The sequence below is a fragment of the Varroa destructor genome, unplaced genomic scaffold (genome assembly GCF_002443255.2).
Source record: "Varroa destructor unplaced genomic scaffold, Vdes_3.0 BEIS01000006.1, whole genome shotgun sequence".
In the NCBI taxonomy this organism is placed as follows: Eukaryota; Metazoa; Arthropoda; class Arachnida; order Mesostigmata; family Varroidae; genus Varroa; species Varroa destructor.
Genome location: NW_019211459.1, coordinates 25,079,159 through 25,223,337, shown reverse-complemented (window position 1 = coordinate 25,223,337; position 144,179 = coordinate 25,079,159). Strand labels below are relative to the sequence as shown.

General features: G+C 41.6%; 3 protein-coding genes and 1 long non-coding RNA gene across 14 annotated transcripts; 2 read left to right on the top strand and 2 right to left on the bottom strand.

Moving 5' to 3' along the window:
- The first annotated feature begins 61,857 nt into the window (after positions 1-61,857).
- On the top strand, positions 61,858-106,356 carry LOC111252992 (acetylcholinesterase-1-like). 6 transcript variants are annotated; one of them, XR_002674438.2, is made up of 7 exons: positions 61,858-62,859; positions 67,569-68,400; positions 71,189-71,318; positions 99,965-100,116; positions 100,325-100,428; positions 100,726-101,146; positions 104,177-104,318. XR_002674438.2 is itself a non-coding variant. In XM_022811742.2 (4 exons), the coding sequence occupies exons 1-4, from the start codon at positions 62,248-62,250 to the stop codon at positions 104,340-104,342; spliced, it is 1,740 nt and encodes a 579-aa protein (XP_022667477.1). In that variant the 5' UTR covers positions 61,858-62,247; the 3' UTR covers positions 104,343-106,356. The 6 variants fall into 6 exon arrangements, 1 of the variants encoding a protein (XP_022667477.1); XR_015329554.1 differs by having other exon boundaries at positions 99,965-100,428; XR_015329555.1 differs by having other exon boundaries at positions 99,965-100,428; positions 100,726-100,888; positions 104,177-104,310.
- Positions 105,898-113,120, bottom strand: Aldh (Aldehyde dehydrogenase). 6 transcript variants are annotated; one of them, XR_002674442.2, is made up of 11 exons: positions 112,670-113,120; positions 110,386-110,534; positions 109,786-109,953; positions 109,212-109,564; positions 108,606-108,805; positions 108,286-108,384; positions 107,975-108,094; positions 107,638-107,841; positions 107,280-107,393; positions 106,998-107,096; positions 105,898-106,036 (listed from the first exon to the last, which is right to left on the bottom strand). XR_002674442.2 is itself a non-coding variant. In XM_022811745.2 (10 exons), the coding sequence occupies exons 1-10, from the start codon at positions 112,766-112,768 to the stop codon at positions 107,064-107,066; spliced, it is 1,539 nt and encodes a 512-aa protein (XP_022667480.1). In that variant the 5' UTR covers positions 112,769-113,120; the 3' UTR covers positions 106,755-107,063. The 6 variants fall into 6 exon arrangements, 2 of the variants coding, with proteins under 2 accessions (XP_022667480.1, XP_086848058.1); XR_002674443.2 differs by having other exon boundaries at positions 107,002-107,096; XR_002674440.2 differs by lacking the exon at positions 105,898-106,036 and adding an exon at positions 106,257-106,523.
- Positions 113,121-116,295: 3,175 nt separating this feature from the next.
- LOC111252994 (sodium-dependent neutral amino acid transporter B(0)AT3-like) lies at positions 116,296-135,228 on the bottom strand. Its single transcript, XM_022811746.2, has 17 exons — positions 133,423-135,228; positions 130,618-130,984; positions 129,388-129,450; positions 128,830-128,970; positions 128,336-128,474; positions 128,029-128,169; positions 127,666-127,832; positions 127,124-127,285; positions 126,624-126,734; positions 126,253-126,380; positions 125,939-126,012; positions 125,382-125,570; positions 124,833-124,973; positions 124,528-124,687; positions 124,122-124,284; positions 123,159-123,350; positions 116,296-122,907 (listed from the first exon to the last, which is right to left on the bottom strand). Exons 2-17 carry the CDS (start codon positions 130,672-130,674, stop codon positions 122,839-122,841), a joined length of 2,097 nt encoding a protein of 698 aa, XP_022667481.1. The 5' UTR covers positions 130,675-130,984; positions 133,423-135,228; the 3' UTR covers positions 116,296-122,838.
- On the top strand, positions 124,184-126,414 carry LOC111252995 (uncharacterized). The gene is made up of 4 exons (XR_002674444.2): positions 124,184-124,292; positions 125,346-125,583; positions 125,719-125,831; positions 126,283-126,414. It is a non-coding gene; the product is annotated as an uncharacterized LOC111252995 (long non-coding RNA).
- Positions 135,229-144,179: the final 8,951 nt, after the last annotated feature.

The window sequence follows — 144,179 nt, the reverse complement described above, 5'->3', positions numbered from 1 at the left end:
GGCCGCAAGATGGTTCTGTTGCAGGGCCCACGACTCGTACTCGTACTCGTCCTCCTTGTCGTACTGTTCGACGCCACCGATTTATGCTGAGTAACGGGTAGTTTACATGTTTTTAGTTAGCGTGTGTACACGAGTTACAGGTAAAAACACATTCCCTCACGCACAGATAATACACATACATACAAGCAGGCTGTAGACACTACGATGTGTGACTGCCCCTGGTAGTTGTTTGGCGTTCCGATTCCGCAGTGGCAACTACCCATTCCGTATGTTTGTCCGCAAGCTGCTCGGCTACGAAATACCCCTTCGCCCATTGCGTTTGTCGCGTTGGTCGTGCCAGGGTTTGAGCATCTGCTAAGTGCTTCCGTCAGCAGCATTCGACCACTAATAAAACAAGCATCTATAAGACCCCACAACTGGTTCGGTTTATGTAGTCGTATTGACAAGGCAGGATTAGCAGCCACAGCGTGTCTGAAGTTTACAACAAAAGAATTAGCGTAACCCTAACCACGTGTCGCTGTGACTAAGCGCATTGCTACTACTACGTGATTGGCAGTGCAGAAGGCGTCTGACAAGCTGCAGGCCTCTGAATACAGGGGCAGAGTTTCTTGTGCAGCTGTTCCAGGCTCAGCGTTGGAATACGAATTAAATTTCAGCCATAGCCATTACGCTACATAGGAAAAGAATAGCACTATACTTATATGCAAGAGCATCAGTCGAATAACGGGTGCTTTGTTGGTTTCAATGTCGCTTGGGTTTTTCTTTTTTGTTTTTTTACAGGGCATTTAATTCAGTCGGCGGTTGGCACGGCTGGCTACGGTTTAGCAGGTTTGGCTTGCCTCTTTATTCAAAGAGTCCTGCAACTCTTAGGTTAAGCTGGTTCTATCGAAGAACTACCGCTAGAGGCTTTCATCTAACCTGTTCTTAATAACCTCTTTCTCGTTCAAATCTACTGCCTGTCTGCCTGCCTCTTCATTCAGCCAAATCCGATGAAACGAAGCTCTCGCTCAGGAGCGTTTGGTTGCTATGAAGGAGTTAAACTTTAAGGGCCTGAACGTATATACGCGTGTGTATGCGTTTTTGTATGGGCGAGTATCTGTCATTATACGTAGATCACCGATACAAAATAGGGAACATTAGCTTTAGCTCATTGAGGAAAGCCTGTGGCTCGCAAAAGTATGATAACCTCCGAATAGGCGAGCGCGCGACTCTGGTGAAGCAATGTATAGGGTGAACCGAAATGTTTCGCGCTGTCACAGATGTACTTCTAAATTTTTTTATTTCGAAGAATACGCTCAACTGTACTAACCATCCGATCAGCTCTTTGGAGCATTGACTACATATGTTACATTTATCTATTTTATTATTTACATTTAAACAGTAATAAGTGTAACTTAAACAAAAAAAAGCTTCTCTACTGATCACGATGGTGTCTGTATTATTATCATATATAACATACAAGCACGCAGGTATGCGTGCACTACCACTATGCTGTGTTCTACTCACAGTAGTTCTGTACGATGTGACCATATATTTTCTTCTTTGGGCGCCTGTAAGCTTGCCGCATCCTAGCGAGAAAACGCTGGAATTTTTCCCTGCTGCCCCGTGATGGTGGCAACTACGATGTCTACTTCTGCTGATGACATATCTCGGAAATAGCGTCGTGTATAGCGTGACCTCGGTGACCTTCGTGGCATTTGGATTGCTGCCCGCCACCAGCCGTTTTGTTTGACCCTATAGAACACGCCATGCTAACTTCTTGTTGTTCTAACAACGCACAGCTCTGGGGTCCCACCCTTTGTGTTTTGCTTTGCCTTGTTGTTTAAATCTGGCTAGCAGTAGGTAGCCGGCATATCCTTATGGGGAGAAAAGTAATCACTCATTGCCTGTTGCCTTTTGTGTCCTATTTGCCCCTCGGTTACTTGTTGGGCTCGCATATTTCCGATGCTTCGCCCGCGTCAGCTCGTCTCCGGCTTCTCAACACACAGCTCACCCCCATCAAGGCATCGTTCTCTTGACCTTATCCGCCTTGAAGCATAGCCCGAGTCTTGTTCGTCCTCATTCCCCTTCGCCGCCCGACGACCTGTTGCAACTCACAGCGCTCTCTCCCTGTTTTCTATTGATCTCTTTCTACAGCCACGATCGCGTGAACCCGCACTCCCCCTTCGCGGTAGACCAAACAAGCCTAAACGTTTAGGAATCGAAGGTCTTTGCTCACAAAATAGACGCGTAGCCACTTCTGCCTTAACCACGCGACCCGTCTTGGAGCGCGCCAGTCCAACGAGTTGCATTGTTCGCCATTACAGCGTTATTTTTCCCTTCCATATCCATACGATAATTGCTAATAATGAGCTCCCAGTTGTTCATCGTAACCCTGAAGCTCACACGCTTGCAGGTCAGGTCGCTAAATGGGTGTCACAGCAACAAGGTCGTGCTGAAGCGCGTCGAACCTAACTCAAAGCTTGTAAACTGACTATTTCGCCAGGTTTTTTCTGACGTCAAGATCATTGTGGAGAAGGTAATATAGTTGACAAAGGTTGCTGATGCATAGGACGGCACGATTAGTCACCTTTGTGTGGACCTTGTTTCTTTTCGTCATACTAGCTCGAATAGGGTCATACACTAAGGACTACCTCTATATTTATTTATTTCAGATCAACTTTAATCACTTTCTTATATTCGAAGCTGATTATCCTATATTCTACACCGGCAGGTGGCACAGATAATTTGTGGCAACTTATTATTGCATATGTAGACAATGCTAGAATAAGCTGAATTTTTCGTGTATGTTCTTATGTACCAATGTGGGACCTGATATAATATTAGATACACTGGAATGCAAGTCTCAGTCGAAAACAAATAAAAATATTTATGCTTTAACTAGATACTATACCCCATTTAAAGCATTAAGCCTGTTTGATAAGTGCACGAAGTTCCTCACATTGGATTAGTGACTCGTAAGCCGATTGGGCACGAGAGCAATCCATTATATGACATAGACTTATGTAGCATGTAAAGCCTATGCTAGAATGTAAAGGGAAAAAATCTGTGCATTGCGTTTCAAGTATATGCACACCCTCAAACAGGCATAGATCATGAGCCGTTGTCTATTCCTATATATACCTGCTACATCTGCAAGCAAAATTGGCTATGAAATGTATTATAAAGATAGGTTTCAATAGAAGGATACCGACAATTCGTGTAAGTTGATTTGCAGGAGAAATTCAATAACGTCCATATAAACTACTGCCCGAATCGAATGATTTATGTCACAGATGTCGACAACGCAGCGTATAGAACAATACTGAGAAGAAAATATCTATCGATACTGTTGCAGATTAAAGCGTGGAAGAATAGATTTTTTTCCATTGAAACATATGAAGCTAGAATTCAAGTTTTAGTTCGACCCCGCCGCGTTAAGCTCGATTCACGTTTCTATTGACTACTATGCCCGTGTGGATCTGCGCTGATTGACGCAAGTAGCCTTTGTCCGGCCAGCAACGGTGAGTTCAAACAGTTCACCTAGTCTAGGTCCTAGGTTGGACAGGCTACAAGTCACCACGCAACCACCAGTCACCGCTAGTCGCCATCAAATCATTCTCGTTCCGTCGCCACCGCTCCCTTCTGACCCACTATGTTCAATATGGAGTGAATACAGAGCCTATAGCTGCACCAACAGGCGCAACATTGGCTGCCGTATTAGCAGTGACAGCGATAACAGCCAAAGCAATGGCTCGGCGCATACCGACTGCGCCGAGAATTTCGGTCTCCGTTGGGGCATCTCGCCTTCTAGCCCTGACGTCTTCACGGGTGAGATAGCTGCTTTGAGCCTGGAGCATTAGGGATTCAGCGGTGCAAAGGTGTATAGCAAACGGGTACTGGCAGGACTAGCGGGATATGGGAAAGACAGACCAGAAGCCACGCTAACCAACGCCAGCATCTGTTGCGATTGATCTCTCCATAGAGATGAAACGGCTCTAACTCGCTTCTTAAAATGCTGAGGAGAGCGCACCAAATGTATTCACCATTTCGTTAGCACTCCTTCCTCCTGCTTACGCTCCTTGTCTGTCGACTCGATTTCGGGGATCTGCGTATCCGATCTTGCTGTTGGCCGCACTAACGGCAGATGACGAATCCCCTCGGGTGACGGAGTCACACCACGACTTGGAGCTGGCAGGACGCCGTGCATTTCTTTTACTGTCCTGACCCCAGACCCGTAGATTAGCGTGCCTCGGAGCTGGTGAAAATGGTGGTCGAAATTGAGAAAATCTAACCGTGTGCGTGGTTAGGAAATATGCTTTGAAGCAATAAGTCGAAATGTTAGCCTGTGTATAATGATTTGCTAACAATAAAATAGCTTTATAAGAATCTCCGTATACGTAAAAGGTAGTAAGCAGTAGACTATTACCAGCATGTATTTATTCAGCTTGATAAGGAATTCAGTGATACCAATATGTTAAGCGAAATGTGTTAATGTACATGATACCATTTCGTACCACTTTATACCCGTTCTACATATCCATGTCGCTGATCAGAGACTATCTTATGGCTACCACAACGGGCATTGGCTGATGATAGTAGGATAGCTGTTTCTAGTTAAATTCGTTTAGATAAACTTGAAGTTGTTTAAAACCCTTCTTTAGGTTGTGAGTATCTTTGAAAACGATTATTGCTATATTTGGGCCATCCCGATATTCGTATTTGAAGACTGTAGGGCATCTGTAAATCTTTACGGTATTTGTCTTTCTTCAAATCACAAATACCAATATCTAGAACTTGAACCATTTTAGGTAGAAAAAATCGTCCGTTATGTTTCGGTTTCTGAGTGTAAAATTTAATCTGATCAGTATTGACTGACCTTTAAATCTTTAAGATTCACATATAGGATCCGCGGAGTTGACCTAGTGGGTCCAGCAGACATGGTCTCTATTCTTGGAACGATCGTTGAATATTTTCTAGCATATTTCTTCAGGTAGCCCTGCACCACTTTACACCATAAAGGCATATATTAATACCGAAAAGAGTAGTTATCCGAGTAGAACTTTTATTCCACCATCATCATCCATAGTTGCCTCTGTATAAAGGCCTGATAAAGGTTTGGTTATGTGGCCAAAAGGAGTACTGAAATAAAATTAACACAATATATATATATATATATATATATATATATATTTCAGGTCTCCATTTATGTTCGCGATGCTTTTCACGAATCTTTCACGATGCACCATTTTTACCCAGGATTACTAATCGAATAGTATTTATCATTTCTTGTCCAGGGTTCGAGCAAGTCCATGTTACCGTTTCGTAAGAAAATCGCAGTCGTGCTTTCGACATATTGATCTATGTACGTTTTTATACTCTTAATAGATTCGAATACTTCTTTGTATATGAGGTTTAGCTGAGAAAAAGCAAAAGTCTAGTGTCGCCGTTATCGTTCGACACCTGAGGCTGGAGTAGGTTCGAAATCTGGCGTAAACACATACAGTTTCGTCCTAAAACTTAACCGTCCAAAAGAACGCTTAATGGCGTTACCAAGTTAGCCATCTTTACCGAGTCTGACCATCCAGCGCTTGCAACATTTTTAAGGTACTTTTCATTCAAGTACCGTCACCCTTAGCCTTTACCCCCTGTCCTCACCTACCCAAACTGTACATTTTGCTGGAGGCTTAAAGTTCGAGAACCCCGCCGCAATTTTTCAAAAGCCATTCGTTTGTTACTTGTCCTCTACCGGTTCCAGATCCCGAACCCGCGACCCCCCTTACCGCTGTATATATTTCTGCTCTTAGGTTTGCTTACCGCTACCACCAGCTGTCACTGGTACCAGCTGCCCCTCTAGGGTTATCTTTCCGCCTGACCGCTCGTTTGCCTCGCAAGTCCTATTTTCTACAATTCCTTCTACCAGAAACCGCTGTCGATGCCTACACTGCCATTCAAGCACACCAAGTTCATATTTGGACGGACCAGTTCGTTCGCCTTCGTTGGGCGGCAACTGCCGGGAGGGTTATATACTACTGAAAAATGCTAGCAGTAGAATAGAGGGAGAAGCCAAGGTAAAAAGAACGGCATATCAAACAGACAGACAACGCAGCGAAGGCAATGAAAACAGCAGAAAACTAGAGGTACGGAGCAATCCGAAGTATATGAAGCTCCCGTGATAGTTTTTGGCAAGCAGATCTGTCACAGCAAACATTAGCGTGCCATCGATATACAAAGGTTTGCTTGACAAAAAATCTGGTGCTCTGGATTGGGAAGGGCAAGGCGCCGCCGCTGTTGATCCTCTTCATAAGCTTCAGAAGGTAGATTGGGACCATCCCTCTGTACCATGTTAACTTGCTGTTGAAATTTTGCATAATGTAATACGCGATCAACAAAAGCAAAGTTATTGCTTAGTATCTTTGCGTGTGTCATAAAATTCTTGAAAGAAAAAAGTGGGGAAAAGCTCAAGTTTACAGATGAGGCAAGAAGATAACTAATTCTCTTTTTAAGTTTTCCTCAAATAGGTTTTTGTTGTTGTTATTATTATTTACTCCACTAATTAATTTAGTTAATTTTTCCATTATACAATTAGTGCAAAATTATTCTAGAAATTTACTACAGCAATGGTACCTCGCTGACCTGTGAGCATGACTACAAAACCACGGTACGCTCTTTTTCTCCTATCGAATATCCATAAAATTTCAACGATTCACGTTTAGCTTACGCAGACTCGATACAAATAATCGTTGTTCGTAGGTGCGATTTGCTCCCGTTTGTAGTTGTCATCCTAATTGTGCCTAATATCATCCTCTCCGACCGCCCCTTGCTGGCTCACTTTTGATTTGCTTGGCTTCAGCTTTTAGTCTTCTTCACCTTCAACGTGGGCAATTCAGCGAAGGAATGCAATAGTCAGTTCACGAAGAGGTTGGCCGATCCTGAACGACGTGTCTACTTCTAACTCCCCCCGCAATAGCTTCATCGTTTTTTCTTCCTTCTTCGGACAACTGCTGTACTGCCTCCAGCAACAGATAACGGTGTAATTACAGAATTGGCAACAGCAGACGTTGTGTCACCTTCAATTAAGTTAAGCTATAGCGGTGACAAGGCTCCGGTTCCGGCAGCCGTTGTTGCCGCACCAGACAGGCACAACAACAAGATGGCTACTGAAACCTCGCGATGTGTTGCCTTCGCTCATCCCACCTTCTAGTCGGATCTCAGTTAGTTGCTTTTACCGTTTCGCTTCTTGAGCGCGCAGAGTCGGTCGCTGGACATGACAACATTCGCGTCATATACTTTATCTCAATTTGACCCTTGTTCGACGCTGCTCCGACTGCTACTGATTATCCTGTTCTCATCTCTTAGTCCTCTAGGTGTGAGCGCTCTCCGCGACCGGTAGCGCTCTCGACAGAGATCGACTTTCCGGTGGTCTTTAGAGGACTGCTGATTCTTGGGCCATCTTCGCTGCAGACGAGTCCCAGATGCTGCCTGACCGATCCCACCTCCGATGCGGCTAAATTGAGTACACTGATGGCCGCCATTAGATGTCCCATGTTCCGGTGTGTCACCAATGTACGATGGCTAACCCGATGGTTCTCGATGCCCGCCCCACACCCAGCATAAGTAGTGTCAGTGGCTTCGTTTCGTAGTGATTCGACGCTTGCTGTTAGTATCCAGTAACAACAAAGCAGGGTCTACCCCGATCTCGGACTGGTTCATATTGCAACCCTATTAGGCCTGCAGCATTGTTAGGTTGTCATCTCCCGGCCGAACTCCTCTGGTGCTCAGTTCTGCATTTCTCAGAAAACGGATACGAAATAAAACCTAAATAAAATTTAGTACACGACGAAAATTTCACCGATGTAGCGGACGTCACTTTGGTTCAGTAAAGAACTGGACGTAGCCAACATTTCAGTTGACTGAATGTTAGTTTCTTTCTTAAACCCTACTTACAACAGTACTGCTAGAGAGCTAGGTATACAGAAGACTCTTGGAAAGGGCTGTTTCATAGAAATAATAGCAAAAGCAGGTATACCTATTTTTGCTATAACGAAGATTAACGCTACTGGCATGAATATACTTTGTTTTTCATTAGTTCTTATGTAGGAATTCTTACCTCCTATCAGTAGGGTAGGCCGGAGATATTCTAGATTTTAGCGGATTTTTTAGCGGATAGAATTTTAGCGGATAACACATAGTGGTGGCCAAGCTTCCTGGTTCCACCTATAAGTTTTCAAAACATTGTCGATGCAAGAAATGAATTTTACTAACTTGAAATGCTTTTCTTATTATTGACATTAAAGTTCAAGTTAATGACCCCTTGAATAATTTTCTTATTAAATAAACTATACATCATCTAGTTACATACGTATGCATGCTTCGTTGATCGTTACCTGATGTCAGAAGTGAAGCTGCCTCTCGGAGCGTGAAGATAAGCTTTTTTGAGGTCGTGAAACCCCAAAGCAATACAATATAAGGTAAAATCTTTCCGTTCTAGTTTGAACATATAGCATAGTCTAATTGGGCACAAGTAAGGAGAGATTATGCATACTGACTTAATAATCGTGGTGTTATCTTTTTTCTGGTCATAGAATTTTAAATTTTTATGCGACTATCTACATAGTTGTTTATTATGTACGAGTCGCACTTGAAGTTTGTTCCGAAAAATAAAAACGTCATTATTTGATCGTACGAATAACCGTATACTACGACAACTTAGGATGGAATCTGGGCGTAAAAATGTGGGGAAAGGCCAACTAGCTATTTGAAATTTTGCTTAATGGCTTAAACATCGAGCGTAAGACACGGAAAAACATACGTTTTTGTTAGCTTGTTAGAGAGCTATGTGCCAGTCGCTACAAATAGTCATCTAAAAGGGTATGCCTACATGCACTACCGTAGAACGCCGCCTAGCAGTATACGTCACATCAATCATTAGTAGACCAAACAATCGCTATACAATTCTTGTGTTGTCAATATCTGACACGTTAATACGGGTTAAAATAAAAACACACCCTATGGAAATTGACGATAAAACAAAGAAGCCAATATCCTTCGGTCATTGGCCTATGAAAGAGATCGCAATAAGGATCGAAGCATCCCCTTGGATACAGACAGATTGTATGCTAGTTAGTAACCTATTCAAGCAAAACATTAAGTGATAACCGGCAACTTCAGGCCAGCTTGCGGTGATGCCTATCGCTTCGATATTATTCTTGATAACAGGGCAAATCCAGCATATGAAAAACCCAGCCCCTTATTAAAAGCACCAGTAAAGGCACTCCCTAAAAGATGTATGTGTTCCATAAAGTGAACTAAGACGATGCGGAAACGCTCAGCTATTCAGGAAATATATGGGTCAGCCTTCAGACAGACGCGCATGTGAGAACTTGAAGAAAGTCCTGCTTAGCAATAAACAAACTCTCGAAACGCGTTTCTTAATAGTCAAAGCGTCAGAAGTTCCTCTACCCTGAAGACGACGACAACAAAAAATTAACGGTAGACCTCGTCATATGCTAACAACGATGAGAACGCACTATTGTAGATCGACCGCGATCAACAAGAGAAAACCCATGTCAAGTACAAGCAGATGGCGTTGCTGCAGTCAGTCAAAGCAGGGATTGACCTCGTATAAAAATCGAAAGACAAGAGAAGCGTGCCGAAATTGCAAGTATATCCAGCCGTGAGTCAAACGTGCGGTTGAGCTTTAGAAATCGAACCACCTTGCACGTACGTGTATGTCAGACCAGAGGTGTAGCATCAAGTTAGCACGATACGAGGACACAGACTGTGATTGATTCCAGTTCGACGAAATTTTGCAGACTGAAATGATAGATAGGAAGCAACAGCTAAAGCTCTATGTCATGCTGCTTACCAAAAATAAGCAAAATACAGTGACACAGGCACTCCTTGACACACGAGCCAGGCACAGCGTCAAAGGCCTATTTAAATCTTTCAAACTCTGCACAGCTCCACAAATTTCGAATTGCTTATTTATAAAAATGTAGAGAAACTGCAAGCTATCGTCGATTGGGTCAAAAAAAAATGAAAAGACTAGGAAGTGTATCGAAAAAATGGGTTACTCCACGGAAGAGCTATGGCCGTACTTCGATCCGGACTAAGTTAACAATTGTTTTACACACACTAACTAAGGCTAACCAGAGATCGCAAAAGCTCATATTTATAATAAATGACACACTTTACCGTCTCAAGAAGATAAAAGCATTTGCTAGGGTAGAGTTTTATCGAATGCTACTGGGTCTGGAAAGCCTGATTGTGTAACACTTTGGACTTATAGGTAGATGCCAGTACAGCAGGGTATTGAAAGGGATAGCCCGGAAGAGTATTAAAGAAGACAGCTGTTAATTTACGAATGGAGCCCTGTAGCGGACGATAAAATAGTGCAAAGAAACAGCGCAAGACTGGTTCAGGCCGTTGAGGACCCTCGTCGGAACCAACAAGGCTTAACTTTGATTAAAAAGGTTTTAGGTCAAATTCATGGATTACCTTACCTTCAAAGATAAAATCAGAGTAGACCAAAAAAGATTAAGACCATCAAGTTGACCTCAACAGGGGCATCTTGGGTTTCCTTGACTGTGTCAACTGCTTGCTAATGTTTACGTCATACTTGTCACAACTAATAAAGCTCTCACGCGGATTCACGCACAGTCAATGCGGATACTGCTGGCAAAGCCACTCTCCAAGCCATCAAAACAATGTCCACCGTAACGTATTTGGATAACAAAAAAACCTATAATGTTTCAAACAAATTTAAGCGAGTATAGTTTAGCAGGTGTCCTAATACAAAATGTAAGTACCAGTAATCGATATATCTAAAGGCACCTAAACGCAATCTGTATCTAAACTGTCTGGCAGTACTCAATACTTGCAAGAAGTTTGAGGATGGAATGATTTACATAACGGTACAAGCCACTGAAAAGTCTATTTCTAAAGACTTAAGACTTTTTGCCAAAACCACTTAAATATGCGTACCTTGAATTTGTAAGATATAATATAATGGCGCAATAGATACCTGAAGAAGTCAATCTAATTGCTCCCTGACATTTCCTGGGGAAATACGTTAAATATAAATTTATCTGTAACACCAAGCAGGTTGAATACGATAGAACTTTAGATCCGCTGATAAAACAGGTGAAGAAAAAGACTGTACAATAATACCAAGATTTTTAGTACTATTCAGCGCAATAGGTCAACAAAGAAAACTATATTCCTTTACTGGAGTATACGTGACTAATTACTGCCCAGGGTGTGTTCTACCGGGATTCAGCAGTTCGGCGAAGCTTAAAGCGGAACTTTTGTGTCCTGCACACAAAGTGTATCTGGCCATCTGTTAAAGATACTATATTTTTGCCATATGAGATCATAAAGATGATATGAAAGTCCAGGTACATGCCAAATACACAGAAACAAGCTGAACTCCCTCAGAATTAAGCATACAGCAGTCATGCACCAAGACGTTTTCATGTGAGAAGGTCTCTAAACGGCTACAGTGATTGTTCCGAGTTAGTTAACACAATAACGACAAGGCAGATAGTGAAGGAGACAAATGCTCATTTCGAACAACATGGCTGGTCGTCGGAAATCCACACAGTTTCTGACCCAAGATGTATGAGGTAACAATTTCATATCCCTATTTCAGTAGTCTCATCAGGCATATCATCAGCGTACCCCACCAATAGTCGAAAGCTCTGAAAACACTGCTAAATGGCCAAATAAATAGTCGAAACGAGCGAAGGAAGAACAAGGAAGATTTGAATATGGCCTTATCAGGATCGCGAGTCACAGAGCAGATAGATTGCTTTTTACCAGCACAGAAACCCTATGGATGCACGTCGTTCTCTTTAATACCAATTGAAAAGGACGAATCGAAAGAAGATGTCAGTAAAGCGGGCCAAAAGCGCATGGTCATAGCTCGAGGGAGCTGAACCGAATAGCAGAGGGACAATGTGGACCACAGTACAACATGTCGCTTTTCCACATGGTGGACAATGGCCCGTCGCACAAAACAGATCAAGCCGAAAACACACAGAAATCGCACAGATAATAGCGATGGGGTAATCAGAAATGGACGACATTTCATTGCGATTCCTACTCCGTTTGAAGAAAAAGTGACAAAATAACTAACTGGTCATCTTTGTAATACTTCAACAGCTGCGTGTCATCGCAAAAACCAGTGAAGTCGGTCGAATCAACGATGCATTAAGAGAACGAAGTACAGATCAGTGCAATAATACGTTCACTGAAGACTGCATTGGTTCAACAAATGGCAACATGCGCTCGAACACGGTTGAGAGGTCACAAAACAGATTGAGCGACTTTTTCTAAAGCACACAAAACACCGTCTTTCTCGTAACCAGGGTACTCTACCAGAACAACTATTGTATAAGAACGATCGTGCGTCCTAAACTCAACAATCATTTGTTTCCACGATAGCGCATTGAGTGTTTACATGCTAAACTTAGAGGCGAGTGGTACTCTGAATTCGGACGCAATGGTACGTTGTTCAGTACTGAAGACTAATAGTCTAAAGTGTTGTCTAAAGGTTTAGGTATCGAAAAATCAAGCAAAAAAGAACTCACGAGCCACCTCTGCACAACAATTAATCAATCTATCGCAAAGCTGAGTCTGAACTACGGTGTACATGTTCAAAAGATCTGTAGCGGACGCACGACCTGCCCAAATCGAAGATAGCAGGCCCCCGATCCTGGCCGCCGCCGAAGGAGTATGCATTCGTCCGCGTATACACTGCAAATACAACTAGCTACACCAGAACCGAAGACATCAGCAGAAAGCGGTAAAGAAAGTGGCCCAAATACGGTGAGATATACCGATCGGGAGCAAATACGACGAAAGATCGAAAATCAAGCATTTTAATATTAACACTATACTTAAAATGTCGAATATTTGTAATACATATAAAAAAAAAAAAACAAAATTGCAATGTACGCTGGTGATAATATAGCAAATACGCGTTGCGCACAGAAATTACAGCATAAAATTTTTTTCAGGTACATTAATGGCCTTAAAGGTATGCTATTATTTAGTTAGGAGTAATGATTTATACTACAGCAGTCCTGTTACATTATTTATATTATTAAAGTATACTAAAAACGAAAGGACGAGAATTGGTTATTTAAAGGTGCCCGCCTCAGCGCATCGTCCAGGAAGCGACGCCCAGCGGGACACCTCGCACAGTTTCTTCTCATGTACTATAAATCATTGTGTCACTGCTATTAACAGCTAGAATATATGCTGTGTGTTTATTTTAACAACAAAATTAGAAAAAAAAATATTTACAGTAGCTAAGGTGGACTTAGGCAGACAAAACCATTCAAAGGAAAAATACAAAACGTATTGTTACGTGTGTTTTCCTTCAGGTGGGTGACGGTCTTGCCATCCTGGCGATGTCGTCGTCCTCTATATTTGACATTGCGAAAGCGAAGGCTTAGGTTGCAGGTGCAATGGGTTTGATGAGATCTGCGAATGAAGCCTGCTTTGGAATCCTAGAGAGCTCATTGTCAACATAACTGAGATTGTAATACAACATCGAAATACTACGGAGCAGACAATTATATGGAAATATTTATTTTAAATGGACTTCAACAGGACGGGTGAACTAGTCTTCAAAGCCAAAACCTCTTTACGCTTTCGAATAATGCATTGTACTTAGACTATGCTCAGCCTCGTAGACAAAATATCTGACGAGTACACCGACATTTGCCGTACAGATTACCTAATCCATCTCGCATCTGTCCTACCGGCTTCGAAGGGGACCATCTTTGTTGTTAACATCTGGCGGCTACAACATTAATTAAAATCATTTTTTATTCAAACATGTCACGAAGAAACTGTATAAAATAATAAGTAGATCTGCATCTTTCCTAATAAGTTTTGGAGAGCCTATTTAAAAATAGTATTCCTTCTCAAACATGACCAGCTACGACCAGTGTTGACTAGCTAATATAAAAATATGGCAATGAAAATACTCGATCCAAGAAGCCAGACGTATCTTTGAGAAAAATGTTCCGGTATAAATGTCGTTTTTTTTTCCGATTTTTTACAGAATACCAATGGAGACACGGAACGTGGGCCGTGGATCTTAATGAAGTTATTAGTATGCTTGCTAAAAAAGTTAGGTCCATCTAGGTTGGTACGCTGGCTGAACTTTAACTAGTGGCAGATTAAACATTCGTTACATCAATTCTAATTAAATGTTTTCGGTTCGCGAAGACCTACGGAGACTAGTAGGATTCTCGTTAGATCTGAACATTACATGGTGCCTGTGTGATCGCCATTGCTTGATGCCATTGTCTTAGTGTCTTGTACAGCACTCATTTTCAGGTGGCAAATTTAACTCGAGTATCTCGGTGTGTCAACGAGCGTCATACTCAGTTGAAAAAAATATACACTTCAACAGAACTTTTGAGGCAGTAGGTTTGCATCAAGAACATGGTCGTCATACTAGAATGCTCAGACCTAAATTTATCCTCCCTGTCAGTCTTGCTTAGTATTGATCGATCTGCATACGTCTATGTTGACAGATTACTAGATTTCATATATATATATATATATATATATATATATATATATACATACATATTTAAAAAATTAAAATTAAAAAATAGTTAAATGCCAAACAAATTCGAACGTTCGTATTTGCGGTTATAGAAACGCTTCGAGCTTTACGTCCGATATTGTTTTAGCTTAGCACTGCTTCAAACGATTCAGCACGAAACGAGAAACGTCTCTTCATAGTATTGAATTCGTATGGAACATCGGGAATCTCTAATTCTACTAGGCAAGACACTACCTTGTTTGTCATGCGGACGTACGCTTAATACCGTATGACTCTAACCACACTATGTTCTCTAAGCGGTATGGACTTCATCGCTCGAACTGACATTTGTGTAGCATCGTGTTTTAACAAATGATGGCACAAGCAAACCATAGCAACAAGAGTCAGAAACCCCAGAGTCATCTAGCTGACGCGTTTAAGCAATCCGTAGTTCCCAAGTAAATACTTAATTTTTTCGACGATCCGAAGTCAAATCCGAACTTTTCTCAGTTAATAGTCCTCGAATAACGATTGGCATGTTTATATTGCAATATTGAGCAAATACAGGTAACCGGACAGCGTTACTGGGTAGCCTGCGCAACTGGCGTCTTGGGCCATAGTTTTAGCTAAATATACGTTTTGAATTATAGATAGGTGATTTTGGTTTTGTATGATGCATAACTGGTTTACAACATAACTAGACATTCTTTAGTTTCTAGGTGTCACTCTTGTAGTGCAGGTGTTACTAACCCGTATTTCTATTGATATTTGACGTCGCTGTAGCCAAAAAAATAATTCCCCGTTCCTTTTGTCCTAATCGTTTGAGCCGGGCCGGTTTTCGCTCACACGGCATGAACGAAAAAAGGCGCTCTGTGATTTTCGCTGGCTGTCATATTTCTAACGTATCTGGTATCAGCTGATTTAAGCGTCATCAGACCTAATATTAAGAAATGGGCCGTTGATACATAGTGTGACTAATACGCAAACATTTTCATCGATCAACCTGAGGTAGATACGTGCGGCATAGAACGCTTTATATAAAAAAATGAGTACTCTGCTATATATTTTTATCAATTATACACATATCTATATAATTGATAAAGATAATAGTTTATTACAGATAAACTATAGTTGGCGGAATAAATAGTCGAGATTGACATATGTTTAAAAGCGCATGATGGCTAACTGCTTACTTACATCAATCTTTAAAAAGCCTATTTGGTACATCGTCAAGACGTGTTTTCGTCCAGCAGCCATAAAAATGCTACCCAGCTGCATGCTGCCAATGTGAGAAACAAGGCCACGATTACGACAACTAGACCGAAACGGCATCGCGAGGTTTGGCGTGCAAGGGTCGGTGATGGTCCCGACGGGCACAACAATGAAAACGGTGAACATTTATCGCAATAGCCGTACCTACACGGCTCTGGCAAAAACTGCTGCGGCATAAAGATGATTTCGGTAGCAACCACGGAGGCTCTTGATAAGTAAACGCTGCTACTGCAGGCAGCGTACTCAGCTGTAGAGTACATAGGTACATCACTGATTGGCAAAGGCCCGTTGCCACCGACGGAAGTGCATGGATATGTTTGATGTTGCCAATGTAAATCTCTCAGCTCCTGTGACCCAGAGGACAGCGAAGAAGAGTCCACCTCTGCAGACAAAAAATCATAAGCCCGGTAGGGCGTATAGGACGGTTTATCCGCCGATCCTGCGAATACCTGATCAGACATGGACGCCAACTTAAGGAAGCGCCAGTATGTAGAAGCAGCCAAGACTAACAGGCGATCTGCAAGCAGCAAAGCGATAGGCTAGAGGAAAGAATAACGTTTTTTTTTCTGTAATTTAATAACGCACGTGGAGGACATAATCGAAATAATAGAACTCATATGTACTCACTCACCTCAAATGTAAGGATCAGTTTGAACCGTCGAATTTGCTCGCTTTTCAAAGCCACTAAGCAAAGTCGGCGTCCGCTGGATAGATGCCCATCTCTGTAGTACTTAAAAAAAAAAATGAAAAGAAAAAACGTTAAAATGAAATCGAGAAAAGTCTACAACGTGGACGGCCAAAAATGGCTGGTACTCTAGCAGATGATACGAATGTGGAGCGCAATGTTTACGCCAGATGAAAAAGACGTGTAGTCTTGTTTAAGACAACTACGGTTGACTAGGTTAAATATATATAAAGGCTCAAACTGGTTGAATAAATATGCGGCGTAATCTTGACCTCATTACGTTTGTATATGAAGTTATAAGATTAAATTATATGCCAAGTTATCCCTATATGAACTTCGAATCGATAAAGCCACACAGAGAGGCGCGAAAGGTTAAAGATGTCGAGTGAGTTTACCCGCTAGAAATGTACCACAGCGGATAAAGTAATCCGCCTATTGGTCTCGTTGTAGTGTGTTACTTTCCCAAACCGAGTGAACTTTGACTTCGTTAATAATTCACCAGTAGTAATCCGAAACATCGAATTAAGAAGTACTTAAATAAATAGCAATAACTTCAATCTTTTTCTATTACCACTATCATTAAAAGTGCAAACATTATGATGATAAATGTCAAGTTAGTGAAGGATCATGAGAGAATGTGCAAAACAGGCTAGCCATACGACAACCACGGTGGTGGCCTTACCATTCGGCAAATACGACCACTCGATAAGTTGAAAGTTAGTGGATAAAGTGAAGTTCTTTCCACAAAAATCGTTTGAGAACCGAAATTAAGTCGATGCATACCCGGAAGGCCATAAGTGAATGTTTTGGAAAAAATAACAAAAACGATAAGCGGCAACGCTTTTTTTTTATTTCCCCACAGCAAATTCGCCTGGAAAAATTTCAACATGGACCGACTATCTCGAAAATCGTCAGCGTTAGCCAGAAACTATGCATGTATACAACCTCTGCCCTTCAAATTTAGTTATCTAAATGGCTTTCTCGTAGTTGAGGTTTTCGATCGGCGAATTAGCGGTGCAAAGTGCATCATTCGGTAGCATTGGATGTCGCCACTGTTTCTCTGTCGTCACTTAGATCGTCATTTAATTAGATCACCGACGTCTTATGGGCGCCATAGAAATGTGTTTTGTAAAGAGTTAATTAACAGTACGCAGTGAAGTTGAGAGTTGACCAGGTAATCGACCGTCGGCCGCTGAAAAAAAAACGCTGGCTACCGCGAATAGTGCAAACAGACGCTGTGAAGAGACTGTAGGAAATAGAAACACGAACTGTTTGTCTCGCATAACGAAAACAGCACGAGATTACCACTCAGTACGAAGGCCGATGCGTCACTCGTGCATTGACTACATTCACTAGTCGTAGTGTTCTTTAGAGGCAATACTTTTTTACTCTCCATCTAAACATAGATTATTGTGTGGACATAGAAGGTGCTCATCAATTGCTTGAAGATTACGGAATGATCCTTTCGATTTTAAGATATGAATGTATAATTTGAAAGCTATTTGTCTTTTTTCATCGGCATCGAGCTTCTTGGTTTCCTGGAACAGTGGCTGGCTGAGCGCCACCTCGCGTTCAAGAATCGACATAGGAACAAACTAATCTGTAAGGCCTTTTCGAAATAGATTTAAACCACCATCTGCTTAGAGTGCAGAAATGTCAGCTTTAATTTGTATGATGGCAGCTTTGGCAAGCACAATCGCTTTGCCATCTTCACCTTCAGTTTTTCAGCGAGACAAGTAAATGCCATCGCTGTTTTTTGTGCTTCTGGGTGCTTTATTGCAGATACACTCAGACACGCTGATCGACACGCTCCGGCATCAAGCTCAGCATTCATGGTAAATCTAACACAATTCTTTGCAACATTGGGGAATTTTCTGAGTAACAAATGTTGGACATCTTCTATCAGACTTGGGTGAAAAGTATAGTGATCAGACTATCTTTACCAGAGCTTGCACGCTTAGACGCTTAATAATGTGGAACGTTTGCTTATGGCTATCCTGGATACATTAGAAGCACTTTGGCGACCACTGCTTCTTTAGGCATAAAGCTTCCGTGCGCTCTCCTAAAACGCCTAGGCGCCGCTTTGAACATTTGAGGCTGTCCAGGTGCTCTGCAGATAGAATATCTGGTCGTGCTTGTTGGTTTGTGGCACGCTGTTCCGAGCAAACCGTAAGCATAACAGCCCCGCTATCCAATGCATGGGATGGTTACGGTTCAAGGCCTACTGTTCGAGGGCTAAATCTCGTCAGGTGGCCAAATGCCTTTAGGTAAGATAGATTGGTTGATTTCCATGTAGCTTCCATATCGGTGCGCACTTTCGAGTGACAGCACCCAGCGATCAACGGTATATGGAGGGCTCATGGCTGTCAATAAGCTCGATTACAGGTTCGTCCACATTGTGGTTTATTAGGGTTGTCGAGACGTGGTGGTAATTAATTTACCTTTGACTGCGAGATTTAGTGGGTAGACCAGACACTTCGCCTGAATTAGGTCCATACGTCGCGCCGGAGCCTCCATGACAGGAGCCCACACGATGGAAATCGGCAATAGTACTAGTCCATAATGACTTGAATCGCTTCCCATCGTTGGTCAGTAGTTCTTTCTTCTGGTGGTTAAACATTTTCTTATTCTCTTTGAAAATACTGGGATTTGCAGCCCGGAGTGTATTTTGTGAAGTCCATCTGTTGGCTATAAGACCAAAAAGTTTGCCCATGACAAGTTAACTCGTTTGACTCGTTAACCTATGACAAGTTCTATGACGACTTAATCTCAGGCGCTTCGGCTCACGTGGCGAACATTGTATGACATCATAGTCGTGCTCCTTTGCCCACTACATTCAGCAATATCTATGTTGGCGGGAATTATTCTAAAGGACACCTTGTAATTTTCAGGAAAAATAAGTTGTTAGCGCATTTTGTTTTGCTAACAGGTCACTGTTAGCATGATGAAATGCGCGTGCCGGGCATCAATTTCGGATTGATATACAATTCTTGAAAGTTCTAACAAGCATTTATCGTACCTTGAAATTTTTTGACCTGAACAAGTAAAAAGGAGCGAAAGAAGTAAACATCTGGGTTACATAATAATGATGGTACCACATGGTGCGAAAGACAATACTCATGTGGAGGGGCAGATTTTGCCAAGGTTTTCTCATTCGACGTCGCAGTGAGCCGTTATCCCTTAGGCTTATGCTCAAGGTAGAGCTTTGAGCCAATTTTTCAGCGAGATTAGAGAATGAACAAGAACAACCAAATAATTTTACTAATGAAGCAGCTGTTTCCACCTACTCTATACAGACATTTGTCATCTACAGAAATATGTAGGCAATAGTTGAACGTAACGGAAAAGGTATCTATGGTAAACAAGAGGAAGAAAAATTGTATCAAAGATGATAATACCCAACGGCCACTCTTGTGATATTTATGTGCCATAAATGTCACGTACGACTTAACAACACGAGTAACCGTTTGATAATTCAACAAGTTGCTTGAAAACCTGTACGGCATGCTTCCACATCCAGGAACGCGGAGGTCGTTGGTTTTGACTTAGTCAACAACGCCGAAAGCAGAAACGTTCGATGAATAACTCTCACCGGGTGCGGTTACCGATCTTTATGAACTACTTCATTACGACTCGCAGTAGTTACTGCTTCTCTCAACGGCCAAAATCGGATTACCTACCCAACTTCTATGTCGACAACGTAGCACTGACCTCTTTACAAAAAATGATCTATAATTTCATTGATGCCGATAGGAAATCGGTAACTTAATTGAAACAGCAACAACATCAAATGATACCTTCTGTACAACTTCACCGCGTCAGTAGTTAGTCGAAGGAAAAACCTCGAGTAGATCAGAAAATCCACCAAACAACTAGATCTAGAAGGCGCAGCTTATAGATATGTACATTTTTAACTTTGCCAATAGCTTTCGAACTAATTAAGAAAGTAGATGAAGTTTTACGTTTAAATTTTTGCGGACAATTTACTCCAGTAAAGTAGAACATTTGACAGTATCGACAAGTTTGCAGTTTGCCGTTTTGTCAGCAAATTGCCAGTTGCCATAAAGGAAGCAAAACTTATGCTAAGTTTAAACGTACTAGAATTAGAACCGAATATTCAGTCAGTCGAAGGCGCTTTACCAAAGGCCAGTGGTTCAAGTAGAGACAATGACCATGAACTAACATTAGGCTAGCTTACAAAGCCAGAGTTGATCGATTACGGTTTCAAAGAAACGCATTCAATTTTATTACGGGCACGGCTCAGACCTCAGATATTTCACATTATATACGTAAGTACAGAGAATCTAAAAGGATTTGAAAGAGAAACTGGCTATTCAAATTAATAGATTAATTGAGGTAACCCTGCGAAGGTAACTGCGAGAGGCGATGATAGCAGAAGTAATCAAATTCTAGATAGTACGGACCAGAAGCGGAGGAAGGTACCGGATCAAAGCAAAGCATAATGCCTTAACGTAACGAGTGGATTAGATAAAATCTAGTCCTCAATATCATTTTGAGCATTATGATTATCTAACAGCCCGAACTGGACGTCCTTGAGCTGTAATATTTTATACCATACTGAACGGTAAAAGCAGTAGCATTAGTAAAAACGCGTCAACAGTGGCATAATGAACTGAATGCAGGAATATCTTAGGTAATAGGGCATGTTACGATAACGATATATTTACATAGAATTACTTGAGCTAAGAATGCAACAGACCTATATCTTTAACCAAATCTAATAATTATAGTTCCTTTATTTGCAAAATATTCTCTGCGTGCATAGGATGATAACGTTGTGTGTGTGCGTGCATGCCTGTACGTTGTACCGTACTGTCTATTTTGCTATATTGAATGTATAACTGGTTCTTTCTGTTGACAGAACGGAATCACCGCATCCTGAAATATTACAATTACTGTAGCTGATTTACCTATGAATGTTGCCTAGGATTGACTTCTTTCTGACACAATCGCTACGAACGTAATCAAACCCGGAAAGACGATTCGAGGCAGACGACACTAGCACAAAATGCAGGCCAAGGGAAGTCGCCTTGCGAGGTAGCCTGTCAGGTCTGGTAGAAAAGTAGACGTTTATTGTAAATTTGCTCAGCAGACTTTGACGGAATGCTGAAAAAGGGTGGGTAGCAAGACAGACCATGATCCAAACTCGATGTAACGCAATCCTTGCAGGCGTGCCTCATTGCAACATTATTAATACTAGAGGTAGTGAGAAGTACAAGGAAGGAAGCACAACATGTTGGATCGCACCTAGTGACGCGTGCCAATGCCTCGGCCTTCGGGGTAGGCTTTAGCAACTCAGCGCCCACTTGTGATGCTGACTTGCAGAAGGGCCTGGTAAGACGAACAATGCTTTCGATAGGCTAAAAAAAAAAGTAGTCCGCCTGCACAAGTCCTTCACTCTGTTGTTGCTGGGAGTAGTTACTGTATCTCGGTTCTGCTACTGTTGCTGCTTCCGAATTCCAGTCTTCTCCTTACCCCCTATATTAGAAGTCTCTCTTCCTATGAACCGACGCTGATATCTGCCCAGGACGGCAATGTTCCGTAGTGCTCTGTCGCCAACCAACCCAGTTGTCCCGCTCACTCCGTTCGAGCAGCACCGTTACACTGAGCTGCGGTTCTACCCGATTTCCTTGCCGCCCATGGAACTCACCCGTCACTCCCGAAGGTACCCTGTTGGGGGTATAGTCCGGCTGGTGATAAAGAGGCGGCATGGGCGCACCTTCCTTCCAGAACCGAAATAAGGATGGGGCAAGATGAGCGGAGGTAGCGGAGTCTGACAGCTGCTACTGCTTTCAGGCGGGCTAAGAGCCGTGGTCCTACGGTACCTTCGTCCTATCTTACGGCTATCCTGCACTTGTACGGCGTACCAGTCCCGCTCACTATACCCTGCTGGTTCCCGCCTGCTTTAGGCCTCCTTCCCCTTCTCCCAGGTTAGCTTCTTCCTCAACCTGACATCTAGCTTTTTCTGAGTGTGAGCTTGTTGTGTGATACAGCCTCCTCGAGTCGCAGAGATAGCTCCAGTGTGGCCTACGCATCGTAGCCTCGCCTGGTACTGCAGAGTCCCCTCTTCCACCAGTACCGCTTGGTTGTGCCACCTTCGTCATGTAAAAGACCGGCTTTCGGAAGCACAACGTCACAAACTGCGCCCTACTGCTAACCTATAGCTAGCAATGCCTGGCTTTTCGAGTTCAGTGGCCTTTCCAACAGTGCGGAATTTGTGAGACAAAAAAAGCCGCTTGGTGCGCACTATGCTTTCTCTTTTGCAGCAAGGACAAGAGAAGCCGCTACCCTCAAGTGCAGCTCAAAGGGTACGAAGTTGTGGTAGAGCTCTTGTATCACACGGCTAGTCTGAGCGTCACGATTCCCCTGAACCGCTGCGAGCACTGCAATGAATATGTAGCTTTGCGCAACTATGTGGGTCGGCTGGCCGTGCGACTGGCGTGCGCCCACCGCCTCTTTATGTTGTGGGGACCCTTATATGTGTGTGCAAACTGAGCGTCAATAGAGAACAACAGGATCTGAAGAATTGTGTGCAAATGCAGCTAGCAAACGCGGGTATTGTAGCGGATAGCTGAGAAACCGGTTGGATGGAGGGGGACGTCAGTGGGTTGAGGAGGAGACTGGAAGTTGCCAACGCGAGAGATATTCTTCAGTAAGGGATTGCACTCGTATCGCTGGGATTCGACAAAAGTGTTTTCGAGTGTTCAGTGCGCGGGCGACGGACGACATAGGCAAGTGTCGGTACCGCTTTCCGTTAGAAGACGTTACCGAGGAACGTTGCTTCACTCGTCCCTGTCGTTTCACGCAGTGCCTCAACTCAAACGGAACGGGAGGAGAGAAGGCGCTCTTTCTATGGTAAGTTCCGATGTTAACAGAATGCCACCACGATACGACATCGTACGATGGGTACAAGAAGGAGATACCTAGCAGAAGAGAGGCCCACCTAACTGATATACATCGTTGTAAGAGAAAACACGTTCGTTCGCTTCTCAGCTTCGTCATTTCAGAATAATGCAGCGCTTTAGTAAAAAAGCAGACATTTTGCGTTAATTATTCACTATTAATTTTCGTATACTTACAGTATTTTGCTTGTTCAATAGAGCTGACAAAGATATAGCATATGCTACTTATGACAAAATTTCACGGCTTCAATGCGCATAAAATGAAAGTAATTAAAAAGAAAACAGGTTATTTTTTAGTTTATCTTATCTTACAGAAAAAGAACAACGATCTGCTGTCCCCGCAGGTTTAAGCATCCTCGCCGTACTATAGGGAAGCAATAGTTTTTGACTTAATTGTACAGGTGTTGCTATAAACTATAACTAGGACCATAGAAAACTCATCAAACAACACAATCATGAATGCAATACGAAGCACAGGTTCACAGGAAAATTAGAATAATGATAATAATGGGCAAAATAACAAGCTGTTTAACCCAATTAACTGAACAGGTAGGGTTACGTTCGCTTGTTTTTCACCAGCTAAACTAGATAAAACTTTTCGTCATATAGGATAATTACTTGGCCAACTTGTATGCGCTGTCTGCCTCCTCCTCTATCTCTGACAAGTTTAGACCAGTCTTTAGCTTGAACACACTCCCATAAGAGTCCACGCACCCATATGGACCGTACAGCCCCTTCCGAGGACCGAATATAATGTTACTTATAAACGAGTCGGATTATAGAAGCAGCCAACAGCGTTACTGTAAACAGAGGCGACGGCAACGGCATAGCACCAGTGACTGCAAGAGCTGGCATACCTTCCCATATGCGGCCGGCAAAGTGACCCAACGACCTCAAGGGTAGCATAGTTATGGAGCTTTGTTTCGGTTAACAGGCGCCGGCGGAACTTGTCCAGAAAGTTGCCGCTGCTGCCGTTGGCCTTGCTGTTGACGGAAAGTGCAGATTCGGCAGGATGGCATTGCTGCACGCGATTGGCGCGAATCTCGAATTCAGCCATAACTTTGACGCGGCCCAACGGCGACGGCGTTCAAGAGGCCCGTGCCAGTTGGTGCCGCAGTGTGGCGGTGGCGCTTACCTGTAACTGTGCAGGGAAATGTGGAAGTCACACAAACTTTAATTGGAAATGCGACGGCAATCTGACTGCGGCGCAACTGTCTTTCACTATGTTTGCTGCCGTGTTTTGTAGTAGAAACAACAACAATAACAGATGCCTACGATGTACATAGAATGACGCTACGAAGGCAGAAGTTAACCTTGCTGTAAGGCTCGAAGTGTCAACGTATATGTGCTGTTGTTTAGAGCAATGGCAACATGAGCTCATATGGTAGAATTATCGATCGTAAGATGTCGATGTCTTCATTAAACGAGCTACTGTGTATCTCCCTTTTGAAGAAGACTGTTTTCGGGATGTATCTTTAGTGCGAGTCAAAAGCTGGGAGAAATTACGGGGTTAGGGAGTTACAATATTAACCAGAGACCTAAACTGATAATGGTTGTGGGAAACGAAAGTAGCGACCCCCAGGTCTGTATCCGGGCCATTGCGTTAAGGCTTAACTAATACAGTTATCATTCCCTCGACGGTCAGTGTGGGATGGTGTTTTCTATCGGTGACTATACACATGTCCGTACGTTCACATTTATGCTATCCTTTTAAATACAAATTCTTTTTGACAGTAATCATCAATAGTTCTAGTACAGGTCGAGTAGACAACTATCTGTCAATCTGTAGGTATCTCTTATGTGGTGAGATAACGTTCGAGCTAGATTGCGTTACTGCTCCATGTAGATAATCGTTGCCCTAGCAGCGTTGTTTATGTGTATGATCTATATATATAAATGAGAGGAATCGTTGGGGCAAGCTTTTAATTGGAGTTCAATTTGTTTCATCTGTAAACTGTAACGGCCACTATCGTCAACGGCAAGCCAATCGTTATATAGAGCTGATATCCTCGCTTATATCAATTCTGTGTATGAGTGAAGGCCGTCTGGAGTGTTGCAATTGACAAATTCATCATTGATTAGCCTGAGGTAAACAAAAGCAAAGTAAGATTCGAAAAAAAACACGGCATCTAATAAAGAAGTTAATAGATACGAACCAGTTATAACACTATATATATATATACATATATATATATATACATTAGTGTATATATATACATGTATGTACATATATACACTAATGCAGCCGTTATATTTAACAGCTATAATAGTTATAACTTCGATACTTTATATACGATGTGTGGCTTCAACAAATGCCTCAATGTACCGAAACGACTTATCCTGATTTTAGTTTCGCGGGTCGGCTCGGTGTGGCAGGAAACTATATAGCACTATCTGTTCTTCCGTAGGCCGACATTGCTATTCTGCGAAAAGTCGTCGCCTCGATATTTTATTATGAGGCAGCCGAAATCGTTGTGCAGTGAAAAGCTGGCTGGAAATACGCGCTAACAATATGCAGTTATATAACGCCTATACTTCATAGCCACTGCAGCATACAGAGTACGGCGCTGGCTTCATCTCGATTAGGCTTCGACATCCAGAGCTTGTTGAGGGATTTGACATTAGCGCAACAAATTCACACAATTTAATAGATCTCCGTTTATTCTAGATGAGAATAAAATGTATGAGACAATAGTCGGTCTTTTGTCGCCTACTAACAAACTTGGTTCTGCGGTTAGCGTAACGTCAACAACAACAACGAACCACGGAACCCTTCACACTGTTTATTGTATAAATAAATATACAAATTGTTTACTAGGGCACTTTCCGCTGGAAACCGAAGAGCAAGGATTTCCACGTTGCACAGGCATCCATAAGGCGAAAAGAGTGGTCTCAAATCGTTGATGACTAAGGCTTCACAGTGTTAAAGACACCAGCATACACTATAGCTAGTCGTCATTTCATCACGTAGTATTGCGCCGACGGGCGTGGCTAGAAGTTGTTCCAAGCGAGCGAGAGCGTATTTCCCCTTGAAACTCTTAGTATCTTACTTACTCCTCGTGCAAAATGGCAGCTAGAGTAGAGGAAAACTAACTGTAGAAATGTTTCTGGCACGAAATTTTACCCTTTTGCTCAAGTAAACATAACAGAGGGTAGAGCCTAGGATTGTCGTCATTATCATCGTTTTGGCTGGTGATGTCTCGCATACAAGACCTGGCTAAGCTACCATCTTTTCTTTGTGGCTTTCAGCATTACGGAGGTGCACAGCCTGCCCATCTTCATAGAGCGCTTCGTTCGTGCCGCCGCCGCCGCCGCCGCAGCCGCCGCACAAACAGGTCGTTTTAGGTGCGGACCGTATGCAATGAAAATGGGTATCAACCTCATCGATGCTATCCTCCTACGTTGGAGATAAAAACGCGTTGTTGTTGCTGCTGCTGCTGCTGATGTTGGCGACGTCGCTGTCGTCGTTATTTTTGTAATCTAAAGAATCACCGTGTAAAGTCGGCAAACGCAACAAAAACATATATTAACAAAGCTGTTGTTATTATCCTTATCGAGACACTAATGTATGCAATCAACGATGGTCAATATCAAGTTGTCGTTGATGTCGCCCGTTTATGAGCTACACCTAAATGAACGCGGGCATTTAGATGACGTCTACTTGATTAACTCCCACTCGAGGTTTCAATTCAAAGAGCCCACAGCCTGTCTCTTTCTAAATGTACGGTGAACCTTTAAAAGTGACCACGAAAGACCAATATCTCTAAATAGTGACGATGATAGTGACGATAGTATCTATGATTTCACCATACATTGACCCATTACACTGCCTTTGTAACGGTTTCGTTTCTACGAAAGCGATGCGGCAACATTCTTCGGTTTACGCTTTTCATTAGATGACTTGATATAAAGAGTTGTGAGAAATTATAAGAAGCCCTGCCTTCGACTAACCTTTATATTAATAATACCTTTCTTTAGGCATACAAATTATCATATGCAGTTGGCGTAACTCTGCCCCTAGTTTTTTTTTGAAAGCCGCACAGGAACTGGCAATAGCGTTTGGTGCCAACTGAGATCTAATCGAAGCTTAAATCAACACTTCTGTCAGCTCCCATCATAAGCAATCTTATTAAAAATCAGCTGATGAAAACGTTGCATTTCTACGATGTTTAAACATTAATTTGATTCATCCTTTTTACCTAGTTCAAAAATGGCCCCCCAATCAATGTTTCTCCTTCAGACATTCACCAACATCAATCAATCCTAATTTGATAAACGAGTCCAAGACGGCATCTCAATACTCAGTGGAGGGGGTGACGTGTAGAAAGATAGTAAGTAACTAATTGATGTGTGATGTAAAGGTAATCGAGAACTACTATTATCGACGTACTGTTACGCTGTATTGCTCGTCACGTTCTGATTAACGAGAGCCTAGTGAAGGACAAAGCATGTGGCTATTTGCTGAGTTACAACGAGAGCAAGTACAAATGCACATGGCTTTTCTAGGAGAAACAAGCCCACCGGAGAACGTCGGGCGCAGTTTACTGGATGTCGCTGCAGAAGCTAGCAAACGCCACCGACAGCAAAAATAATGAGAAGCATTCGGGAGAGAGAGTCGTGGTAACATCAGCAACGAAGAATCGGCTGAAGGATGAGGCGCAGAAATTCGAAGAAGGCTGACAGTGGAGCGATCGGGGATAGGCCTTCGAAAAATAACGGAGAGGATTCGGTACGCTGAGTTTGGTGCTGAGCGGGTGACCAACGATCGGCGAAGCATTTTTCCCTTCTCTTCTTTTTACAAGGACTCACTTCTGAGCCTCAATTCGACGCTGTCTTCTTTCATCCGCCAGCTCCGCCATTATTGGTCCTTTTTCTAACATCAGCTAGACCCAGTCTTCTTGTCTTTTTTTTGCCCGGGTCGGTTTGCCCTTACCTTAGCGCTGTCTGCTTCTCATAGCCGAGAGCGTCACCTGAAAACGAAGAAAAGGCCCGAAAGCGACAAGGCAACCAGTCTTCGACTCAGCCACCGATTATCCACCTAGTTGACTCTATCCGGCCAGACTTTGCCTGTCCCCCAGTTCTATCCAGGACGGACGACAACGTACCGCCAGCAAACTTGGCCATGATTGCCTCTTCCGAACTGTTAGCGTTGGCAGAGGTGAGGCGCTAGCCGAGTCCGATGAGTATGGAGAGGAGGCGATCGAGCTGTTACGAGGGTCTACGAAAAAGGCTGGCTAGCAAAAGTAACTGTAGTCGCTACTACCGTAGTGGTGGTGATAGTGCTTCTATCGGTGGCGGCAGCTGAGCAGCAACGCACGACGCCAAATGATCACCCGTCCCTCGTCTGATTCTTTACCCCCATTCCGACTACTACCGCCACCATGCTACACATTTTTCCTCCGAACTTACCCCTAGCCCGTTCCATCATACCTAGCACACCTCCGGCCTCACGCGCCACTGCTGCCTTGCAAGTCTACTCCTTGGTTTTTTTCGATTTCTCCATGTTTCCCGTTTATGTAGAGTGCCCCAGAAGTCGACTCCTGGCCGATTCACTGTCGAGCCAACCACCAATTGACCGGCGCAGTTGGGGTCAGTGGCTGCAGCGTAGTGGATACATGTGAAAGCCTACACTGAAAAACGGAAAGGGTAAATGTCCCTGGGCCATCTGTGAAGAAGTGCCCCTGTAATCTGTGTGGATCGTGTAAGAAGCAAGAAAAGAAATCGACATGGCGCTGCAGGAGCCCCAGCCCCCAGCGCAGCTTGCTAGTACGGTCCACATCATTTGAGGCCGCCTGCTGGGTAGGTAGGTAGAGCGTCTTGTCGACTGACTACTTCGTTTCGGTCGGTTACCGACACTACTACTATCCTACTAGTACTACGCACTCTGAAGCTAGCGGTCGGGCAAAATCGGCGTCGATTCGTGTCCGATCGATGCCGGTGGCGTTCGTCTGGCCGCAGTAACCAAGACATATCCAGCTACTGGCTATCTTTAGACCATTCAGCGAGTGTATGTAGGTCTGTGTGCAAGTGTACACGCGGCCAAGGGAAATGTCGATACGAAGCACACTGCGAAAAGAAGAGTAGACCGGAGTGTGGAAGGAGGATACAGTGGCAAAGGCGGGGGAATTGCGAATAGCGCGGACACTTTTTTGCTCCCATTTCCGGCGGGAACATTGGCTCATCGTTGTACGTCGACCATTTGGTCTACTGATGAAGCCGTAGACGAATCAACCAGGGGTCTACTGCCACTAACCGCTGTTGAAAAAGAAAAAAGTAACGGAACGAAGGGGAATGCGAGCAGAGGATATGAGGTGAAATAGCCAAAAAAAGAGCTTCAGTGTGGCCGAGTTGTGGCCTGCTTCCCCATCTTCTGACATTTACAGTGAACGTCGGCATCAGCCTTCTCGTGGAATGGGCTCTGCCAGAAGATACCATGTTGTTGATTCGACGACGCGCCATCGAAGAGATAAGGTATGCCTACAATGTCTATTATTACCACAAAAGCATAATCTATCATGACTTTGGCAACCTGCCGAGTCAAACAGCGTTCGCAATTGAACGTTCATTTGGACCTTCACATATTAAAAATTGGATCAATAAACTAGAAAGTGCATCCCCTTAATTAATAGATGCGAGATTTTTTTATTATTCGTAACACCGGATAAACCAGCGAGAGTTCGAAAGTTATGCCGATCCCAGGTCCAGCAATATAGAAGCTGTGCGATGCGTTGTTGAGCTTTTCGAGGAAGTGCGTTTATGTTTTGACCCTACTCTTTTTTTAAACTTCGCGCTTTGTAGGCCCGTCGAGAAGTTAGTCTGGTCAACATCAGCGTTTCCGTTTGGTTAAAGCTCGTTGTTGTCCAGCCTTGACAACAGATGGGAGACAACTTTTCAGCGTCCAAAATTGCCCGCAAGACCGTGGAGTATATTTCAGGTCAATTCTTTGTCCTGCTCCCACTGGGAATCATTAGAAGCTAGCAAAATCGCGGTCAAAGTAATAGCATAAGTGGAAACAAATATAGACCTAGTGGAAGATTTCTTCTATTTTTATAATATTTTTGGCATATTCCCTTTAAGACTTGCTTTAGCGTTTTTATACGATTCATTCATAATTTGGGCCTTACCTCGACTCTGTTTGTTAAGGAGATAACAAGAGATCTATTGTTTTAATATATTTAAAAAAACACGCACATTTTATAATGACTGTTTCTAGTAGGGGATGTATGGTTGCTACAATTATATCTCGCTCCAGAAGTAACTAAGGAACTTCATAACAAAAATTATGTGTTTATCAAAGCCTATTTAACTTAAGCATAACAGCAGTTACATCTTCATATGCTAATAATGTGGGGCTGCGTGGTCCGGGTAGCTAATGCGCATATCGTTTGGACGCGTTGCAAAAGTTACCATCAACATGGCCCACTTCTCTCTCTCTCTCTCTCTCTCTCTCTCTATAATGAATGGTTCAAGCCAGGAAGCCGATCGAGACCGTGGTCCGATCGATTGCTTTTAGGAAACCTAACCTATCAGCCAATTCTATCATAGAATGCCTGGTATTAAGATACTTTACAACTCCAGTTCGTGACCTCTCAAATTAAACACACTCTTGTCCAAAATCTATGTGGACTAATTATTTCCTCATACAAATGGATGGTTCTGCATTTAGTCTTTTACGTCTGGACTGTTTTGTAAACTCGCGCTCACTACTAGCTCGTAAATTCTTTTTCTCAAAGTATATTTTTGTCGCCGTCATCATTTCATTCCCCTATCAGGTCTTCTGCTACACGAGCCGGCTTGATACGACCCAGAAAAGTAGTAACCAGTCCACCATTTCGAGGTACCGTTCCCCTTCGAAATAATTATATGAGAGCCAATCATGGTTTGCCCTGTTTATCTCCGCCGATCTTGGTCGCACGCAACGCAAAGTCGTAGCACGTTTGTCGGCGCCTCCTTCAAACTATGTTCTAGTAGTCTTCAAATGAAAAGCAAGATCTTCCTGCCTTTATGTGTAGTAACAGTAGTGACGACCCGGTTAACAGCAATATCCCATCCTTCAGTATGTAGAATCATGTGGAATAGAAAGCGTAAAGGAACGTCGTCGCGCGACGCTCAGTTTCCGGTCCTTTGAAGCGACGGCTAGATACAAACAAGTGCTTTCTGACAGGTCTGCCTAGTTCTTGCTCTGGCCGGCATGTCCCACGATGTACCTTGGTCAGACCATCTGATCAGCCAGTTTAGTAGCAGCAACACCGGCCTGAACGGGACTGATGACCGGAACAGTAGGTACCAAAACGAGCAGGGGGCAAATGTCAACAGCGACGGCGGCAAAATAGCAGGGCAGGTGCAGGATTTGCTAACATTAGTTGAAAAATCTTGCAGAGCAGAAGCAGGCGAAAGTACTAGAAAAACTGAAGGAGAACGTGTCAACACAGTAGCGGAAAGGAAAAAGACGACTGTTTTTTTTTGGGGGGGGGGGGGGGGTAGAGCATGGTGGAATGGCCACAGGATGGCTTGTACCGACGAAGATAGCCAAAAAAAATTTTTTTGGAATATGAGAACATGGAGTAGGAGTGTTGCATGTGTCTACTGCACTCAGAAAAGTTGGTTTAGTGACTAGCTGACGTGCTGGCTGACTCACCTTTAGCGGGCGAACCCAAAGAATGAGGGTTAGGCCAGTTTTGAAAGGCCTGCCTGGTTAGGATACATGGACGAAGCGACCAATGTCCGGATTTAAAATGCCTTCTTTTGTTAACAGCAGCCTGCGGCAGTACAGTACGTAGTGTGTAATGGAAAATGATTTTACACGCGTGACGTCACGTATATCCCGGTCTCCAAAATCTCTTGGCCATGTCAACGTTCTGTTTCTCGAGACGACTTCTGCTGCTGAATACTGTGCTTGTACCAGTCTGAGTTAGTAGTATCATGGCTTGACTTCGAGTTTACAGCGTAGCGATGATCCCGTTAGCCCCTAAAACGGTTTTTTTTTTGTACGAAACGACCTTTAAGCGTTCGCTTAAAACAAGCAAAGTGGCTAAGGAACATAATGCGAGACGGTTGCCTGCCAGCAGACCTTATACGGTGAACCAGGGGACAAGGGAATAGCCTCAAAATGTTACAGACCCAAATATTGTACGTTGCAGCGGTGCCAAGGTAACGTCGTACCGACTACAGATTGGGAACGCTCTTCTGGACATAAAATAGATATTAAAAAAGAAGTGCTTAAGGAAATTTCTTTGAAGGTGTGACCTCGACTTGTGCTTGATTTTTCCTTTATTTTTCACTTATTCACGTTGCCTTTTCTTCTATGCTTCTCACCTCTACCTTGGCGTAATCTCTATCTTGTTTAGGCTCCATTTCTCTCCGTGTCCTTGACACACTAAGAGACCTCTCGATCAGCTGCTGTTACATGCTTCCGGCATTATTTTTAGATTCAGGCAACGTGTTGGCTGCCGCTGATTTTGTTAACTGTGCGCAAAAACACAGAAACAAAGCGCAGAAAAACACAGAAAGCCCAACGAAAAGAGTTCTGATGCCGGCAGTTTTAGTAATACCAACGACGTCTAATTTTAGTTTCTAAAACTAACCGATGGTGCCATGGGTAAAATGTTTCTTTATTTTAAACCGCTGCTCCTTTTTTTTTTTTTTTTTTTTAATAAAAACTAAATGTTTCGAGTTTTATGCCCCGTATCATACACTAACAGATACAACTTCGGTATGTACAATGTCGCCAATAATTGCAACTTACACGATTAGAACATCGCTGCAGCTATTTCAGTTGTTGCTGAAGTTGTTGCCTTCAGTATCTATGAGTTGATCCTCTTTATACTTTTCTCCCTTTAAGCAAAGTTCACTAGATACATTATCGCCTGACGCTTTGCAAGTTACTACCAGCGCTAGCGTATTGACGAAGCGTCAATTCACTGCTGCGTCATTGATACGACGTTCGGGGAAGATTTTTTCTTATTAGTCATCATATCTTCATCGAGACAACCTTTATTTCATTGAAATCATCTAGTGCACCAACTGTGTTGATCCCAATAGCGTAATACTAGGAACCGACTTCGTAGTAAAGAACGACGACATCTACGCAACGCCATCGTCCGGCTACCTACGGCCAGATGTCGAACACGGTCAGTCGAAAGCCAATTGCCGAACTCGTTTGCCACTCCCTCTACTAAATGTGACGGCAGGAGCACGTGGTTGGCGTAACAGGTCACCATTAAGACCTTAGGATTGCGACTTTCGCGATTTTGACTCTCTAAAATTCAGCTCGCTGCTGCAGCACTGCCACAAATGCTAGAATAGAGTTCCCAGACCAGCAGAAGTCGTAAGAAGTCTTTCTATCTTCGGTCTAGTTTACTTCGCGGAAAGGGCGATCAGTTTTCCGCAGCAGGCGTCCCCCAAATTGCTTGATACCTTTTGATATTACTGACACTTTCACTGCTAGCGCTACTGCTCCTTTTCGGCTTCTGCCTATTCATTCCATTGAAGCCGGACGAGGCTGCGAGCTTTCTGATGGTCTTATTGATCGTGCCGGGTTGGGGTTTAACGAAGTCGGGTTCCGGCGTGAGTTGAATGCTCCTGCTTCTGACACTGCTGGGAAAAATCACACGGTGCGACGACCACGCCGCGTCATCATACAAACTCATACTAGTACACAGGCTGGCCCAGGCTGCACTGCTGTAGAGCCTTCACAATACTTACAGGCCGCAAGGCGTGGCCCCAGGCCGACACCTATTACCGTTACGCGCACGATCAGTGAGACACCTGAGATGGTTCACAATAAAAGTGATATTACGAAATGGGCCCACCAGCAAACGGGTAAGCGGGTCGCGAACGGGCAGACCAACAGGCAAAACGGAGAATCACCAACCAATAGGCCAACGAGCGAAAAGCATACACCACTGCACTGAATGGGCCAGAGAATCAGCTGGGTACCTGCGTGCATTTGCTGCTCCGTAGACCGGTCGGTAAGATTGGGTCGAACAGGATGAAAATGAGACCCAGGCTGTTAGTATACCGTGTCTTCCTTTGCAGGCGCTGGCAGTTGCGTAGCGACGGCGCATGGAACGCCCAAGACTAACCGACTACCGCGCGGTCCTATCCGCCTACATCGTCGCCACAAAAATTAGTGAACGATGAGGAAAAGAGAGAGAAAATGAGGATGAATAAAAAAGGAAGCAAAAAAAGGCTCAATGTCTCGAAAAATATTTTCAAAGAATCGCCACAGCTATCTGGTTATTACCCAATTATTACTGAATATGCTTATTTCATGGAAGTTTGAATGTGTGAGCTAATTGTTAGCGTTTAATGGCACAAGTGAAGACTGGTCGTTGATTTCCAAGCAGGGGAGTTAAGAGTCTTCTAATCTGATCGAATTAAAAGTACGGGCCACAGCTACATTTGCCAAACACAAGTCTATAATTAGATCGCAAGTTCGTACATCACTCTGCTGAAGAATATATTGCTTCTATAGTGAAAACTAATAGGTTTACCATTTATTCTAACCGAAAACAAACATCTGCCTAGATAAATTCGGCGCGTGTAACTGCTTTCAAGAACTTAAAATAGAAGTATTTAATACTTATACAAGCGCCACCGTTTAAAATGTATATATTTTTGAGCAGAGCTTACCAAAAAGTACAAAATTATATAAGTACATTAGCGTTAAGAGCCGGCGCCGTGAGGATACTTAGGGACACGTTGTGGTCTAGGTTAGAATCCCAGATATAGATGGGTAGACTTTATTTCGACTGCCTAAAGGCGGTCTCGGACGTAAAACCCGAAGCATAGAAGCATATATTCCTTATCGTAAATAATTTGATCAGCAGAAGTATACGTTTCTACTTTTGTACTTCTTTCGTAGGAGAGGAACTTTCTAATGGCGTAATTATAGTTGGTTGACATCACATATTTAACTATTTCAAGATTTCGTTCCGGTTAAAAATTAATTGTTTAACACACCTGCGGGCCTTGTCAACAATCCAGAGTTGGAAAAAGAAACAAGGTCTACCTAACTAAGGTCATGCAAGTTCTTACATCCTGGAAGTTGTATTTTTATAGTCCCAATTTCACACAGAAACTTATCAAAACATCGTTATCTGTGATCTGGAGATGATATACATAAGTAGAATATCCCGGTTCATTTTTAATTAAGGTGTATATAAGAACATTGTTGTGTAAAGTTCGAATTGATCGAGAAGTGAACGCTCGATATTGACTTATCATGTCTTCACCTAGAATGTCAGCACTTTCCTCATCCTTAACAGCAACCTAAGTTTTGTATTAATGTGAATGTACGTTTTAGGCTTATACAACCAAAAATATCGCTCATTACCTATGTACCTATGGAGCATTTGATCTATTCGACGCCAATAGTGGTACTCAGCTTGAGCTTAGCTTGAGGGGCTCGCTAAATATACCACCAGTATGTTGAATTCCAGCTTTTACGTGCGCAGTTAGTTGCTCAGACCAAACTGGGTAGGATCGTTCATGCAAGAAAAGTATCTCACTTTAGTTTAGACTGTGCAATATTGTCACGTCATTGTGCAGACGCGTGCAAGGGCCAAAGGGCAAAGGTCGAAAGGGCTCAGTTCAGTACGATGCTCAACCATCAGGCCTATAGACCATACAGGCCTGATAAGGTGTTTTACTGTTTGACATGCGCATATGTATATGACGGATCCACTCCTTTACACATTTAACCCTTCTTTTTGGCTGAAGTTGGACAAAAGAACGTTATTAAACTTTATTCATTAGAAAGCAAATCAAGCAATTGGTTATTGTCGAAGGCCTCTGCTTAGCGCTGTCGTAAGTTAAGCAAATTGCGACAATGATAAGATAACCTTTTACAAGGGGTGTGTTACGATTATGTAGAATCCGCTTGCTCCCGTCGGCCGCGGGAACGCCTCCTTCGCGTCGCTGGTAGGATGTAGACCCGGCCGATGTGGCGAGGTAGTAGGGTCATGTGTGCCTGAAGCAAAGAAGAATGCCAAGACGAAGACCGCACCGAATACCTATCGTAGCAGAATTAGATGAATGCTACAAAATGGTTGCGGCTATAGGAGATGCATGCGGTGAAGTCGGCGAGACGCAAATGCGCGGACGACAACAACAATAATAACGACAACGAGAATGCTACGATAAAAACTGTAAGCAGAGTTAGGTCAGACGAATCCGAACGCGCAAATAACTGAAAACGTTTTAGCTGGCTTTAGAGCCGAACGATTGTATCGTTCGTGTTGTATAGCATGAATTAAGGACGTTGGTCGACCGTAGAGAAACGATCAATCACTTGGGGCTGGCTGTGTATTGAGAAGAAAAGAATCCTGTTCGTCACCTATTCATCTCTTCTGTTTGCTACACAAAAAGTTACTGTTCCAGGTGGCACAACGCGGTACCGTTTTTACAGCAGTATAGCGGTAAGCTTGGCATACGGGACTGGTTCTTCGTATGTTGCGTCGCCTAATCGTCCCTTTCCTCGTCAGGGTTGAATAAGATAAAATAGAATAATTATTTTTAGTAATTTAATGCATCGTTAGTAATGAGGTGTTAAAAAAAATTGGACAAATATCTCTCTCTCTCTCTCTCTCTCTGAGCGACAGTTTAGCGCTAAAGGCTACCGAGTCCGAGATTAGAGCAGATCAAGGATTATTAAAGATACAGTCCATATATAGCATAGTTACAATTTCGACTAAAAAAAAATTGTCTCAGTACGAATAGATGGAGCATAATAGCATACAAGACATACTGGAGTCGATTCGAAAAATTATTTTTTTGCAGCAAACGCCTTTACAAGCTTTTCTGTACACCTGCCAAATATTTATGTGGGAACTAGCTTCTCTTAGAAGAAGCTGAGTGACAGTGGTGCCTTCAGTGTTGTGGGACTTCTATAGCCTAATGGGATCTCCCATTAAGAAGGTGCACAAGGGTATAGCCATCACATCGCGTGCTCTGATACAAACTCTAACAATTCTCGAACGCTGCGGACTCCGCCAGCCTCATTTCGGCTTTCTCGACGATCTCCTCCCAAAGGGGACCAGACATTGAATGCTACAAGCCGATCGAGATGTCCAAATTCGTGAGCTCGGACGCATCCATCACCATTACCTCTATTCCTAAAATAGCGTAACACGTCACTGTCCTGCTGCTGTCGACCGGCACGGAGCTAAGCCGCTCTTGAACCGTTCTTTTAAACCCTTCTCTGAAGACGAACGGCCACGGGTGCTTCAATTATGCGCATATCAGACACTCAGAGAGAATTTTCGAAATCTTTACGAAAACCACGGTCAAACGACGGTTTATATGGATTCTCTGAAAAAAGGACATTGAACAAAAATATTCATTTTAGTACTCGCCTGTCGCAGATGAAATTGTGGTTAGGAACGAACGTAGCTAGGCTGAATTTTTACAAACCCAGTATTTTTCCTTATTTCATTTATCTAAGATTTTTTTTTACGTGGCTACTCTTAGTTCCTTTTTGAATTTTGTTTTTATCGAATCAAGAAACCAATTAAAAGAGATTCGGTCTATCAACTGTTAGGGCACAGAATCTAAAATCTTGATTAACGTATCTGTTTCAGGTCGTCCATTGACACTCTGTTTACTATCGCATCACGTATATCGCTCCCTGTATTGAGCTTTTCAGATGTTTGCGTAACATTGACAAAGCATATACTACAGTGAAGCGAAATACTATTATTATTATTAATCGTCATGCGTTTGCCTAGATCCCATTGACCGCAGGTTCATGCGACTCGACATGAACCTCGTCTACCTTATCGTTGTACTGCTTCTCGTCGTCTCGTCTCGTCTCGTCTCGTCTCGTCTCACCTTCGTGCTCCGTCAGTCTAGAGTAAAACAACGTTGTGACGGTAGCGCCATGACGATATGGGCAGAGTGTAACAACAGCATTCTGGACGTTCTTCCAACTTCGACGTTCCCTGCGAAAAGGCGCTTTCGCTTCGTTTCGGTGTTTCGTTATCTAACAGCATTCTCCAACGTGTGACACATGCGTGATGCAAGTAAGCATTTACTTTTCCATAACGCTCGCAGGCGACCCGTGTCGAGCATATAATTTCGTTTGTAACGGCGAGTCTGTCGGACGTGAGTGTGCTAATCGTGTAGATATGGCTAGGACACGAACGCCTTCAGCGAATTCGGGCCGCACAGCGCGCTCAGCTTTCGACTGACTAGCTACCGGCCGAACGTCTATCCTAAACTACACTCTCCGACCAAGGCAGACGCAACAACGTCGCTTCGACAAGGATATCTCTAATGAAGCATGGTATTACCGCGCCCCTCTTCCCGTCGCTTGAGCAGAACCTGTACCCGGCAGAACATACGCAGGGCAGCAGTGGTAAGCGCAGGAGGCAACAGCAGCAGGAGTTCATTAGTGTTGATGGTTAGACTTGTCTGCGTATGTAAGCGTTGCTTGTCATTGACTGTGGTCGGCGTCATACCGCTATGGCTCGTGTCATCACGACGTTCATGCGGCGGACGATCGAGGCAACTACTTACCACGATGGTAGGATTTTATCATTTACTTTACATATTCTAACAGAGTGCGCTACATCTAAACATCTAGAGCTAGTTGGCTGGCTCGTGTTCCGCGACGCAACGTATCATAGGTGACGCTCTGAAATTGTATTACTTGGAGCGACGGTGGAGCTGCCGTCGACCCTGTCACCGGCATCGGCCGGATTCGGTGATCCTAACGCGACAACGCAGGACAGGATACAGATGTTGTTATCTAGTACACATCTAGCGCGCACACAGATTGTAAACGGCGAAAGGAAAAATGGGTTCAGCGGGGAGCTAAAACATTTCAAACTGCGCCGCAGAAAACGGTTTTCCATTTCCACCCAGTGTGGATACGAGCAAATGCGTAAAATGCTAACGGATTCTCTAGTGGCAGCCAGAAAATAAGTGACCCGATATTTCGTAAAATTTAAACAGTAAACGCGAGCTTTTCGACAGGAACGAACAGAAACCATTTCCTCCCAAACTCAAGTTCGGTTTATTCATTGGATTTTTTCAATGTTACCGACATTCTGAGAAGGTATCTTGCAAAAAACAAAAAAAAATATATACGTCACAACAGCGCCATGTTCTTTGTCTGAGTCTTTTTTGAAGCTGGTCTCCACTTAGCGTTACGATCATACGCTATCGTGGCTTTAGTACCCCCCTAACCGCCACTCATTCCGTAGCCGGTATTCTATTGCAATGTTTTGTTTCACTTCTCCTATTACCGAGTTTTTGTAGCATTTGACGGATAATCCTGCTGTTTTCTTGGGTAACTTTATGTCATTAGTCCGTTTTAAGTATTCTGTCAACGTGATCTTGGTACCTCAACGCGGACGCTCAAACGTTGCTGATTCAAATACATCATTACGCTAGTCTAGCGGTCCTGTTGATCTGTCACAGGTGCTTAGTTAGCGTGCATTAATAATCCTATGTCCCCACTAAAGGATTGATATCCTCCTGCTGAAAGCCCTTTATCCCTATGGTTATTTTACAATCTCAAGACGAAGCTGGCCTTAACGTTCAACATTTCATGTAACGATTGGACTTCTGGAAAACCCAGACAAATAGGCTGTGTGAAAGCGAGCAACATTGATATTTCTCAGGACCTCGACCATCTCCTAAAGACAACACTGTAATTGTCCTGAGAACTGTCGGTAAACTAGCTGTTTTAAAAAGACATTTCTCCAGGCCATTTTTTTGAGCCCTATGTGTACGTACGTGCAATCGCGCAGCATACAATTGAGTCTACGAAAACATGTCGTTTTGTTTAGGGTGATTTTTAGTCGGGCCCAGCCCAAACCCAGTCACAAAAATCGTACCTTAAACGCATATAGAAAATCATTAAAAATTTGCTATAAGACACATCAATATGAATTTGGAAAGTAATGAAGCTACCTACTAAATAAGGCGTCTAATGATATATACAAACGGCTTATACACAACATGGGAAGGGATTGCTGGAAATACGTGCTGTCATTATTATTATTATCATCAAATCGGCACTCGTTCCTTCTCCATTCTCAGATTGTCATTCGGATAAAGTTGTCCTTCCTAGTGTAACTTGGGTACACTCATCGGATAACTGAGAAATAATGGTGATGCTTAGGCAGTTTGAAGCTACTTTAACTTGATTCAGTGTTGCGGCTAAAGGGTACTTCCCGTTAAACGTCACTTGCGACTTGGAAATGTATTCTTATAGACGCATCTTGTTTGGCGAACGTTATACAAGCATATAAGTAAGTAACTAACTTACTAAAGCTGCTGTTCAACTTCGACCGTTATGAACGTTTTTGAAACAACGAGCGGATTAAAGAGGTAATATATGCTTGAGTTGATTCGACTCAAAGCCTTACCAACAACAACTACGACAGAGCACCAGCTGTCATAAGAGTTGTACTACATATGAACGTTTCGCTAGATGGCGCGGTGCCCTTTCAGTTTAGGTTGTGACGAACCTTAGGTCCACTTAAGGTGCGAGAAATAATAGAACGCTGAACAAAAAGAAGCTCGCATTATTCACTATACAGCTGTCCAAATAGTACGTTCGAAGGAGTCACTGGGTAGCTTTTTTTGTTTTTTTTTTTAATGTTATATATTATATAATATAATATATTAAGTGACGAACCATTTGCAGAAGTTCATCGACATGCCATGAAGGTTAAATTGACGGTAGATCTACAATTGTTTTAGCAAAGTTCATCGTGAACCGCTCATTCGAACGTACGATTCTAATACATAGAAAGTCCAGTGGCAGATATATATCCTACAGAGAATATTATGCGCTCACATTATACATAGAAGGTATCGCACCGGAATCATACATAGACTGTAACTAGTTCATTGAATGCTACGTATATGTTAAAGTTTTCATGTACAACTAGATACAGCGTACAGCTTAGCCAGTACCTCTGGGCGCTCGTATGTGAACACATCGGCAAGAAGCAAACGTACGGACAAACCCTCGTCTTGGAAGCTTAGCTCGACCTTTTACTGATTACGTCTTGGGCTATTGTCATCGCTCATACCCAGAAACCAATGTGGGATGCTCACCGTTTGTACCAGCCGCCGCGCGCTTCCCCATCGTATCGTGTACATCATATCGACATACACATATCGTATGTGTACGTCGATATGATGTACAATGAATAAACTTACTTTACTAGAGTGCGCGCTGGCCATTTACCCTGTTGGACGGCTTTCTCCTTATCATGAATGAATCGTCATGACATCGTGGTCGGATAGCTTAAGGACTTGCTTACTCTCGGGAAAATCTCAGCCAAAGCCACTAATACAACTGTACCTCTACTTGCGATAGGCTTTATAATGTGGCAACAGTACTGCGATACAGGACAGCCCATCCTATCGCACAAAGGGGCCTCATTGCTTCGACAAGGCTCGTCGGGTGATCAGCGTCCTGCATTGCAGTTTGCGTGCTGTTGGGCTAGTGGCGGCTCGCGACTGCTGATGTTGCTGCAGCTTCAGCCGTTCCTGGTATGTCTTTGATGTCGCGGGGGCAATGGGGTGCTGGCGACAGGCCGCATGCCAGTTCTGCCCGAGGGCTATACGTTGCCCGTTTAACGGGGCGGAGCTGCAACTGCAGCTGCGGCAGTCTCGATAAGGGCAGCTCCACTGACGGCCCGACAGCGAAGAGAATGCTCGCAGTGTGAATGTTGATGGTACTAGGACCAAGGCAAAGACTAAAAAGGAACACGAGATAAAGGCGGTATGTAGAAATGCACCCCTGTTACATTATAGAATTATAGGGTAATTTATGCTAGCGAGGAATGGGAGAGCTGCGAAAGATTTTGATAAGTTTGCCGGCCTGTGTAGCCTTGCTTCTTTCTCTTTTTTGATTCGAGCACTATCCTAATTCATCGAGGTCAATAGGTGATATATGAAGAAAATAAAAGGAAAAAAAGGAATAGCTGTTCGAAGTTTTCTTGGAGAAACTACTTTCTAAGTAAACGAGACGCAATGATCTACAGAAGCTGCAAGTTCATTAGAAGGGGGATCGTTAAAATATCGATGTGCGGTAACTACCAGCCTGCTTTTTGCGGGATGTGTTTTTAATAATAAATTGAGAATATTCCTTGTTTGAAAATGGCGAAACAATTACCAAGTGTATGTTTTTCTCACGCATATACTTTTTTTCAGAGTATACATATTGAACAGTAAGGAATCCACTCACTTCTATTGGGCAGTTTATGTTTGTAATATAAAAAAATCTTTGATTTGATTGTGTGTTAGGTTATTTCTATTTCATCGGCCGCAGTAATAGGCAATCTACAAAAGAGATTAATTTTATGAATACTGTTTTTTAGTAACGAAGCGCACTCTGTTATTAATTTGTATATAGAGTTGTGCTTATACTGAGTCGCTACTGTTAACGAGATGGTGTTGACCAGAACCTGTAGAGTATTTGATTTAATCAATGATTTGAACTCGACGATCAAGCTCATTGGCCTTTTTACACTATTGGTCACGAAGGGCCTGCATAATGAAAGTTGTTTACGCCGCAGCTGAAAAAGCTGTTAGAGAATTTGCCCACCTCAATTTCTTGCCGATCGAAAATTTACTGCTTAGCTCCAACTGTATTAGATTGACTTGACAAATATGTTATTTCAACCAGACGGGGGACATTCGAAATATGCAGGGGTTATTGAAGAAGAAGTAGTTTAATAAAAGTCCAAATTTTCAGGCGGAGCATTCTCACCGTGGCCATTTCAGTTATGCCGCTGGACGGTTTGTGTAAAATTTGTTGAAAGGCAAAGTCTATAGAAGCTCTTTCTCTCTAAACTAAATAGATATGCGCGATAGGCAATATTTAACCCAAACAATGGGAAACAAAAAAAGGTGAGCTGTCGTTCTTCGGAAAGCATCCGAGGTTGTCGTCTGCACGATATGTTGATATTCAGCATATGGATATGTTTACAAAATATGATAACAATATATCATGAACTGATGATTTACGCCTAACCTCGACTAACTTTTTTAGCCTCAACGCCGACCCACATCAAAGGCTACTGCGCCATATATATATATATTGCGGAGTACTTTATCGGCAAGGGATTTGAATTATGTACCTAACTCGAAAGTAGGGGTAGCATCTGTTCGATATCTCTAACTGAGTACCTCGGCCGAGTTAGCATTCTTGTATCTGAGTGTAAGGTAAACAAATTTTATCGTCAATCGGTACGTTGTCTTTGGTGTCCTGTATTTCTGAACGATATCGAAAAATCATCAAATCTGCTTAAAAAAAAAAGGTTCCTGCCATCTACGAATTGGATAATAGGATTTTTCTAGCTCTTTTTGTTTTTTTTTTCGCCCTATGTGAACTACTAACAGTTTTAAAGCAGCAGGTTTGTCCGGCAAAAAAAGAATCAGCTGAATCAGTGCCTTGTAGAAGGGCGTTGATTCTTTTTGTGGCCAGCTATAGGTGCATCGTAATGAGACATCTTGTTCCGATTACGTAAGTACGTTGCTTCCTAATGAGAGAAGTTTGTTTTCTCGCATTGGTTGTAATGTTAATTCGCACCTGGCTTCTTATTCATTGGCGCGGCGTCATTTCCAATTGTTTGGGAATATCAAAGAGGCCAGCGCGTCCGTCTGCGCTGATATGTCATCAAAGGCACATTTTTATTAGAATTATGTTTCGTGAACAAGTGTACGTAACGTCTATTGCATGAATTATTGTGTATGAACTATATTGTTAGAGAAGCTATCAGAGCTGGCCACTACTCGGCGTTACCTCTGTTATAAGTATTCATTTAGGAGTACACAGGTAAGATGAAATATATTTAATAGCAAAACAGGAGTGGAGCCCCTAACATCGAGTGCTGATATACATATATATATATATACGAATACTTAGAAAGGCAAATGGATTTGGCCCCATCTACGAGGCCTGTTGGTATCCTTTAATACATTTTATCTAAGTTAATTATAAGATAGCGAAAAGAAGAAACAGATTCTGAAAATGAGCAATAAACAATAAATAACTTCGAAATATATATATATATTATGTTCTTTTTTCAGAACTGCTTATTTTCCGTTGCGCTATCTCCGTGAGAACAGGCATAGATGAGCACCACCTTTCATCTATATGAGTTATCATCGAATACGCGCTCCAAAATAAGAGTTCGCAATTGTTAATAAAGTCACTTCTAAACTTTCACAATAAAAAATTACTGAACCCATTTAGTTATTATGTGTTCGAAGTTAACTTTTCATTCGTTCTGTCATTCAACTACTAGGTTAACAAGTTCTGTGGATTTAGGTGCAAGATGCTGTGAACATCTGTATCCGTACCAGATCAGTGTGAACGGCGCATGAATTTCCAACTTGATTTGATCTTTTATTAAGTGGGACGCCACACGCACGCCCTCTCTCTACAAACTTACACCGTTCCTAGTAGGAAAGCCATTGCCTCGACATATGTACTTTCTATATTGTTGCCCTTTGTCAGAGGACTGCTTGATGAGACAATAATATGCATCTAGCTAGTTATTCAATTTGATCTGATCTAAACACACGTTTGTCTAGTTGGGCTGGTGCAGTTGGGCATTATCCTCCCGGTGCATGAAAGATCAGCGACATGAGCTTGATGATCGTTGGTCAATTGACGACAGCCTGACTGCTACCGCACCGTGTGCGGCGGTTGTAAGCGCTTGGAGACATATGCTTTCATAGACTCACGCACAGGAAGCCAGCCTCAGGTACTATTGGCACCATCAGCTACCTTGTGCCTCGAAGGCGCGAACCCGCCCGGCGTCTTCAGCGGCCCCTGCATCCCATTCTATTTTGCCCTACCGCCCATCTCTGCGAAGCTCAAACTCACCTTTTGTCATACTTTTTCAAGTCCATTTCCGCCAGATCGTCTTTCTGCCTCATGAGGATCTGGCGAGGATCAAGCGAGAAAACAACGCATTTGTGAAATTGTGTCGTCTCGCATTCTCTCTCCGTCCTTCTCCCAGTCACATTTTCCTGTTGCTACTTCAGAGGGGTTCTACTCAAGCTGGCATAAGCGAGCAAAAAGGGGTGGGAACCTTACAGGGGCATTTTGCGAAGCTACAGCCTATGAAGCCAGATGGATCATGTGGCTGCTGAAAACAAGTGCACGAGAGCACCTGGTGAAAAGGAGACAATCACACGGAGCAAACAGAGCTTAGACGAGATTGGGGGCGAGCTGATGCGATGAGAAAGATGGAGCGATGGACAGACAACAGCAGCTTGCGCAGCCGTGTGAGTCGCGCTCAGATGCAGGTCAAGAAAGTTCTGCTCACGGGAAATTTTCAGCGTGCATCGAAAATGGTAGCTTGGTTGCCTGTACTGAGTATATGGTTCGTGTGTAGTCGGCAACGACGTGGCAACGTTAAATGGTCGAGTATGGTCATCTAATTTGCACCACCTTCGTTGCGACCTCAGCCTAAGGTCGCTCGCTTTGTTTGGGTAAAGCTATAACTGTTTACACCGTTACACAGTTCTCCTCATTTACTCCTACTTTCTTCTAGAACCAGTTTATGGCGGCGTTTATGTTTCCCCCATGAGGACATACGTGTGTCATTATATCTATGTGTGTTGATGTTATCCCAACTCAGTCTTGTTTGTAATATTCGCAGTGGCGTTTGGACGCCGAAACACGAGCTCACTACTTAACACCTCGCTTCCCCCTGTGAATGCGAATATCCTGGACTCTGTTCATACAGCGGCCTAATTCGTTCTACGCGTCAAGCATCTGACGGTTGCTTCCAGAAGTGTAAAACATGGGCAAAGGACGTTAAAAGAGTGCGGGTAGCAACAAGTACGAGGGTAATCGTGGCCGGAGTACACGAAATAAGCAAGCAGCCATGTACAGTTTTACGCGCTTTTGCCAGTCCAGCCAGCCAGCTAACAAAACCACGGAAAGGAGAAACACGAAAAGAACAGCGGGACACATAGATATGCATGTTCGGGAAAAGAAAACCGCTATCTTGGTCAGCACTGGCATAGTACCGAGAGAAGAACCAGTTCGAGAGTTACAAACAAAAAGGAAGGGAAAGAAGGACAAAACATAGAGTCCGCTCCAAAACCCGGGCGTAGGGCGTCAAAAGAAGGACCAAAAAGATGTTGGGAAAAGTCGCCCCGAAAAAGGACGAAAATCAGAGAACTGACAGCGTCTGGTTGTTCGTCCGTAGAAGCAACCTCATGCGGGCTGTAGTGTGACGGGCAGATGTATAGATCGACCATACGATGCTTGTCCGGCCGTCCTACAAAAAAGAAAATATAACTCTGAAAAAGAGAGGCTGTAATTTACATCAAGTTAAGCTAAGGGGAAGCTTGGCAGTTAGGGTTACTAACAGTAGTGGGGTGCACAAAAAGGAAAGGCGCCAGTGTTCCCGGATGAACGTTCGGAGTACCACTGAAAAATAACGCAGCGTACTGACTACAGAGACCAATGACGAAAAGACGGCAGAGAGCGGGCATGGTACGTCACTTACTAGCAGGCTTCTATATGGGGGGGGGGGGGGGTATCCAACATCGCAAAGACTCCGAGGTAGCTTTCACCTTTCCTTAAGTTCAAACGGAAGACAAAGCAGATACGGTGGGCCAACTTGGAAGGCTCAAGACAAATCGACACACGCCATTTGTCAGGTTTTTTTCTACTTTTGATTACCAGAGAAAAGTAAATTTTATGCTATACAATTTCGATAAAATTTAATCGAGTTCCGTGTTGTATACATGCCTGTCGTGTAAGTTATCAAAACAGCGATTCCTATAGTATTGCATTAGACATCGCAATATAAATAGTTAATTGAAAAGCAAACCTTATGATGGTCCTTCGTGCAGGAAGAGATAATATAATATGAACAATCGATCAGCTGGAGAGAACACTTTGGTTTTCACCGAAAAAGGCTGTAAAACCTTTTTCCGAGTAGAACAAAGCCATCGTTATTAAGTTTACTTGATCTGCATCAGACATGATCTTGCTAGCATGGCATACTATGACATTTAGTAGATAGGACTCAGTACGTACGTAGGTCAAGACTGAAGCGAGGAAGTCGCAAAAGACTCAGCGATAGACTACTCGTTCGTATCATAAGGCACTGTTTGCTATGTAAAGACGCGATTTTACGCTTGCAGAAAGACAGTGGCAGCCTGCCTCCCTGCCGGCTGACCGACCGAAAATGGGACCGAGGCCATGCGGCTGGGCCTTGCATTTTACACACAAGCACGCTATGCGACACCACGTGCTGTCATCATTTCATTATGGCTGTAGAAAAAAACGGCCCCACATTCATCTTCAGTGGCGCAAAGCTCACATCTCATTGTAGAGTCTAGTAAAAAAAGCGAAAAGGGTAAATAGACCGGCTAAAAAATCATACTCGTATACTCTCCTAGAATACAATAGGTCAGCACTTCAGGCAAACGTACGCCAGTCGATCTGGGAACCTGATACGCAGTTAATTATTTTTATGCAACAGGCGATAAAATGTCTTTTTGCCCCGACAAATTATCGCTGAAACCAATGAGAGTATTTCATATTCCTTTGTGAATGAAAGAGAGAGGAGGCGACAGCGATTGCTGATTTAATACACAAATCCGCCTGATTCAGAGCCGTACCTTCCGTCAACTATTCCATCAGTTCAATTCGAAAGCTAACAACAAATTCAGACTTTGCGGTCGAGGAAGTCATGTGGCGAAATAGGGACAACCTCATCTGCCTATTTTATCTTTATTTCTTATTATAGCAATGCAAAAAGCACATCCCTCTACCCTTGTTTACTATAAGAATGAATACGGTTGTCGCCTTCGTTTTCTCTCGCAACAAGCTTATTTGGTTTAATTGCTTTTTTTTTTTTCGCTTTATTGATTCTTTAACAGTGAATCTGAGTCGGTTCGCTCACATGCAGAAAAGACGAACACATGCAAGCTCAAAAACGCGCGGATACAGTCAGTGTGATCATTATATGCGGCAACTGGTATAAGTGCTGAGTATCTGAGGTGACGCTTTCCTGATTCTCTTTGTTCTGTCGGTAGAAATAATTTATTTGAATTGCCTCGTCCCTCCCTGCGCCCTGTGTTTGTCTGCGCACATTCTCAGCGATGTCCTGGCTGTGTCCTACCGACAGACTTGTGTAAGAAGAGCATGATCACGTCGAGACACTGCGAGAAGTTTCCTCCTTAATTTTCTCTAACCCCATCCATGTGATGTTATTTCGTCTTCGCCTTTATGATTAGTTCTTTTCTTCGTTTTCTTTTATTTCTTCCACCTTTTTTTGCAAGAGAAGCAAGGCCAAACAGATATACAAGGGGTCGCTGTTTAGACATTTGGACGCGTTGTTCGTAGCCAAAACCGGAAATAGTAGTCGCGCCGTCTTTGGTTTCCAGAGGAAAGACTCAGCCTCCCGGTAGGCATGGACGCTGAATTCCCTTAAATCCTACGAGTTCGCAAACCGCCGATGCATCGGAGAATAAAATAAATCTTCAAGAAGCTTGCGCAGCGTCGGACCAGTCCGATCAGTCCACTAGTTCCAAGACATTTGAACCGTGTCAAGCCTTCTATAGCTCATGTACCCGACGTTCATTGAAGCAACCTTCATCTTGTGTTCGACCCTTCTTCCGCTTAACCCTTGCCCGTATCGTTTGCAAAAGCGAACTCATTTTCGAAAGCCGCCACCAAGGCGCGCCTATTGCTGCTGCCGACGAGGCTGACGGTATCTGCAGCCTCAAACGAAGGAACGCCAGGTTCTTCAACACCGGGGGTAGTTTGGTATGGCCGCACTCCATGGAGTGGGAACTGCGTTCCCGACGTCGCCCGTTCGATGCTAATTTACCCTATAGAGTGAGTGAAAAGCGCCTTAAGAGACAGAATGGATGGATGTATAAACACAAGCCGCGCGCAAGCACTACTGATGCAGCAAGCCCAAGCCCATGGACCCGTAACGGGTTTTACGACAGATAACAACGAAATAGCCCCATCAACAGCAGTGGGAGCAGCAGCAGCAGCAATGGGCATAGAAGACGGGCGCGTTGTATCCGTTTTCTCTGTGATGCGGCTCGGGGAAGTTCGAAAAGTTCCCATTCGTTGGTATCCACCCCGCCGCGCGCCGGCAATGTTGCCCCGCTCTCAAACTCATTGCTAGAGCGCTCGAAGAACTCAAGAGCGCTTGCTGCCATTGATGTTACGTTATTGTATTCAAACGTCTCCTTGTCCTGAACGTCAAAAACAACGGCGTCGTCTAGAGAAAACGTGCTAGCAATGCAAGATCCTAGAAGGGGTTACAAGGGTTTGTGAATGTATGGTAACGGGAGATTTGATGGAGAGGGGAGAGCTGGCGAGAATATTGCCTGCTGAGTCTAGAGCTGAGAAGCAAACGGAGGGGCAGATAGGGGGATCAAAGTACGGTTTCGAATAACATACTGCGTATCCCCATCGCACAAACGCGTGATCGGTTCTCTAGGGACAATCGCGCAATTATTGCATTGGTGGCCTTGTGTGGGAACGTCTGGATATATAATTGGCGTATAAGATGTTTTTTTTAAATTACTCTCATGATCTCGGAAACTGGCAATGAGTACCTATGTGATTCAGTAAGAAGAGCACTCTGTTGATTCAAACAGGTCGCTTACCATCTTTCTATAGCAGTTCTTATTGTAATAACAGTAGCTGTTGATATTGTCGTCTTTTGGCCCTTTAAATCGATAGGTATTGCAAAATTCTCCAGTACATATTCACACTTGTATATACACAAATGTAAGAATATCTTGCAAAAAAGCAGTATTCGCGGTCAAAGTTTATTGAAAAAAATCAACAAAAGGTAGAATTAAAATATCGCATACGGCTAAATTTACCTGACACAGGTCTTCATTGTCCGGTGTTTCTACGTGCAAATGTTTTTATGCAAATTATCTCAGAGGAGAACATACTACTAACAGACGTCGCATTTTAACATGCCTAGTGTTGTGGTATTTGCCAATGATATCCAACTTATGTACGACAGGTATCCAATTTAACAGGACGAGATCACCTTCTAGCAATGCAATTTCGCTTTGTTCCAAACGCTTCAACTTATCACTGTCGTAATATACCTCATGTCTTATTTTTGAGTAGGCAAATTCAGACCCAGACTGGGTCAGGTGCAGACATGTCCTAGACTTTTCTTATTATTGTTTATATTCACACAATGCTAACTAACGCCTTCAGAACGTTTTCCATTTATTATATATGTATATATACAAATATTAATGTTCATCCTTATAACGAGGCTCTAGTTAATTTACCTAATCGTATCGAAGTGACAAGATGCTGAACGTATTAAATGAAAGTCATATTAAGTAAGTAGTGAGTAAATGTGTCGAATTTTAGGTGTGATACCCTCATCGCTTACTTGAGCATCGCTTCAAACCTTAACAAAACAACTAACAAACCGATAACTTCAACGTAGACGTTTAAACAGTTAGCAAGTATGAATAATCGAACTTATTATGTATATTCTAATGCATAACTGTCTTATTCTTGTCTTTCAAAATATGTGTTCTACTATGATGGTATAAATAACGATATATGTCAGAGGCAAATCTGCAAGGGACAATGAAGTATCAAGCTTATTTAACAGTTCAAGCATACAAATTCGGTGATATTACTGAGGTTTTAAAAAAGCTCAAGTAAGTCGATTTTCTAAATAATTCCTGTTCTCTTTTACAGGGCGCTGTTGTTACCGAAACGGTTATTGTGCACTTCCAACATGCGAGGGTGGCTATTTGAAGATACACTGTAAAATTTAAATCACTTAGAACGATGATCTGAGAGACACGAAGAGTTTTTTAAATGAGCTCTACAAACTGTCATTTTATTGATAAAATATCGAGCATGCGTGATGCTCAACTTGTTTGCCTACTAGATGTTGAAAGGCATAGTCAGCATACCTTCTGTTTACCACGGTCCTCAGCTTTTCTGACTGCAGTTTTACCACGTTTAAAGCTCGCCTTTCGTGCCGAGAAGTTGAGTGCCACAATTGCCTAAATCGACGACCCATTACATATAATATATTGTGGAGGTCGAAGGTGACGACTTGAATTAACATAAAAAAACATCTCCTTTTCGATCTATATTGCGCTTCGGATATAGAAGCGGTGTTCTAGACTACAACTGATGTACCAGGACGTTCATTTGTGCCATTTGCTTTGATTTTTAAACTAGAACATTGTACAGGTGTTTCATATTTAATATACTTTTTCACTCTTTTTCAGCGGACGTAAGTTATTAGCTTCTGAATCACAATATATATATTGTGCTAGGGTCCTTCAACGGTCGACGAGCTTGTTTCTCTCAAACTATCGAACATCTATCCGTTGTACTCCTGACTCGAATGATAAATTTGCCTACAAAGTGTTTATTATTAGCGTATCGGGTATTTACCTAAAACGGAACATATGCAAGTAAAACTAAACGCTAAAGTAAGTATATGAGCGCAAATAAGACCCGGCCACAATAGTCACCAATTGCTTACCTGTCTAGTCTTGCTTCCTGGTATTCGTATTCAAATTTGGCTAAAACGTATAGCAGGCACCTTCTTCTTTAACCTAAAAGCTACGAATGACGATACTTGCACGCAAGCTGCATTGTCGCTATAATCAATTGGAAAAGATGACAATGGGGGATATTTTGCAAAAACAACAGTTAGCTAACCCTGCGCCCACTATCGTGGATGCATCATAACTGCCTACTCAATCGTTCATCCGTAGCCTGGATAGGACGCTAGATCAAGTCAACGACGCATGCTGTGTATGGAGAAATTAGGCAACGCGGATCTTGAACTGCAAACGGATTTCACGGTAACGATAACGGTAAAGGTAGCAACTTTTTCCTGTCGTTCGCACGCTTTCGACTGAAGTCGATGAGACCAACTCGACTACTCGGAGAAAGAGAGGAAACCCGTCACTAACTGGCCACCTCAAATTCCCATCCAGCCTCGACCAACCTCCTCTTCCTGCCGTCCCCTACTCACACACTTGTAGAATATCCAGCCCCCATCCACTATCGTCATCAGAATCGCCAGACAATTACAACTTATTCGACCTTTTCGGGCTCAGGTGTTGACCCAGAAACTTCATAATAACGTCAATCGGATCGAGGTCATCGGTCATTCGCTACAAGCAGTGCCAAATGAAAGCATCTGCATTAACGAAGAAGCATGATCTGGAGGCTGCAGCAAATCGTGTAGAAATTCGCGAAAAGGATTTTTATAGGCCAAACGAGGCCATCTTGGACCTGGAGGAACACCTAGGTCAATTTTTTTACCTAGTCCTGTAATTAATAAAGTAAATTACTAAAGGAGTTAAAAATAGTATTTATATCACGTATGTAGAATAAGTGCGTTCAGGAGAAGTAAGCAGATACAAACCATAAAGTACTGCGAAAATATTACATATGTTGTAATTATGACTATAAAGGTTAGGGATTTATCAGGAGATAGAACCGATATTCGTCGGAACGAACGCCCGGAACGAAAGGGACACAAATTTGTTCGTTTGAAGCGGATTTTTGCATTAGCTTTTCGAAAATGTAAATATATGATAATGGAGGTGATGACAATTTTAATGGAGCGGCGTTATCATGCGTATACTTATTCTTTCTCAGGTAAGTTTTGAAACAAGGTATTCGCTTCGCGAATGTGCCAAAGGAAGTTATGTATAAAGTAAACAATAGAACCACCAACTACAGTACTAGTTCATCCGTAACCGCTAAAATATATAAGGAATTTACGTCGCAAAATACCAGGGTACGCACATCCTTATACGTTACAGTAAACCTAGTAACTCTTCTCAGCAGCCATGGTCAACCGAGTAGAACGGATAAAACAGGCCCCATTCGTCATGCCTACCACTGAATATTACTATGTCGCTGTAAAGATGCGTGTTTATGTTGCGTCGTCGTGCCCCCTTGTTTGTCCCCACATACTAACTCCCTTACTTCGACCAGGACCGGTGAGTCTTTAATGAAGCTGTGTGAAGCTTTTTTTAAGAGCGGGAACAAACTCTCATAGGGATGAAATGGAACTGTGAAGGGTCTTGTCTAGAACAATGCAAGTGAAGTCACGTTTCGACCCGAGTCGGATGCCGGTCGACAAAAAGCTCTCCGCCACGAACTCCCCTTCTCGGCGCACTTCATACGTTAGGCTCCAGCTTGATTCGTTAATAGAAAAAAAGAACAGAATTAGAAAAAAAACTCCGCTGGCGGCGGCAACCAATGCGGACTCAGCAGGCCTCGCTCACGAGTACGGAACGACGACCTATTTTGCTAGATACAACAGTGGGCATTACAACGGCGGTGCTGTCCGTAAAGCTATGATGGATTTCCGACGAAATTCATAGACAAATATGTAATTGTTTGAGCAGACTGATCCCGTAAATGTGAACATGCCCTTCTGTACTTTTTATGGCCAGAAGAAGTTGAAGTGTTTCTGCATGCGTGGGAAGATAACCAAAACAAGGGGAAAACTTTTGTTGGGATAGTAGTTTAATTCGGTATTTTGATCGAGGCTAGATTTTAGTCGTGAGATCACAATGGACTTCGATTAAACTTTTTCTTAAACTAGCCTTGTTTCAGAGTTTGATGGTGTATTATTGGTAGAATAGAATAGTAATTATTAAGAAAAATGATTGCAAGTTTACTTTAAAATTGTAAGGTGGTTTAATGTAAAATCACCCAACAAATGTGTTGTCGTTTGTGACGGACAATAGTAAACGTCTATCGATACGAAAACTGCACTCGACGAGCTGTTGACAAGTCGTGTTACTAATATAAAGTATCGTATCATCTTACGTTAATATCACATTAAAAAACATTAAAAAAAAAAAGAATATGTACAGTTATTAGTCTAATCTCTGACGAATTTGTCTAGATACTATTAAACACTAACTATAAACCAAATGGTCCATTTCATTGATGAGTACATTGTTTGATCTAGTGGTGATCGCATCTTGGCTTCCTTCCTCCTTGAGATCCTTCCCTCAAGTCCGGAAGCAGCTTGCGATTCATCTGCAACCATCTTCCAGAATCATCATTGTGGTCGTTATGCTTTGCGTTTTCGCACAGCAAAAAGCAGTCTCTTATGACAGTTAGGGCAGCTGCTCGCGACTGGCTAGCAACTCGGTTTGCACAAGCTGCGGTGGGCTCGTTCGGTGGGTCTCAACAAAACAACAGTAAGAGCAAATGAGGCCGAATGCACTTAAGCGCCTGAATTTGTCAACGTGCAGTGAGCGGCATGCTAGAGACCGTGAATGCTTGTTCCATCTGAACGTTAACGTGATGCAAACCTGACGCGATCTGTCTGAGCGTCGTTCGTTTACTGCCTGTACGAACAAACGAACACCTATGTACAGTCCCCCAACGGTAATCCAGGTTTGCTGTTGCCGCTATAGCCTGTTTTTTTCCCCGCTGTTACTTCGGGTCTTTTTCGCTTTCTAACTTTTATTCCTCATTTTCTCGACCATAGGAAAACGTTCCTTTACTCGGTCTCGTTTGACTCGGAGTGATTGCACTGGGATAATCTCCTGTAATGGTCCGAGAAGAATCCGACGCGCTCGGACATGACGGTGACGAAGACGGTAGCAACAGAGGCAAAAGTAAAGAAGCACCGCCAGCACGGCTATTCAGTAACCCTAGCCCAGCTGGTAGCGTGGACTTGAGCCGAGACCTGGAGGTCTGGCGCTAGCAAGCACGGATGGTCGAACAAGCGGCTGGCTATCCTTGCCTGACCTATTACGTTATACTCGTTGTCTTCTATTAGTTTTTGGCGGAATAGCTGTCTGCTATTTCTCTTATATTGATCTCGTTGCTAGTTTCTTCCGAGCATTATACGTTTTGGCTTCTACGAGTGGAAACGCTGGCGCGAATTAGTAGCCATCAAGCTTTGACGCGACACCCTCACCTACTTCGCCTATGGCAAGCTATGGGCAGTCGGTAGCTAGCTTGCTTGACAAAAGTCTCGGCTGGAGTGGGAATGCGTGGATCTGGGCGTAACTGGGTGTAGCTGGGTAAACGAAAAAGTATATGAACTACGGGGTATCTCTTGCGAAAGGTTGCTTTACTGCTGTTTAGCTAAAGCTAGTACAGTATAAGATTTGGTTTACGTAGACAAATAATATCAGAAATAAAATGTTTCACAAACACATTTATGACATAATTAAGCGCGAAAGGTGATACGATAGAGGAGGACTGCTGAGATTACAGAAATATTGTACGATTGTCGAGCGCCTTTCTGAAGGAAAACTGTGGTGAACTAATTTCTATACTTATACTTATAGTAAAATGCAATAAATGTATATTTCGAGAAATAAGTTCTAAGCGTTGTACTTGTTGTACGGAAAAATTCATCAAACTTACCTCCTAGTGATATCTGGCTAATATCTTCAATAAGTTACCTTGACAAAGCTTATTATTTGGTTCTGTGGCCAGGAACGAGTAGGAGTTTCTAGGATGCACGTGTGCCAATTGTCTTTAAAATTACTCTAAAAATGTTGTAATTTTCGCCTGGACGCTGAGCTTGATGAGAAAACACCATAGTGAAAACAAAATGTCGGAGAAAATTTTTTTCCTAGACACTAATATAAATGGAAGGAGAACAGTTAGTTAGCTCCAGTCAGTCTACCGTAGATCGAGGATTTACGATGCATTGTCCTGCAAAAGCTGCTTAGGTTCATAAGCACAAAGTTATATTTTCGAAAAAGAAGTTGCCTTCTCTAACCAACTCCTCTGCCATTTATGGCGTTCGTCCCAAAAAATGATTGGGATTTTTCTCACCTGACAATTTTTTCATATTGCCTATTAGACTCGTTTGTCCAAGCTCTCTAATAAAAGTAAAGATCAGTTAGAAGACTTTAAATAGCGAAATAACCGCTAGAGCGTGACAAGCCAGGAGTGCATTATGGATAGTTTAATTGCAATAGGGGTATAAGATAGTTACACAGAGTACAAATAGAACTGTTATCAGGGTACAAGGTTACCAAAATACAATCGTAGAAGAAAATTGTTTTCTCAAAGAGGTTAAGGTCCAATGTATTACACATATCAGGCCTAACTGCTGAGGCCTTTTTCTGGTGCTGTAGGTACTCACTACTGAAACCTGTCCCTAATTCCAAATCAGATCGAAATAGTAGAATATCTGGATCGAGCGGTTGAAGCAATGAATCTGCTGAAACACGATAATGGAAGTACACAGCGACAAAAGTAACTATCGCAAGGCAAAAAAGATAACTGTAACAAAATAACAGTTATATATATAATAGTATATATAGTCGATGTATATAAAAGGTGCCACAACAACTGTCACCAGTTTTGGCTCAAAACTAGGACTCAGGCCATAAAGGTGAACTCATTATTGGGCTAAATGCGAAATGCTAAATGCGGGTGGTGTTAAGTAATCTTCAATATGTGTATGCAATATGGATCATGTGGGAATAAGATAAGTAGGCAGTCCGAACACGTACCGGTAAAAATGGCTCAAATTATTGTCAAGAGTTACGGTGAAAACAAAAAAAAATGCCAACTTTGAAAATTAAAAGCAAAATCAACCGGGAAATTTGCTTTTATTAGATTTCTTGTTTTATTATTATATTTAAGTGTTTGTGAACTCTATTAATGGAACTCTATTTATATAGGAAAGTGCGTTCACTGTGACCCAAATGAAATCTTCGCTTCGGAAACCTCCCGCTTCCCCGTTAACATTATATTCTCCACTTACTAGTTAGGTTCGTCAAGTGCAGTAGGTGGGCAATTGTCGTCAAAAAAAGGGCGATTCCTGTCTTAACTATTAGGTTACCTGATCCATGTGATAGTCGATACTATTTGTATTCACAGAAAAAAAGTATATTATTACAGGTAATAAAATATCAGCCAAGCCTTATGTCATGACGTGAACGGAGCCAGACTTAAGTTCAATTTCACGTCTCACGAAAATGCAATTTCATCGAGAACTATGGGTTTCACCGCGTTGTAAATATTAGTTCCTTTCTTTTACTTCTTTACATTTCATAAAACAACTTGAGACAAACTGGCCTGCTCCTATGATTTTTTTGAGGGAAATTCCGTTTCGCTCAAAGTTTCATCGCCTGTCGTTGATCGTTCCGTTGCCAATTTTATTCCTGAACGACTTCAGACCGGGCGCCTAGATCTAAGAATAAAGAACTTCTCCCAAACCGCAGTAACTCCCGGCCGAAAGTGCTCTCGCTAGCTAATACGGGGCCGTTATGAAGTCACAAACACACACACACACACATACACACACATACACTTCACTAATCTAAAGAAAGACCTAATTCATTGGGGTACCCAAAGTAATTTATCACATCCACTTGGGAAAAATGGTAACACTAAAGAAATTTTTCCTGACAAACAAAACATGCGATTACACAGTCGACTAGTAAACCTAAGGACGGAATTATCAGATGAGTAAATCGTCACTCAAATCAACCTACGTAGCGTCATATCGCAACTCGTATAGGTACAACACCTTGCAACACAGGCAAAGACTATTAGTAATATCAGGCAATAATAATAATCTAACAGACAATTACGGAGAGTTTTGCTTTATCTATTTCTTGAAAACGTGAACTAACTTGGCTTATTTAGATGGCAAGCCCTTTGATATGAAAAATAGAACTCATAATTTTGTCTGTTGTTGTCGTCCACACGTAACGCTACGGGTGCCCGTTCTTAGCTTAATTATAGTTTCCAAACCTAATAGAACTATTCTAGAGTATACCGAAGAGATTCTAAGCTCACTCAATGAAATGGGATGGTGTAAAACATGTAAAAAAAAAAAACAAGAAAGATACACCTTCATATATGAAATCTTTCTTGTATGATAGATAAATTATGTTGGCTGCCTGTGGATCTCGAGAAGATTGGAGGTAAAAGTTGATTGGAGGTAAAAGCGTTAATGTCATTCTCGGGCCAGCCAACCATAAAATATATTAATCGTGATTATCATTGCTTCTGTTATTATATTTTAAAACATATACGATCATTTTTATAATTATAAATAGAATCGCACCTATTTTGCGATAAAATCACGTTGCTTCCTGGCTATCTGGAGCTTATCTGTCCGAAGCTTTTAAAGGTCTTGCAGTGTGTTGACCTGGCGGAGTCTGCGACATCATGGACATCAGAATTGTCACCTCAAGTAACGTTTTGCTGCTCGCGTCGCTTCGTCGTGGCCTTTGTCCCTGTAATCGCTTCATTCGAGCTTCATCGAGCTTCATTTCTGGATTGATTGACTGAAAGGAATGTTCACCGCAAGCGGGTGCAGCACCTTTGAGTCGTTCCAACACAGTTCAACTGTATTATATAATCATAAAAAACACGATATTCACATAGTTCTAAATGTATACCTTTCGATATTTTACTTACCTTCTCATCCTCCTTTTCATTGTGAACCACAGGCAATGCGTTACACCCTATTAAAGCGTCAAAGTTACGCTGCTAAGATGTCAGCGCAGAATAGCCTGAAGTTACATAGAGCTTACTAGCGCTCTACAGTCGAGTGCACTATGAATACCTGCAACAGTGCCTGTCCGGTTACGACCTATTATTTTGATCAAATAAACAGCCAGCCTTTACAAATCGCTTATTACACTGACTAAAAGTCCTGAAGGTGGACATGTTCAAGTTCAGAACATGTCCCTTATGAACAATATAGTATACAATGTTCTGGCTAATACAACTCGTTATAGAGCTAGATAGATCTCTGTCTACATTTATGACATGTGTTGCGCCCACTATGGCACGGGACTGCAGGGTCAACTATAGAATCATAGGAAATAGGATATGAAACAACCTCTCGGCTCTTATTGTGTTATTGGACGCTTAATCAGAATGAGATACGACTACCACCGTTTTCTGCTACCAAACTTCTTTAAATAGCATAAAAATGGGACTATAGACTCAGCTGAGCCAGGTGGCGTATCTATCATACATGCCGAAGGCATTTATGTGTGGAAATTGTGAGTAACTCGATCATTGTTTTAAGTCAACGGATTTTAAGGTTGATGATACATACAAGCACGGTTAGAAACAACTGCAGGGGTAACAATTCCATAAACGTGTTCTAAAGCATCTTTACGATAACGATTTCCTCACGGACAGAACAACTCAAACATATTTTATGAACCCGAATGTGGGTTCCTGATGCCGGTTCTTACTATATATAGAAACAAGAGAATTGCCTTTGAATGGATACAATTAGCACCATTTTGAGCAACGTTTCCGTGTAGGAGCTTCGCGGTTCGCGGCAAACGTTGTCATTGTCTATAAAATAGAACAAAATCGACTATCATTAGGTTTCTATGATGTTTTTAAATAATTATTTAGTTTTCCCAAAAAAAAATTACAAGTAACTTTTTGTTTGATGTAAACAGATCTACGGCGATGCTAACCAATCTACGAAGCGTCACTATGGAACTACGCCATTAACTAGTTATTACAAGTGTAAATAAACCAAGTTGAACTCGAAGTCCAAAATATTCCATTAAAACCTATAGACATACATTATCCTAGATAATCAGCGGTACGCATACATTTGCTTTAAATGATATTTAATTACAACAGAGTGAATAAACTTCATCAATCATCTATCCGTCGTTTAGGTGGATCACCGATCGAGGCTCCAAGGTCGGTTCCGCTCGGTCAAGCGCATAGCTATCAATCAGGAGCGCGTTCTAGCGCCGTGTTCACCTCGACTCGCTTAAGCAGTGTTTCATGTTTTGAGCAGCTCGATGGTTGATTTATTTTAACACGTGCTGACTAGAGCTTGACTCCATTTCCATAATAAACCAGCCGCAGGCTGACGACGTCCCACGTCTAATAGGCATATATGGATCGGATGGGCTCTCAGCCGGATGTCGATCACAAGGCTTCGAGCGAAAACGGGTCCTATTGTTGAAGCCACGGGCCTCACCCGCGGCCACACGCGCAGCAGATTGAAGGAAATTTGAAAAGTTGTAAAATGGGGAGGATGTGCAGGCTTTAATGTTAACTATGACTTCCGGCGACAACAGCATGCAACTGTCATAAATCTTTTCGTAGTTTCTATGTGTAACGCAGCAATTCTACGATAGCTTCAGCCTTGGATGGAAGCTAGCCATCTTCACGTTGTGGCCAAGACGAACCGTTAAGTCACCTTTTGTATTTGCCGGCGAACCTGAGCGACCATCACCTGTATATATAATAGTCGCAGCAATAATAACAATAAGATTTATATACCAACAATAGCGCCCCGCTCACTTGCGCAGTATACGCAATGATTCAATCCTATATTGCTACGTTTATGTTCCCTCAGACCCGGTCAGTCTCTGGATGGACGCACGTGTGTCATCTTCCTTCAACTAATTGTTATTGAAGACGTTAACCGTTTGCTCCGCTTGTCTTTTAGGCAGCGAGTGACAACAAATGTCCATCTACCGCTTTTCATAGCTCGCACGCAAACTATACTATTATACGCAGCCGTCTCCACAGGTCATCCTCCCATGGCATCTTCGCACCGCTACAGAACGACGGCGGGCATCCCCGAACCCACGCCCTTCAAAGCGAAAGCGTCTGCAACACATTCTGACGGCCAGGACTATCTATCGCCTCTACACTACCTAGTGTCTTCGATAGCTAAGAGACTCCGCTGTGGGACAAAAAGCACCGCGCATTGATCCGTTTGTTTGTCTGTCTGTTTGTTAGTCCGCCGGTCAGTCAGTATGTTACGTCCATTCCTTGCCACGAGCCTATTGTTTTACACATCCGTAGCAATCTCAGATGCTCGGCTCTACTTGCGATACTACTAGATAAGTCCCAGCTGTTGCCAGCTTACCGTTAACAGTATTACCGAGTCTGTTGTCCTTCGGAATGCAACGCGACTCCCCATTAGCGCCCCGTAAGCCCGTTCAGTAGCCAGGCCCCGACAACTTTGTCTCGTTGGCTCCCTTAATGGTCCTGTAGCCGCTCGTTCTTTTGAAAGCCCGAATTGGCGGCGCAACCTAACTTTACTAGTAGCCCCACAACTACACACGCAAACTAGCAGTTATTAGCGTCGCTTAATCCGAACGCAGGCACGCGGGGCGAGGTCGGCTAACCATCCGGCCACTGCGATGAAAGCGTCCCATTGCCAGGGCCAGAATACCGCCAAGCGTCACAGACAAGTTGGGAGAGGGAGAACAAACGATCCCATCCCGTACTGGCCGCAATGCGCAACCCGGTGTTGTCTGCGCGGATCGTTGTGCGCGGTTCGCACAGATAGAGATGCCGCGATTTGCGGGCCTTTGTGTTATGCGCTTATCAATCCGGTTCCGGTGAGAGCAGCGGAAAGGGCAAGTGAAGGGAAGGTCTCACATGTTCTCGCCTTATCTTCGCAGCCAGCGTTCGCTACGGTGGCCGTAGGGCATCGGTTAGGTTTTCTAGACCAAAGCCACATCGCGCAGTTGTAATATTGTTCTTCTAGGCGCAGCAAGTTGAAGCCCCTCTTGGAACTCTGCAGTTGTTATCCTTTATCGAGTGCTCGGGGAAAACTGTGACCCAGTTGTAAATGTATTGTCTGTGGATATAAAATGACTGTTGGAACCGAAATCAATAATTGATGCTGTGACATCCCTGTGGATTATACATATTTCCAACTCTCCCGAGGACTTCATAAGTTTCCTAAACGAATCCGTAACTGCCGCACAACTGATTCCGAAGACGTAGCATCTTGCTAAATTATATACCAGACTGGAGTAAGGTGGCGACGTGCTAAATTATCAAAGAGACAGTACCTCTCGAACGATCACCGGCTATGCATTGGACTATTGTCTTAGTAGCAACGGCTTGCGTCCATATATCATTAGCCGGTGCGCCGATAATTAGGAAAGCATGGCATTACGATAAAGCTGCGCGAATAAAGGCCCGTGAACAACGAGAGCTACCTCACACGTTTGTGAAGGCTGGTCTCTTGAGAGGCCTTCGAGGCCAAGCCAACTCTCGACCTGTTGACATCTATTTTGGAATACCCTATGCAGTGCCGCCGATAGGCGCCCTTCGCTTTAAACAGCCTGTCCCAGTGAAGAAATGGAAGGGGGTTCTCGACGCAACCCGGCCAGGTTCTCCGTGTTCGCAAAGAGATTTGCATGTTTCCCATCATTATTCGCGAGACGCCGCGAACTCAAGTGAAGACTGCCTTCATCTCAATGTGTTCACCGCGGCTCGTTACTGCTTCTCGCAGAATCTACTCCACTGCGGAGCTAAACCGGTGATGGTGTTTTTGCACGGAGGCGGATTTCAGAACGGCGCTAATACGGACTTTGTGTACGATTCGCGGTTCTTAGCTGTTATGGGTGACGTCGTCGTAGTCATTCCAAATTATCGACTCAACGTCTTCGGATTCCTCAACGGGAACGTCACCGGCGAGGTGAGTGAGTGGTAGAAGAAATCGCGTCTGACAACTACCAAATGACTAGCTTTTCAAATAAGAGATTGGTTAGATATACGCCGAGGGGGTCGAGAAAAACAAACTGTCTACATGGCAAAACAATAATCATGACTCTTTTGGCGAAGAGTTTGATTGCTTATTCATGCTTCGAACAGAGCTGATTCCCCCGAAATTTTTAGTAGCAGGTACACTGTTAGTAGACCTTTTTTGCGTTTAACCAAATTACGAGCATAAATATATCGTATTTGTGATCAGATAATTTTCTCAGGTTACCAACGTTGTAGTTGTATCCATGAGACCAATCAATCGAAAATTCACCAACTATGTTGCAAGCAACACTCAAAATCTCGACACCTAACAGCAGATTCAACAAAAAAACTATACTACTATCTGCGGTGTAAATCGTCACCTTTTCTGGCAAAGGCTAAGATTTCTTAGCGCTGAACTTCCGAAATAGGCAATGACGCCGGCGCCATGATGACCAGCAGTTTCAAAGAGGTTCCATATAGATCAAGTAGTTATATTCGCGCTAGACAAATCAACTGTACAATAAATTAAAATGAGAGGTTCAATGAACTTGACCAACCATGAGGAAGTTTCACCTAAGAACGCCGACTCATTTGTATTATGAGTATTAACATTAGGCGTTATCAACGTTATTGTTTGCCTACTCACATGTGTGACATTTGCGAGGCTTGAATCTGCATTCAGCATTAGCATGCACAGTAAGAGCTTGGATAGATAAGCTTGTTATGAGGCTTTAAACATATAGCCTTTTAGTAGGCCCTTTTAGCCTAAGTTATTCCAGCGTGTAAGATTGCAATCGCAATTGAGCTCTGTACATATAAGCATTCTGTTAAAAACCACTCTACTGTCTGTTTTTAGTTGCCGTGCTAAAAAAAAAAAAAAAGCCCAAGAATCAATCGATATTTCGAATGGGAAAAATTACAGAACGTAACAAAAATCGTACCGACTAAAAAATTTACAGACAGTAGAGGTCGGACGACAACTACGTACAACAAACAATTCTAGAAAATCAAGTCATAGGTACAATAAAATAGATATCTCGTTTCCACCAATACGAACAATACGCTAGAGCGTCGAATAAATGCATCGCAATTTTTTTTTTTTTAATATTTTTCGGGCCTTGCCTTCATTCGTGATGTACGGAACGATTAAAGCCCTCTGATACCTGATTTACGAAAACAATTATACCTTCGCTTCTACTCGAATGGCCCGATAGGTGGTGTCACTTTGGCGGGTGGCAGTCTCTCTCGCGCTTCTGCTGAGTGATATACCGATTCATCTAACCGACTGAGTTGGGCGACACTCCAGGTCGCAAGTCGGCCCTAAATCAAGGGCAGCAATATCGTACATCATTTATCAAGGGTAATACGAAAAGCGTCTACTTCCATGGATGCTATCGACATGTTTCTCCTATCTACCAAATGTAAACTGTGGTGCGATTTCCACTCTTGTTAGAGATGCCTGGAGGCACAAAAAGATCATCACTTTGTAAGGTAAAGAACTTTGTAAGGTTCTATTAATGTCCTAGACGAGCCGCAGAGATCTCGAAGCTATTAAAGATACCCTTTCCTTAGCACTATTTGGTGCTAACAGGCTGTAGTGGCGTTGAACACATGGGCTTAAGGTCTACGAAAAAGGCCATCACAGTTCTCTCCGAAATCTCACATCAATTTTTTTTTTATTTGCAAACAGTGTCGCAAAGCTCAGACGACATATTCCGTAATGATGACATACCTTGAGGGACGTGAGCTTTACAAGCTAATGATTCTCCCAATGACGACCAGTTACATCTATAATATACGCTAGCTTCGTCAATTTAGATTCGAGAAGACAGCATTATCGAAATAGAATGGTTTTCATCAAGTCGTCTGCTTGTGCCCAGATAGGGCTCTAAGGCATTTCTGAGGACGCACCGTGCGAAGTGGTGCCTGAGATTGACCGTTATTCAACAACTATAATACATACAGGACTCTACGAAAAATAGTAACAAACCATTTCACCCTTTTTTTTTTTTTTTTTACTGACTTTTTTACTACTTTTTTTTATACTGACTTGCATTACCTGTATATATGCAGCGTATTTTAACTGTTATGGCGCTGCCGACGGATGTATACATCAACAGTGTAGATCACAGGTTACTAATGATAAAAATTTAGTTTTGTAATACTTTGCGATCCAACCCGTAAGTTAACTCGCGAAATCAAGTGTTCAGCTTACATGTTAAGCGATTGACGCGTTTTCTCGAATTCGGTGCACCGTCATTGATTGACCGCAGTTCAGCACTGTTTTTTAACCTTCAAAAAAACAGAAATGTTCGAATTTGTTAGCAATACCGTCAGAGACAAACATCTTCAAAACCAGCTTCGGCCACTCCAAGATCCGAAGAAGAAACCAGCATCATGGCAGATTTTTTTTCAAATATCGCTTTTCCATTAATAGCACTTCCAAATTATAGGTCAGTACTTAGAATATCTGGATTTAACTTACTACTGTGCGTTCTTCTAAAATGTGTTACATTTTCCTACTTTCTTCTAAAAGGTATAAAAAGTTGTCATAGTTCTGTATTTACTAGGGGCCTAAAATGCACTCTTCCTGTTTTGCGTAGTAGGTATCTGTCGCTCTTTCCGAAAACTAATAGGTCACGCCTGCCGACGGACGAACATCCACGTACGAAGATTTACGTCAAACTTCTTGCATTATTGTGTTGCAACGCTCGCTTCTGCTAGTCAACAACGTCCCGCCCGAACAAGTCGATGCGCATAACGTTCCTTGATGTCTTTTCTTCACAGTATTACGACTGACTCTCAATTCGAGTTCATCATCAAATGATTCGTGCAGAAGTTTTGTGAGTTTGTATGCCGTAGCGAAACGGACGTTCGCTATGTGCGAGAGATTTATGAAACGTTATATATATACGCTTAAATTACTAAAATGGAAAATCATTATTAATTAGCTCAGGCGACATCGACGTAGTGGTAATAATAATAAGTTTTCGCAAAAATTAGGACAAAAGTACATCCATTGCGTTTTTTTTTTTTTTTTTTTTCATAACTTGTCTACAATAATGGTAAAATGCAACGGCTCGCGGCTCCACCTCGGGGCATTGATGCCTTCGTTACTATCCAAGCTTCTATTTCAAAGCTTTAATGAGAATCAATAGTCAAGGTGGATGAACGTATCCGCACGCTAGTTTAGATAGACAATACGAAATTTCAGCAGTTGTACAAAACAAATGGCTCATCACAGCCAAAAGAACCCCAGCGGGGTGTGATTTTCATGAAGACAACCGTGACAAAGGTGTCATGTGTTCATTCTTCATAGTTTCATCTGTGGCACTAAACAAAGCTGTGCTTCTGTTATCTTGCTGTAATGAAATGACCATCTAAAAGCTGGCACTAGATACTCCATTTGAAATTGAAATGATATCTTGATCTTCTTAATTATAGGAATTACATACATGCACGTGCACGGATCGAAAAAGAGATACTTAATTATGATTAAAATTTACACCACTCAACATCATTCGCTGTTTTATGGATGTTCTCAAAGACAGCCTAAAAACGCTGTCCTATTTTTTCGTACCGTTCGGTCCCTGACGTGTCAAAATGCACAAATTTACCTAGATCAGCTTACTTTCACTTTCGCATTTAATTTCGCGCTCAATGAAAGCCGGTCTCGAAAAAAAGAAAAAAAAAATGCAATAATATTTCAACTAACATATCCCAGTAATGGAAGTGTGTTAATTTGTACTGGTCAGTATCATTATGCTTTTTGCCGATACCTCTGTTACGCCTCATCACGCTTTTTTATTGGAGAAAAAAATTTCTCGACTAATGCATTTTTCAATGGGCAGTTAGCCTATGGGCGGGTTGGTCCGCCGAGTTCCATGAAGTGATTTGGTAAAACATTAAGTCTCAATATATTACCGTGTCTGTTATTTAGTCCTTTATAAAGGGCAAGAGTCGTCGTGTGGAAGCGAGGATTACTCCTCAATCAGATCAGAGCGCAGATTTAGCAAGGAATATACACACACCAATTGATGACTGAGTAACAAGTCGCTTAATAAATAGTCAAGTGGTGATTTCAAGCATCTACGTAACTAACCGTTATTGTGAAAAAAATGAACGATTTTAATATGAATGATCCCTATTTACGTACGCTTTTTGTACGTAAATAGGGATCATACTCGCAGTAACTACCAACGTGTCTATATTCAGCTTAGTTCCGACTGTACTTCTATCATATAAACAGCAGTTTTACAGCAGCTAAGCCCACATCTTTCTCGAGAGTTGATGTCCGTTTTTACTTTGTCATGGAAATGAAAAAAGCAAGCGTCCACAAAAGACGGCTTAGATAAAGTTGATCCAACTCTAAAAATGCATTCGCTCTATTGCAAGCAAGGAAAAATAGGAAAAATTTTTATTTATATCACAGAAGATACGAAAAAAATTCGCAGTGTGTTTTTATTGATTTTTGGATTTATTCGAAATATGAGATCCTTGGCGTCATAGTCGACTGCTCAAATACCGGCTAACGCTAAATGCGTACGCCGTGGCTGCCTTAACACTTTATTATGAGAAAAGGTAAATAATTTTTTTTGGCGAAAATTATTTCACATATTAATCGTCGACTTTTTCTCATTGCATTGCATTGCATTACAGGTACCCGGAAATATGGGCTTATATGACCAAATGCTGGCGCTCGAATGGGTCCAGAAAAATATCGCTTCATTCGGCGGAGATCCCCGTCGCATAACCGTGTTCGGCCACGGCGCCGGTGCTGTTTCCATTGGCTACCACCTATTATCACCTCTTAGTAAGGGTCTTTTTAAAAGGGCAATCCTTCAGTCAGGTTCACCGTACTCAAAACTTCCAGACAACACGTTCACGGGCAAAATGAAGGTCCAGCAGTTGGCTTTGGAGCTTGGCTGTGATAAATATATTGTTCGAGGGCAGGTCCTGGCATACCCGCGGGAAGTTCTCAAATGTCTACGTAAGGTGCCTGTATCAACGCTCTACGCGGCGTCCGCGAAGCTCTTCGGCCCTGAGGACAACACGATGATTCCGAGTTACTTCAACGAGTTCCTTCCTCGAGAGCCTATCGTTGCCGCAGAGCTGGACGGTTACGAGACCGATGTAGAGGTTCTTCTTGGCACCGTTCGCGATGAGGGTACCCTTCCAGTGAATCAGTTTTTTTGGAAGATGTTTGGCCTGGATTCGTTCTTTGGCGTCCCCGTATCGGATATATGGTTCTATGCGTCTCTATTTTTTCAGTCTGTGCTGGGACGCAGTGTAGAAGCGGTCCGCGGTGCGTATTCCTCAGAGAACGCCACTACACGAGAGGCGGTGGAGGCACTCGCATCAGCTGTGGGTGACTTCGTAGTTGTGTGTCCCTCAGTGTATTTTGCTGATACCTACTCTCGAAGAGGAAATAAGGTCTGGCTGTACCAGTTTGCCCATCGACCCTCGTTCAGCGCATCACCACTGTGGACCGGTAAATATTGAATAACATCTGTTCATGTATAAGCCTTCGCGACCCATAACGTCGCGCGTGCATATATCTATATACCTAATTGAAAGCTTTGCATACTCTCAAACGAACTATTTACCACAGTAGAGTTCATAATCAGGACGCTACATATATGAGAGAAACGATTTACCACACCTATTCATTATTAAACTTGAAATAAATTAATTCCAATGGAGAAGATATTGATTGAATCATTGCAGTCGTGTTAGGTGTAATATGCGTATATGTAATAGAAAGAACGAAGCATGAACAAGGTAACAAAGTGTTTTCTTTCTTCTTTTAATGCATAACCCTTTTTATCTGTGTAACTGCACAAGAGAGTACCCCTAGAACTTGAAGGGGCCCATTGCTTTTTTCTAATTTTAGTCAAAGTGTTCCTTTGCTAAATAAAATTGAGTATAAGTAACATTGAACCCCAGTTAGACGGGCGAAAAAAACCCAGCTTCACTCAGTGCTTTGTTTACGATTGTCCTATTATATAGCAGCGTAAGTGTAAATAATGAGTACTTCGGTTGTAGCTTAAGTCCTTGGATGTCGGCAATGTGCCGCCACAGAATCATTGACCTATCGTGTGGCAAAACTTCACACTAGAACGACCGGCACACGCTGGAAAACACTCAGATGTACAGAAATTTTGCAATTACTTCTATGATTATTATTGGCATCGTTAACGAATGTGAATCTTAATGGTGCTGATAAGTATGGTTGGACGCCTCATAGGTCTCCCTGGGTCATACCCTGTCATGTGTGTCCAATTCCGTCCCATTGCTGGTCAAGCCATATTGCCATTTTCATAGCACGAGTACAATATCTACGAGACGGTATGCTATTATTATTTGGTCAGAGTCACGTCATGGTTATACCATAATGTTTGTTATAACAACGTGATACACAGCGTCCCGTGTTTAGAGCGTACAAACTGATCGGCCAACTTTACTGCTACGTTTGTACAAGTTTGCCCCTATTTCTAGAATGTGTTGTGGACGATTTGTCATTGGCTTCTGAAAGCCTTCCCGCCTAAGCCGAACATCTAAATTGAGGTTCCACCGTAAATTGCCTACACCCATTGGAACACAACTACTTCGCCAATATACACGCCGCGTATCTCATGGTTACTGCGAACGTTTTACTTCAACGTATCTCTCTGTTGCGCTGTAGCCGTAAACCTGTTCGTGCATTGTACGTATATAGCAATGCCCACTGCGACGGCGACGGCTAACAAAGGATCACGAACTGCCTAAGGATGTCATGTTTGGCTGTCGGTCTCGCGACCATTGGCTATCTTTCGGCTTCTACGACGCGTTTGTGCGGACACCATTCGGGTGGCCTTTCGAGACACATTGTAATCGTCGTCGTCTGCTTTTGGCAGTGCGCAAATGTTATTTTAATGATAATTATGCCCATAGCAATAATTATCAACTATGATTAGAAGTATGACCGGCACATTTTCCTGTATGCGCATGTATATATATATATATATTTTTGTTTTACATCTTATTATCATTTATGTATGCATTTATATTATTAGATGAGCTATATAGTTTTATATGAGCTAATATAGCTCACTGATGTCTCTGAAGAAACCCTAGTTTCCCATTTAGGCCTGCCTCCGACTTCGCGAACGGCCGATAAGGAAACCGAGCAAAATCAATGACATTCTGTCCACATGCTTTGGAAACATGTTGGAGATATATATTGATTTTAGGTTGTTTAGGTTGCTATGGCTGGGAAAATGATTATCCACATCATTGACCTTTATTAAAATACATTCCTATAAACGCAAAACAATCTGACCAAAGTGGATCGTGATCGAACTTGTTCGATGGAAACGCGCGTATCTGATCCGATACGATCATTTAAATCCCACAGAAGCCACGTTTACCAGGACACTGTTAGGGACGTTAGCCCGTGTTTAGCTAGGTAGCATGCCTTAGAAACATACGTACTTTAATCCAGCCAAGTATAGCTTTATTCATTGTTTATTTTAATTTTTTGTTTTTGCCTATAAACTCTATGGCAAATGCAACAATTTCATGCGGAATAAAAGCAATGGCCACTGACAGAATGGGGTGCCATATACGCTAATTATTATATTGCAAAACATATTACACAGTGACAAAAAAAAACGCAAATCAAATAGACAGTACGTGATCATTTCTGAAGGAGATACCTTAACCCTTAGAATCATCTTCGAGAGTCGGGCGATAAATAAAAGCACAAAATTTGCTCTACACAAGCGTTTTTCTTTGATTCTATTATAAAACACCACTCTTTGAAGGAAGTTCACGTGAGTCACCGTACGCCAACCTATACGACTTCCAATCACTTCACCAAGAATGATTCTACGAAGTCTATTTACAAAACACAACATTCATTGTGTAACCAACGCCCTTCGCTCTCAATAGCGTACATTAAATATATTTCTGAATGGCTATTTTTTACAGCTTTCGTAGTCTGCCGATTTGTGTAGCTGCACACCTCACTGTTCAATCGATTGGTTTAAAAAGAAATGCAAGGAAAAGAACAGCGTTTCAATAAATGCCCCCTTCTTGCGTCGAGGACGGCACCTGTCACCGCAGCGATGCTATTTGCTCAACAGAGCTTTCTCGTTGATTCATAACGAACTCCGTCTCAGTCCACTGAAAGTATCCAGTGAAAGTAAGACTGGTATCTCAGTCCGCAACAACTGTTTCTCAAAGGTATGTCTTGACGGCGTGTACCATAGCTGATTCTGCTGTTTTCTACAATACAGGTGTGGCTCACGGCGAGGACGTCAGCTTCGGATTGGGCTACCCACTTCTTTATCCGAAGATCTCAACCGAAGATGAGAAGCTTCTGGCGAGACGAATGATCAGAATCTACGCACATTTTGCTCACACTGGGTAAGCATCACTAAATAATGATGAAGAATATAACACACCCTGTAGATATGTATCATTTTAATTTAAATTCGCGTCCAATTTCATATGGCTCTTTTCAGTTGTCTCCTTCTTGGTACCTTGATTTCGAGTTAGTCACATTCATATATCGAAGTAAAAAGATACTTTATTACATGGGTTTCAAGACGCTGCGTTTCATGTTACTGTCCGAGCCATTCGAAGTAAATTACCTCAAATAACTAAATGAAGTATCATCAAGTGAACTTTTTTTTTTAGAAATTTTGCAGAAACACACACTGAATAACAAAATCAATCAACAAAATTAACATATCCTATTTATTGAAACAGTTAGACAATGTTTGGTGACTGAAAAAGTTGCTGCACTAAATAATATATATATATATTTATTATTGTTAGAATATAGGAACTGGGATTGGCTTTGTCAACATACCCCTTTTGAATAAGACAGATGGTGGATGTAAATAATCAAATCAAACGGGACGATCGTGGGCTCTACGTCCCAAAGACGACGTTCTTGTATTATGCGATACTAAATTTCGTTTGAGACCTTCTGCCTGGGCCATTCGACCATGGCCAAAACATTAAGGGATTATGTATTGAATGAGATACTTACAACGATTGCTCAGGTCATCAAGCGTTAACATCGAGGTGTTTCGCTTTCTGATTGCCTCGCAATGGATACGTGCGTTCGCAATGCCGTATGCTAATACTCTGCCGACCAGTCTATTCTATATTCTATTGATGATCAAGCAGATAACAAGCTCTGATTCTACATTTAACTACTCGTAAATACTAGTCATTGCAAAAGTTTACCGAACAAACGATAACCTTCAAGCGTCTAGAAAAGCGAATCTGCCCAAGTCGAAAAGGACGTCCTCAAACGATTTTGGCCAGTTAGTTGTGAACCGACCGTCCTACCGTCAACACTGTCCCATCATGTTAGTCTGCAGGCACGCCGTGTAGTTAACCAGCTATAGACTCCGCACCCGAACGTATGAATCGAAAACTACATCGATAGATCACTGCCATTTAAAATCCACTCGTCCGCCATCTTCTACACTAAACATTGCTAACATTTGAATCTATAAAATCACTGGTCTTCTACGGTGCTGCAAGCTTTGTCGTTGTTTCGCTGCCGTCGCTGCTTATCGTACCTATCTGGCTACGCATTTGAGAGACAGGGTCGATCAACGCCGCTAGTTTGGAACAATGCTTCGTTACGCGCTTTTTGGGGTTGGCTAGCTACTAGGTTAGGTGATGCTGGCCGCTTCGGAACGGGACATTAAGCCAGGTTTGTCACGTTGTCTTAGGGAATGTCGGGAGCAAAATGTCGGCCGAGTAGTTGATTCTGCGACTGCCGTTGCTGTTGTGGCCGGAAAGCTCTGATAATCAGACCGCGTGCAGGCATTGTTCGTCCTAGTCCGCAGTAGCGCTCCGACTCGCTTAAGGCATCATGTCATCGGTAGCTGCTTGTACAACCCCCAGCGTCCAGTGTTCTTGAGGCGCCAGACATCGAGACGCTACTCTTATTCGGTGGCTGACTCGCGCCAACATTCACACTATCGTAACGTTACCCCCTTCATGGCGGCCATCGGTTTTAACGTCAACATCGCCGTGCTAATCTATAGACGACACCTTCGAACAACGACAGTGTCGTCGGTCTGGACTGATCGAAATGTAACACCGGCTTGGGCCAGACGCGAGTCGAGGACGAGCAGGGCAATAGTACCCATAATAACAACATTTTAGTTCACGTCACACTGCGACAACGGGACCGCGTCGATTTGATAGACCCGTACGGGTTCGGCGATGAGCTATAGGTGGTGCGCCGACGGGCTGCACGGCGTGTCTGGCTTTTAGCTGTAAAATAGTACTTTATTTCACAGAGGGATATGCATTTACAGGAAATTCATTCATGCCTGCGTGCGTTCCCTGTCGCAATTTGGCGTCAATCACCCTCCACAGCGCCAAAATGCATAAAACATGGAAGCATCCTTATTATTATTATAACATATTTATGTGTGAAGAGGTAATATGGATTTATTTTGATAATAGCTGATGAGATATATGTGTAAGATGGCGCAAAATTTCAAGTACATACAGAAGAGGAAGTTGTTTCTTTTTTTTGGGTTGCTGCTCGTTCACAGGTCAGTGATGCGCTGGCTTGAACTGAATCAACGCTGGTAGAATCAAGGTTAGCGATAACCGATACAGGGACCGTTTTTCAGCACTTTTTTAATCTTCGTCAACTACGTAAGGCTGCTATAAGCGCTGGTTACGATGGGAACTCAGTCGTAGCGACGGTCGTTACAATCCAGTTCCCAATACTATTTCATGTCCAGATGAGACGCATAGACTATAACGCCTGAATCATCGAAAATGTGTGGCACCGATTATACGCCTAGCACAAAATTAGTATATAACACCGCATATAATGAGTGTAGCTTCTGGACAGCTATTACAAAATGTATGCCCAATTGAAATTCGCATAGATCCTTTTGATTACCACAAAGGAAACGCTCGCAAGTAGTGATCAATTACGTGTTTTTTGTTTAGATCGCGCTAAGTAATATCCGTCAATGCAACTCTTACTCGATCAGTTTAGAGTCATATACCGTCCTTGTATGCTAGCGGGATGCTTCTTGGTCAAATATAAGAGTTAAGCTGGACACTTCATCGAACCGTTTTCTTACTTGCGTTGTGTTACATCGTACGAGGGGCTTGTCCTGTTGACGTTGCGTGACCCCGCTCCCAGGGGCTCGTTACATGTGTCGCAGTGTGGCAGGGTTGTGTGTGTGTAAAGTTTTTAAGTTGTAGCGATTCTCCCTCTTACGAACCGGGCGTGGTCGTAAGTGTAGCTGACCAATCTCTTTGAAACGTCTAGTTAATTTTCAGAAACTGTTCGGGGGGGTAGTATTCTGCTTGGAGTTTGGTATTGAACCGTTAGGTCAACATTACCTAAGTTCTAACAATTTAACCAGCTTCATTCGTTACAATGGAGGCGCGATAGACGAGATGATATGCATGCCGGTCACAAAAAAGCCCCTAGAACAAATCAGCCGTAAGGCTTCGGTTGACAATAAAGGAGATAGGCTTAGCCAGCTTGAACTCATGCACATCCTTCTTGGCTACACTCCTGATACACGTAAGCAAAATAACACCAATTATCACGAAGTAAATACGCAGATATTTTGTCATAGGCAAACATCCGTTGTCGCTTGTCGCATCTATCATGGTACGGCTGATATCATCCGATAACCCCTGTCAAGATTACGAGACGCATGGATGAAGACGAAGTCAATCATCGCAGTAAAGAAGAGAACAAAGCGAATATAAAATACGCAAAGCGAAAGAATTTTTCAACCCGAGCCTCAATGAAGCCCGTAATTACTTTACGAGAGAAAGCACCGCATGAGTGAGTCTGAATACTATCATTATCAACAATAACAGCGACAATCTCACACACGCACATTTATGCATTTTTTAGCATAGCACCGAAGCCAACATATAACGCCGTTACAGAAGGCCATCTTCGTGACCATTTTGCCCCCCAGTAGCGACACCTGAGCTAGTTTTTCTGGGCATAGCCCGTGTTTAGCTGTCGCTATACGCGTTACGATCATTTGTTTCCGGCGCCAACATTGATCCGACGTTAAAGGAGCCAGGGTGCCGACGTTGAAGGGTGTAGCATGTGGGCGAATCCAAGGGGATAGAAACATTCAAGGCGAGTCGATCACATTAACGACAGCTGTGCTATCCATATCAATGTGATTGCCATTATTGCCCATGCCGTCTATGTTTATGTCCCTGCTGCCCCTTATACAGTTATTGATGGTTTCTTGTCTTCGGTATTGGTTATCGCTGGCTCCCCTTAAAAACTGAGCCTATAGATAACCAGTGTTTACGTATAAAGGATTAGTGCTTGACAGTCGTTTGAGCTCTTGGGCAATATAAACCGCTAACCGAATAATTATTTTTCTCAAACGTTCAATATTGTTTCATTGTTTGATTGTGGCCAACGAGAACAGGGCTGTGCCTGTTTGACACGTACGTGTATGTAGAATCAAGGGAAGACGAGAGGATTCTGCGAACACGGATTATGAATCTCGAGCTGACAAAAGTGCACAGAAGAGGTAAGCTAGTAAATAGAGACCACTTTATCATGAAAGAAAAACCGATTGAATTATCGTCGTATCCCAGATCATAATAAGGTAATATGGCGGCAACTCCTTAATAGAACTTCGACGTTATGTAAGCACTTAGGCACAGACCATTTACTGACACAGAGATCCCCAAAATCGGCGAAATCGTTTATACGCAACACGATAAAAAGGTGCTAACAGAGCTGAAGGAGGGAGGGAGGTAGGTAGGCAGGATAAATGGGCATTTACTTGAATCTAGCTTCCAACTATGCCCTTCTCTATTTCACCCTCTTATTATTCATTATTCCGACTGATGCATCGCTTCATTTGTTATCTTCCTATGCGTTACACAAAATGCAAGAAAAGTCGCCAAAAAAAAAGAAAAAACGCAAGGAAATGTGTACGAGAAGACGGCGCAAAGAGGCAAGCCAAGTAAAAATACACATCTTTGTTCTATCGTTTGAGCGAGCAGAGACGAGATGGGCTCTGTCCAATATTGCTTCGGTTACAGTCCGACCCGACTTCGACGGATGACCATGAATGCCTCGTTTTTCTTCAACGGTGGCGGAATCCGTTTTCCTATTGCCGCTAGCGCATCTGCCTTGTCGCTCATCTCGTCGCCTTACCAACGCACCAATAACTGAATCTAATATCGGTTACGTGAAGGATTCTTGGGGGTAGATATGAAATGATACCGCGATCATGCGGCGCACGCTGGAAAAAGCTCACTCAGCTAATAAATTCACCACAAATTACGTACTTATGCTGCATAAATGTGTGAAACGGTTTTGTTTAGCTAAGCGCATAGAAGTTGCGCGAATGAACGCGTGCATGGACTTCAGTGAGGGTCTTTTTTTATACCGTAATATTTTTATTACGTGAGAATATGACTATGAGTGCCTTTTAAAGGATATCGGCATTGTACAGAGTTTGTTTAAGCGGAACATGAAAGGATCAAGGAAGCAAATGCAAACCTCTAGAAAATAGCCTTTTGTGACTTGATCATCGAATGTAGTAAAGTTGTGTGCAAAGCGTCAGGATTATGGTATGTTGCGGTTGATCAGGTCTTGCCAATTAGAACTGTGTAGTTACCTAACTTACTTAAATAGCTCTTAGTGTATATACAATTCTATAATTGTCGTAGATGTAGAATTGTTATTAAAATTAACCTGCGTATACGAAAATACATATTTTCGTGCATGGATTTTTTGTTGTTAAAACGTTCTTGCTTAGTTGAGCTGCTAACCCCTATAACGGGCCATACATTCAAGGCCAAATATCATCCGGTCTTTCGTCAGTTCGACCATTTTGGTTTTTATCAATTAACAAATTAAGCAACAATCGAAGAGAACACTACATTTTCTGAATCGTATTGAACAAACAGACGCTACACATAACGATAGACAACAAGTTACCGACGTGCAAGCAATCTACTCCTGTCTAAAAGACTAGGTCTCCAAAATACGGAGACAAGGCCACACTCCTGTGTTGGCCACCATCACGAAAACCGTTCCGCATATGTACGAATAATAGAACAAAAAAAAGGAACCGGGTGTTTTCGGAAGCATCATAACGATACGCGGTACCAGTAAAGACAATAAGCTGGGAGCAACGGCTGAAAAAAAGAGTTGTTTTCATAAACGCGTTAGACAATAGCGGCGATAACAGGATGTATTCATATCATAATTTACCTTACGTTTAGAAAGTGCTACAGTTGTATTCCCATTGCGCCATTCGTCCAATTTATCTTCATCTGGGTTCCGGCACGAGTCCATTCTTTTTAGGTGGCTTCGCGCCTCTGCAGCCCGTCTGTGACATAACGAAAAAAGCCCAAATGGGTAGCTGCACATTTCCATATAGACGCCTAGTCGATACTATACGTTGTCGTGCTGAGAGCCAGTCGCTTAAACTGGTGTTTAACGATAACAGCGGACGTAAAACTTGGAACAGCTAGATACTGGGCAGCTGGTGTCAACAAATATCTGACGTACACGAACTAACATATATAGTACATAGAATTTTATTGATGTGCCTCACCGTCGTTTTCCTGTTACTACTTAGATAGAAAAAATTAGTTTTTCTAAAGTTGTAGGCATTTACAAGGATGTATAAATGTGGCAAGCTTTAATGGTTCAGTAGCCTACGGTTCTTGTCAATATTTATTCGCTTACTAGAGAACAGAGGTCAAATGTAAATGCTTTTACTGCGAGTGCCTAGAGCCGTAGAAAAATTCTGGCGAAAGTTGCTAAAAAAGCAACTGTCTGTTTATTTTATAGTCAGGCTAGTGCGATTCTATGTTTGGTAATTGTCCTTAAATATTTTAGGTGAGTTTTATAAAGACCTGTGTCTAACCTTGAAGTGAACATCATAAACAAACACTTTGAACGATTGTATATGCTATATATATAACTTAAGCTAGCGAACTTAGCTACCGACCCACGGATAGTTTACATCAAATAAAGCGCATGTCAATCATATCATTTTGACCATCGGTATGAACAGTGTAAAGCAGCAGCAGCAGCGACAGCGACAGCTGGAGCTATGAACGACCCATCAAATCTTACTTCTAGTAACTGACGCTTACCACACGACGTAGGTGGCCTCTATTAGAGGATGGTGATGTTGCAAGGCCTGCAAAGTGTAGCGTCACCGTCTGAGACAAAAAAAAAGGTTATCTGAATAGCGACAGTGACCTAAGCGATGGCCAGTTAGTTGTACAGGTATTTCTGCTGCGGTGCAATGTGAAGCTATTGGCACAATACGAAGTTAACGAACTTCAAATGCTCAACAAACAGAAAACATGTAGACAGGGAGAAGTTTAACGCGAAGCTTGTTGTCATCGCCGTCTGTACTGGATAAACGCTGTCATCGATTTCAACCTGCTCAGCCCATTGGGTTTCTATATGGTTGACGATCGGCCTATCTATAACTTTAAACTAGTAGTTTACGCACATTGGTGGAACGACGTGTGCGATCGTCGGAATATACTAGCTATACACTTCGTCTTTGAACGCTATGAACGGGTGCTAAAGACACTTCCGTTGTACCCTATAGTATGTATACTGATATTCTGTACCTATTACCATAGCGCTCTGCTACCCCCAACCCCCCAATGAGGATTTAAGCTAACTTATAGATGTCGCTACGAGCATACGCTTAGTTGCATCGATCGGCGGCCATGACAACAAAGATGATAATAGAAAATGCCAGCAGTTAACGGTATTGTAGGTCATAACGATACTTCGTCGTCAGGCATCCGTTCCGCTTTGTTTATATTGTTATTTTCGTCTGATTTCTACTACATATGTGTCGTATCACTTTGTCAACGTATGCTATCCCTTAAGTATCTCTGGAGCGGCTATAAAATACAGGTCCTTTTTTTGAGCGCATAGGACTCGTTTCGTCCACGACAACGATTCTTTTGAGCGTGGATAAACGTTGCTACACAGCGATCAGAGCAAATCTAGTAGAATAATGATTTTTATATAGCTTCGAAGATACGTAAACGTGCTCGTGCAGCACGTTGCATTTGGGGCATCCTCATTGCTGTTTTCGGTTACAGGTGTTTGCCTCATAATGACGAATACGTTAGGCGTAACATTGAACATCCTTGAAACTACGACTTGCCCCTTTAGGCAGCTGGCGATACCGTTTCAAGTCGCGGCGTGTTCAACTGCCGTAGAGGTCTGAAGGAGAAGTTTGGCCGGGTAAATGGCAGCTTTTCAAATAGCCGTTATATTGCTTTGTAGGATAACAGGAAAATCGTAGGTCGGTAATTCTGTTAGCTTAACCATTTGCGGAAGTTTAGAACTTGCAGGTCTGATTATTTACTGTAATCAGACTCTGAAAAGCAATTTATACATGATTGGAAATAAAAAGATAATTATTTTCTTTTACACAATCAATTTAGACATATAGGGTATAGTCGCGAAGTTCCACCTGCCAGCATCCTTTCACATCTAACAGAGCCAATTCGATGCTCGTCTTGTCAATGGCTCACCAAACCATTGATGAGTGATTCCCGACAAACTGCATTAGCTGATCCATATAAATACCGTTCTGTAAATGCACCTATTTATTTCAATTGGTTTGCATAGATATATCGATCGCAAAGCATGAATAGCTACAATTTGACAATAAATATAGATATGATTATTTATCGTTCGTTCGGTCCAGCTCGTTGTTTGGCTTTCCTCGCGTGAGTGGCCATCTGTTTGTCGTCCACTCGTCGTTAGTTACCTACTATACGTGTAGTATACGCTATTCAGAGACGCGAACAATCGTATTTATCCTTTCGATGACATGTGGACTATCCGGACCCTGATCTGGCCGTTGCCGGACCCTGTGAGCTTCACTAAGTTGGCCGGTTCGTTGTTGTTTTGAGGGCAATGTATTCGTCTAACAAGCAGGATTCATAAACAGCTTGAAGATAGCGACGGCCGCAGCAACGCGTATGTGAATTGCCGTAGAAATGACTGCCATTGCCGAAGATGAGGAAAAATTCCAAGGGAGACGACAAAATAGTTTTTCAGAGCTGCTTCCGATTAATACAGTGGTCAGCCTTTTTTCAGCACCGGCACACATATGGGCCTATTTGTCATCTAATACATTTCGATATAGTTAAAAATCTCACAAACTAATAAATGCAAACCATAATCTCTCATATCTACACGCGAAATTGTGCGGTCACCGCTTTGTGTCGAAACGATATGCGTATGCCAAAGATTACTTTTTGCAGTTTTCAGCTTCACCTTACTAATTCTGGCTATTACTGGCATCGCTGTTTAATTGTACAGTCTTCTCATGCATTAGTTACATATAATAATAATAATAATAATAAAAGAGAAGTAAGCGCAATTGCATGACAGTTAGATTCTTACCTACGCTAGTACTATAACGGCAAGATGTCGGAGGGTAGCTAACGGTTCCTCGCGAGACGCCGTCAAAGACGTTACTCGTGTTTGTGGTGTACGCAGCGCCGTCGACGCGTAAGATCTCTGCGCACAGAACGAATGAACTACAAGTACAACAACGAAGAACAATTTATTTGCTAAGGAACAAAAAGCACTGCGTAACTGGGTCTCCACGGCTACTGGGATGTACGCCCTTCACAACCTTGAAACCACTCAAGATAATAATTTAGAACCACTGGGGCGGCATCTGCCCCAGCTGTATCCGAGCAGCTGAAAGATTACGTGATATATACACGCAAGATGTTAATTTATTTGGGAAATTAAGATTTTTCTTCGGTTTCACACTTTCTCAAAGCTTTGTCTCTTTACTTTACGTGTTTGCTGCTCCCGGCACCGTTTCATAAGTGAACGTTGCATGCCGTTGTTACCGATTCGATTTCAACCTATGAACTATCGAGTACCCCGAAAAGACAAGCTGCTACAGTCTAGCCATTTGTCCATGTCGTTCACTATACATATCGTCCTTTATTCTTTCACTTCCGATTTGTCACAGCAATGTTTATTATCACGGTCATTGAGATAATCGTCATCAGCGTAGTACGCGTTTATTCTGAACTTAGTCAGATATGGCTCAGACGTCACAGTCTATTTGATTTGCTGCTGCTGCTGCTGCTTCTTCGGAGACAAGAGGGCAATGTTCCCGTTCCAATCTTCTCTGAGGTAATCCGTCACTGCGGCCATCGTGACCGGGTACAGCATAACATACTTTGCATTGCGCATATTATTACTAGCTTATGCATTTTCCCACTTGCGTTGCTACGTAATGCTTTTACTTGTTGCTCCTGTTCGCAATAACAACAACTAGTCATTTGGCTGCTCCTATCCCCGTCACTTAAACGGTTTACATACCTCGGGTAGTGCTATCTTATCCAGAGAGATGTCATAATACTATTCTCATATATCGGAATTTTTCTATTTTTCCTCATCATTTTCATGCGTATTTTGTTCTTCTGCTCGCTTCTTTACATTGTTGTCGTTGACTTTATTGCTCTGCTGCTATACCGTCCGTTGGTACGCCTATCCCTCTGTTGCCAACGCATATGCCATCAGGACAGAGTGATCAGCTTCGCTGTATTGCGTCTGCTGTTATCTGCGGCGTTGCACCGCGCGATCCATGAGAAGAAACTGCCTTTCTCCTGTCTATTTCCTGACTGTCGCTTGGCGCGCTAGCGCAAGTCAACCTGGCATCGACGTAGCCCAGGCCGCTTGTTTAAGTTGCGCCAACGCAGCTGGACAGTAGCGCCCACAGCGACATAGCAACGAGCTTAAATACTGAGAACTACTTAGATGTCTCTATCTCTCCCTCTCTCATGCACGTCTGCTGTTTCACTTCGTCCGTCTTTACATGTAAACGTCCTGCGTTCGTAATAATTTTATTATGGGAGAACGGTGGCGGCAGGTAGGTTCAGTGCTAACGCTAGCGCCGTGAACGTCGACGCAATGCGATAACAATACAGCTGTTGTTCACGCGCGTCGCCATGTTGCACAGCAACAAAAGCAGCGACATGTGACTTGTATTCCCGTTGTTATTATTGCTCTTGCTGGTTTTAACCAATAATAGAGAAACGTAGCACAGATTAAATGAAGGACGCGTGGAGAATTTAGACTTGATCGCCATAGGAAACGTCGTGGAGTTGCCGGTGACGACCTAGAACAAAATTGATACGTTATCGCCGTCCTCTACATTTTAAGGAAGCCCTTGACATTGGATTCTGTTATAGCTTCATCGCGGAGCAAGATGTATGAACTCTCCACCCTATTGCTATGTATATGTCCTAGCGCTTGATCTTCGTCTAACAGTCAAAATAGATTCAGGCTGCCTCCCTTATATGTATCACCCAATTTCTTTATCGTTCCATAATGATTTTAATTTTCCACATTACTAGAACGCCATATCAGTGCTTTCACAGTGTACCTGAAACTCCCAAAATCGGACCCCATAGATTTCTTGAGTCACGACACACTTTACAAGTTCCTTGAGACCCATCATAAGAGTTTAAAGGTGATCATCACGATTCTTTTAGATTAGACACTGCGTCAGCTAGCTCGTGAGCTTTTTCCACTTTGCCTGTCAGAAACTGTTGCGTGGGCCCGCGTATTACACAATGTGATCCACTTGTGTAATCCATAAAGATAATGGCAACAAAATGGCGAACAGTGAATTCGATTTAGCGGACTGAAGACCTTTTCTAGCGTACTTGACTTCACGTTTTACATGTGCACATCAGTGCCCTGATCCCTCACTAGTTATAACATTCAATGCTTATTATTATCAGCGTTACAACGATTGGAAACTGACGTTGACTTCTGATCTATTGTCAGAGACAAGCAAGCACCAACGAGTAATAAACTTTAAACTGCCAAGCTGCTTTAATGAGGGTTAACGAAGATAACTTCGACACTTTTTCTAGTTGAAACATACCCGGCAGATTGCCAGTAAGCCTGTTCGACATGATTTGAGACTCATGTTGATTGATCTATATGTAGAAACTTTTCCAGAATTATGAACGTGCGAATAGAATATGACCTAAATGGATGACCTGTGTATGTAATTCAATGGACGATCTACTAGCATGCACATAACAGTCGGAACCATTAGTAGTTATTAACGAAATATGAAAGAATATTGATATACATTTTTTTCCGTATCTGTGCGTATTTATATACGTCAAATATCGGGTTAAGGAAGCGTACGATAATGAACCAAAATCGTCGTGTTTCGATCATTTTTTGTTTACGCATATATTCAAGGATATCTAACCCAGATGTAATAATTTCGGCCAGAATGATGAGTCTACAGTGTGATAGTGATGCAGTTTGGAAACTTTGGAAAAAAATGTTATGAACAATGTCCCCTGAAAACAAACAGCGTTAGATTTTACGTTCAGACATGACGAAAAACCGCTTACGGTAAATGTATGTTGCAACAACTCAATACTCAACGCGGCCGGCCTGATTTTGCATATACTTGACATAGAGTTCCATTTATGTCGTTGTGTTTAACTGGAGCCTACGTGACCGCACGTCTTATTATAATTAACCTGTACCGATAACAAAGTTATCAGTCGTGTTAAAAGAGGTGTAAAAGTGCTCGCATAGTTTGAACTGGACGGTGGATGTAATATATGATGGAATCTCAGTAAATTTTAGAGTAAAGCTTAACCTAGGCAGATGTATGGTTCGCCCCTCGGCCCCCCACTTAGTTGACCTCGGAAAGGCACATCGAACGTTGTTCGATATAGTTGTATATACTATGAGGAAAAAATGTATATGTATTATAGAATTAGTTTTCTCGTGCGAAATTCAAGTCTTATAAGGCTATGTAAATTGTCCTATGATAAATTCACACTGGGTGAAATAGGACAACCTTGAACTTTCTAAGACTGGCGGTGCAGCGTGACCTGATTCGTAAAACCCAGCCGAATCCGGATAGTATCAAAGCTTCGATTTAAATCTGAGATTAGACCAGTAAAACCATAGCCAGGTTTCGCAGTGGGGTCGGTTTCCATTTCTCTATAAATCACCAAATTATTTGTCATAGTACGACTAAGACGGTGACTGTCAACTGACTAAGGTATCATTTTATTAACCTTGTTCTTTTCGTTTAAAATTTTATATTGGCAAATTCAAAGTAATAGAATTTCATACGTGCCTAGCACGAACAAAGGTCATTAGTTTGTTTTTTATGGATCGTTTAAATCTCAGGTCCGAATACGACTTAATTGTTCTTCAACACGATAAACTCCACCCAGTCAGAGGTGCACCTGATCGATAGTAAACAAAGGCTAGAAAAACTATCACATCGGCTGACCGGGCAATGCATGTGTGCCCCCCTCAGACTAAAAATCTTATGCGATCTAATGAGTGCTGAAATCATCCGAATCGAGCCGTTCACCGTCGATAATCAAATCTGCTATAAAACGATTTCGGTTTGTACCCCTTTGTATAGGATTGGGCTTTCTAGACCGGGTTGCCGTTCATCCATGTGGGAATACTCAGAAAGTCTTCAGTGGCTTCTCAGAAACTATCGTATTTGCGCTGTTCGCACACGAGCGAATAACGCGTATGAAAAAAGACACGAAAGGATTAAGATGTCAGCGTACTGTCACTATTAGTTAAAAGGAAACCCTACAATTATTACAATTTAACGCTTGAATTACGATGATAATTTTAACTGAAGTGATTAAAAACTAAATCTACTAAAAAATTTGAAAGTCACCTGTTTCAGACTAGTACCCCCCATTTATCCATTAAAATCGCACGTAAACATTTAGGTTCTCGAAAAACCTAGAAAACATTGATATATATTTTTTAAACTTTTACCTTTTTTTGGTACGAGACAATTATTGAACTCCATGACAAGTACCGAGCACTTTTTTCAAATTTGGAAGCACGTTTGATGAAGAGCTTGAGAAATAAAACATCTTTTCGATGATATGCTTAACCGCTATTCAGAAAACGTAACCTAGGCGTAAAGCCGATCCCTCCCAGACAGATTTTTTTTTCATCTTAGAGCTTTGCTAGATCCGCCGAGAACATTAATGCCGTCTTTGGTGTGATTAAGTTATACAGTTAGAAGTTCTTAACAATATAACTTTGAATTGGACGAGGATTTGATTCCTCTCCATGCTGAAGCTACATCACGAATCTTTTTAGAAATGATTATTTAATTTGATGCAGATCGCGTAGCCTTACTACTGGGAATCAAAATTTTTGCTGCCGTTAAATGTCGTTCAGATTCAATAGTTGATCAAGAAGATCTCTACCAACTGCTGTACGTGCTGCGATGAATCATAATGAAGCATTGAAGTAGCTGTCGAGTGTAGTAGAGGTGCCCTCTATGTGAGCTTGATAGATCGTGATATAAAGATAGATTAGATTTTTGTAACAAGGATGAAATCCGTTGTCAGTGCAACGACTGTTTGAGATACATTTTTAGTTAAATCATTATAGCATACTTCCCTTAGGTTCTCGGCGTATCGATGCAGTGACCGACGGCGAACGTGCAGCCATAACGATCCTGATCGTCCTTGTACCTTCTATCAAACGATACGTTTGTTCGGAAGATTTGCATTCTCTCGTAGAATGCGATGCAAATTGCCCTTGAAATGTACACTGAGAACATTTCGAAATCAGCATCTCCTTTGACAGGCCTAACCTTAAGCACAGCTGCCTTGTCATAAGTTAGCGCGAGTTATCTGAACGTAGTAATTTCTCTAAAAAGCGATAACAAGGAGACCTCTAGAAGCTCTGAATTCTTCTTCTCTCGAAAATGAACAGATTTTCATTTTTAACTCGTACGGTCCTGGATGAATAGCGCACCGTTATAGATTTCTTGTTCTATCTACAGTTACTCGGTTGGCTGATAAACGCAATCATCAAAACACAGGGACGCTTTGGTGTGTTTTTTTTGATCGAACGCATGTTTTTGTCACATGTATTACAATACATACACATACATACTTCAAACGGCCTTTAGGCGGCCCGCTGACAGAATAGTGAGAGGTTTGCTAACGAAAAAACGTAACAATTTTTTACGACCATTTTTACATTGTGATTGGTTTGCTATTGGCGTATCTATTGTTATTTACATAGGTGAACATGTTGCTCAGTGATGAATTGACACGTCACAATGAAGGTGTACAGTAGATGCAACTCGAATACCATTGAATACGCAATCTTTTCGGGTCAGACCAAGAGTCAATACCGTTACGACGTTCCAATGAAAACGTTTGAACAGATATTTTACGTCGTGTACAAAGATACATACGTTTCTATGCAAGAACTAAAATTTAACTTCAAAACTTTTGGTCCCGTCTCAGCAGCTGGCGACGCGAATACTTTACGCGAACTCAATGAATATTTTAAAGAATCGGCCAACACTTTCTCCCTGGAAGAACTGTATTCAACGAAGATAACACTATTTTGTTTAGATGAGCTTTATTGAATGGCCACATTTTATGGCCGACTGTAAACGTGTGGTTTTCAACGACTTCGTTCATAGAATTTCTGACGCAAAACCATCCTTTATCGTTAACAAATATTAATAAACGTCTTTACGCAAACGTTCTAAGAAACAGTAAATGTGGTCATTAGTCCTTTCTAAGAAACTGTGTGTTGATAAATGCCTTCGATGAGACGCACGGCCGACAAAACGTTTGATTTGGGTTTACATTAGGTTTTAGTTGATGTATCCTTAATTTAATTCGAGTTAATATTGCATACATTCTGTTATGCACAGACGAAGAAACAGGCAGCTGTCCTTGAATGACATAGATATTATGCCTAATCTAGTCCTAATAACGAATTCCAAACAAGTAAAGTACCCTAAAATCGTGTACGTATGCCTATAATACCTAGATTGCTAGAAAACGTTTGCTCTAATAGTTAGTTAGCCTAATTTGCCTGATTAACGCTAGGACAAAGAGGACTATTAAATGGTTCGAGTATAAAGGTTCGATACGCAAGCACCGTTTTCTTGACGTGATAATTTCACTATGTTATCTTATGTGAGACATTCCGCTCTACACTGGGTTATTCTAGAAACACACATACGAGCATAGTGGCACAATTTAGATATTGACCCTTTCTTCATCGCTTATTATCTTATATATAAGAATAACATTTTGGTACATTGAGCGGTGACCACGCCTTTTAATGAACGATTGCACAACTTCATGCAGTACAAAAAACATGAATGGATTCTTCTGAGAGATTAGTTTTACAATAACCCTGTTGTATTGTTCTGCAAAGCAAGAATGATTATTAATAACTCTCGGCTCTGGGACACACCGCACTCTTCTAGAGCAGAGGCATCTTCTTTGTATGAGAAGAAGCTATAGGTTGGGCCTGGGCCGGGGCCACGGGTTCAGATAGAGAAAACGTGGCTGCGCCGATAACTTTCGGTGTCCACACTGATGCGGCCAGCCATTTGCTATCAATGGACATGCCAATGTATGACGGCTCGTATCTCCGAGCAACTGTGTTAAGAAACAGAATATGAAGAGTTGCTAAAGCACTTAGCTCTCACTGGGCTAAACAATGGTCGGGTTGGGTAATCATCAACTAATAGCGAAAGACAGAATCTAAAAAGTTCTAGCTGTTGTTTGTCATAGTCGATAAAGAACAATTGTCTACTGATAATTAGCACGGCATGGATGTGCGGTAAAATGCACTCAAATATATTGTAATGTACGGCAATGAGGTCAAAACTCCCGTGGGAGCGGAGCCCGCAACAAATCCTGTTAGCCGATTTGTGCGTGTCGTAATTCGGTTCTGCCATCTAAATTGACCGCAAGGGATCGGAGCTCATTTTGCTGATTCCTAGTAGTGCGAATAACACGGAGTTGACGCCCGAAAACTAGTCTAAGTTACTGAAATAAAGCTAGATAACTTACAAATGTCACACAGATGCCGTTTATCTGTAACATATATTACTATTTATAATATTATGTATTGTTCAACGTAAAACTTAATGACTATACATGAATATGTATGCATGATCAACTGTGATCCGTGGTCCAATACGTTATTACGCATGATTTTTTCATCTCCTGTTTGTTCTATTCAAGCTCTTTATCATCCTAGCAAATGATTAGACACCAGAGAAGACACAAGAAGCATTATATCAGATAAGGTGTTTGATATGCTTCTACGCACGTGTTACATGTAGCATAACAATACTTGTCAAGGACCGTCCGCGTCCAAAAAAAGGCGAAACTCCTGCATAATAATAATACTAATACATAACAATTATAAATTAAAATGATATAATTCGTATCATAAATACTCGAAATTTATCGTTTTCACTGTAGTAACGGCTGCTCGTTCCGGTAACGCGCTCCCGGTAAAGTTCTCACCGACTCCACGTCTTCTTCTAAAAGATGTTATCTTCTGTTGCTCGGCAAGCCACCAGATCTGCCTTTGGCTTGACATACTAACTCCCATGGCCAGCTGCTTCGTCTAAAATTTTGTCGCAGTACCTGCTAGGGCTGTTGTTCTACTACTACGGAGCGTCATCAATAATAACATCCACAGCAACAATGGTCCCCACAGGACAACTGGCTGTTGTATTCAACGAGGTCGTGCGATGACAGGTTGGCCGTACCCGTGGTAAATAGCGACATTATTATGGGACGGGAAGTGATGACGCCTCCGTGTGCCAGTCGCTGCGTTCGGCTGGTGTTTGTTGATAACTTAGCTGGCAGGAGGTAAAGCGTCTGCTTTGCATGTCATCATTGCATCTGTTTCGTATATGCCCGCGCAGAAGAAATTGTGTTCTTTATGATAGACAGCATTTCGTCTATCTCGGATGAATCCCCGGGTCGCTTCATTTTCTTCACATCACACACCACACACAAGAAGTGGGAATACTTCTTCAGAGACAGAACGTCTTGTGTGTGCTGCTAGTGGTTGTCTTACTACTGTCGATGAGAGAGCTGCATAAACACGACCTCACCGATAGAGATGTATCAGATTGCCGTACCCTGAGTAGTTATTCCGGATCAGCACGTTCAATTCATTTGCTTGCACTTTGTTTGAAAACTTCACTGTTGTTTTTTCATTTGTAGCCTTTAGCCAGTGTTGGAGGTTCTAATGGTAGTTTAGTGGGGATAACTGTTGACCCACAAACCTGATGATCTAAAGGTAGAAAATTTACAAAGCGCTGGCTGACTTGTTTGGAGGCGAGGGTTCGTGCAATGGCTAATTTAGCTAAAACACGTCCTTGTATAAATGTGTCATGAGTATATGTCAACTGGTTTGAATCTTACCCATGTTGGCATATGTATACGTAGGCGGATACCGGAGAGCTGAGTCGTGCTTGATAGATTTTTTTCGGCTTCATAACGTTGATAGCCCTTTTCGGCTACCACCGGTATGTTATGAAGAACATGTAACAACAATTACAAGGTTCATAGAAGTATGTGTCGTTAACTGCCATGACAAATGTGCTCACCTTTCTTCATACCGGTTACGATCAGAGTCATGTCTACATTGATTTAACAGCTGCAAATTGATCGATCGGGACCGAACGCATCATTCCAGTAGCGAACTTGGTTGATTATGGATCATGCGAATACAGAGTGAAGGTCTTCCAATTATGTCTATACCGTGCTTTATCATTATTACTTCCAAATAGAATTTTAATTCCCGAGCTTCTTGCCGTATGGATTGCCCATTTTGATTTCGCATTTACCATCCGAAGATAGCGTTCGGCTTGTTGCTATAGCAGTGCATAGTAATCCTGACACGCTGCTCATTGGCTCGATTCGGCTGAATACTCCTCACTGACTGATTACCAAATACATGCTCTTACGACACTCAACAAGAGATGATACTATCAAACCGTTCAAAACTCATTGTTTATAGGTATCTTAGAGCTTAAAAGTGGTCCCAAATTGATTAGCTAAATGAAGTTTTGAAAAGGAAAAATCAAGTTACGTCATTCGTTCGTTGCAAAGGTGATCGTTTATGACGCTCTTCAACTGATGGAATTATCGACGCTACCTAGCTATAAGCTTAACGGTAAAGATATGGAACTGCACTGGACTCTGCGTTGGCATTTGGAAGCGTGTTTTCCTATAAACATTGCCATCGCAAGCTTACACAGGAGTTAAGTATAATAGAGTGAAGAGTTCGGTACCTCGGATAGCAGATACCAGCCAGCTAATCCAGCGGTCCGCTCTCTCCTGCTAACCACCAATAATCGATACCATATGCTTCGGCTCTTCACTGGGCCCCATTGGGATACGTGCGATAGACTGCTGCGAGATTCGGTTCCTATCTGTTTTTATCGGGTTTGTTTACGGTTTTCTCGTCGTCTGCAACTAACTACTGCCCCACAACTAGCAGCTCTATCAAGGAAAGTAGCAAAGCTAGTTAAGCATCATTAACAGGGCGTCTATAAGGCCTAATATCAGATCGGAGTTTGTTATTGTCGTTGTTGCAGCTGCTGCAGTTGCGGTCATCAGCGATGCAGTTACCGGGCAGCATATTCCCCTTTGTTGTCCGCCCACACATCATCTTTTGTGGCAATCGCTTTACAATGCGCAATTATGCTGACAACAACAGCAGTAGACGGCTAACGACGAATATATCCTGGCCGGCGCCCGACTCACACAGCCCGGACCACTTACTTGAACCACGTCTACGACCCAGACCCAAAAGACAAAATGCGAACGGCAAAATAAAAAACCTGTAGATTCCTGCAGCAACAGTGAGGCGACCGAACGGCCAGGGCGAGCAAACCGATGTATGCAGTGTAATTCAGACATTGTTACTGTTGTTATGAGAACAGCGGAGGCAGCAGCAACTATTGTTGTTTGTTGGTCAATAAGCAACCCTCAAACAAATGGCCTATATGTCACATATATTTGGGTCGTTCACCGCGACATATAGAAGAGCTAAAAGACGAAAGAGCACACGTTCACTCTGGTTGGAATCAGAAGAAAAATACTGGAAGGCACGGGATAGCTTGTGTTATTCGTTATAGGCAATGAACGCCGGCGTTAATATGAGGTTGGTCTAAGGAAACGTGGTAGTACCGGTAAACTGCCCCCACCGAACGATGAAAGTTCTGACCATTATATACAACAAAATTACGTTCAGTTCCCAAAGCAATGATCCGCATTAACTAGTTGCCCTTTTAGTATACGTAAGCAATGTCAGTCGGTAGAACTATGTTCACCAATTCAATGACGTGTGATAAATCTTAAGCCGTCAATGAATAGCAAAGGTATAAAGCACCTATGACTTTGTACTGCTCTACCCACTACCAGATCTTTTACTTACGAAGAAGTAATAGGTGCGTGGGCGACTAAAAAACACAAAAATGGGTCATATAATGCCGTTAAAGTATTGGAAGAGCAACTAATTGTCTCCTCCGAGACTTTTCTGACTAAGCAAACGTTAGACAATGCGCGTAAAGTAGCAACGGCTTCCCGTGCCGTTTATATCCTAGTAGTTAATGAACATGCTTATCAATCTCGTACTTAACATCTTGTTAAATGCCTCTACACAGCATCGTTGAGCCTTTAACCGCCAAGATATTTGGATTTCTGCGCACGTCACATTTATATGGTAATATATATAGTATATAGAAAGGATTCACTTCTAGGCCAGAATTTTACAATTATTTTACGTGCTGTAGTCGTTGTTATTCTTCTCAGGCTTACGGATACGCGGTGTATGTGTGCATGTATCTGCGCTCCATTTCTTTTTGAATAAGCTTACATGTCGTGAGATTTTATTATATAAAAAAAAACCTGATCATTTCAGTCACTCTTTGTTCTGGGTTCTTTCCATCCTGGCGTCGAGAAAGGACTCTATCGTGAGACACTTGACGTACGGACAGTCTATAGCATTAAAACTATATCGATAATCATCAGATTCCGAATAATCTGGTTTAGTCTGCGTAAACTGTTTGATGAGAATTCTTTCTGTACATACGATGAAGTGTCATAAACGCCGTTTTCACTGCTCTTTTTGATTTACCTTCCCCCACATACGGAAATGTAAGACGAGGGCTCGATCGACACTTAAATATTCCGCAAACGCTTTTACCACGAGCTTTCTACCCACGCCGATGCTAACCACTCGGAGTGGAATTAATCTTGCTCTATCGCTATTTTGTTTCGCAGTCGCGGCATGAACGCGCCTGTTCTTGCGATTCTATTTTCCCTATTCTTTTACCTCATGGAAAATACAATGTCCCGCGTGTGATACGCTTCAGCAGCGCCGATCGGTTGGTGGAAATTGTTTGGCGACTCGGTTTGTCGCCTAAATTAAGGCCACAATGGATACAAGCAATTTCATAGTGTGTGGCTGCCATAGATGTTTGTTAGACGACGTTACATCTCCAACGGGATTGCTACGGGTCTCGTCGCTGGCTAAGGGTCCAGGCGGCGTTTCCAGCCTTCATCTTGCAGGACAAACCCATCCGCGCTTGAATCTGCGTAGATCGTCGCAGACCAAGCATGTATGCCGATATCTTCAAGCTAAATTAGGCTAACTGGAAACGTCTGGACAATAGGATAACAAGGGAAGAAACAACGAATATAGTAAAAACAATGACGAAGACGTTGACTGCGTTACATATATAATCAATTATTATAATCAACCTAAAATCCAAACTAACAATCCAACTAGATCGACAACCTCAGCGGCTAATGTTCCATCCAGTGGCTTTGTCGTGTGACGATTTCGCCTAAGAGTGCATTTCGGATATGATCGTGTTTACATCTTTCATTCTACGTAGCCACAATCAATTAACCATAGCTAGAAATTGGGTAATTAAAGACATGAAAGGCATGATCGAAAATGATAAAGCAGGCTAAGAAGCGAAACAAACACATGTCATTTGTATTACTAGCTGATGTTTGTAAAGAGAAAATGCATTCACTGCATTGCCACCAAGTCTGACATGAGTTCTATAAGTAAACTTCTTACATTTTTTCCATTTATCTAAAATATTAATGGCACACCGAACCGTGTTGTTGTGTACATACTTTTACGTTTTCGAAGCAGTAATTAAAATGCAGCTCTACCCTTTTGACGAATCTGTGACAACTATCACAATCATAAATGGCGCTTTAATGATTCAATTTTTTCCGTTGGAGCATTAGTCGAACGTGGGTATACACCCAATGCCCATCACATACCAGTTGAGTAGGCTGAAGCTGCCTGACCTAACAAAATGTCAGCAACAATGACAGCATCAGACCCTGTCCGTCGGTCGCGCCGTCTATAACGACAGCTACAAAGGGAAGTAACTTTCAGTATGGAAACACCGCCACGGTAATATCTGTTGGCGAGTTCGGACCACAGTAGCGGCGATGGTGTGATCGGCAGAAGTGGAAAAAGGCGGCAATAGCCTCCTTGTGAATCCAGCGTTTAGTGCCCGCGATCGACTTCGCTATCAGTACGGGCTGCTTTTGCTGCTGGAGTTAGGCAAGGAAGTTACGTTGCAATTTACACCTTGAACAGCACCGCCGAAATCGGCAGCTATAGCAGACGACACTCATATCACTACTCTCGTTCTTACTGCTGCCTGAATGTTGCGATCGCATAGGGTATCATTGACTTCAGCCTCGGTATTGATAATGGTTGTATCAGCAACGATGCAATTTAGCCGGATGCCACCTCTAGTATAAAGGGAAGGTTAGGTCACTCGTCCTTGTACAACATTTTGTTAGTCGCTATTTTTTCCATCCGATTCTATTCATTCGCTGTGTTCACATACGGTATTTGGGAGCCGATGTGGTTAATACTGCGCCAGTCGGCCTTGCTTCTTGGAGGAATGTTCCACCGGTGGAGGCATGCGACCCCTATAGGACAAACGGTTTTCGACGTAACGGAATTCCGATCGAGTTCATCGTTAATTACGGCCGGTGTCCTCGACAGCTGCTGAACTGATTTCGTCCTCCTTCTTTGGGCTCGTCTACATAGAAACATAGTGTCCATGCTCGGCTAATTTTTAGAAGCATTACTGGTCGACGACTGTATGACGGACGTCAGCTCTCTGTTTTTATTTTCGATCATCTTTTTACATTTTTCGGTCTATTTAAAAAATAGTTACATTATGGATACTTTTCTTTTAAATATTTTTCTATTTTTCGTTCTTTATTAGATCCGTTGAGTGGTAATTCTGATTTGGCAACAGCTATATAATTACCACTAGTTGACTAGATGTATATTTAGACGTCCCATGTTTGATGGCTGATAAATCCTTAAAGTTTGCGTTAGCCTCAACAGCGATAATAAATATAAAATAATTTTGTCTTTTGGCGTCGTTTAGTTCGACAAACCAAAGTAACGCTTCGCTTGATGGGAACACCCTCCGTGACGGACATCTCACTTTTGAACGAAGATCCAAAAATAAGTTTTATAGCCACCGGGCATATCGCCTCTAAACGCGTAATCCGATTGACGGGGCAATTGGTTTCCAGTTGTCCCTTTGTAGCGCACAAGCATAGCTTCACATTTGACTTATTTCTAGCTATCTTGATAAATGACCCGTCAAAATAGTGACAAATGGGTCTCTCTCTCTAGGCGCCCCGCTATGTCCTGCTTTCTATTAGCGATTCGATTTGAACTGATTTCATTTCTTTTCTTTCGCCCTACCGTTTGTCACCTCGTATATGGCTTGGGCGTCATTCACTCCAACAAACAGCGTACGCGTTTCTCCGCTACCACCGTCGCCGCCGCCGCCGCCACCACCAACGTTGTTGTTTGACAACTGTGACTTTCCGATATTGTTATTAGAACTGAATGAGCAGTGGATTTACGTGCGTGCTCACACTGATTCACCCTGCCACCAAACGTAGCCGTTACCGTGTCGCCCACATGAACCAACGTCATTTGAAGCCCGTACGTAGACTTCGCGTTCTGCAGCATGATTAACTGTGAAAGTAGTCGCTAATTTTTTTCTTCCGCGCTCAGCATGCTTGTTGGTCGGCGTTCCAATTGCGAAGACGGAATCGTAAAGAAAACGGAAACACCATGTAATAGTTATTAGCGTCGGGTGAGGCGGCGTTGGCGTTCGTGCTGCTTTGCACCTGTCACGGACCGCGTGATTCAGCAGTAGCCTAAGTATGAATGGACTTGGTCTACGCCTAGCGAACGCTAGCAGTATGACGGTATGGCTGTTGATACATGCCTTCATCCAACTATACCTAGCCTTTGGAAAGTTTTTGCAGGTCGCCAGTGCTCTCGCTGTGACCGCTAATGCTATAGGGTGTTTAGTCATAGATACCGTGCTTATGCAGAGACAAATTCAGGGGCAAATTCATAGGTACCACAAAACTAGAAAGACTGGTTCGAAGAGGAATTGTCGTTCCGGTATGACGTTGCCCGCCGGTTCGTTCTTCTACAGTAAAGAGCTTCCGCGGCCAAACGACGGCAATAGCAGTAGCTGCAAGAGCGTCCATTGTTTTATGCACCGCTGCTGCCGCTGCTGCTATTCACCCCCTCAAAATGAAAGCTTTTCTCCTGCATCAACCAAGAAGAAATCTTAACGCAGTCCGGCGTCGCCAATCGCTGACAGCGGCTCATACAAGTTTTCCCAGGACGGTGTACACGCGAAGTGCGCGACGTGTCATGAAATATATGGAAACATACGCTTATGTTGCCTGTGTGAATGCTTTGTGTGTGACGTCAGTATTTTTGACGACGGAAAATTAGCGTACGGAAAATCACTAACAGGTTTGACTGATGATGAATATCATGTAATGAGTATGGTAAGCCATAGCGGAAATCGGCTCTCTACATTTCTTCGTGTTGCATTTCGTTTCTCTGCAGTAGCTGCAGTTGCAACAGCAGACATAAGAAAAAAAAGGTATTGTGAAGCTCAATGAAGTCGCTGAAGTATGTGAAAATGGGGTACTAAGACAGTGATGACAGGAAACTCACCGTGTATTTAATGAATTTCCAGATCAGGATAATGAATGATTTGCAGGACAAATTTAAAGTTAGCTAAATGATTATAAAATACGATTTGGGGTTGGTGTTTCCGGGGGGTCGGCATTACTAACGGAAATGCTTGTATGGACATATTGTTTAAATGCGCAATTAATTAGACATTGAAAAAAAAACTTATGTTTGTTTTCACTTATGTTACACTTATGTTTTTAAAAGTCTGTAAGTAACTGTATGGACCAATATGACAGCTGACAGAAATGAGCAGGCCACCTTTTAATGACCGAGTAGTTCACACATTCAGTTGCCCGTAACGTTCTTGAGACTTGAATAAGCAGAAAGCAATAGTTTAAACGAGTGTGTCGAAAACTGTATCGGTAGCAACTACAAAGTAAACAAAGTTTTGTCTACTCTGTAATGTAACTTTTGAGCTCTCTCTAACATAAACATAGCATATTTTCGTGTGGATAATAACCTTAAAAACGAAATACCCACTATATAGTAAGTACGAATAAGTTAAAGAAGTGTCTGCTCGACGTTTCACCATTCGGCAATAATATTGCCCGCGTCCAAAAATCGTTTCTACGATATCTCGGCCTTTGTCTGGAGTTAAATCCTATTACATGCAGTTGACATTGCTCCACGTTTAGGTTCAGCACTCGCCAAGGCTTGCTTTCGGCTACTTAATTAGCAACTTAGGAAGAATTATCAGAGATGTCCGGAAACTTAATAGAAGGAAGCCACTAAATGGTTGAACAAGGTATAGCGATTATAGTGGTAATGTTATGTAAAGATGGCACGAGGATATCCGTACGTCCCTATCTGCCTCGTCGTCTCTTTCAACTAAAGTCGCTAATGAAACGTGAATAGGTCGATCTATAATATCAAAAATCTACCCGTGGATGATTTGCCTCACTCAAACGAAGGTTATTACCTCATTGTCTATCGCCATTCTGGTGGTTAGCAGCTGTTTAGGCTTTGCTTTCCATACTTTCGACAATTTCTTTAATTAGCGTCTAACCTCCATTGCTTGTACCGGCTTGATTATCTCCCGCTTCCTCTATTTACCTTTATGCCTCATTAAATGCTGGCGCTACTAATTCTTCCTCGTCGAATGCAGCCCACCGCCCATTCGGCTTTGTCCTTAGCCCATTAAACATCTTTCGTATTGTAGTTAGTCGCGCTACTTCCGCAACGTATCCAGCGGACCGTGTGTATGCATTTTGTAATTTTCGCTCATTCCCTCAAAAACCCGTCACTGGTCCCAATCGAAGTGACTGTCATGAAAGGGTAAATACAAAGACATACAAATGCATAGATGAGCTAACAAATACCAACAGGAGCCTACTGCTACTTGAAGCTGAATTCGTTTTGCAAGCTTGCGTGTCGTAACAGGCCTTCGGCGGTACTATATCTTTCTTTGGGGTCTCTGACAAACGAAACGAAGGGAAGGATAAAACCTCTCCAATTGAGTACTACACACACATATAGGATGCCCGACGATAAGAGGTGTTATTGTAGCGCGTAGAACAAGGAAACAGGAGAAGCCAACTAGGAAGACACATAATACAACAAGTAGGCAGGTGTATGCGCCTAAAATAGGAAAAGCAGAAACGCTTGTTACTGGAGCTCATCGACGCGGGCTTCGATACGGGAGAGAAAGTCGGTTTGGAGTGGCTTTGGGTGGACGCTAAAGAAATATCTACGCAGATCCGTTATGGTGTGAGGTGATATATGTCGCATAGCAACTTGTGCAGAAATGAGACCGGGATGTTTCATACGGCCCGCTTCTCAAGGCCTGTCACGGGTCGTTTGACTCTTGTTTTCAGCGTTGCTGCGTGCGCTGCATTCGATAATGATACATAACGTATAAGCTGACGGCGACGTTATGCCGGACTAGCATCGTAAGTCGTTATCGTATGGTTCGAAATGTCATTTTGCCATACGGGGTGGGTCGTCGCGGTCGGGTGCCGTCAGGAGCTTTTGGCCTGAAACATGAAACTGGGGCTAATCTAACACTGCACTCAGTAGTAAATCGAATCGACGTATCCATGCCGAGTAGATTGGCTGTATTTTTAGGGAGAGTTCCGACCAGGCGTCTGCTTTCTTGATATTGATTGTAAATTGTGGTAGAGCTTTTAATGTTTTCCCTTGAAGATAGCGTGGCACCAGCTGACACAGAGTATTGCCTCGAAAAAGAGTGAACTTTTATTTACTTCCGTATCGGTACGCATCTGAGAAACATACATCTGCATTGCAATGGAATTCATTTTCCGAGGCAAATTTCCTCCTTATGTGCACATTTTATAAGGTAAGCAGCAGGTTCATGAAAACACTTGACTCGCGCGGTAGCCGATTGAGACCGAACGCGATTGTACACAGCGCTGTGATGAAAGCGGCTAACTAAAGCCAAGTTATTACCTTACATTTATCACAACAGTTATAATGCATTTGGCAATAATAAATGTAAGACAACATTGAGATCGTTGCGCCAGCACCAGGATTAATAAGCTTATTCCTGTCCTATTCAGTACCATCTTTGGGTTATTTTTTGGTTTTATCTTTTTATGGTTCTATTCAATTTAAACTTGAGAAAGTAAACAAGTTATAGCTTCGACGATTCAACGTATGTCCACGCGGTAACGATTCGCATACCATTGTAGGAGGCTGGTCACCGCGATTCAGCAGGTACGGTCCACAATCGATGTACGCGGCTGGATAATATAAGGAGGATAAACATAGCTAGCGAAAAAAAAAAAAAAAACTATCCAAATGTGAAGATTACGACCGATAGAAAACAGCCATCTGGGCTCTATCGAATTGCCTCTAGCTAGCCGACTAAACACTTACGACTTAAACGCCATTCGGCACGAACGCCAAAGAATAAGTTACCTCAAAATCGGTACCGCTAGACTTAGTGGCGTCATATATAGTTGCTTGACTTTCTTTTGTTCATTTTATTAGTAATAATGGCGGTATTTTATTTTCCGTGATCTAAACGTTGGAACACGTGAGGTAGTCTGGGTTCGAAGGCCGGCATGGATAGATATTGTTTCACATTAGAAGGTTAGCTGTCTAAAAAATGCTTACCGGAAAGCAGTATTGAATATAAAATTAACAAAAAGTAGTAATTCAACGTATGTCATAGAGCTCGTTTAAAACTCGCTGCAGTCATCGCAGCATTACTAAGTCCTCCGAATGGGTACAGAAACATCTGTTTGTGGGCTATTTAGTTTTCTCAAGTTGCTTAGAAGCGATGAACTTATCATCTTGTAAGCGTTGAACGATAAAGAGATATAGTCAGGGGCTGTTTTGTTTGATCATTGTAAGTTCGCATTTAGGTGATTTGAGGCGACTATGGTGGATAATACCGTATCCTGTGCATGAAGTTTGTTAATGTACCCTGGCACAATTTTGCAGCCATCTAGATTCATAAAGCGTGCGTATATATATATATATATATATATATATATAAATATATATAATGAACATTACACACACATAATATATATATACTTACACATTAATATTATACACTACATTATATATATATGTATATATTATAATGTAGTGTTTAACTGCTTCTCAAAGAAGTTTCTTTTGCTTTTTGCTGATTTCTTTGCTGCTACCCCCTTCGTTCTTATATGATCGCTTAAAAGTTAGCATAGCAGACCGATCGTGCCCTTTACAGATTAAGATACGGGGTTGCATAGCGCATTATGTCAATGATTTTATTCCGCTTTTAAAAAGTCAATCTGTGGACGAAAGTTGTGGTGCTATCGACTAAATCAGCCGTCTCCATCTTTCACGAGAGATCGTGTAAATCGAAGTTTATTCAACTTTAATATACACATATCTATCATATAATAATATAATTCACATGTCCTTGTTACAGTTCACTACTAGCACTCCGGCGTTGTATGAGTGCGAGAATGATAGCTGAGGTAAGGTGCGTGATCGCCAAAATTCAAAATGTCGGAATCGCTCTACACACATGGTACTGCACTTGTAGTACACAGAGCACCGTAGATGTTGGACGTTTTGAGTGACCAAACACACATTTCCGTATACCTTAAAAAATTCTGTTGTTTGTTTAAAGGCACCACTGTATAGCCGCGTTGTTAATACAGTATAACGGTGAGTACACTCGTACAGATCAGTCGCCAGTGATGCGAAAGCGAAACAAACGACTCGAAGCGTACGGTATACTACAAGGCAAGCTTCCTCCCCATACAACCGTCAACTAGTGCTGTTAGTAATGTGGATGTAATTCTTCGATGAGTCAAAACACTTTTCATATTCAAGTTTATATATCATGCCAATGTCTAGTCTTCCCGATGCCCCTGTACGTGTTACAGTTTCATTTACAGTGTTGACCGCTAGAGGTTCCTACCTGTAGCATTTGTATACTAAGTCAATATATCGAGCTTGTCAACGTTAACGACTACCGTTATTGCAGCCACTTCCGGCGTCATCATAAAACAACTGCTCAATCACAATAACAAAAAAGCAGCTGCTGCTGCAGCAGCGGCAACAACATCTAAACTGCAATCGACATAAGAGGTGCGTTTGCCGTTTCGTATTTTCTCAGTCTTATATTTTGCCCCTCTTCTCGATTGCCGACCTATCCAAGGGATGGACATGATTATAACGATGGTAAAACTATGACTACTACACTATGCTACGCATTATCGGCATAAAACTGCCTTGTGTTAGACTGCTTCCCCAGTTACTGCTGCGTCTGCAACTCCCTTCCTTCCACGTGACATAACAACAATAACGATGAGAGTCGTTCCAGCTGAGCTGGAATTACAAGATTCAACCTACGACTATGACTTTGTTTTGTGGGACTTTTAATAGGCAATTGTGTTCAAGAATTATTAACCTTTCACCTCCGCCTGCCGGAGTACCTACCTGCTAGCGTCGGCAGGACCCAGCCCCTTGTTACACGCACTCGATGGATGCGTGATGGACAACAGCGTTGTGGAAAGTTCCCACGGCAACGACGCCAGCCGCCGCAGTAGTAATAACAATCATGACAAAAAAGAACAACAGGGACAATGTGACTATTAACATGACTGATAGCAGTAATTAATTTCGTAACAAAATTCAAATAAGGAGACAGTACACGAGATAAGGACGAATAATGATAAGACCATTTGACTGCTTGAGCTACGAGTTACCCTAGGCAATGCGTAATGGCAAATTCGTGGGAGGAAGAGATTTAACGTCCTACATAGAGATGCTGCCGAAGGTTGACGAAAAAGGAACTTCTTACTCCGTACGTGGTCGCGTCTGAGTCACGCACAAAACTAAACACAGTAGTAGGCAGTTGTGATAGCCATTTGTCAAAGCAATGCGTTGTTGTTGTTATAAAGAAGCGCACGTACTTAAGGTTCCTGAAAACCCCGTAGAAGTGACCTCAGTAAGGTTTAAGTTAAGTATGGAGGTTCGTGAAAGTTGCACAGAAGGCTATTTCTGTTATTTTGCGAAATTTTATTAGAAATCAGTGGATGTTTTTGATATTCTAACTCGTTGCCAACTGGATTCTTCGAATTAGCGGCTAAAAAGGCAAATTTTTTACAAACTTGTTTGCCTCTTACACTTCGTATCTTTAGGACCTCTGGCCTGCTTTTTTCAAATGGCTTAGACCCTGGATTAAAGCAATAATCGAAGCGAACAGTAGTCACATTCAGTAAACGCACCTATGAGTGATCTTTCTGTCGGCACATGTAAAAATCTGTTCTCATTCCCTATGCGTGTTGTGGGCGAGTCTTAAAGAGCGACACCGAGTCTTGTTCAATAAGAGACCTAGCCAGTAAGGCCACCGGACCTTCGACTTCGAATACGTTGCGTGTAGGGTTATTCATATAGGTCACACACGTTGGTTAAAAATTTCGTTCCAACATCTTCGGGTGCTTTATACATTAAGGGCATCATCACATACTACTAATGCGGTTTTCGTCATCTAACGTAGTTTTTTTTTGCAATAGATAAAAACGTATATCTAAGGCATTGCTAAACTTCGGGGTAATCATGATGCGGCCGCAAATCAGCATCAAGCAATTAAACCTATAACAATCTCATTTATCACCCGTTGTATATGGACTTTTACATCAGTTTGTAGCCCTTTTTCGTTAATCACGGATCCCAGGATAGCCAGTTCATACTTTAGCGGGTCCGCGCAGGCTTATGCATTCGCTAAATATCTAGATAATTGTATATAGTTTTTCATGGTACTGAACGAAAACGACGTCAGTCACACTAGTTGGCAAAACAGTATCACGGATGAGTTATCGTTCATGAATGACTGTTTTAAAAAAGCGAAGGAACACTGCCAAAATCATAAATAATAATGGCTTTAATACAGTTTCTTCGGTAGTCGGTTAATATAATGTTCCATTGGTCCGAAATAGTTAAGTGGATTACAGGTAAACTACCACAGTTAAATCCAATTTACTTACCCATAATTCATTCAATTTGCCGGGAAGTTCCCACCTTGTTACGTTGTTCTCAAATTGCGATTTACTAAATGGCTATATGCCTCCGAGGTTTTCCTTTTTGCCAGTAATTCCAAAACACTATACTAGAACTGTCTCCTGCTTGCCCCAATATCTACGTGGGGCAATAATGAAAAAGATAATAAAAAAACCATTTATCTAAATAGAGAGTGCCACACGCCCCGTAATTTACATTCGACATATCGAAGTGTCGAACATGCATGTCCTATTTAAAATTCTCCCATTCTTCCATACTGCATTAATAGTAATCGCAACAAGTTTCGCTTTCGCTATTTGCGCAAGCATCCAAGTTCCGGATTCCAATATACCAAAGTTCCAAGCAAGTTCCGGATATAGGCCACTGATTACTAGTTTATTACGTTGGGTGCCTAGACGAACCGATGGGCAGCGATTGTCACCCACAGAAGCGTGCAGGCCCCACTTCACTGACTAGTACCATATATCTGGTGATAAGCTCTGAATACAGTATTACTGATATATTGCCTGTAGCCCTCATCAACTACTATATCAAATCACATATATGGGAATCTATGTATCTGCAAGTCCGAGATAGCATGGATGAAGGCCTCCAAGTACAGGTCTGATCATATAGTTCAGACAGTATGCGGATAACCCTCTACCACAGATCATACGCTATACCTCGTGTGCTGCTAAGAGGAGCAGGTGGCTAGAGGAAAGGAAGACAAGTATATCTATCATGGCGGGAAACGAAAGGGGCAAAACAATAAAACATGTTAAGAAAAACGCAACGAAAACATATGAACAAATAAAGAAAAATCATGCTGTTAATAACGATGACAATACTGAGCAATGTATCCGTAAGACTCTTCACTGATGATGCAGTTGGAATGTTTCTATGGAAGAAAAAAGAATCTCCTTCGGGACACAACGCCGCGACATCAACAGGCCAAGCATTGTGGCTACAGATTTATTGTTTATAACCGCTAGTAAAAAATCATAATTTAATGTAAATATAGTTCGCATATGCAGCGCTCGTTGTCGCAATCTTGCTTGACCTAACGCGTCGAATTTTCTGAAATTTTATACTTATTATGGTACACTATTATGGTAATATATATATATATATATATATATATATATATATATATATGGTGATATAATCTTAAACCTTTCTAAGCGATCTCGTCTTAAAATGGGCCATATTTTAATGTAACTACCATTATGGAACTAACGCGTAACTTGTTATCGGCTTTGATGAGCTTATAATATTGTTTCTATCACAACAGAGAGAAATTAGATAAGAAAAATTTTGTTACGCACATGTAAAATCACGCGAAAATTGCGTAAATTATGATAGAAATGACATTATATATGTAATTTTATATAAAAGTCGTTTTATAGTTGTATATAAGTTGTGTTAAAAAAATGTGGTTAAGTATTCGTTAGATAGAAGGTAAAATGATAAATGTCCTAGGTAAATACGTTACCTTTGTGTTACGCGCATCTATTAAATTGTCTGTAACAACGTGCGTTCATGTCTTAGAACTGTACGTGTAATGCTATCGTGCGCATTCAGTAAATGGCAGATTTCCTATATTAACACAATGATATACTTGCGTTTGAAAACTTCCTCGTCAAATCCGTAAGGCCGGTTTCGAAACGCATCATAAATCAAGCGAAAGTTGAGCTTAGCATTATTCGATAGACGTATAGCCGCCAGTCTACCAACTATATTCTTAGCATGACGTAATAAATTCAATAACATCTAAGTGGACTAGCCAATCAACTTGATACCATACAAATCACTTCGTTCTTTTTCCGGACTTCAGTAAACCGCCAACGGTCGCTGGCGAGACGTGGTCTGCTCACCGTAAGTCTGCGCCGCGTTACCTTGAGATTACGGCTAGAAACTACACTATCCGTACGACTGGACTCCGCGAAGGCTTCTGCGAGTTCTGGAAAGCCTACCTTCTACCAAAACGGCACCGGCAATAATCATACAAACGCTTAACGTTTGTTGGTGGTTGGTATTTATAACAATTATTGAATATTGTTTACGAAATAAAAACAAGGCATTGTTTAATTCTTATTGTGACGACGCCGGCGAACGTCAGTTTCCGGTGGGATACAACATAGGCAAAGGTCGCAGTCGTTCTTAATAATGTTGTTACTACATTTTCGCTACAAAAGACTGTTAGGCCGGCTATCGCATGGTCCTTCTAAATCCTTGATGGTGGCCTGCCCGTATTCAGGTGCTTTGACAAAATTTTGAAAATAGGCTTGGAACATTCCAAGCGGCGTTTCTTTTGTCAAACTTAAGCTAAATATATGAAAAAACGTACCCAACAGGTCAAACATTTCTGGTCTATGAAAAATATCTATGTGAAAGCTATTTTGACAAAATCTCTTACCCCTGACTTTTCTACAATCGCGTTCATCTCACCGTATGATGTTACAAGAGATATTGCATTGTACTGTCATGTTATTTGTAAAGTTGTACAGAATACTGATCGTTCTATCACAGGCGACCAGTACTACCTTTATCAGTTTACACGACCACACATGTATTTAGTAAACTGATATATTTACCTTCGTACATCTTATTATTTTCTATTATATATTATACACCGTATTTTATTAGATAGGAATACTATATCTAATAAGATTGTTTTCTGTTCCTAATACAAATGTATTGCCACCAATGTAAAAGTAGGGTTGGACCATCTTCGACATGAGCTGTTTCAGACGCTCATAGTGACGTACAGATTGAATCTAATTCGATTGAAATTTCGCTATGGAAAAGGGGACAGATAACGTTACCCTCTTTGTGAACGTGTCACGCATTGAAAAGTATCTTTGTTATTCGGTTAAGCACACAGTGACGTATTTCTGTTGCTATCAGTACCATACCCATAACCACTCGAAATTCGGCCCTGTCACATACGATCGAACGGCCGTCGAAACCTATACTGATTCAGTGGCCCAAATGCCATGGGACTAGACCAGCACACGGGAGTACACCGGCAGCAAAGCAGTTCACGATGACTCGATAGTGGACTATTGGGTTACTGCGATCATTTATGATCTATGTAGAAAATATGCTGATTATGAGATACCCTATACTTATACAAAAAAACTATTCTGGATATACTATCCATCATTTCACTGCAGACATCTTATTACTATATTATATCCATTCGAATCAGTGTCCATTGTGTGCAACATATTATTATATATATATATATATGAGAGATATATATGGTTACCGTATGAGATCATAGTATGAGAAAGAGGTAAATCACATGTTATAACTGACCATATAAGCTCTCTCTACAGCATGTGCTTTCGGCATGAATTATACTTCAAAATTGTCCTGTCATTGTACCGTTTTTTAAGTGAGATTGTTCACCAATACACGAATTAACAGAAAAATCTACAAATTAACCGTTTATATATTGGTCGTAGCAGGACGCTAAATGCATCTGTTTACTAAAGACGAATAGATTTTTTGAAGCTGATGATTTCCCCGATAAAGGATAACACCGAGAAAGCAATTTTTTATTTATAGAGAAAAATATTTATTGAGATGTAGACAAATACGCTCGTACCCATTGACCTTAAGGCCGGCTGCCATTGTACTTGCAGTTATTGCACATGACGGATAAATGAAACGCACGGTGCTGCTAGGCCTATAGGGATGAAAATATGATAAGAAATGTACGCTCTTTATTGCTTACGTAACTTTGACAAAGTTATGTTGATTCTGTTGAAGATCTGCCCGATATTCGACGAGTGTATATTGTTAGGTACGCTCCAGCAAGCTGATGTGTCAGCTATCTGTGATTGATCATCTGCCCGTTCTATTTTAGTATATCTTATATAGTTGAGCTGATAACAGAGCATTGTACATACATTTTATATAAATATATTTTATTTAAAATATATTTATACAAATATATTTTATATAAAGCGAAAAGTATGCGAATCAAAGTAAACGTATCGATAACTACACCCTTGTTTTCATTCAAATATTTGACCTAGATTAATGAGCCTTCCTGTAGTAATCCAGGATGAGTATTGGCGGCCTAACGCTTGAAGTTAAACCTGCGCTAGAACCGCGCTGCGCTCCTCAGCATTAGAATTTCCGCAATGTAGTAGCGAACGAAACGCTTTATCCTAAAAATGTAGTTGTTGGACAGTAGGAAAAAGAATTTCTAACTAATTGGCTCTACACAGCTTTGAACCTGCTATCGTTAGTATACAAACGGCAAACCTTTGCTCTCAAGCTAATTCTAACTTCCCAGAGCGCGCAGAGGTAATGGAGATTCGATTTGGTTGTATAACCAAATCGAATCTCCAAAGCAAACGCTGAGCCATACGTCTAACTACCCGATAAGAAATCAGTAATGCATGAGGTAATATTTATTATCAAATTGAATGTTATTAGTAAAATAACTAAACTTGCACAACATACATGTGTGACATGTTACGATATTGTAACAGGTGTGCTTAATGACGCACAACATAGATGTGTGACATGTTACGATATTGTAACAGGTGTGCTTAATGACAGCTCTAGTCGACTAAAATCATTTACAAACACACCTTTCGCATGAAAAGTAGCTAACCATAAATGGAAGTCATACATACATACAAGGCATTTCCATCTATGGTCAAGGCTGTCGCCTCTCGCGTTCAATGTGACCGCTGCTTTGTTTAGCTGTTTTTCTGCGGAATCTTCATGCATACCTGTCAAAAGTCCAATCAATAATGCTAATTAGTTTAGTTCGATATATCAATGTATAGATGATGGTTCTGGTAATTTTTGTATATGATACAGTGCGGCTGAATTGAATTGGAAGTATTGACGTTGAAACCTATCAGCCGTGTGCGAGCACCATACATAGTCTCAACAGTTTTTGCATAACGTACCGTTTTCACCTCAGTGTACGCCTGTAGGCCATACTCCCCAAGCTCACGACCAAGACCAGACATTTTATATCCGCCAAAGGGCGCCTGTGCCGCCAGAGCGTCGTAGCAGTTTACCTGTAAGATTATTACATCCTAATTTGCCAGAAATTTGTTTCTCGCCCTGTATTAGCACCTGCGCGATGCGCTGTTTGCCGTTGTCGAATTTCACCTTCCTTTTAGATCATCGATCTTGTAACATTATAATTTCGTTGTCACGGCCACGTATGTCTACGAAACTTTGCACTTTCTCGATAATTCACTACTGCATAATAGACAGTGGTGCCTTGACATCGGAACGAGTGCTGGACACGTTTCTTACCCAAACGGTTCCAGCCTGAAGGGCATTGCTCATGTGTATTGCGCGGTCGAGATCCTTCGTGAAGATTGCCGCAGCGAGTCCGTACTTGGAGTTATTGGCACGATCAATCAACTCATCGATATTTCTAAAGCGTAAGATCTGCATAACAGGGCCAAAAATCTCCTCGCGAGCAATGCGCATGTTGTCCTGAACATCAGCGAATACCTGCAATGTAAAATCCAATATGGGAACACGACGCTCCGGTTCTTAAATGTTTTTTTTCTCATTTATGCATATAAAATTGACATAATTTCATATTATATAGATTTCCATTTTAATAATGATTAGAGATCTTTACCGTCGGTTCGACGAAGTATCCTTTATCACCGGCACGTGATCCGCCGGTTAGCAGCTTGGCACCGTCCTTTTTGCCAGAGTCAATTAGGTCGAGAATTTTTTTCATGTGTTTGTTGTCAACCTACCAAAACCACAGGTTACAAGTATCGGATACAATTAACTTAATATAGGTTTTTAAAAAACGTCTTTCGACATAGATATCGCATATACAGCAAGGGGTATTTGCGATCGTTACTATTACGAATGGATACGAAACGATTAGTAGTTACACTGAGGTAGTTGTTTAAATAGTACAGAAACCTGGTTACCGACCTGAGGTCCTTGCTTCGTGTTTGAGTTAAACGGATCTCCAATAGTGCGCTGTTTTGCCAAATCTACGCTGCGCTCCACAAATTGATCGTAGATCTTATCCTAAGCGTCACCAGACAAATCACAAGTTGCTAACCTTAAGTGTGATTGAAGCTACTAGCAGAGCGTGTCACGGTTGTATCCTATTAATAACCCTAAAGGCTTTTTTGAGGTTCCAAACCATTGCCTTCTATACCATATTGTAACTAAAACGAAATCCAGGATATTAGAAATACCGAAAGCGACAGCCGAAGCAATGTAAAATCACAAATCACAATAATTACCTCAACAAAGATGCGACTCCCAGCGCAACAGCACTGGCCCTGGTTGAAAAACAGGCCGAAATGCGAAGTCTCGATCGCGTGGTCAATATCAGCATCAGCGAAGACCACATTCGGGCTCTTTCCGCCCAGTTCAAGGGTAACTCGTTTCAGGTTGGATGATCCGGCTGCCTGCATAATTAGCTTTCCCACTTCCGTAGAACCTATAAGAATTGGTGTAATCGCACTGATATTTGCAATGCTACATATGTGTACCTGGAATAGCTTAACCAGATCAGATCTGCTTACTCACTAAACTGATTTAATATTTCAAATAGACAAAACGCTTTGCCAGTTATAACCGAAGCCGGTTGTCAAAGGGTTCGGGTTCAGAAATTATTTTGTGTACAGTTTCATCACATGCATTGCCTCACGGACACCTGTGCCTGAACTAACTAAAGGATGCCTTAGTGGCGTCTTATAACTAGATAACGCAAGTAGCAAACTTGCTACTATTGCGTATATAATATATATATATATATATATATATATATAGGTTAGGTTACGTTTATACATAAACGTTATATATATAACATAACCTAACCTTAAAAAGCTTGAAAAACTTATTACCGGTGAATGCTACTTTATCAGCATCAGGATGTACTGCGATCGCCCTTCCTGCAGTCTCACCATATCCGGGCAGGAGGTTCACAACACCAGGTGGAAAACCTGCTTCTTTTACAAGTTGAGCAACGTACAGGGACGTCAAGGGTGTCTGTTCGGCGGGTTTCATGACGACTGTGTTACCTGTGGCCAGTGCCGGACCGAGTTTCCAAGCCTGCATGAGCAAGGGAAAGTTCCACGGGATAATCTGGCCACAGACCCCCACGGGCTCGTGTTTTGTAAATGCGAAGTATTCGCCATCTATGGGCAATACCTTGCCGTGGTTTTTATCAGCATATCCGGCATAATACCGTAGACACCTATTAGCGCATAACATAGTGTGGCCATTACATTTGAGAACAAACAGTACAGCGTTACCCAACGAGAAGTATTTTTACCAAAAAATCAGTGAACAAGCTAGATATTGTTTAATATTTGTTTATAATAATAGATGTTTAATATTTCCGTCTTCGTTATAATATGCATTTATATTTTACAAACAATTTAACAACTCATAGGATGAGTAGGAATTAAACTGTACTTGATTGAAAGTTCGAGATCAATATTGTAGGCATCACTGAATGGCTTGCCGTTGTCCAAGGTTTCCAGCGACGCTAGATAAAGGCGGTCCCTCTCCATGAGATCGGCTAGACGGTAAAGTAAGTGCCCACGCTGTGAAGCATCCATACTTCGCCATTCAGAACCGAGCCTGCGCAAACGGGATATATAAGAATCATAATTTTAATAATCCTAGTACTAATACTGGCTGATCTTTTTTTTTTTAATTTTCTTTTTTATTTATTTCTTTTTTTTCTTTATTTTCTTTTTACTTTCTTTTATTTTCTTTTTTTTTTTATTTTCTTTTTATTTCTTTTTTTTCTTTATTTTCTTTTTACTTTCTTTTTTTTCTTTATTTTCTTGTTTTATTTTTTGTTTTTTCTTCTTGTTACTATTATTTTATTACAATTAAACTAAAGTGCCTCTAAGTGGCTAGAAATTTTTTTCACTAGTAAAATTTATATCTGAGGTTACTCCTGTCATCAAGCTTATTATTAAACTTCCCTAAGTACATGGTAAGTGCAATCTACTTTCGGCTTGAAGCTGATTATTAAGTTTCGTAATGAACATGTATTCTGCACACCTGAAGGCGTCCCGAGCTGCCTGAATTGCTCGATCGACATCTTTTGCATCGGCTTCTGAGACTTCGGTGATAGCCTGCCCTGTAGTGGGATTTTCAGTAATAAACGTCTTTCCTTGGGTACTGTTTACCCACTCGTTGTTGATAAATAACTAGACAGTATAATTGAAACAGCAGAGTCTGCGTTAAAAGATGTGACTTAGAGGGACCAATATATAACTTAGCATGAAACCCTTAAGAAAGAAGGAAACAAGATCCTACGAGGCGTAGCGGTTTATAAGTATAAGACTTATATCGTCCTTATCCTACCTGTCTAATTACTGTACCTATTCGTGTGCTATATGCAGGACACTGCGAAATTAATTGGCCTCATACCATCGATATCCTACTTATGCTGTACCTAAGCCTATCTAAACAGAGTTAACGAACGATCGACAGAATCCTGTGTATACACTCATGTTAAGACACTTACATAAACTAATAAATATTCTCTATACATCACTTCTATCTCTAAAATAATTGTGTTTGTTTCAATTCTGTTAGAGGCAAATACAACGAAAACTACGTTATGTTAAGTAAAAGAAAAAAGTATCAGCAATTTCTTGAATCTTTTTTGCGCCCTTGACAGGCAAACATCAATCCTAATCTGTCGTACGCCCGAATACCGATGTCGCTGACGCCCGTATATTTAATGCACAAGATACTCGCTCTGCAATTGTTAACGTACGAGTAGCAGACTAAGTTTTCGGCCATAGATGTTCTACAATGTAATACGAAAGGTAACAGCGTTCTCTGAAATCAAGCTCCTTCAAAAGTTTGCAGTTCTCTGAAGGGTAATATAGTCAGGGTAGTGTCGAAACAACTTCTTTGTACGGAAAAAAACTTTTCCGTAAAAATTTCATAGAAAAGTACACATTAAAATCTTCTGCAACGTTGGTCAATCAGCACACTTACGATACCCGAGTAGCTAATGATAAAACCGATAGTAAGCAAGCTATCTAAGCATTGAGTGAGGCATGGCTATTTACGAATTGTCAGCTCATAGTAAATACGAAGGCCCAAACGAAGTACACAGTTCAAGTGCAGAACAAACAAATGTTACCCACTTCGGAAAGCCCACAGCACGGCATACGTATTTTACTCGTTCCCGCAATACTGCAATGCTTTTGCGTACTAAACTTATGCACACGTGAGGCGGTCTAAGCTCAAAATCGGTACTCAACACAGGAAACGCCAGCTAGTGTTAAATCTCAAGCATTTGTTTTATCTATTTAGTCATTTAAAAAACAGATTACAGTAGGGGAATTACATCGATAAAGGCATCGAGGAAAAAAAGTTGTTCAGAAAATATTTACTGTAATAGACATTAGAAAAACAAGCATTACCCAGATGACCCATGCAAGACACACGGATCCATGAAAAATACTTCAGTTTGGGTATCAACGTTGTGTTAGTTACTTTCTCCATTAACACTATATTATATAGTGTTAATGGAGAAAGTAACTAACACTAATAAACTTTTTCCACCAACACAATATAATGAAGAAAGAAACTTTCACAACACTATGATGCAAAGCAAAAAGTTTTTTTTTTTTTTGTTATGGAAGGCTAAAATAAAACATACGTAATTTTCAACTGGAAGACGTTATTCCTAATCGGTGGGCTGAAACAGCATCTCACTAATTAATAGATATCTTCCGTGACACTAATTTTGGACACCTGTTTATGTAAACCTAGACGCAATACTCTGCTCCGAGAAACCAAATGAGAGACATTACATACCGCAACACGGATGGCCTTCGTTTCAAAGAGTCAGACTCAAGCTTCAATCAACAACGTGCTTTTGGGATCCACAAGTGGGATTGACAGATGGGTTTTTGTTTAGTTTCAAGGTACAAATGTTGTATTACATCACAACATGTTTAAGATGTAAGAGTGGTATTCTGCTCTGATCGGTAGCAATGATATTGACAGGGCATTTTTGTGTAAGCAGAAAAGTAAACAAAAAGATCTAGAATATCATTTCGGTCTGAAGTTACGTTTGGCCTTTTTTAGCAACGATTCAGAACGTGTTCACTTGATGTTACCCTTACTAGTTCGTGTTGCAAGAATATCTCGAGAATTACACGGCTTTCTGTAATTAAATATTGGGACTTCCTATTAGGAATTATCTTTAACTGGACGCAGTACAACAACTGATTTTTTTCGCCTGACCACACGCATACGTGCAATATGTACACCTAATACATTATATCAAATATCGCCAATGAGCAAACATCTCACCTACCTGTGTGTACTTCACTTCGGGAGTCCTCACAGGCTGCACCATGGGCTGCGTTCCATAGTGCCGCGCATATGTAGCGAATCTGGCCCCAAATCGAAGCATCGTTATAGCTTTCGTTGTTTCGTATTTTTCACTGACAGACAAAATCACCAATCTTCCACCCCGAACACCAGTCAGTCCCGAACTACCCTAAAGCGCGTACTGACACTAGAGAAGCTGATCAGTTACTGTTCACCTATATGCGTCAACAGGCCTCCAACTGCGACTCGCGAGCGTTCCTGCACATGCGTACCGATATAGATACACGCATCAATGGCATTTCATCGTCACTTTAAAGATGAATATCACGCCGCTTCCTACCCTATTGCCTGGTTAACGATTGTATCCCGATGCTTCACTGACTGCACCGCTTGCAGGTGACGCCGTCCCGCTAGCTAATGTCCGTGTCAAACGAACCGTCAGCTATTCTTATACGACTGTTATCGTCTGCTTTCGTTCTTTCCCTCTCTTAACTAGCTCTTCGGCGGCGCAATGCCGAGGGCGCTACCATCGCCAGTTTCCACTCAACTATCCAACGGTGGTTCATGTTATCGTAATGCTATCATGCTAGCCATGTAAAGTACTATCTAACGGCTGAAATACTTTAAACATCGATGGAACACTGGCTAATTGTTAAATTGACCATCTTGATTTAGAGCTAGAGTTATACACATGTTTCATCCTACAATTAACAAGCTAATAAAGAAAAGTTCCTCAAAGTCAAAGCTAGCGTTTGCGATTGCGAATATGCGTCTCGGCTAGTCAAAGTTAATGGCAATAATGTTCATCCAAGGCAAAAATTATCGTGCTGGTAACAAGAGCCAGAGAAACGCCTGTGAAAATTAGATAGCCTAAAAGTGATTTCAGGTGTTGAGATTTGCCGAATGGCGGTTAGAAAGTGAAGGTTCAAAAAAGTTGATAGGGTCAATGAAATTGTGCTGGAAGATAAGAGGTAATTGGAAGTGGTTTACATTGAAGCCGGCTGGCTATGGTTAGGTGTGGGATAATTTGCGTCATAGCTTATTGGGCACACACACGGACATAGGCAGACTTCGTGTCGTACTGGGAGACAGCCGTCTGTCCGATAGAACGGCTAACCGACGATACTGGATGTGAAAAATTTGAAACATAGAGCTATGAGATAATCTGAGTACGATTTCGCGTACCTAACAAAGGTCAGTGATTCTGGTAGTACTATGACATGGGCTGATTTCACAGTGAGTGTTTCGGGAGGGACAAAAGTACAATATAGTAGCCCGAGATCCTACAGAAACCAATATTTCGGTGTCTAATAAATTTACCTACACCTAAAACTACAAAAGAATAATTCAATCTGGCTCGCTTCTTTCCTATTGTTACTGGAAGCTACAATAAATAGCACACAGAAGTGGAACCAATTAATATTCTAGACATTTTTCTGTCTCTCTCTATATCTAATAGATGTAGAGATATATCAATCTCTATACCGATAGAAAGACGTTTAGTAGTTATCTTCTAGACCTCATACCAGCTACCTGAGACTTTGGTGGCTATCCCTAGTTTGGTGGCTAGTAATCCTTTCATTTAAGGTCATTCTACACAGTCTGAGCCTGCGTACGTGTCTTCGCGGTGCGCACTCATGTAATAATTACTCGCTTTTCATCCGATAAGAAAAAAATAACAAAATATTGACTGTATGTTACTATTCGTCGGTGTGGAAGTTTGTAAACGATGAGCTGTTTAGTGACAGATTAAAACACTGGTGTTTAGTCCTGCGAAAAATTGGTCGTCCACAGTGAGCCGAGTTGAACGTTGGCACGCGCGTGCTCATTACCGTCATGTGCTTAAGGCTGTGTCTTGACCGTCAAGATGTGTCCCTGCCTCGAAATACTAGGCTGGTGGCTGTAGACAATGCAATATTCTTTTCTCGGCTAGCGGTGGAGCCAATACTCTTTGCGTTCACTCGACTAACGATATGAGAGTGACTTTTTTCGTGTAGCTCTGCCTCTAGGTACGCTGGACGGTGAAGCGACTGAGGGGCTGCGCGAGCGGCTATCGACTGACGCTCAGCACTCTCTGGATAGCTGACAGAATACCTCTGCGGATATTACTGCTACGTCATAGTATGCCTATATAGAATATGATTTTTCTTACTTTTCTTCACTTCTAATCATGCACCTCGCATTTTCAAGGCGTTTCCTGCACGGTACAGACGCCCACTTCAATAAGAGGGCAGAACAAGGTCATGCTTGAAGTCGATATAGGACTGGCTTCAAATTTCCAGCATAACCTGGGCCAACCCAGATCGTTATAATCGTGGTTGATGGTGTGTAACATATTGGTGAACACATTGATTTGAGTGAACGGTTGTAGAAATTACACCATCATCATGATAATTCACCGTCTTACACGCCGGTAATTGTATCGCGTTTTTTTTTTGCATAAAAAAATCTATTCGTACCAATTTCACTGTACTCACGGAAGCTAACGTTGCATAGTTTTTGCTCCTTTCAAAGCCCAAAACACGCCTAGGAAGATGAAGACTTACGGCCACGGAAAAAACGCAAGACATTTAGATCATTTTCTATGATTTAATTCGAAAATTATTTTTTCAATAACTTCAGTAATAAGTAAATGTCGATTCAGGAATTCGACGGGGATTACTCCAAAGGAAACCATTAAGGATTGTACAGTTAGTATGAGGCTAAATTAATGGTACCTTTTTGAAACAGTTGTGTAGACGAGCGCATATTTTAATTGATCTGCATAATACTGAACCTTCATTTAGTTTAGTAAGAAAACTTTTCATCGGCTCCCTTAGCGAATGACAGCAGCGCTTCTTTTCAAAGTCCGTTGACTCCTGCTTGGAGCTAACCATCCAGAAAATCACAACAGGGAAAGACGAACGTTCCTCTTACTTTCCGTTTTTTTTTTTCGAAAAATCTGGAATTTGCAATCCGTGCTACCTCACAGATGAGTAGGCCAGTACTACTCATAGTAGACTATACAAGTAAAATATTCCTAGTCGTGTATAGGCCTGAGCAGTAACTACAAGTCTGACTACAATAGATTTCTAATTATATGATATTTTCTTTACTGGCTGCATATGTATGTGTATATATATTTACTTATTTATTAATGCACTTCTAGCTCTGGAGGTAGATATAGTCTGACTCTATGACGTTGCAATAGATTCACTTTCTATACCTATCTAGCGGCTTAATTTAAACTTACAATATTGTATGTAAAAAACCTTGCGCAGAAAGCTGAAGTTGTACATAATAATAGTGAGCGATGAATATTCTTCACATTCGACTTAGTAATACTAAATGTTTTCATATGCCTTTTAATACAAATTGCATCTTTTGAAGGGTAAACATTGCAGTGGACAAGTACACGTCGTTTTTTAACTGCTTTTTGGAGTCGTTAGCTAGCCATAGTACTGAAGGACCATTATATATCAGATCTATGCACTATCGTTGACGAAATATAACCATTGATTACTGTAGAGTATCAGAGCTCGAACTGATCGACGAGGAACAAATTAACCGCTAGCTCACTATCCTTCTCCGCGTAATGAAAACTTTACCCGAAATCAACACCACGAAGGGTTTGTATGTGTTGCCAATATTTATTTCACCACATCCATATACGTATATATATATATATATGTATATATATACGTATATATATATATGTTGGATTTAAGAGTTTCCTATACAGTCTTCTAGGATAAGGTGATCTCTTTTAACGTACTACAATGGCTGCATATGTATGTGTATATATATTTATTTATTATGTCATATGAGTATATTTATATACTTTTATTATAATTGTTAGTAATATCGTAATTATTGTATTGTGATCTAGTCAGTTGTTACGTTCATTTTTTTTAATTCTTTGAACAAATACACGTGACTCACTTGGAACCATGTCAGTGTTGGTGTATATTTGTTTTTTTTTCTTTTTTTTTTTTTCTAATTTAGTCGAGTTTAGTGGAGCTGCATCGCTATAGTTCAGGTGAACGCATTCCTTTTTACGTCTCCCTTTGGTAGCACTTATATATATAGTTATGTTTTTGTTTTTATTTTATGCGTCTGTAATGTTCCTGTCATTTCTGATAGAAAGGATCATTCCTAAAACTGACAAAGTTGGATTATACAATGACACAGCATCAAGGTGAATCGTAACTTATTACATATTTTTGCAAATATTTACAGTTTAAATGTTAAGTTAAATCTGTCGAACCTGCAACAGAATCACAAAGGATTTCATTTGAACTTAACGCTTTTTCACAGGTTATCTTAATGCCCGTATACAATTGTCATAATTCGCTCAAAACTATGGTCCGCTTCCATTGTTTTGATACGTCGGGCAAGAAATCTATCCATCAACATAACGGTTCGATTGTTCGGAGTTCATCTGAGATCAATACGCACAAGTATATAACATGTTACCCCTTTACCTTTGTATTCACTATTTGCTACTCCGATAGTTCAAGATACCGACTTCATCGATTTCTGCTTTGTTTGTACGTTTCATATGATCAGTACATAATAATCACAATAGAATCAGTTGTTTGTTTCTGTGTTCGAGATAAACGACTTTTCTAAGTATTTGCTATCAAAGTGTTATAAAAGAAGATAAGGGTTTATCTAGGTTTTGAAGTCCTCTCGAAAAATATCCTTAGCGACCTAGAGAGGAGCGAAACCTCACAAAGTCGGTGAAGGCAGAATTCCGAATGGAGACTTGAAACGGAATATAAGTTAAACATCTTAAATAGGCTTTATTAAGAGTTAGACTCGCGCCATTAAATTATCATAGTCGTACCAAAATACATTATTTCGATCAGTTGATATTTTTGACATTCGGTTGTTAAAGGAAAAAATACGGGAATTGTTCCTCCAGTCCACCGGCTATCCAGCACGGTGCTCAAATCAGCCACGTTTTTTTTCTTCTTCTTTTTTTTTATTGGAATACAACTATAATTGATTTAAGGGTTTTAAATATTTGGTTTAATGCTGTTTCTGCCTCTACTGTAACTGGTTTCCATTCAGCTGCACGTAGATGGTGCTCTAAAATGTACGCATGAGATGCAAAAAAAAATAGTGCCTGTCGTAGTACGACATTGTGAATAGACCTTTCAGCACGAGTTGGTCAACACGAGACCAGTTTGCCCTCGAATGGCCACGTCTCATGGCGGATTTTATTATGAGAATAATGTGTCGATAAGGCAATCCATATGTCCAGCGACGTTTGAATTGCCCACAGCGCCAGAATATGGCAGCCTCTCATCTTGAGTTCATTACGCCAGCTAGACCGTACGCCATTGATTTACTAACGAACTGTGCTTTGCTTCATGGCTTATTGCATTACCGTTTTCTACCGAAGGGAAAAACTGGCGGAACGGAAGTGCTCGCGTGAATACTTCATCAAAAAGACGCCTCTCAACAGTTTGAACTCCTTTAATAGAGGTATCTGCTTGTGACGACGTAAATCAATCCGACCAAGTTCTGCTTCAAAGCGCGGCAAAATGAAACAGCCGATACAAGCGCATTGCCCATATCGAGACGTTACAGCTATTGTAGCGTAACAATGCTCATCGATAGGCAAAGAAGCAATGAGATCAAGCTTTGTTCTCCCGTTTAAGCTTGGCCTTGCTTGCAAAAAAATCAGTCCGATTACTTCTTTCTGTAATAATGTATCGATCTTCGATCAACACCTTTCGACCACTGTTGGTCAACCATAAAATTGGCACGCTTCCACGGACGAAAAAATCGTTCCGCCTCCCGTCAGCCGGTTGTAAATAGCCTGGCTACGGAAAAGCCACGACTGAACACCAATGAAAGCAAAAAAATAAAATGCACAACAGGTTTTTCTTTGACTGTTCTGCTTTTGTACACGAGGTGTAGCAAGCAATGTGCCTTCGTGAATCGTAGTGATAATGCTAATTAATTAAAGATCAATAGCGCTAGTAGCTATACCAGCAGCAGCAGCGCCATTCAAGTACACACATCCACAAATTACATATATATACCTGATTCGTCGTATAAGATACAACGTAAATATATGGATTATATAATGCATAATAACAATAATAGTTTTGCTTTTTTTTTTTTGTCATATATGTATACATGATCCTTTCTGAAATGGCCACAAGGCTAACTCAAATCGTTAAACTGAAAACCTGTATGCTACAGTGTTCTCTATTACGGTACCCTAAATAGTGGCTGGTACTTTGCAACAATAACATGAACGCTGGTCATTTTGTCACTACAGTGCAGGACAACCAATATGGTACTTGTTGTCGGTTGCTCTGTTTGCTCACACAGCCGGAAAATAAACCCATTACCTGTGTATTACTATTGATGCACAGAAAATATTTCGACCAGAACCAACCTTTTTATTAGTGGCAGTATAGATTCGACGCAGCGAGAAACCCCTGGGTGTGTTAATACAGTCACGTTTTTTCGATCTCGGTAGCCAACCGCAAGGTATCTCTTACAGCAATGGAGTATATCTATATTACCAATTGCTTGCGTCTGCTCGATCGTCTGCCTGGCCGTTTCTGCATTGATTCGAGAGCGTTACGTGAATCGAGAAGACGTTGTGTAAGTGGCCGAGTACGTCATTTCAGCTACTTGTTGTTAGCTGACTCTAGCGTTTAGTGACTGTGTGACAAATACGGCTTAGTATAAGCCTGATAATACCTATAATATTGCCATTGATTCCGGATAGTGTCTGTTGCTGGAGGACGCTTACAAATTAGATATAGATGTTTATAGTCTTACGTACGACATCGCAGTGTGGTACTTCATGATACGATTGCCCACCACCACAAAACGAATAGCTTCGAACTTTTACCACCACATATTCATAAGGTTAGCAGGCAGACACATTACCCACTAAGGTCGCGGGGACCTACAGTTAGGGCCAAACGATCTTGGATGGCTGACATATCGTACGAGACGAGTATAAATATGATAACGACGCAAAATTGTCCATTCTGTTAGGCGTAAAGACGTTGGAAACCAGCCAACGAAATTCTATAGACAAATAACTATCTCAAGTCCATCCCTGGCAAGCATTCCCGTTCAGGCTTGTTGTCGGAGCGTTGCAAGATGGAATTGTTGAATAAGAGTCAACAACGACATTGATATATCAGTGTGTAACAGTAACAGGAAATAGTAAAACAGTTAGTTAACAATTGGATTTTTTCGAAGAATATCAGTCTTATTGGTTTTGGGGACTGAGTGAAAGACTCCAGTTCGGTCTTCCTGCCTTGGTTAGATACGGAATGGCATCAGTGTTAAGGAGGCCAGATACAGAGAGAAAAACCCACAAAAAAGGGACTTGTTCCTGCTATTCACATTGAGAAAATTGACGTTGATCGAATACGAGATGAAGCATCATTAAACTTAAACTTTGCCAGAAGATACGACGAGAACATCTTCATATGAACAATAACATACCTATATATATAATTAGTAATACGCAGTGTTGTAGAAGACATCGTCGGGCAACAGCGGTGTCTTCTACAACACTGCCTATTACTAATTATAATCATTAATGGAACTTGCAGTCATTAAATCTTTTACATCACAATATTCGATTGGTAGATAATTTCCCGAGTCCAGTAGATTCGTACATATGTATCTTCTGTCTTTAGAAATATACCTGTTATTCGCGTTCATATACACCGTTGCTGCAAAAAGCTGAGAGCCAGCAGCGCCAGCAATTTCCAAGGCAAGCGTCATCAATGCTTTAAGATGCATTCTTTCCCTATTCAGCCTACCACACCCGTATATGATGTAGCAGGTCTGATTAGGTTTCGCCGCCTTCTTACACATGTAACGCACTATCTGAAAGTACTCGGACAGTATTACCCATTCTGCCGAATTTCACGGCTCAAGGAAGGCAATTGAGGCTGGATATTTCTTGCCATCCTCCCCGGCCATTATTAAATAGAGAAGTATATTGTACGAAGAGCTGTAGTTTGAAAATTGAGACGTTGACAGTCACCAAAGTGGCGCACACAACTTTCCTATTATCCAAATTATTGCCATTGAGGAACGTGTACACTCGAAGAAGAATTGGCCGGCTCATTTGAACAGAAAAGGCCTCGATGAGCTTGCAATACACGTTAAGGTTCGTCGCAAGCGCTGCTAGTATGAGTAGCCTTAAATAGGTTATCGCAGAAATGTAACAGAGTGTATTTTTGGTAGATATGGAATAGTGAGTGTTAGAAGATCCAGATACGCAGTATAACGTCGTCAAATATCTCTTAGGTGTGGCGTGTATAGAAGATGTGATCACTTTTTGTAGTTCAGGCTACTGGCTCCTTGATGTTCTAAGAGCGTCTGGTCATATTTTGGAAAACGAATTCCCCTCTGAATTACCATATCGTCTACGGTACATATACTTTTATAGGCTCGTACGTGCTTTGCTTAAGGGAGATGCTATTTTTAACAATTCATTTAGCGTATCGAGTATTACCTCCTCAAGTGTGCATTTATCAGAGCGCAATAATACTAATTAGTTCGTTCAGGCGCCGTATTAACTAATCCCTTTCTAGTTTTGTTTCAGAGATTTGTCAACGGTGGTTTCCTTCAATGGGTCTCACCTTCTACCTTTCTAAAAGAAGGGACTTTAGAGATAACCTTCGTCATCTTTATGTGCGCAGTGCTACCGTTTGGAAAATAATATAGTTTGAGTGTCTTTACTTCAGTGCGACTTTGTCTCATGCTGTTACGCCATCACATTCACGAACAGAGTGACTCGATAGGATAATTAATTACTATAATTATAATTATTACTTAGCTCTACTCGATCCAATACATTCGTGCTAGTATATAATCGTTCTACAACAACCTGTGACAGCTCATTCGTAGAGATCCCCTTGGTTAGTGGGACACTCTTATTAAGGCAGCGTGATACATATTTACGTTTCTATATGAGAGAATCCTGTGAGGATGCAAGAATCATGACAGCGGAGATGCTCGGATCATCACGCATAAAGTCTGTTGGCTATTCAGGCTATGATTTTGAGTTGAATTCTGCGAGATTTGTACAACAGCTGGATGAAATGGTGCCGAGAACATGAGCTCTGGCTCCGTGCGCTACATCGCATATACCCCATCCCTTTGTAGCGTATAGTTATTTCTAACGATCATCTACTGCGCATATCGGTAGTTTAGGTTTAAATCGAAGGCAAAATCTGCTATCGGCCGCTCGTAAGTCCCACTATAGATGTTTCTGCGTGTGAATGAAAATGGCTGACTTTGTCGGTCGCTGAATGTTTCGTTGATTGATGGAGGTTGGGGGTTAGCACAGTCCACCAACTCTACGCGTTAATTAAGCCTGATGACGACTGTTCGGCGATCATCTTACGATGACATTAGAATAAATGTATGTTTTTATTGAAAAAAAAGTTTTCACATTCCCTCATAATAGTATTGCCTCGACCACCATCTTCAATGATTTTTAACTTCTTCCCGCTAACTTCTTGCTAAGATCACGATACTAATATCATATTGCTGACTGTCTATTTACAATGTAAACACATGTTCAATTGGCCAATAGGCCTGTTCCTAAGTCCGATTTGGACACTATATTTAATAAATCTGTCACATATTTTGCCGTTGTTCGGCCCCGCACACAAGGAAACAACGACTTTTCAAGGGTATATTGTAGCTGGATTATACCGGCTTCAGCCACCTCAGCATCACATTCATGTTATATAATGCAAATATTATTTATGTGGGTGCCATCTACAACTTCTTATCGTAAACTTGATAGTATACGATTATGCATCTGATATCATTTGCGGCATTAGGCTTTTCGCTAGGAAAAATGTCCACATCCAGTTCCGAACTGCAGCTTTCACTCGCCTACTGCAGCCTTCTGTAAAGGAAACAACAGTTCTAACGAAGCCGCCGCAAAATGATAGCAGTTAGTGTGGCGGCAATTTTGAACGCGTTTTCGTCACCTGAGTTAATATTCTAGCGGCCTTTTTGTCGATTGCCAGTGTCCTGTCGTCCGTATTCGCTACAAGATCGTGGCCATACATCAAGATGCAGATTCCTTTCCGCGCCCATGTTGTGCCTTGCTTGTATTGAAGTGTTCGTTCCTACTGCCAGAAAACCGGGTAGAAACTAGTAGTCGTTAAGGGCTACAGGCCGATCGTCCTGTAGGCAGAAAAGCCACCGTTCGAACGGTGTAACCTGCAAATAACGATAGGTGGATTTCAAAATGTAGCCGATTCACATTGTTCGGAATTAGTCAGATCGTGCGATGACCACAGGTAAATCACATCCGGAACAGAACGTTGTCATTGGCTCTTAGCACTGCCCGCAGTAATTACGTAAATATACAATAATAATATTTGGTTGCTTTAGCATCGACCATAGACGATTTTTGCTACCTATTGGTCGTCTTATTAGATGCTGGTGCCCGAACTAAATTAGTTGCTTACTTCATGTTCCGTGATTCCATAAAATTCCCGTAGTTCGTCTGCAGGGAACCAAGCTGGCTCTTCCGGCGGCAAAAGTGTCACGCCACCGGCACGTAAGATTGCTACCAGTGGAATCCAGACTGTCGAGACACCAATAAGGAAAATGATCAGGAGAATGCACCAACCTGGCCAGGATAGCGGGATAGGAATCGCCTAAAAAATTGATTAATTAAAAAAACGGGAAAATGTAAACACGAATGTATTGTACTACGCATAGCTATAATATACGACTCGACTGACTCTAGACGGGGAATTTCCGTACAAAAAAAAAACTAATGATACGGAGTTACATACATGTTTTTTCATAGTACCTTCGATAATCTAACATAATAATGGCTTTAAGAAATTCGCAGGATGAAGAGTTCAACCACTCGCTAGAAACGAAGAAGTTCGAAGATTGCAACTTCAATACACACCGCTACCGCGAAAACTACGACTTAGAATCAGCGTAAGTACGCAAGTATAGTCCAATAATCATGTGAAAAAAATCTCTTTTTTTTTTTTTTTTTTTTATTATTATTTATGTTTTAGACAAAATATTCGGTTTATTCAGCTGGAGCCAAAAACGAATAAGGAACATTTATAGTCAAGCACTCCATATGAAGCCTATATTTTAGAGTTAATTTCGTTCACTTCATCTTAAGAGGTATCCTATCTTTTCTTTAATATAATATAATGGTAATGTCCACCCTATGGATATACCCGTAAGGAACCTTTTCTTGTTTGCGATACCAAATGCGATCTGAGTATTTCAAAGTTCCGTCTATAAGAACGATGCCGAAGCAAGAGATAGTTCGGCTAGTGGCGTCTGCGCTTGTCATTTCCAGCCTTTGATAATCGGCAGATTGGTGAAACAACTTCACAAATAAACGTGCTGATTCCGAACGGAAAAAATTTGAGAGTATTTAATAACATCTAACCTACCTGTTCGCGGTCCCAACCTTCGTATTGTATGCCTCCGGTGAAGATTTTATAAAATGAAGCAGCAAGAATAGTGAGCATTGTTACTGGGGCAAGGAACTTCCAACAGACGTTGAAATAAAATCCGGGTCGTACGCCAGTCATTAATTCGATGTCGTCGTTAAATCTGCGAAGGTAAGGGCTGTATTAGATTCGAATTTATAATATATGCATTTTTTTTTATGAGTTACAGCTTTTTAGCCTGTAATTTTGCTTCATCGGTACCACGCAAGCGGATGTTTTAATATCAGTAATCTACGACAAACCCTAAGGATTTACCCTAAAGAAATACAACGTGTAACGAAGTCTTTCAACGGTTTATATGCGCGCTGCGCCAGTTATGGCGCCGCCATTTTGCATCGGTTCGTACCGTTTGAGCCCGTAGATCCATGCGATAGAAATTGTCTCACCCAACGCGATAATGAGCAACGGGAAACTGCCAGCGAAATTGTCGAATAATGTAAACGCGTAGTTGCCTGCCCCATGGGCGAATATCATGGAAAGAACGCACGAAAGTGCACAAATGCTTCCTAGAAAACAACGCAAGTAGGAACGTTTGTTTTTGATTGTCTGATTCACATTCGTTCTATACACACCTTGCTTAAACATAGATACAGGCATTGCACTAATATTAAATACATCTGATTAATAGTAGGCAGACGCGTAAATAAATACCTGTGAGTAATTCTTTGCGTAGGTTGGGAAATAGCTTGAGATCGACAATGGAGGTGACCACCCCCTCCAGGGTGCCAAACTGGCTATCGATGCCCAGTGTGAATAGCATCATGAAGAATAGCACCGACCAGAACGGTGCGCCTACGAGATAGCAGAACAGTTGTGATCAAATGAACATATAAATACTAGTACAATTTATTTACGGAAAATACTATAAAAGAAATACTAAATTAAATCGAATGCTGTCTTTCTTTGATTTGATGATCGCTGCCCATTTAAGTTGTATGAAATTGTTTAAAAACATTAAAAAAATATGTCGGTAAACGATTTTCGGAAAGTCACTCTAGGCTCCTTAAACGCCCATATAAGTTTTGTGGCAGGGAAATTGGACATTTTTAGCGATTGGTAGTCGAAAATAAACATGCCGTTAGCTTCGTGTTGCTGGTAGAAGCGAGCCGTTTGAAGCAGCACTCAATCAGTAAGGGATGTAAAATCGAAAACATTTATTCTTAGTTTTACAGGAACGCCTTAAGTGCGAGCTCTGCTCACCTGGGAACTGATTAATGGCTTCTGTAAAAGCAATGAAAGCCAGGCCTGGGCCAGAGGCACTCTGCTGTAGCTCCTCTTCCAAGTTACACTCATTCCAACCAACGGCTCCCTTTGGCGGATGCGTTATATTAGGAAATCGAAGCGCCCTGTTCGCTAGACAACGTTTATTTGTCATGTGCGCCTTGAAGCCTACGTATTAAAGGTCCTTTTTTTATTTAGGTTTTTTTTTAGCCTATTCTTACATGCATGTTGATGCAACAACAATAACGTTCTAATACAATAATGCAGTTATAAGAATAACTAACTGAAAAATTATTTCGGATTTTATCATCATCAGATTTTCAATTACGTCCGGACCCGAACAGGTAGCATTAAAGGCACTCAGTGCGGCATTAGTCACGCCGACCAGATCCTACTGCATTGCGTGTGAGCGTCAAGCGTTAAGTTTACGTAAGTAGCCTATGGCTTTGGATCTAATACGTGTACTTTAGAAGTAAACGGTCCGGTTATTATCAACTGTAGTTTATCGTTGACTGTAAAAGTTGGTCAATACGTACCGAGAATTGAAAACACCACAATCCCAGCGAACATCGACGTGGCGCAGTTACAGAAAGACACTACTACGGCATCCCTAGAATATGACGTATAGTGTAAAACTATCTGTTTAAATTCTATTGCTACCAAAACAGGTCAGTTCTTTAATACAATGAATTATTCCATGTAAAATTGCCGGCGTCACTTTTGGTGGCTCTAATTAGATTAAAAAGAATCCTTTATCTACGGGAAAAGCGCTGAACTAATGTTAGATACTGTTGAAGACTCAGAAGGCCTTTAGGAACTGAGAGGTTAAAAAACAGCTAAAATCAGATACCTGAAGCAGTTATTGTGAACGGGGTTGTAGGAGGAAAACGCGATTAGTCCACCGAACGCTAGGCCCAGCGAGAAGAAGATCTGGGTGCCCGCTTCAAGCCAGACCATTGGGTCGCCGAGTTTTGTCCACTACGATCGACAAAAGATGATTAATGCTAGATCTGCCCTTAATAGGACAATAACTTGTCGCAAGCAAAATCGGCAGGCAAACGACGAAATAGTACAAACGGCATAGGGTTATTCGTAGTAAAGATTTACTTGGTTTGCGACAGTAGAAGATGGAACATTGTACAGAAGATGCTGTGCCAACGTCTTTACGTGGCATTTTGTAACAACGGAAGAAGAAAACAAAGTTACTGTACAGAGACTTACATCCGGCTTGAAAAGGTGGATCAGCCCATCCGCCATTCCTTCAAGGGTGACTCCGCGGAAAAAGAAAATGATCAGTACGAAATAAGGGAAAGTCGCCGTAACGTACACCACCTAGAAAGACCACATTAACCATGTAAATATCAGCGTACAAGATGGCAAAGTGTAACTTGTATCTTCGTCTGAGAAACTTCGAATGTTATGATCTCAACCGCGTGTCGCTTTTTTCCCATCGCATGAAAATGAACCTTGAAGACATATGTTTGCCTAATCTTCTAAATCTCTCGCCCACTTACTTCAACCGATAAGGCTGAAAAGCTAAATCGCACTTTGTTAATGACTGCTTATCGAAACATGCCATCAGATATTTGTCGCGTATCAGTCATTCTTTAACTTTGTAGTTTGCCCTCTTGTGCGAGTAGCTTTTCATTGAAAAAAAAGCGAAGCCTATTCGAAGTTTTTTGGCTGACGCGCTACGACACCGTATCACCAGCGGCACATGCCTTTCCTGATGAGGCGATACCCTTTATCATGCACATGTAGCAGAGGATCCAGGCGGCGACAAGGCACAATGCGATTTTGTAATTGAAAGGAGCCGGAGACCCGATATCCGGTGAAATGTCGAGCGTCACCCGGTACCAGAAATACTGCGTCGGACTGCTTTTCTGCAAATGAAATTGTCAGACATCGTTAAAAAATGAAATCAGCGTTTGAACTTTCGCTATGCTAAGTTTATAAGCTACAACTCTCATAACCTGCTATCGCCACACCTACACTAATGTGACAAAATGCAGGCGCGCTTTTTTAAAAAAAGATGCTACGAAGCCTTAAGCTTAGCTTCAAATTTGGCTAATCAAATATACAAATGTTAAAACGACACCAAAGGCTATTGTAAAGCAATATATGAGCAGACAAGGATCAACTACGAGAAATCCTAGCAGCCTAAACAAAACCTATATTTACTTTAATTTACTTATATTATCAGTTTTATGCGCATATATGTGAAACTATTGATGGAACATTGATTTACAAATCATTAATTTACCTGGCACTCAGGTACGATTAGTGCAGTGTCATTTGCCGTAATGATGTGTGGGCATTCTGCCCAGGGCAACGGCGTGCTGAATGATTGCAGAAAATAGTATAGGCACCACGCAATAATGGTATTATAATAAAGTGCCACATTGAACGATACCACAGCCGAGGCCATACCTAAAACAATTGATCGTACAAAAAAGTAAAAACAGTTTGGGCTTTAACAAGTTTGAATAAGTTTGTTTGTTAAAATGACCGTTTGTAGTCTGTTTGAAGCCAAGGAACGGAAAAATCTAACGTCGTCCGACCTTTTCCGCTTAACTGCAACGAATAGTTTGCGATGATGATTCTAAATAGATAGAAATAAACTCACCGATTCCTCCACAAAATGGTGACACCAGGTTCCATACTCCAATAGCTCCTTTACGGAGTCTCTGGCCTACAGCGAGCTCCATATAGAAGATGGGTAGTCCCTCGATGGCCAGCATAATGAAATATGGAATTAAAAAGGCCCCTACATAGCAACGAAAAACAGAAGATAAGAAGCTGCATCACGTACTAGATGAAGCCATCTTATCCAATTCAACAAAAAGAGTTCACTGCTACTTTGAAATCTAACTAATAGCTCGACAAATTTTTAAAATGCACTTTTAGATTATATTTCAAGTTCGTGGTTTTACCTCCCCCGTTCTTTTGCGCTAGGTAAGGAAAACGCCAAACATTGCCAAGACCAACGGCATAACCAATTGTGGCGAGAATAAATTGCAGTTCGCTGTCCCACGACTCTCGCTCATCTTCAGCTCCTTCTGGACACGACGCCTATAAATGATTCAATTGTTATCCTTTTTGTCCTTTTGGCCCCTATCAACACCCATCCGTCCATATCGTGGACTTCCCTTAATAAAGTGGTAACTAATGGTTTTTCTCTAGAACGCTACTCTCGCGTTTATGTATAATTGTATAATACTTTCGACTACTACTTGGACCAACCTCGTTCAATACCTCGTTCGTGGAAACCATCATTGGTTTTATCAAAGCATTTCAGAGCTTCAATACAAATAGATATTTCGTTCACCTGTTTCAACTATTTTATACATTTGCTATGGAATTCGTGGTTTTACTATCTCACAAACGGCGATTGCCCTTCTATGCTATGAAGCTTTTTTGTTTATACCTTGAAAACTTGATGCCCCTTTTTGCCCTTTCCTGGAGCGGCGAGATTGCGTTCATCATCATCATTTTCCGCGTCTCTTTCGTCACGGCCGGTTATCGTAGCAACGTCAGCTTCAAATGCCTGATTTGTTGTCCCGTAGTTCTGTCCGAGGAGCCGAGGAGAAATTACAGCGGAAGCAAACAAGAAATTAGCATTAAACAATAGTAGGGGTGGTAAAAAACGACAATCATTGCAGACTTGTCGAAAAATAATAAAATGTTTTGTATTTTTTTATTCTTTAAGCCTAGCTTGATTGTTTCAAGGTATTGGGAACGGGGAAGAATACGAGCTTGTGTCGACGGAACGCGCAGGTAGCGCCTTCTAAAGCTGCTGTCGTTAACAGATATACTATTTAACAAAGACAAGCAATACCTTCGTTTGTATACCGTTAGCAATTAAAGTGTGTTGTTTGTGCCCTAGCTAGATGCAAGTATCTTCCCAGGAAGATTGCGGAGGTAATCTTCATTTTAATATCAAACATTGGGTGGCGCTTAGTATTGTAATACAAGTGACACGCACATTATGATTGCTGGCATCGGTTCCATCTGGCAGAAGCGGTCCTTGCATTTCTCGCAGTTCGACCTAGAATAGCCATATATTCATTTCTTAATGTACGGATCTAGCAGTTATGTAATCGCATCGCATCAACACTTAACTGAAGCTTGTCAAAGACTTTACCAACATAGTTTTCTCATTCAATATATATAAACTAAAAGATAAGAGAACAACAAATATATCCTAGAGGGCATCAAGTTTTTGTGAGATCCTCAAATGGTAAACGCTGTTCGTTTAATACAGAAACATCTATGGACTGGCTCCTCTTCTTCTTGCCCGCTTTTAAAAGAAACACATGTTTGATGACCTTAGAAAAACATTTTCTCTTGCATTTTTCCTATTTAATATGAAGGCGGACAAAACGAGACAAGGTATCAGCAGACCAAATTTAAGGATTTTTAACAATGTACGATACACTAATTGCATTGGGCGAACGGCAGCTGCTCCGTTGTCATTGCCACGTTGCCGCTAGCCCCGTAATACCTGTCTAAAACGGGACATGCATTAAGCGTGCGTGAGGTAGTGGCAAAGTGCAAAACAATAATAAAAAGGTCTATGACATAATTCCACTGTTAACATGGGCCGACTGTCCCTACGTTGGTCGTGCCCTAGTCAAGTTGCTATTTCCTCACGGGACCTCGCGCCAACGAGCAGAAAAAACGAGAGGTCAACGAGGAAACGTGAGCTTGCGAACAGATAAATGCATAGACAGCAAAGGAACAACCTACCGTACAAACGATTCGCATTTAGCCATGGGAAAAAAAGGTAAAGGATAGAAGTAAGAACTAGGTTGTCATATGCTTCTTCTTGCATCCAAACATCCAAACATCCAAACAGATTTAAGGCAGCGTATTCGCACTCGTTAAAAAGAATAAGAGCTTATCTATGGATCGATGCGTTCTTTTCATTTGAAAGCTTTCCGTACGGCTTAAAAACAAAAAATCGCTAACAATGAAATAGGGGCGATAAGCATGTGGTCTAAGCTTAGCGTCGGGTTTCGAGTGGCAGCGAAGGCATAGAAATGCGAGCATGATCTGTCTCTCTAGCTAGCATCGCAGTGGCGTTTCAGTTCGGTGCAAGGACTCTGTGCCCCAGACGATGTATGCTGCTTCTGCTGCTGTGTCCATACGTCCAAGTAGAGTTTCGGCCGAAACACAGGGATCAAAAAATAAGCCTCACTACCATGGTACCTACCTTTGGACCAACGGGCAGTTCCGCAACAGTATTTTGCTTCCTGAGAATATTCTGCATGGCGATGTGTTGTTTTTTCGAAGTGTTGAAATAACCGAGCCGAGAGTGTCTGTTGGGCTTTACTTGCTTCAGCGGCCTTCGTCTGTTGCCGGGACTTCGTTATACATGGTGCCTCCTATACGGGTATCTAGAATTATGAGGTCCTATTTGCACGACTTGATGCATATATCACTGGTTATGCGGTAATGTTTAGGTCTTCACCAGTGGCTAACGGTCTTTATAAGTTCGTTTGTTAAGTTTCCGACACAATATTTAGTTGAAGACGCGGTAATTGCTGTTAGCGTCGGCAGTCGAGGAGTTTCGAGATATTCTGTAATGACATAGTTGGAGATATCGTATTAGCCGTCAAACCTGTACAAGCTCTAAATTCCATTCAGTAGATAGTTGTGATAAATAAATTATCATAAATCTATGGTGAAACATCAACATAATCCGCGTAACTCAAAAGCGTTGTCTCCAGGTCGGTCCTGGAAACGGACAACACAAGACTCGATCCTGATAGCTTTTGAAACTATAGTATCAGCTACACTGAGCTATAAAATAAGGATAACTCACAGGAAATAACAGAGGACACTCATAAATAAACCGAATCAGCTGATTCTTAGATTATTGAGAGCAGAGTCCCCTTTAAACTAGTCGCAACGATTGTACGCCGACTCGCTGCTGTCCAACTCGTTGGACGTGGCCTAATGAACAGCATCCGTGAGACGTATAGAATGAGGCAGCGGCATTTGGACACTGATGAGGTAAGCTACTTTACTTTAATTAGACAACTTATCATATTTTATAGTAATCCTTTTTAGCCTAGGCGGTTGTCAAGGGACCTTTCTTGACCTCTTAGAATTTGATGTCCTCTTGTTTCATCGTACTGTCCTTACAAGTACCCACACAGTCGGCGAGTCATATCGTTTTGCTACCATCTAATCATCTTGAAAAAAGCAGCTATAATATATAGGAAATCATAATCCGCACATACTATTTTATACGTGGGTTTTTTTTACATTTCATGAAACGCAACGTGCATATTGTTAAGTGGAAAAGATACATTTCGTAAACACGTTTTCCTGCTTTTAAAAGTTCTACAAGCAGCGTACTTCCATAGGCATGGGTTTACAAAGCGCCACATAAATTTTCTGAATAGTGTCTATATATATACATATATATATATATATATATATATATATATAGTTTCTGTACCGATCAGACGCCCCGTATTTGTGAACTATGTTGTTTAACGTGCTGTGATAACCCATTGTCACTGCTGTTTCCAGAAATAAATTTCAACGAACCCCTTAGATATTAATAGGGTGATGTAAAGGTATGGCGATCTAGTAAAAACTGTCCTGCACGAAAGAGGTTACGGATTCTTTACCTGCACGTGAAGTTCCGTGCTCCCAGGCCGGTAGGCTCAACTGTTCTCAGCTGAGTTGTTTTACAGTCCTTTAAACACTTAGAAACCCTCGTTGCTGCTTTATTACCTACGGACAAGTACGGTATATACGAGTCCATATACCTCACAGCATCGGCTTGTATTATATGCCGTCGAATGCTGCGTGTAAATGGAACGACAACGGCCTCACAGAGGAAGCAGCATCGCTTATAAGATGTTGCCGGCTTTACTACCTACTTTCTTGATTTAATTAAAGCTGAATATTGAATACGCCTGCTGTTTGACGCAGCTTATATGCTGTGAGCATGGCTAGCAAGAAGGGATCAATGATGTAATGGCTCCGATATGCGGCATGTTCTACAAACGCTATGTAGCTCCAGATATTGTTAGGATTAATCATCAGAATTGATGATGGCACAAGCAATTAACTAAAACAGTTATAAAAAGATGTTTTTTAGCTTAGTCAATCCGCCTGGGGTCTCGTTAGTCATATTCATTATGTACGCTCAGCAATTTAAATCGAGACCGAATGATGCCCAGTTGATTAGTACACATCCTTCAGATAACGAAGGTAGCTCATATAGTCTTCACAAACAAACAAACAACAAAGGGTCAGCCACACGGTTCTGGCCCTTTTAGATACTATCATGGTACATGTCGGACGAAAAACTCATTGCCAATTTAACTATAACGGAGCCAAACAGAAACGTTCTTTAGAAAAACAAAACCACAGGTAGACACTGAGCGCTCCACACTTTAGTGTTACCTGGCGAGTCTCGACAGCAGCGCCGATTGACCAAAACGATACGTCACGGCTGTGTGGCTGTACTTTCTCTGCCTGCTTTTTCTGTGTTTGGTACAGTATAGACACCGTTACTATGGCTTGCGTTGTCGTAGCAGCTTCTGTTGCGCAATACAACGCCTAACAACGTACATACACCATCGATTTCTATATGGTATACTGATAGTATTTCTATTTTTGGACACTGCACTTTTATCCGTACTCATGCCCCAGCGTCAACCGATCATTGCGTCTGATTTCCTGCACTACACTTTTGCATCGGACGAAAATAGGAAAACATAGAAATATCGAGCCGTCGACGAGGAGAACCAACACAATTTCCGAAAAAGCTACGCTTTATCACTTCTCGCCGCTTTTGACTAATTGTATAGGAGTATGTGACATTACGATTTGCACATACCTATATATATATGAACCAGGTTCGTATACGTATATAGACGTGTCGTTTTTCCCCTATCTACCAATACCTTCGATTATCATTACCTACCACTTGCTTAGCTCTTTTTCAATCAACAACTTTAAACGGCTCACTTAACTACATTTCGTTATTACGTACTTTTTACGATTATGCACTTCATAAACAGGAATGTCTGTGCAAGTTTCCAAGTCGACGAGGTCACCACCGTTGTATCGTCTGTGTTAGAGGTACTAACGTCGTCTTAATTTCATGCATACTTCGATTCCATCCATTCGATGTATACAAAATAGATCGCCGAAATGACAGTATTAGTAGCGGCAAGCTACGTTCTATGAGGCCTGGCATCGACCAGGAACAATCTTCATTAACAGCGACAGTCTTCCTTACATCGTTGTCGTTTATTTTGCTTTTATCTTGAGCTTCTCACGTTTGCTTCACTGCAATAACTAGCCACTTCTTTGGCGCCTTCGTTATAGGAGTTACTAGTCGTAGCTCTAGCACTGTTCTATTGATGAGAAGAAGAAATAACAGTCTTTACTAGATAGTTTCCGAAGCAAATAAGCTTTAGGTCATAAACTGTCTGATGGGTTACACCTTTTTTCAACAACACTAGTAACAAACCACAGCAATAACTTCCTGCCGTTACTGTAACTATTATAACATTTTGCTTGTTTCCGCAGCCGCAGCTAGTGGATACCTCTGATTGATCTGACGCGCGTTAACGCGTAGCCGGATCTCGTTTGCTCACTGAAACTTTCTCTGCCCGCTGTTCATTCCACCCTCCATTGTGTGCAATTGTAACTGTTTTCCGCGTTGAGAGCGCCTTGGAGTTCCCGTTTCGTGCTGCCAGAGCTAGTCTAATCAAGCTACCGCCAGCGCGCACCTATCTTATTGTCGTATCAGGGAGTCGTGTGTCTATTTGGGTTGGAATCCGGCCGAATTCCGCTTTCACTTCAATGTTTTTGCCTTGTGAATCGTGGTTGCCGCTAACGGCGACGCGCTGCTGTCATTACGGCGTTCGCCACTGATGTCACCGCTGTTTCCTTTGCCATTGATGCTATTTCGATTAGCTATCAGGTGGCTTTTTCTCCGCTGTTATCCGTTAGAGTCCGTGTTGAATTCAGCCGTGCTAAGGCTCACGGTATTTGTAATCTCAAAGAAGTAGCCGCAGCCGTTGGAGGGAGACAGCAAAATCGGATCCTCGCCGTCGTCGTCAGTGACAGTGATGGTGATGGTGATAGCAGCGAATGAAGTGTACAGGGGCCATTTGGGCCACCATTGGAGTGTGTCCTGAAAGGTAGAAGGTAGAGGGCCAGAGTTGAACGCATTGAAGGGGAGAGAACTTTGTTGTGGTTTCGACCGCCCCCACAACGTCTCCTCTCGTTCGTCGAAGGTTTGGGGCAGGGTCAAAAGGGGACTTCATATTGCTAGTGCTACCGCCGCTGGAGGGCGAAAGGAGGGCAACGACCCCTCGACGAACGGGTATCTTATTTTGTCCCTCGCTTCGGGCAACAGCCCTCGACCAGCCCTAATCCATTACCGCAGTGCTCCATTCCCTTCAACACCAAGGTCCTCTGCACTAACTCATAATACAACCTGAGCTTGAGACAGATATAAGAGGCTTGGACGCCTCCTTCCTCAACGTTGAGCTCGTTTGCACTTACGTACTAGGACATCTCGCGCATTTCATCCCAAAGTGTTTACAGCTTGCTCGTTCACTTGCAGAACCGACGCATGCAACATACATATGTTGGCCTTAATGCCATCTGCATTGGTCGTTACCGCACAGGGTCGTCCTTGTCATCTATCTAGTCGAAGGCAAAATCATCGTCCTGCTTTATGAGACCTTGTCGCTAGCGCGGTATTAGGATCTCATAAAAGCTCACATGGACAAGCCATTACAAAAAGGAAGAGGGCACTCCGAGCGAATGGTAGCTAAACAATGGATGGTCTTTTCATAGAATGGAACAGTGGCAGCCGCTGCGAACCATTCCGTTGTTTTGCTGCCATACAAGAAAAAGGGAAGGAACGAGAACATCCCCTTGACGGCAAATGCTGGTCGTGGATTGAGAACAAGCGCTAGACGCTAAACGGCTAACAGCGAAAACGGAACTGCGGTTGAAAAAATCTATGAGAGTGTAACAAGTGAGGCGTGCAGGGGGCAAATATACGTATAGTATATATATATATATATATAAATCAATGGATCATTAAGCTTTTGATTCGCTTGACTTTCTATGGGAAAAAGAGGTAATATCAACTGCTTTTATTATTATTGTTTCTACTACACCCGCAGAGCCGTAAAAACCGTATAGGAGAAACTAAGTGGATTTACGAAATCATCGAAGGAAGTTGATCGACATTGATGACGGAAAATGTAGGATGGTCGTTGTAATTTTTTTCGTCACTACTCATAACGCGTATTAATAAAGCCAATCAGTATGTATGTTAAACAATGGACATTTATGCTGTGTATCTATTAGAGTATAGTATGAGTGAAGACGTCGATTGTATGATTGTTACAGTACATTTGCTGGATTTAGTGACGGGTGTGTGTATGGCACGCTAAACGGAACAAGCTGTTCCGCAAATAGGGCTTGTCGATCTATATCAGCGAGAATTCGAATTTTTTAGCATAGTTCAACACCACCGGGTTCAACTATCTGTACCAACAAAAATGCCGAAGCTTTTTTTCAAGATAGGTGGTTATTCAAATAGTTATCTAATTTGAGTTTTAATTATTAATGGCCAATATGCGTAATTAAACGCCTGGGTACTTTCTGAAATTAAACGTTATTTTATTCTGTTGTTCAAAAAATTTGCCCTTGTCCTTTAAATAGAGAAGTGAAGTATTTGCATAATCTCGCTCGTCAAATGAACGAATGCCAATTCTACGTATTAGTCCATGATCTGGTTGTAAAAGAGATTGATTCAGAGTGCGCAGGTGGTTGCTTTAAGGTGACCGACGATCACTATTGTTTAGCCAAGACTCCGACCGTTAGGTGATGACTCAACTCGACATATCAGCGATCGAAATACACAATGAAAATTGCTGAAGACCTAAAACAACATGGTAAGTCTATACGAGATAGCATTAGGAGGTAGCTCACTTACCTCACTAGTTTCCTCTTCGTCCCGAAGAACAGCGAAAACGAAGAAAAGCTTAACCGAGATGATGATGATCGCATTACGACATGTTGGCGTCAGATCCCATATGTTAGCGTAGCGCTACTCGCGTCGTGAATCGTAATAATAAAGCTGTAAGTTTTGTCTCGTGTTCGAAACGTTCGATTGTATGATGTAGACTATCACACAGAATACTGCCACCATGTTACTACAAAACGTGTAGTGCGACCATTGTGACGCGATAAAACACGGGGTGGGCAGAATGCTTGTTGCAAATACTTAGCCACGGCTATCTCGAACAACCCCACTTAGAATGTCAACCTATTCCTATTATTTTAAATGTAGCTCATTTTTTTTTTTCAAACATTAACTATCTAGATGAATCAACATATTCATACCACTGCAAACTAGAAGAACATGTGGTTCGCTCAATATGAATGATCTACATGAACAAGGAAGCTTAAAACTTAGAACCAGTCGGTGATTTCGGTTCTTCGTTTCGGGTCGATGAGTTTGATATTGTCAATATTTATATAGTTCGTTATCTAAATAGTCAAAAACCTCATATACAAAGGGAGTAGGGCGAAAACCAACTGACGAGTGAAAATCTTCTCGGACACATTCTCATCTTTGTTCTGCGTCCCTTACAGATATAAGATAAGAAATTTTCACTATATACGTATATACACCTATGCATAGCACTCATTACGTGACATCCTCGACGAAAGAAATCACCATACAATTTTGTTGTTACGTATTTTTTTTTTTTTTGTTAAATCATTTTTTTCTCTTCATTTGATTCTCATTAATCCAGGTCACATTAATCAATTTTGCCACGATAAACGGTTGAGTTCTCTCTATCTTTATAAAATTATCAATAATCCGAAAGCAGTCTAGAATATTTGTAATCGTAGCTAAATATCTATTACATTGGCATTTACATGCTATCTATCTTGCAGATGTATTTAAGTTTTTTTTTTTTAAAAACAGTCTACTTTAGTTAGGTCTGGAGGCGACATGGACCATGATTTGTTCAACATATATAGGAAATCGTATAGACCGGATCTCGATTGTATAGACTATCTGGAAAACGTTTTCTAGCGCGTGGAAGAAGACTGGCTGTATGTTCTACAACGTAATCTAACCCTAACACCCTGATCTCATTGTTTACACCTCCATTGTTTACAACTCTAAGTTTACACCACCTATGCTATATTCTTGTTTCGCGTTCCTATATTTGACTAAGGAGTAAGATATTAGGTCAAATCTTTAAGAGTTTAGCAAGCGTCGGTGCCTAAAAAACTCGTGCTAACTATCCACAGGTCACTATATTTCTACCGATAATGACGATAGTAGTGTACACACTAGGAAGTTCTCTTTCTCGGCGGCTTATAATACCCGCCGCCTATTAAAACTCTTTTTAAGCCCTTTTGTGAATAGATCATACGACAGATCTTCAGAAAAGCCTATCAGAGCATAGACTTTTAGTCTTCATTAACATAGAACTTTATTACTTTTTCAGGAACTCAATTTTCGTTTATCATCTGTGCTGGATGTTATACCAGTTCGGTTTATTGCTTTTAAAGAGTTACTTATTATAATCCCCTTGCAAACGTAAGTACGACGCTTTCAAATATCAAATTGCGTATAATACCGTCCTTGCCTTGGCGATTCACTTTTGAAGAAGTGATATTTTTTGGTTTTTCTAAGAATTCGTGTAGTCTTGTGACTCGCAGAATTCTTCTCACCGAAGCGGCCCTTTGGTCATAGCGGATTGTACAAGATCCTTTGCAGCGCAGAATTCAGATAAAATAGTCTCTTCAGGCGTTTCTTCAGCTGTTCGAGACCTCTGGAGGTTTTCCTAATCTGCTTGCGGTTGATGGGGATCGCGGGTTCCTAAGTTGCTGTGCTGCGCGTTTATGAACGTCGTCTATGAGTCGTTGCTAGTCTTCTTCGTACGGTTTCAAACTTTCGGAATTAGCCCAGTGGGCGAGAAATAGACTAACTTCTTTTCAGTCGTAGAACCAGGACACCATCACGCACATTAGAACCTAAGTTTTGGCCATCCTTTACGGCGGCGAGAGCCATGTTATTACACTGATGTTTAGGGAAGATTGATATAAAACTTTCAATTCGGAAGCTTCCTATGATGCTCCTACATACACCAATATCCCCATGAGATCCTGTTAGTAACTTGTTATCCATTTATATTGGATTGCCAGAGCTGGAGATTGGATAGCTTTGAGACATTTAGGTGTAACAAAGTTTTTACGACCGCATGAGCAGAATTGAGTCAAAGAGATGCGTTTTAACTGAAAGAAAATCTAAAGGCAACGGTATTTCACGAGTAATACCTGTATTAGCACAGTCTGATTTAGCAGGTTGGACATTGCGATTGGAATTCTAACTGTCACCTTAAATTGAGATGCCTCCTTATACCAGAAGCCTGGTGTAGCTGTACTTTAAAGGACCTAATGAGGACAACGGCATCATGTCGAAAATTGTACCATTCAATCCTTTCCATTACCAAATCTGGTTATGTTTCGATTAGACTTCAAGTAGAATGTGTGCGTGATAAGAACATATCCTCCTCCGCCTATAGGTTGTTATATTGTTTCACCGGGCTATTATTATGCCTCAAATCGATCAGCACAATTACACAAATTGTTAGTACATATTATATATATATATATATATATATATATATATATATATATATATATATATATTAGATTGGTCTGAGCGGCGTATCTATACAGGCTATAGCGTGTGCAGCCATTCCAATTTGTTGGAAAGTTAAGACAGCATGCGGGTGTGGGTATGGACCCGGACCATCGATAGTTGAAAGTCAGTCTTGCCTGATCCGGCATTGTTGTTAGTGAATACGTTTCTTGAAGCGTTCATCGTCGTAGTAGTAGAAATGAGTACAGAACGGTACCGGTAGCTTCTGAAACCGTTTATGAAAAAGTCGTACTCAGCGGACTGGCAGAAAAGGAAGGTTGCGAATTGGAACTAGAGTTGGCTCGGCAGCGTATTTGTAGAAGCGGTTATAAGATTAGCGGCTCGCTCTTACCGTCTGGACATCAACTACAGATGCTTAATTACAAGTCAACGGTCCTTGACCCCACGTAATTACGGGTGGATAGGGCTTTTCAAATCGTGGGTGTCCACAACTGTAGAAGCTTTGACAATATATCTCGTGAGCGATATAACGTCCTTTGCATTCACACTGCGCACCACTTATCCTTAGGCTAGCTTCACCCCCCAATCAAACATGTTTCACATGCGTTTACAGTTATTGTCATCATAGCAACAATAATAGATTACAACATGATAAATGAGTTATGACCGCTTTTACAAACAACTGTGATTGACGTTTCCTTAGATCGCAAAGAAGTCTATTAATGCATGTGTCTCTGAGGCATTCATTTTAATCTATAACGATCTAAAATGGAGGCATGTCTGTCGTCTTAGCATCAACCGGCCTCATAAGAAGTGACCGAAAGTAACTGCTCTTATAGGCAAACGTAGTTAAAGCCGTGTTAGCCTACCTACAGCTGAAGGAGAATAAGAGACACTATTTGTAACCCTTCAACAAACAGCTGACTAGGTTCGCTCAATTTCAAGGCCATCGGGCTGGAAAGGTAGTTGTCGTATACGCCGTTATTTGGCATCCGTCAAGAGTGAGAGATGGATCTATCTAGTACTTTACTCTTGTTTATTGGTGTTCGTGTCATGTATGTAGGCGTTGAACAAAGCCGCTGGCTCTTGAATCTTGTTGATTCGCTAGTTTTAGCGGCAAAGTTGCGATGAACGTTCCGTTTTCTAGCTTTGCTTGCCAACTGATGACAGAAACGAAACCAAGTATCAGAAGTGATGTCCTCTAATTGGAATCGACCGCCTCGTAAATCGGCTCTGGTTAATCGAATGTTTAAACCGGGACGTCGTTAACAGCAATATTCTGGTGATTGATACGGCACCAGTGACAGAAAGAAGTTTTGGTATTTAATGCTGTGGGTACAGATCGAGTTCATCTTTGTCCATAGCTTCCAGCAGCTATGCTTGGGTTAGATCGAGACTAACATTGGGTTCGAGACATTGGATTCGATGGAGGAATTAATGTAAACAATAAATTTGTTCGGTTATTCGCGTTATCATCAGAGCTTGGATTAGAGATACTGCGTTTTCAGATTTGTCCTCTGAAGTCTTATAGATCGAAGCTTCACGATTGCCTAGTACACATTTCATGATGTCCCCAGGGATTATAGCTGCTAAATACTATAAAAACGCACAGTATGTAAAATCGTTAAATCTTCGTTCGTAAAATCGTTGAACTTATTCACCGCTTATAGTAAACAATAGTCAACAACGGACTAGTCAGCGGAGGTTTATAGAGACGGGTCGTGGGCTAAAGGCGACGGTTTCTACCAGGACAAGAAGGCGTGGTTCTTTTTTACACGTAATTTACTTCAAAGAGACATGCATTGCAATATTTATACTCTGGATGATGGGGCAGAATGAGACGGTATTAGCAAAGACGTTTCCATGTTCCAAAAAAAATATAATCAGCTAAACAACATATGAGGGATTAGGCCCAGTCCATGCGTGGATAAGCAGTACGCATCTTGACGACTACCTAGATTCGGCAGATTTTAATATTTTCTTTTGTGGGATTATACCAACAAAGAAACCGTAGTAACAAAAAAATAAAAGTGCTTACTCTAATATTTCTAGCTGTAAGCGAAAATGTACTATTTAGTTAGTTTTTTATGTCAGTACTGTTATTTAGTTCATATTGTTTGTAGCGTTCTGCCTGTGTCGGATAGACCTGGGCAAGCAACACAGAACCCATTTGAAGGGACTTCTACTTCTCTGTTACGGTTAACACCCCACCGATTAAATTTTTGCGTGACCCCCTCTTTATTTCTACTTGACAAATGGAGTCCGTAAAATTAAGTTGATCACAATTTAAATCGCGTGCTCGTACTTCGCAAATAGTCAGCATGCTGGAAACTTGAAAAGCACATCCGCTTCGCTTGATTTAGTCTTCCTCAACAGCATGCCACGCTTCTTACCATTTTTCTTTGATTATTCCAGCTTTTGACCCATCAGGTCCGATGATAACTAATATCACTCTTAAAGCGAAATCTCAAAGACACGTAAATAATGTATTCGTGAAGAAAAATATGTGCACAAAAGAAATAAAAGCAGATTTTTTTAATATTGTAACAAAAACGTCGCAGTAATTGTTGCGGTCAAATCACGTATTTCTACAATGTAGAAGCAATAATTTGAAGTACACCATTGAGCTATGATTATACAAAGATGAAGTATTTAAAATGTATCATGAATAAACCTATGCAGGACATTATATGCTCCCTAACCTGTACGACATGAGTGCCGCTGTATAATGATATAGATAAAATATTTAAAAAAAAAACTCTATTTCCGCATGAAAAACTACAATGATAATTTACCGATTAGTTTTGTCCTAAAGTAGAGGGAACTTTGTGCTTTTCCAACGCGTACGTCATGACAAACGATGACCTAAATACAAACGATTGCTATTCAGAAATCCATTAAACAATGCCGATAAACCATTCGCCCAGCCAACCTTGGCCGGCCATCTCAGAATTTTTTACATCTTCCATTAAATGTGTTCTATAATGTTTTAACGCTTAGTCGGTCTTAAATCGAGAATTTTGCAAGTTTGCTGCCTGCAGACACCGCCTGTCTGATTAGCCATTCAACCTTGACAACTGATCGAGTTTCAAGCTGTAAAAGACGTAAGTATATGAAATGGCATAGGAGTGACGTGTACTTTTCGATAATTTTATTAGCGTTCTAAATGCACAAATAAGCGAGACCTGAAAATATAATGGATCAAAAGACGCCGAGTGACCATAACGGTCGATATCCAGGTAGCACCACGTCGTGACTTCTATAATTAGTGTGCAACTCTTAGTTATGCCAAAACGACAATGAACAGTCAACTCATAGCGTCAACAGTAGAGTAGTCATTTGACAACAAATTTCGAGTACACATTTAGAAATGTAGGCAGTCCCGTAGTTAACTTGAAATACGCTCATTTTCCTAGAACAAGCCTTCGTTTTTGAACGAAACTCAGCGAGAGATAATAACTGGGTTAAACGGAACTACATATTAATAAATTAACATGGGTCATCAGACTTGAACTAGCATTATGGGTGTAGCTAGAAGTATTTTAAACATGCGGTAAGCTTGAATCTGGCATAGCTTCCAACCAAGGACAACCTGTTGAATGACGCGCACGGCTAAACATCTATTAGCAATTTGAACAATTATTTTAGTTTTGTATCTATAAAATGCCTTTATTTAATTACAAACGTAGTGAAGGACTTGCTAATGCCAACCTTTGAATTAGCAATCAGTGAATATTGGTACATAGTCCACAATGGGATAAACTTGCTGCGTGTCTAACTTCCCCTAAGGAGCAGCCGATTCCAAAACGGCGTTCACACAATTCAGTGGTTATTCCTGATAATCCTTTTGCCGAGAAGATCTTATCCATATAGTACTTTTATTGCTGTGGCAGCACTTTGGTCTCGAGGAGCATCGTTTCGGTCAATTATTTTGTGTTCGGACGGAACAGAATTTACGAGTCGGCCATTAAATGGGCTGCTTACTCTCCGAAAGTAATCTATATCGATTTGCTCTGCGACACGGTACGCCATAGTAACTGTAGACCATAATGAATTGCGAAAACAACGCACAGGTTTCATTTTGAAGTTCAAAGTAGTGTTCAAAGTGGTTTCTTGTATACATTATATTCCTTTACTTGTTTCCTTTGGATGACTTCTTACGAAAGCGAAGGGACTCTATATATAAGATAGATAGATAGATAGATAGATAGATAGATAGATAGATAGATAGATAGATAGATAGATAGATAGATAGATAGATAGATAGATAGATAGATAGATAGATAGATAGATAGATAGATAGATAGATAGATAGATAGATAGATAGATAGATAGATAGATAGATAGATAGATAGATAGATAGATAGATAGATAGATAGATAGATAGATAGATAGATAGATAGATAGATAGATAGATAGATAGATAGATAGATAGATAGATAGATAGATAGATAGATAGATAGATAGATAGATAGATAGATAGATAGATAGATAGATAGATAGATAGATAGATAGATAGATAGATAGATAGATAGATAGATAGATAGATAGATAGATAGATAGATAGATAGATAGATAGATAGATAGATAGATAGATAGATAGATAGATAGATAGATAGATAGATAGATAGATAGATAGATAGATAGATAGATAGATAGATATAATAGATAGATAGATAGATAGATAGATAGATAGATAGATAGATTAATAGATAGATAGATAGATAGATAGATACATAGATAGATAGATAGATAGATAGATTTACATAGATAGATAGATAGATAGATAGATTTACATAGATAGATAGATAGATAGATAGATTTACATAGATAGATAGATAGATAGATAGATTTACATAGATAGATAGATAGATAGATAGATTTACATAGATAGATAGATAGATAGATAGATAGATTTACATAGATAGATAGATAGATAGATAGATTTACATAGATAGATAGATAGATAGATAGATTTACATAGATAGATAGATAGATAGATAGATTTACATAGATAGATAGATAGATAGATAGATAGATTTACATAGATAGATAGATAGATAGATAGATTTACATAGATAGATAGA

Bases quoted from the DNA above. Each gene is read 5' to 3' on its own strand.
- Aldh (XM_022811745.2), bottom strand. From the start codon at position 112,768: ATGCTTCGATTTGGGGCCAGATTCGCTACATATGCGCGGCACTATGGA. The intron at 108,806-109,211 runs GTAATAAGTTTT...CAATTCTTATAG, and splicing joins TGATAAAGTAGCATTCACCG to GTTCTACGGAAGTGGGAAAG. The intron at 107,097-107,279 runs GTACGTTATGCA...GACTTTTGACAG, and splicing joins CGTACACTGAGGTGAAAACG to GTATGCATGAAGATTCCGCA.
- LOC111252994 (XM_022811746.2), bottom strand. From the start codon at position 130,674: ATGCAGAATATTCTCAGGAAGCAAAATACTGTTGCGGAACTGCCCGTT. The intron at 127,833-128,028 runs GTGAGTTTATTT...CAATTGTTTTAG, and splicing joins ACCATTTTGTGGAGGAATCG to GTATGGCCTCGGCTGTGGTA. The intron at 124,688-124,832 runs GTATTTATTTAC...GTTGTTTTCTAG, and splicing joins ACGCAAAGAATTACTCACAG to GAAGCATTTGTGCACTTTCG.
- LOC111252992 (XM_022811742.2), top strand. From the start codon at position 62,248: ATGCATTGGACTATTGTCTTAGTAGCAACGGCTTGCGTCCATATATCA. The intron at 68,401-71,188 runs GTAAATATTGAA...TCTACAATACAG, and splicing joins CGCATCACCACTGTGGACCG to GTGTGGCTCACGGCGAGGAC. The intron at 71,319-104,176 runs GTAAGCATCACT...TCCGGACTTCAG, and splicing joins GCACATTTTGCTCACACTGG to TAAACCGCCAACGGTCGCTG.